General features: G+C 43.3%; 2 protein-coding genes, 1 long non-coding RNA gene and 1 other non-coding gene across 6 annotated transcripts in view; 2 read left to right on the top strand and 2 right to left on the bottom strand.

Moving 5' to 3' along the window:
- Positions 1–33,743: 33,743 nt before the first annotated feature.
- LOC119801550 lies at positions 33,744–33,850 on the bottom strand. The gene has a single exon (XR_005283233.1). It is a non-coding gene; the product is annotated as a U6 spliceosomal RNA (small nuclear RNA).
- A 19,855-nt stretch (positions 33,851–53,705) lies between these two features.
- On the bottom strand, positions 53,706–54,577 carry LOC119801001. Its single transcript, XR_005283131.1, has 2 exons — positions 54,418–54,577; positions 53,706–54,016 (listed from the first exon to the last, which is right to left on the bottom strand). It is a non-coding gene; the product is annotated as an uncharacterized LOC119801001 (long non-coding RNA).
- Positions 54,319–131,976, top strand: Sgms2 (sphingomyelin synthase 2). 3 transcript variants are annotated; one of them, XM_038311415.1, is made up of 6 exons: positions 54,319–54,545; positions 109,339–110,025; positions 115,130–115,247; positions 120,488–120,641; positions 126,068–126,234; positions 127,594–131,976. In XM_038311415.1, exons 2-6 carry the CDS (start codon positions 109,571–109,573, stop codon positions 127,795–127,797), a joined length of 1,098 nt encoding a protein of 365 aa, XP_038167343.1. In that variant the 5' UTR covers positions 54,319–54,545; positions 109,339–109,570; the 3' UTR covers positions 127,798–131,976. The 3 variants fall into 3 exon arrangements, with proteins under 3 accessions (XP_038167343.1, XP_038167341.1, XP_038167344.1); XM_038311413.1 differs by lacking the exon at positions 54,319–54,545 and adding an exon at positions 54,708–54,884; XM_038311416.1 differs by lacking the exon at positions 54,319–54,545 and adding an exon at positions 56,449–56,493.
- A 10,119-nt stretch (positions 131,977–142,095) lies between these two features.
- LOC119801007 (cytochrome P450 2U1) overlaps positions 142,096–143,013 on the top strand; it is a 13,171-nt gene continuing 12,253 nt past the window's right edge. Inside the window, exon 1 of the mRNA XM_038311423.2 lies at positions 142,096–142,582. Within this exon, the coding sequence (XP_038167351.1) occupies positions 142,135–142,582 (448 nt within the window). The 5' untranslated portion in view covers positions 142,096–142,134. The remainder of the gene's footprint in view (positions 142,583–143,013) is intronic.

Here is a 143,013-nt window from a genome sequence, read left to right as displayed (position 1 = left end):
GACAGAAGGATTTCCCATACCAGGAAGGGAGAAAGAGCAGAGAAGAAATGGAGGAAGAAAAAAGAGGAGAGAGGAGCAGAAGGGAGGGGAGGGGAGGGGAGGGGAGGAGAGGGGAGAAAATTGTGATAAGAAGATAAAAGAGGAAAATGGAAGAGAAAAGAAAAGAAATTATTGATCTCTGGTTCTGACTTCAAATTTTAGTAAAGAGTCTAATTCACGTTTTGAAGTAATCACTTTAGATTACAGAATTTTTACAAATAATTCCAAAGTTGGACACTAGATGGCATTGTCTGTAAACTCTTTGCTGGGACTTGGTGTCTGAGAATGGCAAAAGTTTACTCTGTTTAGGTTTCCTATGGGGATGGGTTGTTTGCTTTGTTTTAGTTCTAGTGGGATGTAAAAATGTATGATTTTTTTAGGCTGTTCATATTTTTATGTTGTTTTAAAAAATCAAATCGTTTTAGAGAAAAGATTTTTTTTTTCTCTGTGTGTAGCACAAGCTAATCTGAAGCTCACTGTGTAACCCAGGTCATCCTTGAACTCACAACAATCATCCTACTTCAGACTTTTTAAGGGCAAGCGTTACAAGTGTAAGCAACCAAACCTAGAAGACAATCGAATGTATTTTTATTATTCTCAAAACGAACCCTATGGCATTTCATTCTTCAAAGTAAATTCTTTTTATATCTTGTATGATCATTACTTTTCATATTTAAATATTTTTTCACTTCTTAAAAATAAACTTAATTCATCACACTTCAAGTAGATTTGTTTTTTTAAAATAGCTAAGTTTTGTTATTTAAAATCACAGGGGTGCAAAAGTGAAAATGATATATATGATAGAAAGACATGCCTTCCTTATTTAATATATTTATATGAGTTTGGACACAGAGACTAGCAAATAAAATGGAATACTTCTTTGAAGCATAATTATTTTAAGTACATACAACTTTGATTCCGACCATCCAGATGCTGAGGCAGGAGGACACCAGAGCAAGGCCAGCCTGAACTAGATAGTGAGACACTATATTAACAAAGTAATAAAGTCACTGTTCTATGAGTCTTCTATTTTTCTTGGTAAATTAAACTGCCAACTGGCATTTAATACATAGTAAACATGTAATCAATTAAGTAAAACATATTTGTAATTGTCAAAGCAATGGGTTTTCAACATGCGAAGGCATTTAGAGTTGTTAGACAAATATGCCAAGCCCAACTCAGAAATAGACCTGAAGACCTTGGCCAGATTTTTTAGCATTTCTGTAATATGTATGGTTCTATAATATCTGAAATCATGTTGTCTTTGTCTGTCTTGTGACGACATAATTGAATACAAAGGAGCTATTTTGGCTTATAGCTTTGAAGGTCCAAGGTGCAGTAGCTTTTCATGAGGAGGACGTCGTGGCTTATAGCAACACATGCTGGATGGGGGCACCTAAAGACAATGAGAACAGGAGAAGGGCAAGGAGAAAGCAGAGGCTTCAAGCTTGCTGTTTATAGGCGTTAATTCTCAAAGTGTAAGCCAGTCCTGAGAACTCCATACTTAGAGATGAGCTTGAGTCTCTTACAAGGCTGGTGTCCTGTCATCAGGTCGCCTCTCACAAAGCTCTACCTCCCAATATTGTTTTGCCACAGCAAGTTTCTAGGGTCCAATCCTGTGTATGAATAGATAGCAGAGCACAGCAGAGGTTCTTCAGGAAAACGAAGTAAAACTAATGCGAGCAAAGGTCTTCAGAATATGCACTGGAGTGACGGCATTTGAGGTATACAAGTTAAAGAAAACCTACTGTTGTGTATTTTTGAAAAGATTGACACCATGTGTTTACACAGTTACTATATGTAACAGTCATATTAGCATTTTGTGAGTGCTACCTCTACAATGCTACCCATCTAACGTTTTCAGTAGAATGAAGGGCCCAGTAATTGTCAGAGGAACCACAGAATTATAAAGATAAGCACATAAATGTCTAACAGAAAAATGATCTGAAAAACAAAGGGCTTTCTAGACGCAAAATTGCTTAATCTGTTTGTTTTGAGACAAGATCTCACTATGTAGCTTTAGCTAAACTGGAGATCACTGTGTAGACCAGGCTAGACTCAAACTCACAGAAATGTACCTGTTCCTGCCTCCCAAGTCACTGTTCATATTTTTTTAATTTTTTAAGCAAGCAAGTTAACGTATTAAAGATATCTATAAATAAATCTGAAAACAATAATTATAAACACAAATGAACTAATGAACTAAGTTCATTAGTTAAGTGCTCAATTATCTAACAATATCCTGCTAAATCTAAATAAATATTGTATATCAGTGAAAATATATTCTTAATAGATTCTAATTAAAAGAAATCTTGATATATATCAATATTAAAATAATTGTTATGGCCCTAAACAAAAACAGACTTTCCCAAAACCTTATTAAGGGAATCTGACTTCATTGAGAAGCTTTATAAATTTAGCATGGTGGTGCAAGTCCATAACCCAGTCCTTAGGAGTGGAGGCAGGAAGACCACAAGTTCAGGGTCATCCTCAGCTACACAGAGAGTTTAAAGCCAACCAGGAATACGTGCGCTTCCAATTCAAACAAAAAAAAAAAATGAAAGCAGAAATGGAGTTACAATGGTTTTAATCTTGTATCCATCTGATGAAAGTGTCCAAAACTGTAAAGCCATTGGCTGATAGAGTTTCAGGAGAAATTGGCAAATATACCATATAAACAGAATTTTCAGTATCTGTTCTTACTTCTTTCATTATCTGAATGTCTCCCTGCTAGGAATCGTTAATAGTAGTAGTATAACTGTGGATTAAATGATAAAAATCCTCAATATTTTGAAGCTTAGATTAAAATGAAGAGAAAGGGAGGGAGGGAGGAAGAAAGAGAGAGACAGAGACAGACAGACAGAGAGAGAGAGAGAGAGAGAGAGAGAGAGAGAGAGAGAGAGAGAGAGAGAGAGAGAGAGAGAGAAAGTAAAGCCTTGCTAAATACACCCAGGATGTCATGAACTCTGACACAGAGAAGATGTTTACCTCCTGTCTCCCACAAACCCCGATACCTGGACCCAATTTTTCCAAACAGGGACAACAAAACTTACGCATCCAAGGAATCCCCAAATATCATTGACGCTTCCCTGAAATCCATTTAGAGAGGAGCCACCACCAGATGGCGCCAAGCCAGACTTAGGACCACGAAGTCTTCGGATAGCGGGGGGTGGAAAAAGTAGTATCAAGATATCAGACTTTTAAAGACAAGAAAAAGAAGACCAAAGACAAATGTTGAGAAAGGAAAGGGACTTCTTTGTTGTTTTAGGAGACAGGTTCTCTCTGTTTAGACCAGTCCTGACTCTGCCTCCCAAATGCTGAGAGTAAAGGCATGTGACACCATGCCCTGCAAAGATGTTATTATTTTATAGGGAGATAATAGCTTCTATAAATATCCTAACACATGTGGGACATGGCGGTGTGTAGGCAGACGTGGTTATAGATAAAGAACTTAGAGTCCTACTTCTACCAGCAGGCAATAGGAAGTGGTCCGAACTGTTCATAGTTTGAGCATAGGAGACCTCAAAGCCCTTCCCAACAATGACACAGTTCCTCCAAGGCCACATTCATTTCAATAAGACCACACCTCCTCATAGTGACACTCCCTTCGAGATTATGGGGGCCAATTACTTTCAAACTACCATAGTATCCCACACCTAATCTCAGCACTTGGGAAGCTGAAGCAAGAGGTTTGCCAACAAGGGCTATATAATCAGACCCTGTCTCCAAAAATAAAAAAAAAAATAAAGTGGGAGAGACTTGACCAATCAACATCAAAACTAATGGTTAATCTAATAATAAGTAAGATAAGGTTCTTGAGCAGGAAAAAAAAATAACAGCAAAACAGGAAAGATACCAGAAAGCTCAAAAAGCATTTGAGATGACAGGACTATTAAGGCCAGCAGGGAGGAAAAAGACACATTGAGATTGTAATAGATGGGTTTCTGATTTATAAAGAATCATACTGAATTGGAAAAAGAGATATTCCTCTTGCTTAGAGGGAAAGATAGAACGTCACCATTTGGCAACCTTCATAAAAAATAATGGATTGGGACAAAATTGCCAAGTGATGCTTAAAGCTATTGAGTTGAAATTTGGTGAAGAACAGGATAGTCCTACAGTCTCTAGAGATCTCTTCATAGCTTATTACAGAAAAGGGAACAGCACCATGAGAGACCTGGAAAACAACCATATAAGCAAAGCTGACATCACTCAAGATGGAGGAAATTGACGCTTCACGATTCCTGGAATGTTGCTCTCAAAAGAACACAAACGCCTGTTAGATAGTGTTCTTGCTAAGTAGGAGTCATCTAAATAGGATGGAGGAGATAACGATCATGTGAAGAAGAACTATATTGAGAGACATTTCACAAAACAGTTCACAAAGACTGTTAAAAATATCAAGAATTGTGGCAGGAGCCTAAGAAAGTATTCCAGATCAAAGGAAACAAAAGGGACCTGACAACTAAATGTGATGCCTGAGCCTAGACTGGACTCTGCCCTAGGCTAGGGTAGTGTAAGCCCCCGTCTCTGGCCTCCATCTTTGGAGGCTCCGTCCCTGTGCCCGCCAAGTCTTGACCCCTCCCCAGAAGAGGGACAAGACGAGCCCTCAGTCTATTTAAACTGCTTCCCTGGAAAGTTTCCTCGTGGTGGTCTCTTTTCCTTCCTCCCTGGTGGTCACATTAGCGGCCTCCCGGTTCCCACACGAGAGTGCAGGAATCCCATTAAACCTGGGTATTTTTTAATTTGGCTTCTTGTGATTTGGCTTGACTGGGATTTTTGCGTGGGCAGAGAGCTCGCGTTAGGAAAAATTCCTAACAGGTGGGGCTGTGAAAGGGTGGAATGGGAGGATTATAAATGACATTTTATTGGGACAACCAATACATTTTAAAATTGGTCGTTGACGGATCTCTGTGAGTTCGAGGCCAACCTGGTCTACAAGAGCTAGTTTCAGGATATGCTCCAAAGCCACAGAGAAACCCTGTCTCGAAAAAAACAAAAAACAAAACAAATAAAATTGGTCATTGATTAGACAGATATAATAATATACTACATAATAATATAGTAAGATATATTAGTATTACCTTTTCTGACTTTGATAATTAAATATCTTTACTCTTAGAAAATATAGCTTAAGGGCTGGGCAGTGGTGACACATGCTTTTAATCCCAACACTGGGGAAGCAGAGACATGTGGATCTCTCTGAGTTCTAGGCCAACCTGGTCTACAGAGTGAGTTCCAGGAAAGGTTCCGAAGCTACAGAGAAACCCTGTGTTGAAAAACAAAAACAAACAAATAAACAAACAAAAAAGCTTAGGGATTTGAAGCAAAATTATATCATAACTCAAATGATTCAGAAATAACAACATACATAAAGGAGAGAATAAGATTTTGATGTGGCAAAATAATAACTGAACTATAAGTATACTTCAAATACTTTGTAATGTAATTTAAACTTTTATAATGCCTTAAATTATTTTGAAAATAAGTGCTAAAAATAGGAAGGAAATACATGAGAGAAAAACAAAAATAGTAACCTCTTGATTGCATAATTTTCTCCATAGTTTGCCTCTTATTCATATGCCAAAAGCCTAAATGAATTGAAAAACTTCAACCAATGGCAAGATGGCAGGAAAAGAAGGAAAAACTCATATAGATGTACCAGTAGAAACCCCTATTTCCTGAGGTAGTGGAATTACGTACATACGTATTTGTGTATACGTGGAATGCTGTTTCTTATAAGAGAAAGATACTTGGCATAGTGGGTGTGAGTCTGTATCTCAGAAGCTATGTGCCCCTGAGGCATCTGGCCTTGAATATGTTTATCTCTCTTTACTCGAGGTTCTTCAGCTGGAAAATGGAGAATAAAATGGTTCACTGTGTCGTTTTGTTGGTACATGCTTGGCAACAAGAGCTCATTAAACGGTGGTTGTTATTGCTATATTTCCTCCAGCCGGCAGTTTTCCAAAGAAGACATAATAACCTCCTCCTACTCACCATAGACAAAGCAGGACAGACCAAAGAAAAGACTGTGTTCACGTGCTACTTGAACTATGGTGTTGATTACAGTGACTTAAAGGAACACGAATGACTCAACGGCAGTCAGTTACACTGTAGAAGAGTCCCATGCGTGAACATGACTCACAGAACACTCTGAGGAAATGAGGTGGCTATGTTAGGAAAGAGTCCCCAGCCACATGGATGACTCATGACCGTGCCTGCCACAATCACTGAAGAGGCCAGAGGGCAACTCTCAGGCACTGCCCTCCTGGAGACTTCTACCCCATCAATTGTTTACCTTCTACACAACCCTGGGAAGAAGAAGGACCTTGGGATCCTTGAGAAAGTTCCAGAGCATGCTTCAGGAGTCCTGTGAGCAGCTGCCCTCCCTCCACAGGAGAGCATTAACAGGCCTGACCTCTTGATGGTCTTCTGGATCATTACTGCTCTAATTCAAGATGGCAACACTTACAGCCAGCCCCAGTGAAAACAGCTATGCTGTCCAGCCACAAAGATAGGGCTTGCTGAAAGTGATAAGGGTTTGGAGTAATTCTAAGACTCTTTAGTAGGGAAGATATCTAGAAATAAAGATTAATGTAATGTTTGAAATCATCGGATAGTTATAGCACCAAGAAGCTCTATGTAACATTTCCCAACTCACTCCATAGACTGGAAGGAGGAGACTTGGAGAAAAAAAATAGACATTTCTATGGAAAGGTCCAGAGGAATATCCCAGGGTATTGCATCATCAAGGAGGTGAGCTTTCTTCATAAACATTTTGGGAATGAGACAGTTCTGAGGAGAAGTAGAAGGCATACAATGGCATGCAGTTGTTTGTTGGTTGGTTGGTTGGTTGGTTAGGTGAATTTTTTTTAACTCTTTGGGGATCCACCACCCAAATAAATACACTGAGACTTATTCTTACTTATGAATACCTGGCCTTAGCTTGGCTTATTCCTAGCTTACTTTTCTAACTTAAATTATCCCATTTCTCTTTAACGATGTTTTGCCTCTGGGCTTTTTATTTTTCTTTGTTCTATATATCTTTCTTTCCTTCTTACTCCATGGATGGTTGTGTGACTAGCCCCTGGCTTCCTCCTCTCCTTCTCCTTTCTCCTTTTCTTGTTCCTCCCTCTTCTCTAGACTTCTCCTCCTATTTATTTTCTCTGCATGCCAACCCCTCATCTCCTTTCTCCTGCTCATCTATTGGCTGTTTGGCTCTTTATTAGACCAATCAGGCGTTTCAGACAGGCAAAGTAACACAGCTTCACAGAGTTAAACAAATGCAACATAAAAGAATGCAACACATCTTTGCATAATAAACTCTTAATAGTGGTTATCCTTAGGAAATAGTGTGGTTAGGCAGGGAGATAAATTCTTTTTTTTTTTTTTTACTTTCTCTGTTTCATAGTTGTGACTGGTCACAACTATATTGCTATTGTTAATTTTTAACAGGAAAAGTATAAGTTGTAGAAGTAAAACTCTTTAGGGAATTGTTGAGCCTCTCCAACGATAGCCATGCTAGCAGCTCTAGATCATCAGGAGTCTCAGCAATGTTTAGTCAAAAGTGAGATCCCAGTCTCCTGACATCCCTATATCCAAGGACTCTGGGGTGTTTGGGTTGGAAGCATCACCCTAACCCCTGGGGCACCAATGGAGTGCCAGTGGAGGAGAAAGGTCCATCTCAAGCCCCCTCCCCCTGAGAGTTGCCTTGGTCTGGACTCCACCTCTGGAAAAACCCGACAAGCGATGACCCCTCCCCAGGGAGGGTCAGGACCACTCCCACAGGCTATTTAGGCTTCCTCCGAGAAAAAGGAACATGTGGTTTCTGGGTTTTGTGTGAGCTCCTCTCTTTTTCATATCCTCGCATGCTCTGGGCCACCCAGGAATGCTGTATTTATTAAATGTGGGCATCTTTTATTTTGGTCTAATTTAGTCTGAATTATTTATGTGGGTTGAGAGGCTCATCTTAAGATTATTCATAACAAGTAGCTTAGCTAGTAGCCCCTCTTAAGGAAAAACGGAGTGCAGTGTTCTCTGAGGTTGAATACATTCTGGAGTCAGTGTGTTTCTTAGGCGAATAGGAGCTCTGTGTTGTCACGGTCTGGCAGTGCTCCATGTAAGTGGGAGTGAAAAGAGCAATCAAAACTTTTCCAGCTTTTCCCTTCTCAGATCCTAAAGGACTTTACAGATAAGCAGAAGTTTCTAAGAATGTCCTCTCAAGTTCAGATTCTGTGGGGTTTTTTATCTGTTACTTTATAGAAATTAAAACACAAACAAAAACACAATCAAAGTCCTAACTGAATTTTTTATTGCAACTTTTAGAAAAGTATAAAATAAAGTGGAAGTGTTATGCTCAGATTATGAAGTCCCCTCAAAACTAGTAGACCAAGTCCTGTGTGTAAAAGCAAAGAGCCTTTTTTTCTTATACAAACTTGCAAACTCAGACACTCCATGTGTCCAATGTGTTCAAGAGATTAGAGAACCCAGAGCTCGGTTGTTGTTGGATTTTTATAATAGAAAAGGTAAGGGTGAGGGAGTTCTAAAGTTCAGGACCCCTGACTGACTGACTTTTGTCTAGGGGTGTCCTGGTGAAAAGCAATGGGTGTGTGCTGGCAGGTGATCCTATCTACAATGGTTGAACATTAGGAATTTCCTTTGGATGGTCTGTTCCTGGGTGGTGCCAGTTTATGGCTTTTCCTGGAACTGGGTGCTGCCTGCAATAGCAGCTGTTTGGCCTGGGCCCTATGTATGCCCAGGCTGCCCTGGGTCCCATATTCTCCCCTTTTCACAAGTACAGATGGCAGGACCAATCATGGGTCCTGTGTGCAGGCCAAAATTTGCAGGCCCATTTCCACATTGTCTGAAGGTCAGAGAGTTTGGAGACTAACAGGCTTAATTGCATCTTCTAACCTCAGGAGGTGGTAGCCTGGCTCTTTTGAAGTTAAGATAGCTTGGTGCCATCCTGATGGGTGGTCAGGATACACTGGTGTGCTTCTGTTCCTTTCTTTTGTAACTGTGAGGTCATCTAGGGAAGGGTAGTCTTCTGCATACTTGACTTAGAGCATCTCCCTACCTAGACAACAAAATGCTAAGAATTTGTTGTCTCAGAGTTGACTGTGTGAGTTACCCTTTGTATCATGTTGATAAAGTCTTTTGTTACCTTCCCTCCTGTTTAAGTTGGGTATAAAGGCTGTGGAAAAATAAACATGGGCAAATTTCAGGATTTCAGTCATCCCTGGAATACCCTCCCAATACTTTCTATGTTTTCTGTCTTATTTTTAAGGTCTTCATATTCTTTCCTTATATTTCTTCAATTCCCATGCCCCTACCCTGGTAAGAAGTATTTTTGTTGAGGCTAGTCCTCAACAGTCCTGCTTGCCTAGAGACTCAAGGGGGTAGTATTGGGTCCTCAGTGCCATTCGCTTACCAATTTTTTTAAGGGCAGTGACCTTTGCATGTATTTCCATTTTTAAAGCCCTGTAGCTTTGATCTTTGAGTATAGCCAGATTATAATTCTGAATGATTTATATAGAAAAAAATAGTTTTTTTTCTTTTTTTTGGTTTTTCAAAAAATAGTTTTTTAAGGTCATATAATACCTCTTTGGTTCTGCATAAAAAAAGGTCAAGTGTCTTATCTTATTGCAGAGTTACTTTAGTTAATAAATCTATCAATTGCCAATTGGGGACTATTTTCCTGGTGTGTCAATGTGTTCCCCATGCCAGGGAGCTCCCCATTGCCTCAGCATTTTAACCTATTTTGGGCAGGGAACATGGGACATGTTCTGTTCTGTCACCACTTTGAACTGGCATTGGGACATTATCTTCAGGGCCCAAGAAGGCTGAAAGGCTAGCCAAAGGTAAGAAGGGAACTCAGGCAATGGGGCACTCATCTGAAACATCTGGTTCTCAGACTCTGTTGAAGGGACAGGGAGGGTTCATATCAGCTGGAATGGTCCACATCAGCTTTCAGCAAGTCTAGGGCTTGCAGTTATTTGGAGCAGGTTGTAATCAGCAACTGATGCTTAGATGTGTCTGCCAGTCAAGTGGAATCCCGTAGAGATAAGTTTAAACTAGCAACAGAAGTTAAAATTTATTTACTTAAAGGAAAACAATACATTTGAAACTTTTAGACCCATATTGAAATCCATAGCGTAGGGAAAAAAGCAGATAACGGGTATCTGTAAGACAGTAGGAATAGACTCATACCTTTGAGTCCTAGCTAAAATTACAGATTTTGGTTAGAAGCATGTATAATTTTCTACTGTCCAGAGAGTCAGGTATGAATTAGACAGAGATGTCTTTGGCCTGATGAGAAATACCTTAAAGTCTATACCTAGATGACAACCAAAATAAATAACCCAAACAGTAAGTAGTTGTTTTATCAGCATATCAGAACTATTGTAATGGTTTAAGTAAAATGCTGAAAGTCCCTGGGTGGCGGCAGTGGGCAGCGGGCCATGAGACATGCTGCAGGTTCCCGAGTGGTGACAGGCAGTGGGCAGCAGGTCCCAAAACCATGGTGGGCCACGAAGGCAGCCAGTCCCAGGCAGGAAGCCCCCGAGTGACCCCATGGGCCATGAGTGTCAATGGGTCCTAGGCAGGAAGCCATGTGGCAGGTGAGAGACTAAGATGGATAGGCATGCCATACAGAGTGAGGTTTATAATTAATATAGACCTCTGTGTGATTTATTTGGGACTAAATGGCTGTGGGACCTGGTGGGGCAGGAACCTGTCAACAGAATGGCGTGCCAACATGGGGCTGAACAAATCCACGTAAAAGCCTGATAGAGTTGGGACGTTATTCCAGATAGAAAAGAAGAGAGTTAAGCATGGCTTCTTGATAGCAGCATTTTCTCTGGTGAACTCTGCTTGCTAGAGGCAAGCACTCTCATTTAAGAGAGGCTTCCTGACTAAGCTTTAGCTGCAAAACCTTGCAGCTCTTTTAATAGGTCCTGCCACGAAGCACTTAAATGGTGTTGATGAAAAGCTGACTGCATACTTTTTGGTGGTGGCAGGGACCTTGAAACACCATAGAGCTGTGGCGATAAACATGGCCCCAGCCAGTACCTCTACCATGAGGCTAGACTCTCAGGGGGAAAAAAAGCTAATGAATGGACTGGATCCAGCTGTAAAACACTTTAATCCTAGACACATTGCTTAGCAAATTAGAGACTCATATGGTCAGAAAAGGAGAGTTATACAGTAAAGATAGATTTAAAGATGAAAAAAACCTCTAAATGGTTTACTGTCTGTTTAAAAATATATGTAGCCTTTGAAGAAAAAAAAGGATAAAGTCCTTAAAAGAAAAAAGAAGGGGCTGGAGAGATGGCTCAGAGATTAAGAGCATTGCCTGCTCTTCCAAAGGTCCTGAGTTCAATTCCCAGCAACCACATGGTGGCTCACAACCATCTGTAATGAGGTCTGGTGCCCTCTTCTGGCCAGCAGGCATACACACAGACAGAATATTGTATACATAATAAATAAATAAATAAATAAATAAATAAATAAATAAATAAATAGAAAAAAGAAAAACATGAGAGTAGTTGGGTATGGTGGCACATACCATTAATCCCAACACTTGGGAGGCAGAGGCAGGCGAATCTCTGTGAGATCAAGGACAACCTGGTCTATAGAGTAAATTCCAGGACAGCCAAAGATACACAGAAAAACCCTATCTCAAAAAGCCAAAAATTAAAAATAAAAGAAATAGAGGTTAAAGAAAAGCCACATAAAGATGAAAAATACACAGAGAGTCTGGATATTGTATGTTATTGTATTGTCTTTAAATTGATGACTGAGGAAGGAGCAAAAGCTGTTAAAAGACATTTGATTATAAATGCTGCTGGATTAATCCAATATATATATATATATAAATATATACATATATATATATACACTTTGAAAATGCATTGACTTTAAAATTTAAGTCAAAAGATATGTTACTTTGGAGAAGAGGTTTTGCATTTGTTTCCACAGGAAATGAGGGAGTGAATTCATTCTGCATTAAGAAAAATCAGGTTTGACCAAGACAAACCACCTGAGAAATCTCCAATAGGAGGAATGGCTCAGATGTCTGAGTGCTCCATCCAGAACAGTTCAAAGACTGCTGCCTGAGATGATCAAGCTTCACAGGATACTCCAGTCAGGACTTGATCATAATTCTAAATTTTCTTTAAGTCCCCATAAGATTATCAGCAGCCCCAATCAGCAGGAAGTAGCCTGGAAAACTACGCCCACATTTCCAAAAACAATGGATTATGGATGTTTGCCATTGTTTAGAATGTTGGTTCCAAGTTGTCACGGATAATGGTCAGGAGAAAAGCTAAACAAAGGAGACTCAATTCAGAGTTCTTGTTTTTTATAAAAAACGGGGGGAAGCCTGTGGGGCAATGGTCTGTACCGTGTCATTTGTATTTTAAATAAACTCTGATTGGCCAGTAACCAGGCAAGAAGTATAGGCAGGGTGACTAGGCAGGAAGTATAGGCAGGACAACAAGAATTCTGGGAAGAAGAAACAATCAATCTGCAGTCATCACCCAGACAGAGAGGAAGCAAGACACAGAGCAAGCAAGATGTGACTGCCTCACCAAAAAAAAGTACCAAGCCACATGGCTAACAGAGACAAGAATTATGGGCTAATGTAAGTTATGAGTTCATAAGAAGCCTGAGATACAAGGCCAATCAGTTTATATTAATGTAGACCTCTGTGTGATTTATTTGGGACGAAATGGCTGTGGGACCTGGTGGGACAGGAACCTCTGGCAACACTAGGCTACCCCTTACAGCCCCCAAAGGATTGAGACCCAAAGGCTTGGATACTGTTCCAAGCCCTCTGTCAAACTCCTTAGGTCACTGTCTTGTTGTATCACAAGAAATGAACATCTCAGGTTCTGACTAGTATTTGGTGCTATGGCTGTGACCCTAATTTTTAGTTTTTTTTTTTTATTCTAAGTCCAAACATTAACAATATAAAATACTTTATAAGCACAAATGTCCCATAGCCTTATAAATTTAAATATTTTTAAAACTGTTCTTAAAAAAAAATAAAATCTCTTAAATGTCTTCCTTCTGCAATATTAAAAATAAAGTACCTCTTTAGCCCCAGCTTTGTCAGCATGCACTTATCCTGTCTTTTAGATCTCAGCCTGCTCCATTGTATTGTAGTTGGTATACTGGCATCTCTAAAACTGTTAAGGTCCATCCTTGTGGCTGCACATTCTTTGGGATTCTAGTCCTGCCATACATTTGCAAGCCTCAGCTGTTTCCTATGATTCCTTTATGTCTTTATAACCATTATCACCTGGGTGACTCTGAAATTAGCAAAGTTTAGCTGCCAGAGTAAGGTACATTTGAGTATAAAAACACTGAGCTGTAGTTTTAATATTTTAAATCCTATATATTTTTTAAAACCTTGTTTTCAGAATGGGACATGAGTCATTATACAAAAATCTATCCCAATCCAAACTATCTTGGAGATCTGTTCCTGCCTCTTAGTTAGTCCCACTCCATGTGGTCACTTTTAAGCAAGATGGCAGTGAAATAATGTGGCATTCATTTTTTTTAACTCTAGCAAAATGACAATCCAAAATTTAAAGTGGAATTTTGCATAGACTTTTAAGTTATCAATTTTGGTGTTATTAATTAACTTTTTAGCTAGTTTTTAAAATTTTAATAGATTTAACTATATCCAATAAATAAATTTATAAATCTGAAGCTACAGAATGTTCATATAAACCAAGTCTAAATTTTTTTGACTGTTCAGCTTTGTTTTCTTCTTGCTGTCGTTATGTTGGGGGCTCAGACTAACAGAGTGACAGAGGAAACTTTTAAATAAGTATGGGTCTAGCAAAGGAAAAGCCATATCCAACTCTAGAACCAGCTTTTCAAAAAAAAGAGTAGCATAAAACAGTTTTAACATTATCTACATCAAAAAGTCATCTGAATTTCAGCTAACCCAAATCCAGTAACCAGAGCTCAGAGATAAATTCTGAGGTCTTGCCCATAAATGTGACCACAGCAGTGATGGGTGGCAGAGACAGCAAAAATATCCAAACCTCAGCTCCATGCTTGCAATAAAATTTACATAGACAAACTTTTCAACAAAAGAAGCATATTCATTATTTTCAGGTATGAGAAACCATAGCAAACATAGTCCATACCCCCTTCTGGCCTTCTATAACTTTTTATATACCTTTAATCTGTTTTTCCTCTCTTTATTTTTTCAGTCTCCTGCTTTCTCCCTGACTTTCCAGACAACACAAACTCTTACCAAATGTTTGGGTGGAAAGTTCCATCACAAGCCCCCTCTTCTGGAAGTTGTCTCAGTCCAGACTCCACCTCTGAGAAAGGCCACCAAATGGCAGTTACCCCTCCCCCAGAAAGGCTCAAGACCACTCCCAAAAGGGTATTTAAACTGCCCCCCAGAGAACAAACACGTGGTTTTCCAGTGTTCCTTCCCTATCTCCTCTCTCAGGACCTGGAAGGCCACCTAGGAGTGCTGGCACCCATTAAACCTAAGCTTTTTCTAATTTGATTTGATTTGGTCTGATTTGGACTATGGCGGAGAGGTTTTTTGGAATGCAAAAACTTTTCACCAAAGTCTTTCTCGCTTTTCAGACAACATAAAAACTCTTACCAAAGTTGTTCTTGTGGTTTCCCTCAGTAGTTTATAATATATTGTATGGCTACACTATTTTAAACAAGAACACAAACATGCATATACAAGAACAAATTTAACTTTAAATTTACATCACATAAAATCCTGCACCAGAGTGAAACATCTGAGACTAACTAGTTTTTTTCATACCTTAACCAATAATAATTTGTAACCAACCCCTCTAAGTAATGACAGATATTTATAACCCATTGGATCTGAATAACCAAAGTAGCTTTAGTGGAGGGAAATCTGGCTATAGTGTCACAACATGGCCACCGCAGCCTAACACCTATAGCCAGTGACTGTGACTCATTGCCCTTGGCCAGATTCGGCCAGAAGTCGAGGCACACAACCCCCAGGGCAGATCGAGGAAACCCATCCACCAGCATGGGAGAGAGCAGGATGGCACACAGCATAGGGAAAAAAAGAATGTTAACTTTTCCAACCATAGCAATTAACCCCAGATTCTCTGTTCAGTGATTGAAATCTTTGGGGAACATCCGCCCTCTACACCTGTGCCTGGCACCCTTGCTACATTGCCACAAGACTGTATAGCCCATCCATCCATCCATACAAATGTGCTACCCTGCCTCCTGGGGCTAATATGGCAAACCTGCCCGTGTTGCCCCCGTACTACAGGCCAAGGTTGCCTCCTTTCCATGAAATGTTTAAAGTGGGTAGATCCTGTTTGTCTTATCCCTTTTAGGAAAATACACCCCTATGCTTATGGTCCTATCTCTAAAGTCCTGTAAGGGATCCAATATCAAAATCAAAGAAGTCATGCTTGAGTCTGTCTCACGACATTCGTCTCAGAAGTCAGAAAGAGGACGTACAAAAGACAAAAACAAAATGGCTCAAGGAGCAATACAATCCTCCTGGCGCCCAGAGGCAGAATTGAAACTGAGACTCCATGAGTATCCTGCACGTCTACCTACAGAAACCAGAGAGATTCACTCTCATACAAAAGGATCCCGGGACCCAAATTCAAAGGGCCCTGGGGATGTCTCCTCAGGTACCCTGTACCTGTAATCTTTCCACACGTCCACATAGACTATATATAGTCTCTCACAGATTCTGGGCCCACTTACAGAAAAATATCTAAACAAAGAGACATGAAACAAAACTTACAGACAGAAAACTTACCGACTCACTGAAGGCTCTACAGGCTGGTGACCCAGTGGGCTTGGGGGATCATGGACAGTCCCCAAATGTTATGCCCAGATCACAGAGTTCCCCCCTAAAACCCTGTATGTAAAAACAAAGGGCCTTTATTCTTACACAAGTTTGCAAACTCAGACTCTCCGTGTGTCTAACGTATTGGAGTGGTCAGAGAACCCCGGGCTCAGTTAGAGTTGGGTTTTTATAGTAGCAAAGGTAGGGGTGAAGGGTTTCTAAGGTTCAGGACCCCTTATTGGCTGACATTTGTCTAGGGGTGTCATGGTGAAAAGCCATGGGCGTGTGCTGGCAGGTGATTCTATCTACAATGGTTGGAATGCTAGGGTATTTCCTTTGGATCATCTGTTCATGGGTGGGGACAGTTTATGGCTTTTCCTGGGAACTTGGTGCTGCCTTCTATGGCAGCTGTGTGGCCTGGGCCCCATGTGTGGCCAGGCTGCCTTGGGTCCCACAGGAAGCACATAGTAAGATTCCTCAATATTAAACTCTTGATATTGAGAGTTAAATAATAATGCTTCGTTGTAAGGTTAGGTCTCTGAATTCAATGCCCCAGATGCCAGAAGCAGCTCATTATCCCATATGACAACCAAAACAGATCGTCTGACATTGCCTAATGTCCCTTGGAGGACAAAATGTTGGGAGCATATTGTAATGGAGTAATATTCAGCTGCCAAAAATAATGGATTATTTCTATATGCATTTATAAAACAATTTCCAAGATAAAACAATAAATAAACAATGGAAGATACAAAACTGCACGTACATTGTTTTATGCTAATACTGCAATGATTAAAAGCCTGGGCTTTGGAGAAAGGTTGCCTGGAGTAAAATTTTGACTCTTTCAACCCAGTTAGGTGGATTGTTTAGACAGTTACTAGATTCCTTTGTTTTAGAAATCTCCACCACCGTGGAACCATAAAGCATAATAACTTTGCCTACTCCCACAGAAGTTAACACCAAGTTGCTAAAAGAGTAGTAACATATGCTTGATAAATAAGGCATATTTGATAATCAATATTTATAAATGCTTAAGGTCTGCTCAGGTTCATTCACGGTAATATTTGTCTAACCTTGTCCTTGCTCACTTTCAGGCTTTAGCTATTTGGATAAGCTAAGCCGTACAAGAGACTGCAATATTCTATAATGGAATGTTTGGTCCCTTAGACAAAAATCCCCATTCCCACAGGGGCTTGAAGAAAATTTCTGCTGGCTAACAATGGAGACATTCCTATCTCTGGTGAGAGAAACTTGTGGCCCTTCCATTAACACGTGACTGGTTCCTATTTAACTTGTCAAGGTTAATGCTTCCTTATTACTTGGTCATGAGCCGTACGTACCCTAGCTCACGCCCTTTTTTCCCCATTTAGTCCTATGTGTAACTATAGAATATAAAAAGTGTATTCTTTTTTCAATAAACACATGGGCAGTCATCCTGATTCCCACTCAGATTGCATCAGTCTCCTCCTTCCCCAGCCAACTCCAGATGGGACCTGAACCCCCACCCCCCGAAGCACACCTCCAGCACTGCAAGTTACTGGGACCCAGAAAAGAAAACAGTAAAAACCACCTGCGATAGCACAGAGATGACATGATTCATGCAGAAAGCCTAAAAGAGTCATCATACACACCTGGACCTGAGAAAAATTATGACAAGGGTTTAGGATACAAGGTCAATGCATATTAGGCAATCACTTTTAGATACTAGCAATGAATAAGTAAACTTTGACATTTAAAAACCACACTGTCATTTATATTAGTGTAGGACTCAGCCAGGACAGGGCCTCAATAGAGGCCCAAGTCTCAGTAGTTTGCCCTAAAACAGTACCTGGTTCCAAGAAAGACCACAAACTGAGACCGTGCAGGCACCACTAAGGAGCAGACCATCCAAAGAAAATTCCTAATGTTCCCAACATTGTAGATAGGATCACCTGCCAGCACACACCCATTGCTTTTCACCAGGACACCCCTAGACAAATGTCAGCCAATCAGGGGTCCTGAACCTTAGAAATTCCTCGCCCCACCTTTGCTATTATAAAAACCCAACTACAGCTGAGCTCTGGGCTCTCCCATCTCTAATATGTTAGACACAGAGAGAGTTTGCTAACTTGTGTAAGAATAAAGGCTCTTTGCTTTTACACACGGGACTTGGTCTCCTAGTTGGTTTGGGGGGAACTCCGTGATCTAGGCATAACATTAGCACTCCCCAAATGAGATATTTAGGTATACATTTAACAAAATTTATATACTTGTATAATGAGAAAGATGGTATCAAAGAAAAATTATTTGGAGAGGTGTTTTATATGTTTGGATGGAAGTGAGACCCCAGCCTCCTGACACCCTTATATTTAAGGAGCCTGGGATATTTGGTTGGAAGCATCACCCCAGCCCCTGGCATCCATTTCAAGTCCCCTCCCCTGGGAGTTGCCTTGGTCGGAACTCCACCTCCTGGAAAGCCCACCAAACAGTGACCACTCCCACAGGCTATTTAGGCTGCCCACCAGAGAACGAACACGTGGTCTCTGGGTTTCGTGTGGTCTTCCCTTCTCTCTCTTTCCCTTGCCATGCTTTCCTGATACCATCCAGGAATACTGCATTAAACATGGGTATCTCTTATTCGGTCTAATTTGATCTGATTGGAAATATTTGCAGTGGCAGAGTGGCTCATCTTAAGATATATTCCTAACACTATATTCATTAAATTCAGTATTATCCAAGATTTCAGGTTTTCCCAACTTGATCTATAGATTCTGTTTAATTCCAGTCAGAATCCCAGTATGTTATTCTGTGGGTCTGAGGAAACTGGTGGCAAGTTTAAAGACAAAGACAGAAAGCTCAGAATAGTCAACTAACTACTAAGGAACAAAGCCAAGAACCAACACAATGCAAACACAAGATTTATTAGGAGTCACAGTAATAGAAATTTATATATTTCCTAAGAGGTTTCATGAGCCTTGTAAGAAGGTCATCCCTTGGAGCTGGAGTGATAGCTCAGAGCTTAAGAACACTGGCTTCTCTTCCAGAGGTCCTGAGTTCAATTCCCAGCAACCACAAGGTAGCTCACAGCCATCTATAATGAGATCTGATGCCATTTTCTGGTGTTCAGGTATACATAAAGGCAGAACACTGTATACGTAATAAATCTTAAAAAAAAAAAAGAAGGTCATCCCTATGGACCATAATTCTAGAATCCCCTTTCCAAATGGCAATGGGTCACTGCTTATAAACAGGCATTAAGTCACCACAGGAGGGGGCTCTCACAAGATTCCCCCTCTCCCAGGGGGTGATGATTCTCAACCCCTCATCTCTGTTACCACAGTCTTCTGCTGTGGAATAATCCTTTTATACACTGTAAAGATTTGTCACTCAAATTGGTTTAATAAAATACTGATTGGCCAGTACCCAGAAAGAAATATAGGTGGGGCAACCAAACTAAGGATAATGGGAAGGAGAAGGGTGAAGTCAGGAAACACTGGCCAAATATGGAGAGACCAAGATGGGCACGCCATACTGAGAAGAGGTACTGCCACGTGGCAGAGCATAAATAAGAAATATGAGTTAACTTAAAATGTAAGAGCTAGTTATAATAAGCCTGAGCTATTGGTTGAGCATTTATAAGAAATATTAAGCTTCTGTGTGGTAATTTGGGAAGTGGCTGCTGGGTATTTAGGACCAAGTGTCTCCCAGACAGGAAACTTTCGCCAACAGTCTTCAGAGTCCTTTTACCATGGAGGAGAGATGTGTATTCAGGCAGCCTCCTTGATTACTATATAATCAAGGCACTGGCTGCCTCAGTGAGAGGGGCAGCCTGACTTGGAAATTCCAGACAAGCATAGCCCAAGTGTTTTAGATTGACCAGCAACTCCATATCCCTCTACACCTATGGCATTGGGGTCTTCAGACACTAAAGAGGCATTGGTGTATCACTGACCTCTTAGCAGCAGTAAGTGTCTTTTATTAAATCTCATTTTTCTCTTCTATAGTTTGGCATAACAGTAGTCCTGGCTCATAGCTTCAAATAAACAGTAACGTCATAATCATTTTTATTGATGTTATTGCCACACTATGATAACTCTTTGCTTACTTTTCAAATTTACAGCTAAGTCTTCCAAACTCAGAATATCAAGTTGCTGTTATAGGAGAGAGGGCAGATCTCTCTCACTCGTTTTCTCATAGCGAGCACAATACGGGTGCACAAATCAGATGCATTTTTCTCACAGTAGAAGCCATGGCATGGTGCACATAGACACACGCCCACATACAAACATGGAGAGAAACTGAAGTAACCAGCTATATAGTCTGAATCATGGACGCGTGGATAGGGCTTTGCGTATAGATAGTACAGCAGTTCCCAGGCAGGATTCCTTTATCTATCTGAAAAACGGTCACGGGAAATGTGAGTTGTGTAATACTAACCACCTTCTCCTGAGGGAGCCATTCACAAGGACCTAGACACGAAATTTATCTTCACTAGGCACAGATCCTTTGCCAAACCCATTTGAAAGCCGTTCATTTGGAATGGTTTTTTTGATCAATCTAATTTGCAGCCAAGGCCCCTTCCTGTCCTGTAATCAAAATCTAGAGTACAAAGCAAGCAGAACTGGATCTCAGGCATGAAAAGACAGATAGGAAGAAACCCTTGGGAAAACCACCAGTAAGAATACAATCGAAATAAAAATACACCCCAAATTGCATTTAGATAAAAGGCACAGAAAACTATTTTTATCGCCCAAACCAAGCAAGATGTTTAGTCTGTTGCCTTCTCTGCAGTCAGAGAATTTCTTCATTGCACAGGGCGGTTCAGGGGTATGCAGGCTCTGGGACCAGAGTCCCTGCTTTTTAATACCCCTTCCAATCATTTCCAATGCTGCACTCCTGGCCACGTGCTAAAGCGTCTTCAGGCCTTAGTCATGCTTGTAAATGAGAGGATGCAGCAATCCTAGTTGAATGGGATGGTTGTGAATACACATTAGACAATATAGATGACATGTACTCGTGTCTGACACAAAGAATACCTGTGTTTATTATGAGTAGTAGTGATGTACCATAGTCCTTTGTTGTCATTATTGTCTTAAGACAAAGTTTCACTGTGTAGCCCTGGATGGCCTGGAACTTACTGTGTCAACCAGGATGGCCTCAGACTCACAGAGATCAGCCTACCTCTGACCTGGGTGCTGGGATGAGAGGCATGTGTCACCCTTCCCAGACTAATAGTAGTTTTATAGAACAATAATAGTAAAGTAATTAATAGTTATTAGTATTACTGTAATTCATAGTATAATAAAGTAATGATTCTTACCATTATTGTAATTAATACCATAATATAGAGTAATTAAAAGTTCTTAATACTATATTCACACTATTAAACCTCTTCAATTAGTTTTCCAACTTTCCACCTGAGATCTCCAACTTAGGAGATAACATCAGCTCCTAATTATTCATCTATCTACCTTACAACAGGCACTGTTGTGTGTGTGTGTGTGTGTGTGTGTGTGTGTGTTTGTGTGCATGTGCGTGCGTGAATATGTGTGTTTGTGTGTGTGGGTCTATTTCATTTACAAGTGGATACTGGTAATGAATACTAGTGTTTTACTACAAAAGAACAGAAAAAGCCCTTTAATTCTGGGTGCTCTACCCTTGGGTTATAAAAACAAGCTAAAATTATGGAAAATAAAGATTAGAGGACACTGCCTATGGTTGTAAGTACAACTATCCCCTAAACCACTCTCGAAAATAAGACATTTTGAAAACATCACACTGAAAGCTGTGATTTAAACCCCTTAATTTAACTTTGCTTTGCCTTTGAAGGACAAAACCTCCTTGAACTGTAAATAGCTTGACTTTTAACTCGACTCTCTCATTGAGTTTCCCAGGTCCACCAGCCACTGTTAGACAACAGAGAGCTTGGGAAAGAGAGGCCCCTCACTAACCTTGCTCATGTACTCACTAGCCAGATACCATTCTGAGCTAATTGTTGCTCCAGACCAAAGGGCTCCAGGGGAGGCACAAAGGCCAAGCCAGCAAATTGAGGCCCCCTGGTTGTTGTCAGTCTTTCCAGAGTTAAATTCTCCCATGTAGTAAAAGGGGAGGACGCAAGGAAAGAGGAAAGGGCTGTTTTATTTTCCAATCCCTATTCTTGGAGATGTCTTCCTTCAGATCTGTACCGATCCTAAGATATTAGCTGCTGTAGCCACCGCAAATGAGAAAATGTAACCAGGTGAAAGCCAAAATAAATTCCAAAACAGTTTTGCCTGTGTCCGTGGTTCGCAGTGCTGGTTCCTGGGCCGAGTGTCCTGAGACCCTGACTGAAGTGATCTCCATCTGCGTTTATAATCTAGCAAGGTGACTTTAATGTGCAGCCATGGCTGAGGCTCATAAGTCCACTCTCTCTAAATGAAGCCTTGAGAGACTTGAAACCAAAGGACCCAGTTGCTGGAGCGCCAACCAACGTCTGCGTAGGCCCTCGACACGGTTAGGGGCCTGGCTGGGCTCCAGGCACACACAAAAACTTGAAGGCTGAAGACTGCATAGCATACCTGCTTATTCAAATTTCTACAAAAGCAATGCTTTTTAAAGAAAAGTCTCCCCCATTTTGACTAGGCTAGGACTCCATAACAGCAAGTATTTCTGATGAAGCAAATAAACTCATTACAATCACCAAGGTTGATTTGAAAATAAACCAGTACTTGAAAAATAAGGGACTAGGCGTGGTGGTTCATGCCTTTAATTCCATTGCCTGGGAAGCAGAAACAGGTGTGCAACTGGAGGTTTCTCTCCTGCCCATCAGTTCCTGAATAAACACTCTGAGGCTTATATTAATCATAGTTGCTGTTTGGCCAGTGGCACAGGCCTATTACTAACTAGCTTTTACCTTTAAATTAATCCATTCTTATTACTTTATATATTACCACAAGGCTTGTGGCTTGTTACCTTACATCCTGCTTCTCTAGTGGCTGTTGGCATCTCCCTCGACTCTGCCTTCTTTCTCCCTGTATTCAGTTTGGCTTTCCCGCCCAGCTATATTCTGCCCTGCCATAGGCCAAAGTAACTTTATTCAGCAGCCACTAAAAGCAACACATATTTGCAGCATACAGAAGGACGTCCCACGTCACAAGTGAATCTCTGTGAGGAGGGTCAGTCTGCTTCACACAGAAAGTGTGGTGGGTTTGAATGAAAAAGAACCCTGTAGGCTAATGGGGGTGGCACTAGTAGGAGGTGTGGCCTTGTTGGAGGAAGGGTGTCACTAAGGGGTGGGCTTTAAGGTTTCACATGCTCAGCCGAGACCCAGTGTCTCTCTCTCTCTCTCTCTCTCTCTCTCTCTCTCTCTCTCTCTCTCTCTCTCTCTCTTTCTCTTCCTGCTGTCTGCCAATCCAGATGTGAAACTCTCATCTCCTTCTCCTGCTCAGTTTGCCTGAGGGTCTCCATGTTCACACCATGATGATAATTTACTAAACCTCTGGACCTGTCAGCCAGCCCCAGTTATATGTTTTCCTTCTTTCTCAAGCGCTAGGATTATAGGCGTGCACCACCATACTGGTTCTATGGAAAACCTGAGGCCAAACCCAGGGTCCAGCACATCCTAGATAAACACTCTATTAACTGAGCTACATCCACAACCCCATAAGTAGTCTTTCACAAAAAAACCTCCCAGGAACAATGTCTGTCATTTAACTGTGAATATGCTTTCTAAAATCATAAGGAAATAGAAGTCATGAACAGTAAAAAAGCAAAAAAAAAAAAAAAAAAGACAAAAACAGAGACAAACAAATGGACCAGGGCTAGAGCGATGGTTCCGTGGTTGAGAGCACAGCTGCTCAGTTTCCAGCACCCAACAGGGCAGCTCACACCCTGCCTGCACCTCTAGTTCCCTGGGACTCCATGGCCTCTTCTCAGCTCCTAGTGACTGCACCTACAAGAACAGACTCCTACACATGGATACACAATTAAAGGCAGTAGAGCCGAGTAAGGTAGTACACACCTTTAATCCCAGCACTCGGGAGGCAGAATCCTGAGGCTCTCTGTGAGTTACAGGTGGATCTGTCTACACAGTGAGTTTCAGGTCAGCCAGAGCTACATAGTGAGATCTTGGCTCAAACAAACAAACTAAAAAATAAATAAATAAAATCTTTCTCTGAGCCTGACAATTCTATGGAATATACTTAGGCCAGCGCTTTGGTCAGAAGAAAGAGACAGAGAAAGAATGGATAACAGAGGACTTCAGACCACAGGGAGTCACAAAACTGGGACGCTCTCCAGCCTCCTCGGAGGAAAAGTGAGTGTGACCTTTTGCTACTCTGCTATGCACACTTATCTATGAGAGGGAAGACCTCCAAAGTGAAATTCCTTGTAGATGTAAACATCGGAAGAATTCAAGTTGTGCTCCTGATGGCCTGGAGATTCGAACCACAAGAGGGCGCTTTCACAACGCTCAACTTTTCTTGGATTCCATTTGATTATCAAAAGAATTGCGAATAGCAGTAATGAGGCAAGTTTTAATAAAGGATAAAGAATCCTATGTTAGAGTAACATATTAACTACATGCAAATAGGATTTGTTAAGGTTAAAAAGAAAAGTCATGTTAGTCTGGAGGAGCCTGGATCCATTATAAATTTCCAGATCGAGCCGTTTTGACACAGTAGAGGGAAACTTCTTCAGAATCAAATCCGCTATAGCACCAGAAGTTCAGAATTTGGAAATTCAGAAATCCACTGCAGACGCAAATGGTAGATCCTTAACACTGAAGGAAAATTTAAATTCTGCCTGTTCAAACCACTGGACTCTGTAACAGGCCCACTAGGGAGCAAGCATGTATTCACGATGACACACTGTGTTCCAGTCCATGCTACATCCAGGGTTTCCTAATAAAGTCTTAAAAATAAGACTTTGTTTTTATGGTGTGTTACATTTCTTCCTACTGCCTTTGTTTATACTGTGAAAACATGTTCCATTTGTTTGATTAAATAAAATTAACCTGTGGCCAGGAAGCTGCAGTGAACAACCGCTGACAGGAAGCGGTAGTAGGAGCCAGGTATGGCGATTGTTCTTAAGTGGGACCTGAGCATTAGGCCTTGTGGATTTCTCGGGAGATGAAAGCAAGGAGAAAATGTTAGCTACGTGCAACTCAGGCTCTCTGAGTGAGCAGAATCAGCTCAGCCTTTGAATCCTGAGTTCTATAGAGGGGTAGAGATCTAGATAAAGTTTCCCTTAGTGGCTTTGAGAGAGCTGGTGCATGAAGGAACAGAATTCCCGTAGGCGGGGGCCTTTATGGTAGAAGCACTACTGGTTGAAACAGAGCTGCAGTGGCCCAATAGGACAGCAGTTGCTTAAGGGGCAGCCACTGAATTGGGTGAAAAACAGTATTAAATGCTGTGGGAAAATTATTTTAAGGTATATTAATTTTGTTTGTGCTGTGGAACATTTGTTTAACAATGTAAAGATGTGTTGCTTTTGTTTATGCCGTGTTTGTTTAACTCTGTGAAGCTGTGATTCTTTGCCTGTCTAAAACACCTGGAAATCTAACAAAGAGCTGAAGGGCTAATAGCCAGCTGGAGAAAGGATGGGCGGGGCTGGGAGGCAGAGAGGATAAATAGGAGGGGAACTCTGGGAGAAAAAGGAGCAAGAGAACGAGGAGAGGGAGGTGTCAGGGGCCAGCCATTCAGCCAGCCACGGAGTAAGAATGAAAGTAAGATACACAGAAATAAGAAAAGGGAAAAGCCCAGAGGTAAAAAGTAGACAGGATCATTTAAGAAAAACTGGCAAGGAACTAGCTAAGCTGAGGCTGGGCGTTCATAGGTAAGAGTCAGCCTCCACATGTGATTTATTTGGGAGCTGGGTGGCTGCCCCCACACACACCAAGAACAAAAAAGCCAAAAGAGTAAGAGCAAGGAATAATAATGATAATAATAAAATACCAGCAACTTCAAAGTCTCCCAAGGAAGGAATGTCCCATATCCCTGAACAGAAGTTCCAGCAATCATTGCTGAACTGATGATGGCCACTTCCCTTCTGTTTGCAGAAACTCTGCTCTGACCACATCCACCACTGAGCTTGCAAGATTCAATGATTCAGTGCCCTGTGTCATTTTTGTTTGTTTGTTTTTGTTTTTGGGGTTTTTTTGTATGTTTGTTTTTGCAATCCTCCTGCCTTAGCTTCTTGAGTACTGGGATTACAGGTGTGCACCACCTCTTTTTTCTCTTCAATTTGTAATAAATTTTATCACTGTGTGTGAGTGAGTGTGTGTGAGTGTGTGTGTGTGTGTGTGTGTGTGTGTGTGTGTGTTGCGCCTGAGTGCGTGCGCATGCGCAGGTACGGAAGTGCGAGGCTCTGTGGGAGTCGGTTCTCTTCTGCTGCATGGGTTGTGGGAATCAAACTCAGGCCATCAGCCTGGGCAGCGAGCAGCTCCAGAGGCTAAACTGCTTACTTCATGGGCCTGTTTTCTCCTTCAAACGCTCCATTTTTATTTGCCATCACTTGAACTACTTGGAACATTTGACACTAATGACTGCAACGTGTGTTTAACTTGAAGCCTAATTGAATTTCTCCTCCTTAAATGAGATCAGTTAGCCTGTCGGATGCTGTTATGACAAGCTATACTTTTCAGCAGAACACTTGCTAGAGTGTCTTAAACAAATACTTAAGAGCCTGGATCTCGCTGCCAAACACGTAGGCTTCAGACCTTGGCACCGTATGGAGTAGATGAATGACCTTAGCCACACTTTCTCTGTAGCTCAGTTTCTTCATTAAAAGAGAGACAATGATATCCATGTCATAGACTACTATAAATATCAATAAAATATTGGCAAATTCCTTAGAATATTGTAACTGTCAAACAGTAAGTATTAGGTATAAATAACAATAGGAAAAAGAAAACCTGTTCTCCACAGGGCTGTAAGCTCCGTGAAAGCAAGAAGTATTTCCTCTCTGCTTAGGGTCTTATGCTTAGCTTCTCCTGCATCAAGCTGTTTGCTAAGTGAGTGGAAGAATAAATGGAGAAGGGAAGGGGGAATCCAACTGTGTTGGTGGAACACACGCTGTTACTATCTCACAGGCTGGGGAGACAGCTCAGTAGGTAGGAAGTACTGGCTGTGAAAATGAGAGGACCTGAGTTCAAATACCCTGAACTCACATCAAAGCCAGGTGTGGCCACAGGTGTCTGTAACCCTGGCCCAGGGGAAGAGCTGGGAAGACCTAGAGATCCCAGGAGCTTGATGACCAGTTAGACTACTTGATCAGTGAGCTTCAAGTTCAGCAAGAGTCCTGGTTGCAAGAAACTAGCATGGATCCAGGCATGGTGGGGCATTGGCAGGAAGCTGAGGCAGGTAGTTCTCTGAGAGTTCAAGACCAGCCTGGTCCACATAGTGAGTTTCAGGCTGCCAGGGCTATCTCAGAACCCTGTCTGAAAAATAAATAAATGAATGAATGACTGAAGAAAGAGAGAGACAGGGAGGGAGGAGGGAAGGAGGGAGAGAGGGAGGGAGGGAGGGAGGGAGGGAGGGAGGGAGGGAGAGAACTAATCCTCCCACGACTAGTCCATAAATTTCCTGGAATGTCTTCTCCTCTTCTCCTCCAGGTCAGTTCTCCTGGCTTTTCATGTCTCTCGTTATATAAGCTGAGCTATGAGCAATGCTTCGGGCCTTTCGGGACTGGCAACCTGAAAATTGCCTGAATGTTCAGGACAGTTAACCACCAATGCTAAATATTCTTTCCCTGCCCTCAGGGGTGCTCACTCCCTTGGTTTTGGTGCCTCACAAAACCACAGCCCACCTCTGTATATTGAAGCTGAAGACCAGGCCTTTTTGTTAGTGATGTATGGTGACACTTTAACTCTAGAAACTGCTGTTCATAGGTGAATCAAGACACTTGGCAGTCTCCTATTCAAAGTGGTTTTCTGAGTTAAGATCTTATTTGGACCATATCTAAAGGTGTGGTTCCCACTGGGATTGCATATCCATCCACTCAGGAGCAAGTAAGGGTGGATTCTTTTTTTTTTTTTTAACTGGTTTTTAGAACTGGGCCATGGTAGCACACACCTTTAATCCCAGCACATAGAAGGCATATCTCTGTGAGTTCAAGGCTAGCCTGGTCTATAAAGTGAGTTCCAGGACCACCAGAGCTGTTACACAAAGAAATCCTGTCTTAAAAAAAAAACAAACAAACAAAAATAGTTTTTTTGAGACAGGGTTTCCATGTTTAGCTTTTAGCCTGTCCTGGAACTGGCTCTGATGGACTCTTTATGAAGTCAGTTTGCATTTGCAGCTTTGCTCTGGTCTGCATTACAGTTTCTGCATTCTCTCCATCTCTTCAAAGGAGCCCTCACCAGCATTTAGACTTGGCAGGATACTGACAATGCCACATAGTGTTTGCCTAAAAGGGAAGGTTACCGGTGTAGAAAAGGTCACCGCTGCTCTTGAATGGTGGGCAAGATCTTCAGATTCTTTAGGGTCTGAGATAATAGGAGCCTGGAGGAAGGGATGACAACAAACAGGTTTTGTCTAATGATCCTGAGAGCAGCTTCCCCGTGGACCGCTTGTTTACTCACTAGCTTGTGGCTCTGGTGGCAACCAAAATTTGGAAGCAATAACACATCTATGGGTAGCCAAATGAGTCCATCTGCACTTGCTCTTTTTCTTCAGGCAGAATTATTCAAGCTTCTTTGAGGAGATAATTTCTTGATCTTTGAAAAATCAAGAGAATTAAACACAACAGAATCATGGGATGACTAACTAGGTCAAAGGTCAAAAAAAGAGGCTTCAAATAAGATCTCTCTTGTTATGTAAATCACTTGTTTTATATAAAATATAATTAATTTGCATTACATATACATATATGTATTACTTTTGTTTCAAAACAGGGCCTTCTCTAAACCAAAAGTAGTCCTAAATTCCAAAATATGTGTTTAAAGAATGTTTCAGGGTCTCAACAGGTAAGGGTACTTGCCACCAAGCTTAAGGATCTGAGTTCAATTCCCAGATCCTACATGGTTAAAGGAGAGAACTGTGAAGTTACTGTCCTTTATCTCCACACTTGAACACTGGGGCAATCATGCACACACACACACACACTATTTCTCAGCCAATATTTAAGAGTTTTTAGAGTGTTGGGTGTAGCTTGTTGACACGACGCTTATCTAGGATGAACAAGATCCTGGTTCAACGCCCGGCACTACACAATCCAGGTGTGTGGCTTACGTTTATAATCCTAGCGCTGTGGAGGTGGAGCCAGGTAGACCAAGAGTTAAAGGTCATCTTTGACTATATAGCAGGTGTGAAGCCAGCATGGGAGGTCAGCTTTCAGGAGTCATCTCCAGCCTTCTTGAAAATTCCTGGAAGCATGTTAGATTTCATCTTACAACTTACAAACACATGGAAACATCAGTGCATAGGATATACAAATGTGGCTGTCAGCTTCCGGCCACTGTGACAAAAATCAAGGACAGCCAACTTGATTTCTGATTATTGATAAAGGAGCTCACCATGCAACCCTGGCTGGTCTTTAGCTCACAGACCCCTGCATCAGCCTCACACACACTGGGATAACAGGCACGCACTATGGTACTCACCTGAGATAACCAACCTTTAGGGAAAAGGGGATTATCTAGGCTCACAGTGTCAGAAGGTGCAACCCATGGTTGGTGGTCCATGACTTCGGGACCTAGACGTGACATACTGTGGCAGCGGAGGGCATGGAAGAGCAAAGCTGACAACTTCGTGGCAAGAAAGACGGGAAGCAGCGGGGTCCTAATCCCCCTACAAGGGCACCCCCAGGAATAAATGTCTACCTACCAGGCCTTACATCTTAAAGGTCTCACCACCTCTTCATAGGACCAGATTGGCAATTGAATGCTTTTTGTTGTTGATTTATTTTGTTTTTCAAGACAGGGTTTCTCTGTGTAGCCCTGGCAGTCCTGAAACTCACTCTGTAAACCAGGTTGGCCTCGAACTCAGAGATCCTCCTGTTTCTGTCTCCCAAGTGCTGGGATTAAAGGCATGTGCCACATTCACTGGACCAGGAACAAAACTTTTAATACATGGGCCTTTGGAGGAACATTTCTTGTCCAAACTATAACAATTTACAAAGTTAATTTGTAATCATGATCTCATTTCTTCTTGATAGCAAGATCCCAAACTCTCCACTTGCTGAGAAACTAGTTCGCTTACTGCTCTCAGCGTTTACTCATTTTCATTGCTAAGGACTTTACAGCTTATTGGGAGATTGCAAAGACTGTTTAATATGAGAATGTTAATAAGACAGAAAATTCAAAGCATGTTTTCCATCTTGGTAGTATACTAATCTACTTGAGCTGGAACTCCAGACAAACTGCCAAATCGGGAGATCAGAGAGGCCCTCTCCACAGTTTTAATTAAAGCGGTGTTTGTTAGAAGGAAGAGGACCATTTCCCCCTTTATTAGCATACTCCCCAAATATTAATAGACCCAGGAATCAACCCTCTTGGGGCCATTACTTAGGAGATTAAGAGGCTGCTTAAGTGAAACGTTAAGTTTCTTGAAACTAAAGCAACTGAGAGGAAAAAAGTAATTTATGTTGAAACAAAATATGGTAAAAAGCCCTTGGAATCATTTGGATTTTAAATAGTCATCAGAATTGGGCTCACTCTCCTCTGTGCCTTCTTCGCCCTTCCCATGAAAAACTCCCGCTAGCTGTCTGTTTCCAAATGTTGTCAGGTGGAGTTGAAGAGAGTTACCTTTTTACAATGTGTCAGGTCAAATCGCCACGTGTTCCTTAAGTCTGAACTCCATGGAGACGGCATCACGTAGGCTCCAGTCTATTCTTTTGGCATCTCTGACGGAGTTGTAGTGCCTGTCACTACTTGGTGGCAGGGTAGCCTTTGCCTCATGACTTCCTTTTGCAGCTATGGGACAAATCGCTGCTAAGAATGGTCTCCCGGGTAGTCTTGGATGTGGTCACTTTACTAACCTCACCTCTAGGTGGCCCCTGCATCACCTGTGCTCTTCCCACAGCCAACTTCTAACCCGTGATTATCTTCAAGCCAGAGACAGCCCTCAGTGGTCTCCAAGGCCGAGAGCAGGGCTGGGAGCATTCCACAGAATTGTTGTTAGAAATTCTCCCTCTGAGCCAGCTGACTCTTCAGTTCTGGGGCCATTTCTTTTAAGTGTAGTTCCCTTACAATTCCTAAGTGGCTTTGGCCATGCATAATTCATGGCTTCTATTTTTAAAGTGCAACAAGAAATCAATAAGGACATAAACACACCCACTGTTACAAATGTCCTCGAAACAGTTGTCATCCTGGGCCATGCTCCCCTTTTCTCAGAGGTAACCAGAGCAAATGGCACCCTCTTAATGCCAGTTACTTCATGCAGGCTGATCTGCGGTTGAATGAAATATTCAATAGCACTAAGGAAGAACATGTTACTTTGGAACTGTAAGTTAGGATGCGCCGTTTAAGGAAGCATTGGAAGGCAAAAGTGCTGTAGGATAGTTGCAGTTCTGATGTTAAAGATTATCTACTCTATTGGTTATCATGGGTTGTTTTCTAGATAGCAAAATCCTATTGAAATTCCTACCATGCAACCCACAATCTAGCTTTTTTTTTCCATTGCAAAATGTTTGGCCTATAGCTCAGGCTTATTGCTAACTAGCTCCTACAACTTAAATTCACCCATTTCTATTTATCTATTTTTTTTGTCACATGGCTTCGTGGCTTTTCCTGTTCTCTAGCATCTTGTTTCCCCAACCACTGGTTCATCTCTCTCAACTCTGTCCTTATTTCTCTCTATATCTCCATTTGGCTTTTCCACCTAGCTTTATTCTGCCTGGCTATAGGCCAATTTAGCTTTTATTATCAACCAATGAGAGCAACATATATTCACAGCATATGCAAGGATCATGCCACAGCATTTCCCTTTTTTATCTAATCAAAAAGGAAGATTTTAACTTTAGCATAGTAAAATTACATACAACAAAACAGTTATCAAGTAAGAATTACAAAAATCTAATCTATTTGTACTTGACAAAATTGAAGAAAATACTCTATCTTATCTTGGTGAGTCTGAAGTTTTATATCTAATTTATCTTTTATCATAGCTAAGAAGAACTATAACTATAATTATCTAGTCTTCAACTCCATCAAAGACTTGAGAAGGAAAATAACATTACTTGAGTAAGTAGGAAGTACAGACATTAGACTTCCAAAAAGTGTAAGAAATGACAGAATGAGCTGGCTGCCTGGACAATCACCCAAGTTTTCGCTGTAATGTTGAGGCATCTATCTTTGGCCTATGGGCCTAGCACATCTGACAGACTTTTCTCAGAAGTAGGAAATTTTGAATGACTGTCCTACTTTGTCCTGACAAAGCTCAGAAGTTGCTTTTTTATGTCCTAATGGTCCAGTTTGGACAGTAACTGTCAGCAAGCAATGGAAGTTTCTTTACCCACATGGCTAGCTTTTGCCATAAAGAAAATAAACTTCATATGGAGTCTCTTTTATGCCTATTATCTTCTCTGGAGTACATTGGTTCTGCCAGAGGCAGACATGTCTCACTGTCATGAAAAGTCTATGTTATTAAAACATTTTAAATGCCCTATTCTATGGGTTTTTGAAATATTTGAAGAATAACAATCTACCTGAAATATATCTAGAAAACCTATCATGACTAAGAGTTTAACTATTATAGATGCTAACTTTATTTTTGTAATTTTGTTTGTTTGGTTTTTTGTTTTTTGTTTTTTGTTTTTCGAGACAGGGTTTCTCTGTGGCTTTGGAGCCTGTCCTGGAACTAGCTCTTGTAGACCAGGCTGGTCTCGAACTCACAGAGATCCGCCTGCCTCTGCCTCCCTAGTGCTGGGATTAAAGGTGTGTGCCACCACCGCCCGGCTTATTTTTGTAATTTTGTATTTTTAATTATACCTTATTTTTTAATTGAGCTGTTTAAATACAATACCTTAAATAGGAGAAGAAATATACATACAGTATAACAAAATTAGCTTTAAGTTTATATTACTAAATCAAAATCTATACCAATGTAAGATATTATGAAATTAACAGTTGTTTTTTTGGATAAAAGTAGATTCAATAATCTATACTTTTTCCATCATTTCTATATCATATCCCACTTTCTCCTTCTATAAAGAGATTGATTCTGACCAATAACAATTTATAACCAACCCCCTTAAATAGAAACAAATGTAAGCAACATTTTAGGAATTTGGGAGTAGTTTTTAAAACTTCTTCCTGCTGATTGGTGTTCACTGGTCATCTTTGAAGGACCCTGAGAAAATTTAAGATAATACTTAATTCTTGGCTATAGTGATCTGTGAGGCTGGACATCTCAGTCAGCAGCCTAGAAGCTGTTCTGGATGCTGAATCACCTGGGCCATCATTTTTATTGGTATCTGGTCTCCTTGTTCTGATATAAACTTTTAAAGGTAACATACAAACCTGTATTAGTATAAATATAGATTGTGCATTGTATAGAAGTCAGCCAAAGATAATTTTTTTGTTATGCGTTTGAGCAGGTAAAATATACATCATGTGTTTTGTAGTACTTTTAGGTTTATTTTTTATGTTTGTAGCCAGGATTTTTAGGTGGTCTTTCTCAATCATCCCTATTTTTCTTTACCCAGAATGAATCAAAAAATCTCTAATGAGGAAATAAAAGCATAATCTTTCTTCCAAAGTAACATATCTTTTGATTTCCATTTTGAAGTCAAGACATTTTTAAAGTATATAGACTAGTTTTTTTAAGGCAAGCTTTATTTATTAAAATATAAATGGTATATCACTACACATGGTTCTGTACAACAAGGACATCAGAATCTGTGCAAAGTTACATCTTTGTAAAATGTGTGAAAATATTTTTACCAATTATACATCTGACAGATTACTAAGATCTAAAAAAATATGGACTGCTTCACGACTTTGTGTGTCATCCTTGCACAGGGGCCATGCTAATCTTCTCTGTATCGTTCCAATTTTAGTATATGTGCTGCTGATGCGAGCACCACAATCTAGTATTTATTGAAATATTTAACTACATTCCATGGATTTGAGAAGTTTACACTACAGAATGACCATTGCTTTATTAACACATGTCCATGAACATCATTAAGTTATTCAATAAACAGTTGTTAAATCTCTACAGTGTGCTACCCACTGTGCTACATATTAATGATACAATGGCAGAAAATCCTCTGTTCCTGCCTTTAAGGTGTTCTTGATCTACTTCATCATGAGTGACTCCCCACTGAGTGCCTTGCAAACCCTGTGTATCACTGGAAGGTTCCTGAGTGCACCAATAAACAGCCTAATGAGTGAAGTAAGAAACAGAAGCTTATTGAACAAGTATTTGAAGGTCCAGTCAGGTCAGAGGACCCTGGGTCGGAAAGCAAGCAGTAGTCTGTCTGTCTGTCTGCTACTCTCTCTCTCTCTCTCTCTCTCTCTCTCTCTCTCTCTCTCTCTCTCTCTCTCTTCCTCTTTCTCTCTAACAAGGTTTCACTTTGTAGTCCTAGATTACCTGGAACTCACTGTGTAGACCATGCTAGATTCAGACTCACAGAGACTTGCCTGCCTCTGCCTGGGTTAGGTTAAAGGTATGTGCCACCACTACCTTCAGCCCTCTAGCTTTTCTTTCTTTTCTCCTCTTCCTTTTTGTTATTCCAGTTCTTTCTTTCTTTCTTTCTTTCTTTCTTTCTTTCTTTCTTTCTTTCTTTCTTTTCCTTCCTTCCTTCCTTTCTTTCTTTTCCTTCCTTTCTTTCTTTCTTTCTTTCTTTCTTTCTTTCTTTCTTTCTTTCTTTCTTTCTTTCTTTCTGGCAGGGTCTTGCTCCTCAGGCCAGCATCATAGATAAGCACCATCAAACCTGGAGCACAATTATTTTTATCACTCATCTTTGAGTTTAGGAAACCGTACATTCTTAGTTTTTGCCACCCTTCCTACCATTTGGCACCATCCAGTGTCCAGTACTTACCATTTTCCAGTTGACATGTCAACACCCTGCTCTTCCATTTGTCCTATATGGAACACAATATCCAGAGCAGCACAAGGATCAGTGATTTGCTTTAATAAAGAGCTAATTAGATAGGGCTTCTCTTCCCAGCTCCTCTAGCAGGTCACGTGATCAGCTGGCATCAGATTCTAATTTAATACTCTTCTAATATATACTTTTCTTTGGGTTTAGTAGCTCATGACGATGCATCAAGGATCTCAGAAACGGGGCACCGTAGGAACATTATAATACAGCAAAAAGGTCATTCCCTTCTATCTTAGGGTTACTATTGCTCTGATGAAACTTGGGGAGGAAAGCATTTATTTCACTCACAGTTCCATTTAGCAGTTCATCATCAGAGTCAGGGAGGGAAGGACCTCATGCAGGGCTGGAACCTGGAGATAGGGCTGATGCAGAGGCCATGGAGGGATGCTGCTTACTGGCTTGCTGCCCATGGCTTGCCAAGCCTATTTTCTTATAGACCCTAAAACCACCAGCCCAGGGATGGCACCCCCACACACAATGGGCTGGGCCCTCCTCTATCAAACACTAATCAGTAAAATGCCCTACAGTCAGATTCTACGGCAGCTCCTCAGCTTCTCAATCTCCTTTCAGATGACTCTAGTTTGTATCCATTGACATTAAACTAGCCAATGCACCTTCTTTATGTCTCAGTTGGAGGCACCAGAGTGGGATATGGCTCCCCATTAGCAATGACCCAAGGAGTCACAGCAAATCTTGAAGGAGACTTTTAGGAGACTGTTTAGCAGGATCCCTGGAGACACTTGAGTACCTGGCAGGAGACACACTTCCATGTAGAGAAGTTGGGTTTGTCCATGGAAACTATAAAGAAAGTTCCAGTCAATGAAAAAGAACAAGTTCAAGGAACTTGTCACCAAGTCTCATGACCTGAGTTCAATCCTCAGGACACACAAAGTGGGAAGAGTGAACTGACTCCTGAAGGTTGACCTCTGACCTCCACACACATGTGCCCCAACACACACACGCATGCACACACACAGAGAGAAAGAAAGGAAGGAAGAAAGGAAGAAGAAGCAAAGAAAGAGGGAAGAAAAAAAATAAAGAAGGGGGAGAGAAAGAGAATGGGAAGCTGGAGAAATGGCTTGGTGGTTTGGAGTACTTTTTCTCTTACAAAGAACCTAGATTTTATTCCCTACACCCACATGGTGGCTCATAACTATCTGTAACTCCAGTTCCAGAAGATCTGCAGCTCCCCTTTGAACTCTGCAAGCACCAGATACAAACATGGTAAACATATATACATGCAGGTAAAATATTCATACATATAAAATAAAATAAATAAATCTTTTTAAAAAATAATTTAAAAAAAAAGAATGGCCAACAAACTGTCACATCTCTGAATCCAGATGATTGGCCAGGTATTTTTGTTTCAGTGTTTGAGGCAATCATGGTGCATAATTTTCCAGACTTATTTGATTATATCAGGAAAGTTATGACTTGACCTTTTGGTCATCTACTTACCTAAAAACTCACCCACAAAGTCATGGGCAGAAAACTAAGCAATAAAGGTGTCTGTGAACCAGCTCATGTCCTGGAAGGGTTCGTCATCCAGGACAACAGGATATGTGATAGAAGCTAGAGATTCCAAAGGCACTAAGTGTGAGGCAGGGGGAGGACTTAGCCAACCTGTTGTCAAGATAAAGAGGGAAAGACGATTCCCCCATCATCCCTCATGGAGCTCTGTGGTTGCCAGTGTGGAAACTGAGGACACAAAAGAAATTATTCTTGTCATGCCCATCAAAAACAGAGCCAAGAGGTCACAGGGGAAAATATTCCCGGGTCACAAATGATTGTTCCAGGAACTACTAGAGCCTCTTTATCTTCAAGACCATATTTTTCTCAGTGAACCGCCAACTGTGGCCTTAAACTTTACACAGTCCTTGCTGCGTTCCCGAATCAGAGTTTGCCAGATCCCTGAGACAACTTGCATGAGTTTCTCTGTCCTAGTAAAGCCTCCACTTGACTTTCGTTCTCCGGGCCTCTGTATGTATGTCCCACGTTGCATTCTCAGTTTTTCTTTCCCAAATAAAAGTTCCTTTACTGGAAGTTCTTCTCTGTACTCGCATTTGAGAAATACATACTCTAGAGATAGATTCTCCTGCCCATAGCCCTCACCAATCAAGGTCATGTATATGTTCAACCATGGTTAGCATTTCTCCATACATGAAGGGGTCGGACTTGCTCAGTCAGACAATGTTTCTTTCCTTCCTTCCTTCCTTCCTTCCTTCCTTCCTTCCTTCCTTCCTTCCTTTCATTTTAAGATTTATTTATTTTTATTTTAGGCGTGTAGGTGTTTTACCTGAATGGTCTGAGCAACACGTGCACTCCTGGCATCTATGGAAGCCAGAAGAGGGCATTGGATTTCCTCACTGGAGTTATAGATGGTTATGAGTCATCATACGTGTGCTAGGTATTGAACCTGGATCCTCTGCAAGAGCAAACAGTGCTCTTAGCTGCTGTTTGAGTGTGTGTGTGTGTGTGTGTGTGTGTATGTGTGTGTGTGTGTTATGTGTGAGTAATTACACATGTGGAAACCAGAAGACAACCTCGGGTGTCATCCTCAGGGATTTCATCCCCTTTCTTTGAGACTGGGTCTCTCACTGGTCAAGAACTCACCAAATAGGCTAGGATGGCTTTTCAGCAAGCCCCAAGGATCTGCCTGTCTCTGCCTCCCCAGCTCTGGGAATACAAGTATGTGTGTTGCTGTGCCCCCCTTTTCACAATAGTTCTGGGGATCTGAACTCGGGTCCCCATGCTTGCATGATAAGCACCTTACCAACTGAGCCATCTCTCCAGCCTCTTCCACTGCTGTTTAAAAGTATCTTTGTTTCATGTACCTCTCCATTTTTTCAATATTAGATATTCACTCCTTTCTCCTAAATCTTAATTGAAAATCTAAGTACATGTTGTTGTTAAATACACACACACACACACACACATACACACACACACACACACACACACACACATATATATATATATTTCAAACAGCTATTTATAAGACCAGTGAGAACATTGGCAACAACAAAGTTCAGGCCTGAAAGGACCAACTCCCAAGGGGATGGCCAATTTGAGGTGGCCCCATGTGCACCGAGGAGCACTCTAGTTTCTGGCGTCTAGGTAACCGGGTTTATCAGTGCACACAGGTACACATCTGGGCCCAGGAGAGACAGAACACTCCAGCAGACCATTTTAAAGCAGGACCTTGAGCAGCCCCAAAGAGATAATTGGCCCCACAGCCACCACTGGATGCTGTTTTGGGGAATGGACAGCCTATTTCTAACTCCTCATCTTCAAGAGGGAGGTAGGGGCAATCTCTAAATTCCAACGCATGGAGAAAAGGAAGAGCTAGAAACAACCTGGACGCTACTGGCTTCTGTGTCTTCTCTCCAACAAAGTCAAAAGGATGGCCTGCCTGGAGATGAGGGGAAGAAGAATAGCACTTGTCTTTACCTCTTTGCTCTTAATTTTAGAGGGTGCATTGCCAGGATGTTATGAGTTGAACTATGTTCTCCCAAAAGCAATGCTATCTTGAAGTCCTAACCCCCAACGTCTTGGAATGGAATGGCATTCCGAATGACATTAGGAAATAGTGTGATATAGTTTAAAGGGGTTGATATGATTCCAAATACTGTATGACTGATGTCCTTACAAAATAAAGAGATTTGGACCCAGGGACAGACATGAATGGAGGCCAGGCAATGTGCAGAGGCACCACGGTAGAAGCAACAATTAGTGCCATGCTACCACAAGCCAAAGGCTATCTGGGGCTACCAGAAGCAAGGCTGGAAGAGCCAGGGGAGAACCAGCCCCCAGGAGGCTTCAGAGGGGCACCGGCCTGCAGCAGCTTCCCTTCCAGCTTCCATCTAGCACCTAGAAGCATGAGACCACAAATTGCTGTTACACTAAGCCCTAGCAAGCTAACTCACAAGATAAACGGCGTTTCTGCTCTATCCCACCTTCCCCTGCAAAGAAACGCTACCAGTGAGATGGCCTAGCAGGTGAGAACACTCGCTGAACAGGACTCAGGCTGAGTCCTGTCCCTGGAACCCACAGTGGGGAAAAAAGAAGGGAGTCTGGAAAGCTGACTCTGAGGTCCACAAGAGTGCGTGCGTGCGTGCGTGCGTGCGTGCGTGCGTGCGTGTGTGTGTGTGTGTGTATGTGTGTGTACATGTAATCTGGTCAGAATACTGAGCTTCCCCACCCCACCCCACCCCTTTTTTTTCATTTTGCTTTTGCTTTGTCTTTTCAGATGGGGTCTGATGTAGCTCAGGCCTTGAACTCCCCATGTATTCAAGGCTTGTCTTGATCTCTCTGCCACCCTCTCCCACATGTTGGCCCACAACTCCCAGCCCATCTGTGTTACTTTCCAGGCAGGGCTCTGTATATCCATGCCTGTGGTTCACCTTCTCTCTACTGTATTGTAGACTCCATTTATCCTCTTGTAATTTCCTCTGACACAGGGCAGCAGCCGTAGGCACTCCGGGCTCAGTCCCCTGGATCTCTGGGTCTGAATACTGATTACTTCTCGGAAATGATCAATTTTTAACCAGGTCTTGCTCCAGGGCTTCCATGATGCCTCCAGATACGCCGTGTGACCATCGATGCTCAACAGATTAACAAGACTGCAGTGTTCCTTCTAGAAGGTTAATGTTTCCCTTGCTGGCGAAAGTACAACCACTTCTCCATAAATCACAAGTCACAAACTCCTTCCCCCCCAGATCACATGACCTCTCGCTACCTTAAAACAATCTATCAGAAACACTGGTGCTGGGAAGGGGGAGGGGAGACACTCCCTCGTTCCTGGGAGCCCTACAAGCTCTACCTAATTCAAGGCCAGAGTTTTACAGCGTGGCACGGCATACCTCTTCCGGAGGCTGTGGGATATGGAAAGTTAAATGAATAATAAACATAGTCTTTACTCATATAAAGAGTCAATGGCGCAGCCATTCTCCTCAACTGTTTTCCTCTTGGAACATTATAAGATGGGCGGGGGCGGGGGCGGGGGCGGGGGGCGGGGCAGTTTTGTCGTTCATTTTTTTCTTTTTCCTTAGAAGTCCTAGGTAAGTAGTCTCAAGCAAAAAAAAAGTTTACAAATAAGAGAGCTTAGCCCTTCGCTTTACTAACCATTGCTTTCTTCATTCTCAGTATTCAGTGCTCTGACCCCATAGTCTCTTTGAACAAGCAGGAAAATGAACACACTGGTTTTCCATCAGAATTAATTGTTGTTGTGTATTGGGTGAGTTTTGTTTCTTTAAGATGGGGTCTCACGAGGTTGTCTACCTTGAACTCACGATCCTCCTGCCTCATCCTGCCCAGGAGCTGGGAGCACAGGTGTGGTCCACAGCACCCGACAGCAGTGTTTCTTTGCCCAGGGAAGAATGTTCCATCTGTAGCCGTGAGCAAGTCCGACCCCAGACAACTCCAACAGTCCACTCCTCCGAACTGTAGCCTCAAACCTTTAACCGCCATACCGCAGCTAGTTCCTTGCATCCCTTGACCATGGCTGGATCCAACCTTACAACCCCTGTGTTCACTCTAAACTAATGATCTTTTAAATCTCCCCCCAATTACCATGGCCCAAACTCACACTTCATAAGTATGAACTGCAATTTTTTTCTAGCTTCAGGGCTTCTGTGGAGCAGCCTGAATTCCATTCCCTCAGTAACTAAAGTTACTGCATTTCTGTTTTATCCAGACATTGCGTTGGACCTCTTGGTCTCTCCCCTGGCTGGAGAGCTTCTGAATAAACACTGTGTTAGGGGCCCACAGTGAGTCTAACTTGATCAGTGCGGGATGAAGTTTAGACAGTGGGATCTAAAGCTCTGTGGGAATCTAATGCACAGGCAAGTCACCATTTCCTCCGGTATGAGAAAGCCAGCCATGGAGATACATGTTCTAATTAATTCAAATTCACTGTGAGCCAGGGCCATACAGTCTCTCTCTCTCTCTCTCTCTCTCTCTCTCTCTCTCTCTCTCTCTCTCTCTCTCTCTCTCTCTCTCTCTCTCCCCTCCCTCTCCCTCTCCCTCTCCCTCTCCTTCTCCCTCCCCCGTCTCACATCTCCCTCCCCCCCCTCTCTCTCTCTCACACACACACACTACAGCTCCACTTTCAGGTTGACCTTCAGCATTGGCAAAGTTTTATCTCCCATCAGCTTCTGTCCTCCCTTGGACAGTAGATATTCAAATCTTTCTCTCAGACCCTTAACCAGATCCTGCCTCATTTTTCCAAGCAGATAATCCAGCCTCCACTTACTCATCAAAGCAAACAGCAGGTATGAGCATGGAGCCCCTCCGTGCTCTTCCCTTCCACTTCATAACCACGTGCCATTTCTCGCCGTTCTGCCTCTCATTTCACTCTCTCCCTTTTCCATCTTCTACACACGCTTCAGAACCTGCCTCTGGAATCTGCTCACAAGCAGTCTGTCCTCCATCCCTTACCTGGTGGTGTCTCCCGAAAGATTTTTCTACAGTTACAACCAGCACCCCTCTTTTTCTATGTGGCCTTCTATAGCTGCGATTAGATGTCCATACCCATTGTCTTAAAGCAATACTCCCCAACTTTCCGGCACTGTGGCACCCACAGTAGAGAGTGTTCCTCTTATTTAGCATCCTGAGACTGTGCAAAAGCTCATCCTAGCACCTTCTGCCATATCAGGAGCGGAGGCTTAGCTTTAACTACCTTAATACTCCAGATGGGAAAGTTTGCACTGAACTGTTTTGGCAAGGGAAACCAGTGGCCTCGGTGACAAGTGGGGACATCTTCTCCACTGTCTGTTTCTGCTTTTTAACAGAGTTAACGAGCATGAAGAATCCTTAGTTGAAAATGTCCAGACTTTGGTTCAGATCATTCGGAACCGGAGGCCAGGATATAGGTAAGAGCAGGCTACTTTGTGTTTTGCTATCTTCTTAATTAAACTCTAGTTGTTCAGGAGAACTCTACTGTCAAAGGTAATGCCTGGGAATCTACAGTCAGATTATATTACCAGAGAAGGTAACCACTGTGAACAAAGGGGCCAAGAGCTCTAACTGGTTAAGCACCCGGTGAATGGTGATATCCAAACATTAATCTTCAGAGAGTCATGCACTGTAGATTATGCCTGGAATCCTGACATTCAGAAGGTAGAGGCAGGAGAACCAGAATGTAAGGTCATCCTCAACAACAGAGTGAATTTAAGGCTAGCTTGGGCTAAATGAGGCTTTTGAAAATTTATTACATTCCTAGAATAAGTCATAAATTAATTCTAAGTAGGTAGAATAGCTCATGGACACAGATAGTTATCTGGATTCTGGGTGTTTTGGGGGAGGGGCCTGCTGAGGAGTTCATGTATCACAAATTTTATGTTGATCTGGGCTCTGTGTGTGCATGTCTGTCTGTCTGTCTATCTACCTGCCTGCCTGTTGTGTGCTTATGTATGTTGGGAGTCAAACTTGGAATTGAGTTGGTAAAGCCTGCATAGCCACATCTTACTTTGACAATGATGTTTTGTTTCCTCCCTAGCTGGTACTTACTAAAAAGAAAATATTTAGACAGAAAGCCATTTTCTCACCAATATAAGAGAGGATAAATATTAACAACGTGGCCTCAGCTGTGTGTTTACAGAGTCTAGCAGTTGGCGTGGTGAGAGACAGACTGACTGAGGCACACCCTAAGGTCATGGTCTCCTCTATTTGCCCCTGGTCCCTATTTTGGTGTTGGAGATGCCAGAGTGGCTGCTTTAGCAAGGCACACATTGCTCTACTGCAGATCCCAGAAAGCTACAAGCTCCAGAGATGATTGGCTATTTAATTGACACCTGTCCCTCCAGATTCATTTTCTTAGCCCAGGTCCCTAGGCGGGACACAGCCTTTAGCAGCACCATCCCCTGAATGTCCTCGTCTTTAGGCCCTTAGAGGAGGACAAATGGGAGGGCAGGAGCAGTGAGGGGTTTGGGGTGCTTCAGTCCTTGCTTCTGCTGTAAGTCTGTATGACTACACTCCTCCACATAAGACAACCTAGCTCTCCTGATCCCATAGTTCTGACCTCCCTATCTCTGGAATATCCCCTCACTCCCTTTCAAGTTTAGAGGTGGGAATGACTTCCCAGCATCTTCTGGGATGCCATTTTTAAACATTTCTTGATGTATCTCTATTCTGGTCTTTTTGAAGAAATGTACAGAGTATCTGCATTAAACTCATTTTGGTTAAACTCTTTGAGTATGAATCTTTCTCCTGCCATGCTCCTTACTATGTGAGTATACTTATTTCAGTAATCCTAAACAACACTGTTACCCTAGGATTTTCCCACTCTTTCCTGTTTATATGGTTACCTTAAACTAATTACCATGGAGGAGAGGCAGTGGAAAGGGCCTGTTAGGATTACCAAAGAAGTTAAAACCAGTTCCAGGCAGATTGGTACATTGCCCATAGCTTGGGTAGGGGTGGGGTGGAAAGAACAAAACTTTGAAAACAAATTCATTAAGATATGATCACATTATGATAATTGAAATTCTTATGTGTTTATCTTATCTTTTTTAGTTGTATGGAAATCCTGAATACAAGAGTATGTTTTAGCCCTTTCTCTCCCTTTTAAAACTTACCATATGGTGATAACTTGCTACATGCATATAGGATGGATGTTTTCAAAAGTGGGGTGAAAGTCTAGATATTGCAATGTAGATATGAATAGGCTATTACTAAAGACACTTAAATATAAAGTATGAAAATAAAATTATTTCTTTCCTCTGAGTTCAATTAAAAGAAAAGTAAATATATCAAAGCCAGACAAAGGAATATAACTATATAACTAACACTAAAAAAAGGACAAGATTAATTGTCCCAAAGAACCAATGAAAGAGGCTGGGGAAATAGCTAGGTGGGTAAAGAACTTGCAATGTGAACTTGAAGAACTGAGTTTGAGGACTCCAGAGTCCACATAAGGTAAGCATTTGTGCATCTTTGATCCCAGTGCTTCTGTGGAGAGATGGGAGGTAGAAACGGAAGAATCCTTGGAACCCTACGTTCCATTCCTCCTGATGTACAGCATACAGTGGGAAGCCTGGGAGACAGCAAAGATAGATACTCAGTGCTGTCTTCTGACCTCTACATTCATGCCACAACACACATGAACATGTATCCACACACATGAATGTACACTACACTATAGTACATATACATGGCAAGCACATATAACATACATGAATGTATATCATGTATACATCATATATATAATTTATACATGAATATATCATACACATATATCATATACATGTAATTTATACAGGAATGTATCATACATGTATACATCATATGCATACACTTTATGCACACACACATCAGATGCATGTATCACACACATGCAATTTAAAAAAAACAAGGAAAATGGGATGAGGGTGGGAGAAAATGAAGAATATCATCTGGGATTGTGTAGTGGGTGGTGTACTTTTTTTTCTTCTACTTTTTACTTTTTAACTCTTTGTGGAGGACTGCCACCCAGCTTCCAAATAATCACTTGGAGACTTATTATTTCTTATGAATGCCCAGCTTTAGCTTGGCTTATTTCTAGCCAGCTTTTCTTAAATTATCCTGTCTACCTTTTGATTCTGAGATGTCACCTTTTTCTACTTCTGTATATCTTTTCTTTCCTTCTTATTCTGTGGTTGGCTGCATGACTGGATGTCTGACCCCCGGCATCCTCCTCTCCTCTTTTTCTCCTTCTATTTATTCACTCTGCCTGGCAGCCTTGCCTATCTCTTCTCCTGCCTCGCTATTGGCCACTCTGCTCTTTCTTAGACCAATCAGGCCTTTTAGGCAGGCAAAGCAACACTGCTTCACAGAGTTAAACAAATGCAACATAAAGGAATGTAACACATTTTTGCATCATGAAACTAATATTCCACAGCATAAAAGAATTGTAACACAGTTTTAACTAATAGTCTACAACAGGGTGGAGCACAGTATTGAGAAATTAAATTGAAAACATTGAATTTTAAGAGCATAAAAGAAAAGTTTTTAAAAAGAACGATAGACAATGACCTTCTTCTGAATCTATAAGCACTTGACACTAAATACCCGATGCAGACAAGGGAGCCACAAAAGCTTCATTCAAGATAGCATGTAGAGACATGATGAATGAGTTAATGGCCCATGAAAGGCTCTGGATTCTTTTCAGCAACACCATTAGTATAAATGCGAGGTGTTGTTCCATGCTGAATTTATAGATCATATTTGTGATATATACTGTAATGGCCACTGTTGGAAGTGAAAGACTAAGAACGTTGAAGAGGCTGCAGAGAAGTCACAGATCTAATCTGTTATTACTCACCCTTTATCAACTTTTTAATCCATGACCATATTTCACTGCAGTACTAGGAAGTTGTAAAGAAAATTAATGGAAGATTTATTACATGCTTGTGGCCATTGGCTGGACACTTTCTTATAGGAAGCACAGCCTGTGTAATTATTACCACCCCTTCATTACAGAACAAGCATGGAGGCACAAGCCAACTTGGTACATTTCTTGTTATGCATTTCCACTTCAGTTACCAGCTGAAAACTTGGGTCTGCCTAAGTTAGCATCTTCCAGTAATGCTACCTGTCTTTATACATTTTTTTTTAAAAGCCTGATTTAATCTGCATCTCCAGACCATTTAGGAAAGGTGAGTGGACAGAAGATGAAATATGATCATAGTTACTTAATAAACTGTATGGAGAAGGGTGTGTGTGGGACGGGGATTTCTAGTTGAAACAAAGCCAAGGAATCAACTAGAGACCAGCTCTGAAACAAAGAGGAGAATCCTGGCAGGCTGTACTCGCGAGTCCTACAGGGATTTGCTTTCCTGGTGCATAAAGGCTGACTTTAGTTTATAGCTGGAGACTCCACTATGCAGGGTGACTGGCCTTCTAGAAACAGATTTACAACTAGTAACAGAGTCCTCTCAGAAACATGAGCTGCAAGGGATTGCCCAGTCGGTAAAACGCTTGCCTTGCAAGCATTGTAGATGCTTGAGCATGATTCCCAGAATCCGTATCTGCAAATCCAGGCATGGTGATGGACACCTGTAACCCCAGGACTGGGGAAGAGGACACAGGAGGATTGCCCCTGGGCTCACTGGTCACCTAGTCTACCATTTTGTATCAGGCCAAGGAGACACCCTACCTCCAAAGAGGGACACAACACTTTCCTGAGGGTGACAGCTGGAGTTGCTTGCTTGCCTCCTACAAATGTGTACCATACACACATGCACGAGCACGCTAATACCTTGAAAAAGAATTCTCTCAAAAACCAGAAAATAATTATTGACCCTGGTTAGAGACTTATCTTCCTCTAGCCTAGAGTTTATACCAGTGTCAAACAGAGAAAACAGTCAACAGTGGGGTGATGGAATAACTGTCAATCTGTAGGAGAGAATTGGAAAGTCCCTTTCAAAAAGGCATGGACCCTGGCGGAAATCCTGGCTAATGTTTATTTAGCATGGTATAACTTGCCACAGTGGCATAGTCAAAAAGGTAGAGGATCATTAGGCTAAAACTCTCCGGAGTCACCTTAATGTGAGCGTCATCTAGGGCACTTCTCTGGAACAGCGCTTGGACACTCTCCTCTGCAGGCTCATTAAGTTGCGCACAGATGGACGTCGTGATAAGTCGGATGGAAGCAGCAAGTTCAGACAATGCTGTTCCAGATTCACCTTCCTGGGAACCGTGTCATTGTCAACATAAGGCCTCCTTTGCTCCTGCTGAACGGAAGGAGGCATGTTCCTTCCCGCCACCCTGCAGCAGGCCCGAAAATGGATCTGCCATGAGCCATAGGGACCCCACACTCTCCCTCTGTAGTGGAAGTGAGGCCATCAAGAAAGAGCGAAGCAACCTGTTAGCCAATCACAGAGCCCTCATCTCCTCCTCAATCAGTAGGTTTCAATCAGTCAAGAGTCTCCTGAGTAAGGCGACTTGTACCACCCTCTCCCCTAACTACTCCCGTTTTCTCCTCATCTATGTGTGATCTCAGTGGACCCCAAACTTCCCCTACTGATGAATAGGGAGTGGAGCCCCACCTTCTGCTTTGCTGGAATCAATCATGCTCTCTTTCTTCTCCCAAAAGTGACTCCTGATGATCCCCACGGCATTTGTCCTTCGTCCCCAAGCATATCAAAGTACTAAAGGTTAGTGACCCTTGGATCCCGAGAAAAGAAAGAATGACAAACGGATTAGTCATAGTGGTTTGGCCTCTGAAGGAAACAACAAATATAAAACAAGACCATTTGTACTGGTGACATGATCCTCCTTGAGACAGCGCTCCTCAACTTACATGAAATCTGTCTCCCCTTGAGTCCCATAGGACTCCCACCTGTTGGAACGGGAGTTGGTTTCAGGCTGCTGGTTCTGGAGAAGTTAGGAAGAACTTCTCCAAGTCCCTCTCCAGTGCCACTGCCCTAGTCTGGGCTACTGTTGCTGTTATGAAACACAGGACCAAAAGCACATTGGGGAAGAAAGGGTTTATTTGGCTTAGACGTCCACATTGCGGTCTATCCCTGAAGGAAGTCAGGACAGGAACTCAAGCAGGGCTGGAATCAGGAAATGGGAGTCAATGCAGAAGCCATGGAGGGCTGCTGCTTACTGACTTGCTCAACATAGCTTCCTCAGCCTGGTTTCGTGGAGAACCCAAGAACACCAGCCCAGGTATGGGACCACCCACAATGGGCTGGGCCCTCCTCATCAATTACTAATAAAATGCCCCACAACCAGATCTTATGGAGGCATTTTCTCAATCGAGTTTCCCTCATTTCAGATGACTCTAGCTTGTGTCAGAGTGACATAAAACTAGCCAGCACACCCACTCACACATTGCTCCTACATTTATTTCTGTGCTCTTATAATTGATTTCCCCTGGCCATCCACTGCCCCATCCATTGCTCCCTAACCCCTCTGATGTATTCCCCAAGATCCTATCTCATGATCATGAGCTTTTCTATGTCCTTATACCCTTGATCTTATTTATATACCTTTGATCTTATTTATATACCCTTGATTTTATTTATATACCTTGATCCAGATGAAGTCCTCTCTCCTTTACGTTGCTTCCCTTAGAATATTTTATCATGTCAACAGGAAAAGCAACCAGGATGAGGGTGTTCGGGTGAAATGCCACAGGTGGAGTGTTTTCATCAACTAAAATTATTTTCAAACATTGGGTGCTAGACATCTTAGATTGAAGGTCAACTCTGATTTCTCTTGAGGCTTCTCTCCTGCACCGGTGAGTGTTCCTCTTAGGGCTTCATCAGCTGTGGTCTCTCCTCCATGTGTACCCATCTCTGTTAGCACTGTAGGCTCCCCTTCCCTCCGCCTCTAAGGATACTATCAGATACAGTTAGGTCCTTCTAACAGCCTCCTTGGCATTGAATCTCCTGTTGACAGTCATTACCTTCATATACACACAGGACCCTACCTTCAAGGTCCTGCTTACTTTTTGACTTTGCAGTAGCTCATAATCAATCTGCATAACCTAGAAAACATACTTCTTCGATTTGGATCATTTTCTGAGCCAGCAATATGTAACATGATCCTTGTTTCTGAAATCAGGCAGCAACAGCCCATCACAGCTCCCAGACAGCCGTGAGACTCTAGTGGCCACCAACCAACATTACACAGGCTACTACGCCGTGTCAGCTTTAGTAGGCAAGCGTTTTACATGCTTCCATTTTCAGACTATGATGGGTTATCAGAGAAGGCCACACTGAGCCGAGGAACAGCTGTACGGTCACATTCTGGTGTACGGGAACAAGGGCTTCAATATCCGAATTGGGGGAATCACGACTCAGTCCATAACAGTGACTGAAGCAAACACACTGAAATCTGGATTCAGTGTGGAGACCCGCTGTAGACCGATCAATAAGGAGAGCCAATGCGTTACTAATATAAATTTATACATGGGGGCTGATGGAAAATGAGGAGTGACTGCTGATGAGTGCGGGTGTTTGGAGAAGACGAAAATGTTCTGAATTTGATGGAATGGGGCTGGGGGTGTAGCTGAGTCGGGAGAGCGCTTGCCTGACACTCACAAGGCCTTGGGAAATCCAAAGGTCCCCAGTGTTGCATAAACTGGGTGATTGATCTTGTACCCTCCTGTAATCCCAGCAGGTGGAGACTGGAGGATTAGGAGTTCAAGGTCATTTTTGCTACATAACAAATTCAAGGGTAGTGTGGGGGGCTCCTTGAGACCCTTTCTCAAAATCAAAAACAAGACCAGAGAAAGGTGGGATGCTGAAGGGAAGGAATGAGAAAGGGAGGTAAGGGGAGAGACAGTGGGGCAACCACCAGCAGCTGGGATCAATGGCGACACGGAAGGGTGGAGCTGGGAAACGTGGGCATTGTGTTTGCCTTCATGTGGCCATCGTGGCCCAGCGAAGACTTCTGTGTCGCCAAACCTGAGGATCGTCTTTGTCTGTCACTCCTCATTTTCTTTGTTCTCTCAGGAGCCTCCTCCTCCTCAGGAGGGCTTTTCCAGGGTTACCTGACAAACCTCTGGCTTTCATCTCTCTGTGGATCTGTATTTCAGCCTCATCTGCCATGGTCCCCTCTTACCTCACTAATAACATCTGGTTTCCTTTGGACCTCCTCTCACTCTGGACTCTTTCCCACCTATGCTATCCCCCCGCCCCTCCCTCACCCTCCCTCCTCCCTGGGACGTTCATTGTTATCATTTGCTGACTATTGTTAAATGCATATCCCCACATCATGCTTCTCTTCTGAGTCCCAGACAAGTATCAATCAACTTCTCACGTGACATCTCTGTTCACACATTTCATACTTCAAACACACCATCTCCCCCACAACCTGCTGCCACTTCAGCATCCCCTGCCTTGCTGCATCCTCTCAGTACCCAGACAGAAGGAGCAGCCCCGCCGGCCCCCACCTCTATGGTTGATTGATTAGCAGTTTCTGTCCATTTCCTTTCAAAGCCACTTGTTGTCGTCACTGCTCTGTCGATCAGACACTGCCATGTCAATCAGACGCCACCATCTTGTACCTGGGCGGTTGTAAAGCTGCACCCACTCTCACTCTGCCCTCGGCACCCTCTCCAGCCGGGAAGTGCCATGGGTGACAGTGCCAACGAAAGGTGGTGCACAGCCTTTCTGTTCCTTTCCTGAATACCCCAAACCCCTTTCTTCACTACGCTACCATCTTACTCACAGTGTAACAGGTCCTGACTATGAAGACCATCCAAAGGCTGTTTTAATAAGTAAAAGAATGCAAAAACAATTGCCCTAATTGTTCTCAAATTAAGAACTAAACTACTTGAGGAAGAGGCAGACGAATCTTTGTCAGTTCGAGGCCAGCCTGGTCTATGGAGTGCATTCCAGGACAGGTTCCAAAAGCTACAGAGAAACCCTGTCTCAAAACAAAACAAAACAAACAAACAAACAAACAAAAAAAAACCAGACATACAAAAGCAGGGCAGTGGTGACGCACGCCTTTAATCCCAGCACTTGAGAGGCAGAGGCAGGTGGATCTCTGTGAGTTCGAGACCAGCCTGGTCTATAAGAGCTAGTTCCAGGGACAGGCACCAAAGCTACAGAGAAAACTTGTCTCAAAAAAAAAACAAAACCAAAACAACAACAAAAAAACCACAAACAAACAAAAAAAGAACTAAACTATTAGGTTTAGAGAGACTCAACAACACCAGGCAATGAAAGCACACACATTTTCACACACCAAAGAGCTGCTAACATGAACCCAAGGACAAGATGTATGATACACAGACCACATTCCGAAAAGGAGATGTAGACGGCCACCTTCGCTTCGTTTTCAGTTTGCTCTGTAGTGTGGCATTCTGATTCTTTCTTTTTGGCTCACCAATCAGCTGACTCTATTGACAAGATACGGGTTGCTTACGTGTTGTAGAAAGCACACAAGACAACATACATGAAAGGTTCTTCTCTCCATCACCTACCCTCTCCTCCCTTAGCCCCCACCCAAATACTCATTATCAACTTAGCCAAAACAGGGCTCAGAGACATCTGATCTTTTCAGTAACTTAACCCCCTTTAATTTTCAAATCACATTTATTTAGAGAGAGAGAGAGAGAGAGAGAGAGAGAGAGAGAGAGAGAGAGATGCCACAAGGCACACGTGGAGTTTAGAGGACAACTTTCTCTTTCCACTGTGTGAATCCCAGAGATTGACCTCAGTTATCAGGCAGGGCAGCACAAACCTTTATTTACAAAACTATTTCACTAGCCTTTAGGGTTTTTTCGTTCTGTTCTGCTTGTTTGTTTTAATTCTAGCCTGCTTTCTAAAGTGGTTTCACTGTCTCCCTCCTCCAAACATTGTATAAAGTAGAACCATATTATTCTTTTTCTCCCAGTGGTTCTGTGATATTCCATTGCACAGAATTTTCTTCTCATTTGTTCCTGTTTGTGCATTCCTTTATTCCCTTAATAATTACAGTCCATGCAGAATACATGACTTGAGGGAAGTTACAAAAGACACTTCCATAAACATCCTCATAGAATTAAAAAAGAAAAAGAAAAAAAAAAGAAAGAAACACTTTTCCTATTGCTTCGACATTCTTAGAAAGGACATAGGGTGATCCTTAGATAAACAACCAAGTAGAAACTCAATAAAATTTACTGATCAAACACCAGACTTTAGATATGTTGAAAGCAGAAGATAAAATAAAAGGTAAGTACTATAGATGTATTTTTTTCCCTGCCTTAATCAGTTTGCTTTATCAAACCAAAGGAATGTTTGTAAAAGCTGATTTACAGTGTGCCCCGGCTTAGAAAAGCAACTGGTAGGAACCATTGACCTACAAGCTGTCTTCCGCTCCCCTCCAACCTTCTGAAACAGGGTCTCTCTGGGTAGTCCAGGCTGATTGATCTCTGGATATTCTTACGTAATCCTACCCAGGGCTCAGATTACAGGTATGTACCACCACACACAGCCCTACCTAACCCTACCTTACCTTTCTCTCAGGGGCACTGATTTCCTCTTTCCTCCCAGGGATCCAGCTCACAAATCTGGTAACCACTGTATGACTGAGTTTGATTTCCAGCTCTTTCTCTGCTTCAGAAAGGTCATCAATATCATTTACTCTTAAAGATTGATTTATCTTTATTTTTATTTGAATGGGTGTTTTGGCTGTTGCCTACGGAGGCCAGAAAAAGGCATCAGATCCCCTGGTAATGGAGTTACAGGGATAGAACTGGGTCTTTTGTGAAAGCAGCCAGTGCTCTTAACCTCTGAGTCATCTCTCCAGTCCAAACAAGCAACATTTTTAAAAAACGATAAACCATGGACTTAGTTAACTTCATGCATTGCAAGAAAAGGTAAATTTAAAGAAAGACAAAGAAATCACCTCTTTCTGTACAAAGTTACTGTCAAAACAGGCATTAAGATAAATAATTTGCTTTTTTAAAAATTGTATTTATTTGTATGTGTATGAGTGTTCGCCCTCAGGTATATCTGTGCATCATTAGTGTGCAGGGCCTACAGAAGCCAGAAGAGGGCATTAGAAACCCTTAGACTGCAGTTACAGATGGTTGTGAGCTGCCATATGGGTACTGGGAATTGAACCCCTCCCCTTCTCTGTAAGAGCAGCCAGTACTCTTAACCACTGAGCTATCTTGCCCAGTCCCAAAATTTTCTTTAAAAAAAGAAGTCAATGACTATTACAGAGAAACTACACAAAGTTCATTCATAAATACATTCTTACTCATTTGCTTTTGTGTTTAAAGCTTTTAGAGTCAGGGTCCCACGTAGCCCAGGTTGGTCAGAAGTCCCTTTATATAGAGGAGGGCAGGCCTGAAGTCATGATCCTGATTCTGCCTCCAAAGAGCTAGGAATGCCTGGCAGTGGTGACACAGGCTTTTAATCCCAGCACTTGGGAGGCAGAGCAGGTGGAGCTCTGTGAGATCAAGGCCAGACTGGTCTATGGAGTGAGTGCCAGGACAGGCTCCAAAGCCACACAGAGAAACCCTGTCTCACAAAAACAAACAGAGAGCTAGGCTTATGGGAGCGTCTCACCACACCCAGTTTTATTTTTTTAAGTGGCCTGGTGGGACAGCCAGCTGAAGCAAAATAGGGCCACATGTCCCAAGCTGCCCATTAAACAGCCTTCTGCACACAACCTGTGCCTTCGTATCCGGCAACTGTGCACACAGGACTTTAGGGCTTCCAAAACCCTGCCCATGTACATAGTTCAAAAACCCTATAATGTCATTTTTCTGAGTTCTGTAGAAATTTTTACTTATCCCCATCTCCTTAATGTACAGACATTTGAATCATCAAGTAGGAGCGCAGGGCAGGGGTCGCCCAAATTCACCTACATAGACTCTTGACCCTCTGTGTCACCCATGTCCCAGACACTAAGCCTCTGCATTACATCTGTGGCTGTTGAGAAAAAAAAAATTGTTGGTTCAAATTTCCATTTACTCGGACAGCATGCTAGCAAACCAATCCATTTCTATTGCCTTCTGGGCAAAACGCCTGGGCTTTGTAAATGTAAAATGAACTCCTACTGAAAAGGAAAAATAAACCTAAGGAAAAGAAGTTTCATTGCTGATGCCCTTTTCTGGATTCCTACCTTTCTGGAGTCTAAAAACAAGGACATTCCCCACCACAATGGTATCTAGCCTGTGGTTAATCGCAGGGGCATTTCATTTAACCTTCTGTATCGTGACATCATCTTAGACCAGCCAGCTTGGGACCTCCCTCACGTGTTCAATTCTGCTACCATTAAACACCAAACATGCTTATCCTTATTTTTGTTAATTATACGTTCATTCCCATAGGACAGTCTGTGCAGTCCTACACGTATGCAACAAAACCAGAAGGGAAGTAGAGACTGTCATAAAAAATCATTTATGTCAGTTAAATTTATTAAAGGTTCCGCAGTTGCCTCGATTCCTCGTTAGACGACCATGGTTGGTTGACTTGGAGAACTATCACCAGGTGTGGAAACTGCAACCCCAAGGAAATGCCAAGCTTTGGCCATATTTTTAGACAGACGATCCTTCCTACAACCTACTGCTGAGGTCATCAGAGAAACCACACATGGTCACTTGTGCCCCCAAGGCCACAGAAACGCACAAGTCCATTTACGTAGAAAGTCACTCTTCCAGTGGTCATTCTGATTCCGGTTTCTCATCCTTGCCCAAACGCAATTCACCTAACGGGCAAATGACAATTAGCATCATTAACCTCATTAGGAGCAAGCACCCTTCCAGCTCACCTAGAGGTGTCACTAGGCGCGGTGACTAACCCCGTCAAGCGGTCTTATGATGTTTGGAAACCCACCCCCTTGACCTAGGCGGGGCACCACCCCTTGAGTCAGCGCGGGTGTCCCCGGCCCGCACACGTCGCAATCGGGAAGCAGTTTCCGAAACCCGAGGAGGTGCGGAGGTGGCTTATCCCTTCTCGGGCCCCACCCCTGAAAGTTACTGGGAGCGGCACCCAGAGAACTTTCCCAGATTGATCCCCGCCCGCGTTCAGGGAGGTCTGCCGGGCTCTGCGCTCAACCTGCGGCTGGGAGCCACCTCGCGCTGCTGCCAAGCCCCTCCTTCGCTGCACCTTCTAGGGCCGCAGAGGGGAGGGTCGGCTGTGACCGCCTTCTGAAGAAGTCGCACCGGTTTTTCGAGCTCGGCTGGACGCCGGGAAGAGACACGGCCGCGGGAGTCCGCGGGAGCCTCGGGCCCGGGGTGAGTCACGGCTGGGAGCAGGAGAGGGCAGGCGAGAGTGCGAGAATGAATGATGTCAGGAGCGCGCAGGGCGCGGGCTGGAGAGGGAGGGAGGGCGGGCCCGCGGTAAACAGAGCTGCGCGCTGCCCAGGGCTCCGCCGGTCGGAGACCCCGCCCTCGGCGCCGCTGGAGTCGCCCGGAGCCCGGTTCGCTGCAACGCAGGGACTGCGGCCTGGGGCGGAGCGACTTCCTTGGCGGGCGAGACCCGCACAAAGTTTGCAGCTTTCGTGCCCGGTCCCCCGGGTCCTCGGCGCCCAGAGAGTGCCCCCCCGGCGTGCGAGCACCGGCTGCGTGCGAGCGGTGAGCGCCGGGCCGGGAGGAGGATGGGCTGCGGGCTGCGCGTCCTGCGGAGCGCGCGGGGGACGTGGCTCCAGCGGGGACGTGGCTCTGACCGCCACCGCCTCCCCCAGGCCGCCCCGCCCCGGGCATCCTTCCTCAGTTTTCGTCTGCTGGGGGTCAGCTGGTGGTTGTCTCTCCTCCCAGTCAGCTGCTCATTCATTTGTAACCCCTTTTCGGGCACTTGGTGGTGGCATTGAAATGGCACAGCTTAAACCGTAGATTGTGCAGCGCCACTCAGGGCGTCAGGGTTGAAGTTCGGGTGGAGAAGGAGAGACTGTCACTTGCTGAAGATCTGTGCACAAGAGCAGCCCTGGGCTGCCCAAGGGGACCTCCCTGTCTTTGGCGTTCAGACCCGCGCCCCTTAAGGAAGGAAGACAGGGTTTGTCAGCACAGAGAGATGAGAGTGGACCGTACCCTGTCACAGTTTGTGGGTCCTGTGATAGTTCCATCTCAAAAGCAAATACTTCAAATGTTATTTCCTGTAATCTTTTATTAATTCGCCGTCCCTCTGTTTTCAAGACCTGCTTTTTCTATTCTAAGGCGACCTTAAAATAATTTTGACATGTGTTTGAACTTTTGGAGAGGTTCATCTCTTTTTGTCCGTGGGTTCGTGTGGACTTTAACAGTTCCGTTCTTTCATTTTACTCCTAGCGTCATCTACTAACCCTGAACCCTTGGTTTACATTTAACATCCGGAACCCGTAAAATGAGATTAGGACTACTTCAAACAGTGTTGAGTATTAAATACGGGATTAATGCGGTTAGTAACTGAGGATGGAGGCACGAAGGTCTGATCATAAACGCCTTCTCCAAAGCAGTTACTCCACTAAACTGTAACTGTTGATCTGTAAGTAATCGCAAGTTCCAGTAGGCTGAGGTAAATGCCAGGTTCCCTCTGTCGAACCTGTCTGGCCCAGGTTAGCACGTGAATGGCGGGTCTACTCCCTTAGAGTGGGAAGGGAGGTTTTTAAAGGAAGTCAAATGTTTCAGGGTGGATACCTAAGAAGGTTTTGTCCCCTCCCTCTGTTGTGAGAACTAATAAGTGTTTAAGAGATGTCAAAGCCAGCCCAGAAAGACAGAGAATGAGACGCCTGGACTTTGTAGGAAGAAGGTATCTATAGAGCGCTCTCTAGCATTTCTTTCTTTCTTTCTTTCTTAAGAAGCAAGCAAAATTCGACTTGTTTGTTTTGTTTATAGCCCGTTTCATTGGTCCACTTATGGTCTTATTTCATGCTGCTCTCCTAGCTGAAGAGGTTTTTGTTTTGGGGATTTTTTGAAAAAAAAAAAACCTTTATTTTTATTTTATTTGCATTGATATTTTGCCTGCATGTATAAGGATGCCAGATGCCCTGGAGCTGGAGTTACAGCTTTTCTTGTGGGTGCTGGGAATTGAACTCGGGTCCTATGGAAAAGCAGTCAGTGCTCTTAACAGTTGAGTCTGAGCTGTCTCTCCAGCCCCTTGGTTTTTTTTTTTTTTAAAGAAGTTAATCTTTAATTTGATGTTGTTAGTTTCATTTTAAAATCGAGCTGGTTGACCTATGAACCTGCCAAGAAACTCGGGAACACACCCGTAAGTAGTCTGTTTCATCCTGTTCTGAGTTTCTTTTTCCTGGAGCTTGGTAAAAGCCCTAGGAGGTATTTGGAAAAATCTGAAGCATTTGCTCTGACCTCTTACAACGCTGGGGTGTGGGGAGGGGGCCGTGGCCATGGAGGGGCTGGGTGCAGAGGAGTCTAGGTGACTGGCAGGCCCAGTGAGTTACGCTCTCAGGTGTTGCGGGACTTTAAACAAAATATACAGAGGTTATCTTACATTTGTTAAAAGAGACAGTGAAATACAGATTGTGACTTTTTTCTTTAAAGTGATACTTCCAGGTGATATTTTGAGGGAAAAGGTGGGGAGGGAAGGAGAGAGAGAGAGAGAGAGAGAGAGAGAGAGAGAGAGAGAGAGAGAGAGAGAGAGAGAGACTGTCTGACCTTGAGCTTGAGATCCTCCTGCCTCAGTCTCCGTAGTGCTGGGATTTCAGGTATGCACTACCATGCCTTCCTCCGTCTTCTGGTAGAAGCAAATCCTGAACTACTAGTATCAGGTCGTCATCCAACTCATATTTATTAAGTCATTCGACTTCAATGCGAAACAGTTATTAAGCACCTATTCTATACTAGCACTGGTCTATACATAACAACGCTGAGATAATGAAGATTCTGGTACTGCTCTTGTGACTTACAGTCCAGTCGACAAAACCCAAGCGCTATGGGGTTGAAAAGCAGGAGCGCTGGGAGCTGGGAGAAAACAAGAAATGACTGAACAGTGCTGGGCTGCCTTCCTAGTGGCCGTCTGATGGCTCTTGAGTTGGGCTCCTTTATTCTTGGGTGACCGAGCACAATGCAGATAGCTTGCTTTACCTATTAAAGTGATATTGACAAATTAACGTAAATAATGTCGAACAGACCCACTGAAAGGAAATATGAAGGGTAAGTTAGCTCAACCAAGATTGATTTCCTCTTGGCAAAGCCTTAAGATAGAGCGTTAAAAGGGTTACCATGTGTGTTGCTATCCCCACGTCCTGCTTTCCCTTATACTAGGATTAATGTTAAGAAGTAGTTAGAAAAATGGGCAGAATAGACCTATCACCTTAAACCTCACTTAGCATTCTACCTTCCTGTTTGTGCACTCAAGTGCTGTGTGGGTTGGGATGACTATGGAAGGATGCTAGTGGTACCTAGAACTACTCCCCACCACAGCCTTGGGAGTGGCACTCTTGTGTGTCTGGGGGTCTTGCTTGCGTACCACATGCAGTGCCCGTGGAGGCCAGAAGAGGAAGATGGGTCCTCTAGAACTCAGTGGCAGAAAGTTGTGAGCCTTCATGTCGCTGCTGGGAAGCAAACCTGGGTTGTTGGGAAGAGCAGCCAGTGCTGTTAACTTCTGAGCCATCTCTCCAGCCCCAAGGTAGACACTCTTTAACTTTTTATCGGGGAGAAAGGGATATATAGAGTTAATTAACTTCCAAAAGTTGCCCAACTGGAAAGCTGTTCTCTACAAACCTGGGCTTGATTTTTATGTAGTCTAACTCCCCCCCCCTCCCAAACTCAATAATAAGCTACTCTTATGTCACTAAGAGATTCTCATATAACACATATCAGTTTTAGTTTTCTGAACTGATTCCATATTGAACCAAAACCAAGTTTATTTCCAATTTTCAGTGTTTCTAAAGATTTCCTTTATTTTTATTTTTTATTATGTGTATGCATGTGGGTCTGTAAGGGAGTGTGTGCACCTGAGTGCTGGCACCCTCAGAGGCCAAAGGCCTCAAATCCCCCAGAAGCTAGAGTTAAAGATGCTTGTGACCCCCCCCAGTGTGGGGGCTAGCAATCACACCTGGATCCTGCGTCTCCCCACTCTTCACTGCTGAGCCCACGTTTTCACTTTTTTTTTAATATTAGCAGCTTTGAATTAAATAGCAATATAGAATGATTATATTTCAGTCACCACTTTGCTTTTTTTAAAAGTAAAATCTATTTAATTTAGCTGTTTTCTTGAAAGGCCATTTTTCAGTATTAGAAAAAATGTTCTGTTTGTTTATTTTTGAATCTTTACTGAAGAGATCAAACCCAGGGCCATGCAGCATGCCCAGCCCGTGCTTTCACCAGGGTCACAATCTCTAGGGCCTCTCCTTTCTTTGAAATCTCACTCACTTGTTCCTTAAAGCTTTGGGCTTGAGGATCAAGCTTGGTGGAGCTGCCCAGCGGGAACTGGTTCTTTACTCTGGGGATTATCTGATGAAAAGAGAACATTCCAGCTTTCTTAAAGGACTGTTTATGTTTTTATTATTAGTCATGAAGCTAACCTTATTTTTTGAGAAAATACAGCAGAGAAGAACCGGGTTAATTTTGCCAGGCAGCTCTGAAAAAGAAATTTTATTTCTACAGTTACATCATCAGCACCAGTGAGATAACATTAAATATTTTCAGATATTATGTTTATATTATTATATTTAGTATATTAACTTTAGGATAAGTTGCATCAATTATTTATTTATTTATTTATTTGAGATAAATAAATAAAACTACATAGTGTCTCACTATGTAGTTCTGGCTGTTCTAGAGCTCACTATGTAGATCAGGCGGCCCTTGAACTCAGAGATCCACCTGCCTCTGCTTCTTGAGTACTGGGATTAAATAGGTCACTTTTTCAAATTTTTTGTGCATCACCCGTATGAAATTGTCAGGTTGATTTAATGAAAATGCAAGCATTGCCCATTGTTTTCACTGCGAGTAGAGTACATGTCTTTGTATAAAGAGTCTCAGGTTTTACAAGTATGTCAAGCCTTCTTTGTTACTGTGTCAAGTTTTCAATGTTGCCTTCTCTTTTCATTTCTATTTCCAGTTAATATAAACTTTATGTTAGCCAGTTGTGGTGGCAGACACCCTTAATACCAGCTGTGAGTTCAAGGCCAGACCTGCCTTCATAGCAAGTTCCAGATTAACTATGGCTACATAGTAAAGCCCCGTCTCAAAAAAAAAAATTAATTGATTAGTTGATTTATCTGTATGGTTTTGCAAAGCATATTAAGATGTAAGGAGTGTGGGATTCAGCATCTTTTAGATACCCGACTCAGTTCAGTTGAGTAAATGCTTTGGACTGTGGCTTATGAGTCAAAGGAAGCTTTAAAGGGACAATAGCTAGGATTAAAGTGTAAATGGGATACTGAATGTGGGGGTTCCCCTTTGCCCAACCTTTATACCATTTGCTTATAACAACTTGAAATGTTGCCATATAATTTGTTTATGTTGTATTTAAATTGATTTCACATAAATGCGTTAGAGCCTGTCCTGGAACTCACTCTCTAGACCAGGTTGGCCTCGAACTCACAGAGATCCATCTGTCTCCCCCTGAGTGCTGTGATTAAAGGATTGTGCCACCACCCCCCGGTGATGTCACATAATTTTTTAAGATAAAACTTTCTGCACATTCTTATGTTTAAAGACTTATTTTTATTTTTTTTACCTGTGTGTACATAGGCAGTTGTGGGTCACCCATTATGGGTGCTGGGAATTGAACTCAGCTCCTGGAAGAGAAACAAGTACTCTTAACCACTCAGCCATGTCTTGAATCCCATCTTTGTACACATTCTTTGTTTTATTGTATTTTATTTGTTTGTTTCTTTATTATGTTTTGAGACAGGGTTTCTCTATATAGTGTTTTTTTTTTTTTTATTTTAGATTTTTGAGACTGGATTTCTCTGTAGCTTTGGAGCCTGTCCTTGTAGACCAGGTTGGCCTTGAACTCACAGAGATCCCCTACGCCTCTGCCTCTGCCTCCCGAGAGCTGGGATTAAAGATGTGCACCACCACTGCCTTTTCTGTGTAGTGTTGTCTGTCCTGGAACTCACTCTGTAAAACAGACTTGCCTAAGACTCAGAGATTCTCCTGCCTTTAGGATTAAAGGCATGTGTCTCCCTCAACTGGGAGGCACAATTCTACAATAAGCAGAATTTTAAAAATTCTTAAGAAAGCTTTTCTGTCCACCGGAGGGAGAAATAGCCTTGAGGTGGGAAACAGAATGAGAGGTGGTATTTATTGTCCTAAAGGCATCCTTCCTTAGGGTAGTGCTTCGTGCCCCAGGCCTATTGGAATCACCTCTTCCTCTTGGGTTCTGTATTCTTCCTTGACCCTCTGGGCTGTGGTATAGCAGAGGGCAGATGGATCACATCTCTGCTGCATCGACCACAGAGAAGCATGCTGGGGAGCCACCTGTCGCCAGGTGTGCCTTCATGACACCTTGACATCGTAAAGGCATTAGTAGATGCGAGAACTGTGTTAGTTGTTAGTCTGATCTAACGCTGAAGGAAGACGTGAGAGGATGAGCTTCACTGAGGGCTGTGGAAGGGAGTGGAAGGGAGAAAAAGTGGTCTTAAGTCATAGATCATGAACCGGCTGTTCCACAGCAGCCAGTCCCCAAAAAGAAGTGGGGCCCTTCCAAGAAGGTACACATTAGTTAAATGGGGGGAAAATCTTTCGAAGAAAATCCTTGAAAAAGAGAGAGGACAAAGTATTGTGTTGGTTCTAAGCCCTGCCATCCAGAAGACAGAGATGCTGGGGTAAAACAGAGAGAAGGATAAATAATTGTAGACACTAAAACACTAGCGTGATCCCCTGAAGTGCTGCTGTCATCTTCAGATAATCCTGCAAAGTAGAGATTACTGTCTCCTCTCTGGAAGTGGAGGAGCTGGGCAGTTTAGCAAGACTCAGGAACGCATAGCTGCAGAGACAGTAGAGAATGGAAGAAGCAGGGCTTCCACCCCGCACGGGCTTCCAGGGCCCCTCCCAGCGCCGTCATCTCTTCAGCAGCTTCAGAGATGTGTGGCCGGGGCCATATACTGACATAGGACTGTTATCTATAACCTCCTCGGATGGTTCTCTTCTCTCTGTGCCTAAGGCCGGGAAGTTGTGCCCAAAGTGCCATGCTGGTTGACATGAGTGTGTTTCTGTGTAATACTGCTTGCTACTGGGTAACTTTAAAGAACCCCCTCCACTTCCCGGCTGTAAAATGGGAATAAAACAGTATTTATGTCAGAAGGTGATTGTGTGAATTATGTGACGCAATGTGAAGAAACCATGTGAAGAATGTGTGCTTGCTAGTTTTTTTTTTTTTAACTTAGAAGCTACATTTCTAATTTAAACAGAGGTTTCTATCCTACTGCCTCAAAAATTGACTCTCTCATTTCTTCTGTGATACAGCTTGTCTGAGTTGGTGGGGTATGACTCCGTCTCCTATTATCCCATTCCCTTTGGTGTTAAAGGGCAGTGAATGGCGGGTGGTTCACCTCCGTGGAATGGAAGTGCTTCTGTGGGTGCTGGGCCAGCTCTTGAAGAGCAGGCACAATATGCTTGCCCTCCCCTGCGGGTATGCAGATGTGGGGAGGGAGACTCTATCACAGCTGGTGCTGCCCTCTCAGAGCATAGCCTTGCGGGAAGTACTGTACCATTGGCACCACTGTCCCTGAAACTACAAGGCCATTAAGAATCACAAACCCTACTGTCCTCGCCGATGCTGTGCGTCTTTCTGGAGGAGGCCTGAGACAGCTGTTCAGCGCGGCCACCACTGTCTTCTGTTAGTTGCATTTGCTCAGCAGGTTCTTTAACTGCCCCTGCTCTAGAAAGCTTAATTGCAATCCAGGGTGTTGTTCTGGTTAAATTAGTGTGTGGGCCGCCTCTGGGAAAATGCCACATAATATGTTTACATATATGTAAAATACATGCCCTAAGGTACTTTAGTTAAGGCTGAGAGCGTGGGACAGATTGGTCAGTTATAAAGCAATAATCAGGAACATTAAAATTTAACAAAAATGCATAGTTCTTGCTTGGTCCCAGGGTTTGTTCTCAGTCCTTAGAACTGTCATTCATTGACTCCTAAAATAAGGCACTATGATTATCTTCAGTTTATTTTTTTCATCTACCAGTGAGCTACCTCCAACCCTTGAAGATCCTTCTGATTTGAGAAACAGAGATATTTTCCGATGTTCCGTTAGCATGCCTCAGAATGAACTTCTCTTTTTCTTCGGTGATTCTGAGGTGAGCTCAGCATCAACACATGCCAGTCAAGGCCTTCTTCCACTGAGCAGCCTCCATAGCTCCAGAATTAGGTTTCCAAGGTAGCCATCAGACTATGGAGCCTAACCACTGGTCAGATATAGACTCTCACTATCGTGTGCCCCGCCCCCCCCCCCCATGTTCTTGGACATGGAATTAATTGAAAGAAAAAATCAGACCTGTCTAAACATGCTTTGTCTCTGCTCCTTACAGTCTAGCCTATAAACAGTCAGGGCTAGAATATGCATTTGGAAAACTTGAACATTTAATTTCCAGTGTGGTATCGCCAAAGGTTTGGTTGACCCTCTTGAGTCCAGGAAGAATGAAGTCATTCTCCCATTCCCATCAGCACGGAAGCTGAGCCAAAAGGCCAGTCTTTGGCTCTCTATTTGACAAGATTTTATTGGTTTAATTTTTTTTCATTAATGTCTATGTGTGTTTTCCCTGCCTAAGTGTCTGTGTATCATGAGGATGCAGTGCCCACAGAGGCCAGAAGAGAATGTTGGATTTCCTGGGACTGCAATTACAGATGGTTGTGAGCTGCCATGTGGCTGCTGGTAATTGTACCTGGGTACTCTGGAGGAGTAGCCAGTGCTCTCAACCACTGAGTCATCTTTCCAGCCCCGATTTTATTGGTTTTAATTTTAGACTTTCTAGTAATTGATAAGAACTATTTAACTATTTTAACTTACGGAGGACAGTAGCTTATGTACCGGAGCTTTCATTGACTCTTCTTTTTAAAGAAATCTTTGTTTACAGTGTGTGTCTGTGGCCCGGGAATATGTGCGTATGTATGGAGCTCAGAGAACAAGGTTGTGGAGTCAGTTCTTGTCTTTCACCTTTGTGTGGGTTCCAGAAATCAAACTCGGTCACCATGGCTGAGCTGTCCTGAGTCATCCTCGGTCATCTAGGTACACAGTTTTATCGCAGGAGCCTTGTAGGTTACCAGGAGAAGCAGATTAGAGCAAGACAGTTGGCATCATTAGAGCAATTCCTGTGGCCACAGTTTGGCCTTAAAAGTGGAATGAGGCCAGGAGTCAAGAACATGCATAGCCTCTAGACGTTTTGATCAACAAAGAAATGGATTTCCTATCCCACCCATGCCTCCGGGAGGCAAATAGCCCAGCTTACACCTTGGCTGTAGCTCAGTGAGAAATCTCATCTCCAGAATGCCTAGGAAAGAAATGTATGTTTTAAGCCATTAAATGCATCGTAACTTGTGTGGGCAGCAATGGGACCCTACTGCAGAGCTACACCAAAAGACTGCTTCTTTTTTTTTTTTCCTGTTAAGATTTATTTGTTTTATTTGATGTGTGTCTGTGTTTGGTTTGCATGTATGTCTGCACCGTGTGTGTGTGTGTGTGTGTGTGTGTGTGTGTGTGTGAGAAGAGGGCATCAGGATCCCTGGAGCTGATGTTATAGATGGGTGTGGGATGCATATGGGTGCCGGGAACTGAGCACAGGTTCTCAATAAGAACCAGAAGTTCTTAACTGCTGAGCCATCTCTCCAGCGACCAGGCTGCTATTTGACTCCTCATTCAGCCTCTAGAAGGAGCCAGGGCAGTTTACCTGGAAGTGGTAAGATCAGGATGTAAGAGGTGGCACAGCAGAGCATGTGTGTGTGTGTGTGTGTGTGTGTGTGTGTGTGAGAGAGAGAGAGAGAGAGAGAGAGAGAGAGAGAGAGAGAAAGAGAGAGAGAGGGTGGGGGTAACTAAGGTCTCAGCCGCTGCTCTCACTTGGTTCTCAGGAGAAATTGCCTTGGATCTCATACATACTTGGAGTTTCGTGAATAATATAGTCTTCCTCAGTTCCTTCTAAAGTTGATGCTCTATACAGCATCTTTTGAGTACCTGGTATATGCTCGATGTCCCCCCCCACACACACACACACACATGCTAGGCAAGTGCTCTCTACCACTGAGCTGAATCCCTAGCCTTTTTTAATTCTTTAAACTGTTACTTGGTGGCTCAGGCTGGTGTCAAACTCAAGACTGTCACGTCTCAGTGCTGGAATAGCAGATGTGCCCATCGTGGCCATTTTCCTCCATTCCAGAATGCAGCAGGGAACACGAGTTAAGATTTCTCCTCAAATGCAGAGTCTGCGAGTGTTGAGAAGCCAGGTTCTCAGAGGGACTGACAGGGTGATAAGCAAGCGATGCTGATAAGAATATCCACTTAGGTTTGGGCGGGCAACAGGATGACTGGGTTTGTCAGAAGAGGTCGGGCTTTCAAGGCACAGCAGAGGGTACCATGTATACCAGCCTGTGGAACAGGGCAGGAGATGCAAGGGATAGGAGACCAGCTATCGCAGGGAGGAGCGGTAGTGACACGGTGGGGTGGGGGGAGGCAGCTGGGTGACTAGCAGAGCCTCCTGCTGAACAGGCCTAAGAAGTAAGAAGATGATGATTCCAAATGCCACAAGAAGGCAACACGAAGTACTTAAGGGAGCGGGAATGACCGACTTGTATTTGTGGCATAGCCCGATAGCTACTGGCAGAGAGCGGTAAGAACTCCATTCTGAAGCCTCGGGAGCATTCTATGGGAAAGTGATGTGGAGTGGAGTAGAGGATGGTGCTGGAGATGGAAAATGGCAGCAGGTGAGCTGTGGATGCGTAGGTGGGGCATGTAAACGCGATCTAGTCGGAGATCTCTCTGTGGGCAGGAGCGGTGTAATGGCTGACTTTACTCTTTGGTAATTAGGTAGTTTTAGTTGACCCTTAGTGGAGATTGATTTCAGCTGTGCCTGAGACCTAACTTTTAGGACCCAGGTTCGGGCCAGAATTGTCAACACTGAGCGGCCGTGAAGGCCGTCAGAATCACGTGGGGGAGATTTTGTAAACAGGGAACTCCTGACGCATAGCCAAGTGAGTAGGTCAAGGTGGACGGCAGATGGAGTTACCAGCAAGGCAAGGGGCAGGCTGGGAGCGCCGCGTTGCAGGTGCAGCTGACTGTTGGAGAGAGAGTGGGGTAATCAGCTGTGTTGTAAGTCATAGCTGTTGAGTAAGGTGAGAACACAGCCACCACTGGGTTTAGCAATGCATGTGGTGGGTAGTGGTGAGGTAGAGCGGTTTTTTTTTTTTTTTTGAGGAAGGATTTAGAACGCAAAAGCATCCATTTCCAGTACATGCAGTGAGTGAAGTTATCCCTCAAGTCATTCTACACAATTCCTTTATTTATCTGGTATTTTCATCAGAGTCTTGCTACATAGCCCAGGCTGGCCTCTACCTCCAAAGGGCTGAGGTTGCATATGTGAGCCACCATAACCAGAATTATCTTTGTTTGCCTTTTTGAAACGGGGCCATCTGTAGCTCAGGCTAGCTTTGAACTCTTTTTTTAAAAAATTTATTTATTTATTATGTATACAATATTCTGTCTGTGTGTATGCCTACAGGCCAGAAGAGGGCACCAGACCCCATTACAGATGGTTGTGAGCCACCATGTGGTTGCTGGGAATTGAACTCAGGACCTTTGGAAGACGAGGCAATGCTCTTGACCACTGAGCCATCTCTCCAGCCCAGCTTTGAACTCTTGATTCTCCTGTCTCTCCTTCCTGAATGCTGGGATTATAAACCCTCACCACTATGTACGACTAGCCTCACCTTTTCTGAGATGTTTGTGTGACCCAATATACTCTTAAGTGTCTTGAGTCGGAGAAGGCCTGTGGTTCACAGACCACAGCATGCCACAAGCTTCTTTTTGGAAAGGCTCCCGCTTTTATTTTCTCTTTTGGGTGTTACCTTTCTCACCACTGATGTGGTGCTTTTGTGTTTTGTTTGTTTGTTTTTCCTTCCAGCCCAATCACCTTGTTTTTCTCTTCATTATCCTCCTGTTGCAGCGCCCCAGTTATACTAGTTGCCATGGAAACAGTAAATGTACTCTAAGTGGATGGATATTCCTTTAGGAAGAGGGATGGGGTGGGGGTGAAGCTTGTTTTTCTGCAAATGTTTCCTAGTAACAGAAATAATTAGCTTTACTACAGACTGTGATATAGGAACAACTGTGTGAAATTTACTTACTTTGTTTTATATAAAAGATTGGTTTTTGTTGTTGTCTTCTTTTTCAAGATAGGATTTCTCTGTGGCCTTAGCTGTCCTGGAACTCATTATGTAGACCAGGCTGGTCTCAAACTCATAGAGTTCTGTCTCCTTTTGCCTCCGGAGTGCTGAGATTAAAGGCATGTGCCACCATGCCAGACTTGAATTTTATATTTCAAATGATACACTTGAGATGACTCAAAAAAAAAAAACCTTGTGCTCACTCTGGGGCATGTACTCCCTCACCCCATCTCAATTTGCATGATTTAATTTTTATTAAAACCCGTTCTTAGTAAACTCTAATTTTCTCCATAAAAGAAAGGCCCTCTGGAACCTGCATTCCCCGAACTGTTCCTTGAGAAAGGTCTGAGGGGTGAGTGCATACTCCGGGGTGACTGAGTAGCTGTGTTAGCATCCTGAGACTCGCTTAATCATTTCAGTGTGAAGTTTTTATTTTTTTTTTTTTTTAAAAATGGCCTTTAAAAGTCACTTGTCCTCAAAAAATTTAATTTTAGAGAAAGTGTTCATAAAGAGAACCTAGCCCGACCCTTTTAATATATCCAGGCTTTAAGACATAGAGCCGTGGGTGTGCCTGCCCCATTCCTGTAAGCTCCTTCGTGCCCACCGTTTCTCCACACTGGCTTTGGAAGCAGAAGTGGAAAGAAGTGTGGTGTCAGCGGTGAGTTGCCATAGACACTTGTCAACAAGAGCTGTTAGCCCAGGCTGTCATAGCAACGTGAGATTGGAGGTGGAGTCCTGAGGCCAGTCCTTGGGTCAGCCTCTGTCTCAGAAGGCTCCATGGTCTCCTGCCCTGTGGGCTGGGGTTGGCGAGTAAATACACCGTGCAGCGCATGCTGCTTTCTGAAGGGCCTTCAGGGTAGCCAGCCTGTGTAATTGGTTGTTGTGAATGTGGTGCCTAGAAGCCACAAGGAAGATCTCTCGAGATGAATTGTTTGTATTTGAAATTATAGTGTAGGGCTTGCATGGAATTTTGAAAACTGCTGAGAAATAACTTTGGGTATGTGGTTGTTATTTCTGTAGATGTGTTTCTGTCTGACAGTCAAGTACAAGGCACGCGGACTGTTTAAAAGAAATATAGATTATCAATTTTTGTTTTTATTTTATTGTTTTTCAAGACAGGGTTTATTTGTGCATCAGTCCTGACTGTCCTGGAACGAACTTTGTAGACCAGGCTAGCCTTGAACTCAGATCTTTTTGGAACTCATTGGAAGATCAGGATGGCCTCGAACTCAAAAGATCCACCTGGCTCTGCCTCCTGAGTGCTAGGATTAAAGGCATGCACCACCACTGCCGGGCTAGACTGTCAGTTTTTAAGAAGTGATTAAAATACCTGAGTGTTTTATCATTGTAGGGATGAGGACATGCAACCAACGTGGTCATGCATGAAGAAGTGCTTTCAGTAGACAACAAGAAGACCCTAAGAGAGACATACATGGATCTAATCTACAGTTGATTAGGGAAGAAGAAAAAGACAAGATCTCCTGAGTAAATTGGGAGCGTGGGGACCTTGGCAGAAGGTAGAAGGGGAGGGTAGAGAAGGGAGGGAAGTGAAGAAAAATGTAGAGCTCAATAAAAACATTTTTTTTAAAAAAAGTGCTTTCAAAATGCCAGTGCCTGCTCTGAGCAAGACTGAAAGAAGCATAATAATAATAATAATAATAATAATAATTAATAATAAAATAATAATAATGCAGTCTGTCATTTAAAATAGCGCATGTTTAAATGTGGTCTAGCTGTCCCAGATGCAGCTTAAATGCTCATACTTATATTGGCTGCTGATTTGTGTAGCCATGGGTCTGGTTTGGTTACCTGAGTTGTTAAGGTCAGAGCTTAAGCTCTTGGACCCTGACTTACTGGGCCCTGCCACTCATCCCCCCCCCCCCCCAGCATGCCGGTTAGACAGACGAGTAATAGTCAAGGGCAGAGGGAGGTGCGTTCTGCGTTCCGGCCTTGGGGAGAAGACCAAATTAAGAGAGCCAGTGGATACCCCACCTCCCCCAAACTCCTTGCCGTGGGTCTCGATGAGGCTTAGATTGAAACAGAAGACAAGGGGCGCATGTAAGGACGCAGTCCGGCTGCCATCCCGCCCTTGTCACCCTTGTCCCAGGGTCAGTGTCCCTATCACCCCCCCCCCCACCCCCCCCACCCCCCACCCCCCGTCAGAACTGTCTTATCTCTTTGCAGAGGCGGGTTCCTGCTCTAGCTGGCACCAACCTTCAGGTTTTTCTTTCTCTCAGCATGAGATTCCCGAGGAAATTCCAGTTTCTCAGAAACCATTGTTTCCACGGTCCGAAGCCAATGGGAGGGGCACAGTGTCTGTTGAAGGTCCCTACTCCTGCCAGGATCATTGCCATCTGCTTTCTTTCTTTTTCTTTTGTTAAAATATTTGTTTATTATGCACACAATATTCTGTCTGTGTGTATGCCTGAAGGCCAGAAGAGGGCACCAGACCTCATTGCAGAGGGTTGTGAGCCACCATGTGGTTGCTGGGAATTGAACTCAGGACCTTTGGAAGAGCAGGCAATGCTCTTAACCGCTGAGCCATCTCTCCAGCCCCTGCCATCTGCTTTCTGATGAAGGCCGGTCTCTGTAAGGATTAACATAAGGTCGGCCCGCCTGGTGCAAGTACCTTTACCCACGGAGCCATATCACCAGCCTTACAAGAATGTTCGTGTTAGAGGCTGGGGAATCTAGTCCAGCAACAGAGCGCTTGCCTCCCGTGCCTGCCCTGGGGTCAATGCCTGGTATCCTATACACAAACACATCCCCCCGCCCCCCACACACACACCCACGCCACCAGATTTCAAAAACTAAAATAAGCAAACAGGAACAATGTTCTTTCCAGATAGCCTAAGGAGCTTGCTGTTTTGGAAGCAAAGGAGTCTTCTGAGGGTTGGTTTCATTCAGTTACCCTTACCTGTTCATTGCTAAGCCCCACCCCCACCCCCACTGCCACCCCTCACCCCGTACACTTACACTGTTTACTGATTGGAGCCAGGAGGACGAAGACAGACAGGTCCTGTCACTGGGAGCCGAACCATCCCCTGCATAAGGTGTATGTTGAATATGAAAACCTGTAGGAGGCAGCATTGATGATGCAGACCAAAGTTGTAAAGTCACAAGATGTAGCTCAAGTCACAAGATGTAGCTCTGCCTTGACCACAGCTGGGATTTTATTAAGGTCGGGCTGTGCTTAGAACGTGTGTTTAGAAGCCTTGAGTGCTTTGGATTGTAGGGGAAGTTGCATCTGGGAATGTTTGAATAAACTGATATTGTTTTTCAAGGATGTAACTGGGGATTGTTTTCCTTAATATTAGAGTATTGCTTTTCAGCTTAACTCAGTATTTAAAATGTTTTGGTTTTGTAAAAAAAAAAAAAAAAAAAAAAAAAAAAGTCCATAAGTATTGCTGAGTTATGGTCAATTATTAAACACAGTATTGTTTTTCTCTAGTTGCTGCTGAGACAGACTACTAATTTAAGGAGAGAGGAAGGGAAGATTTGTTTTACTTTAGGCTTATGGTTTTGGTGGTAGGTAGCTACAGTCAGGAGGCAGCTAGAGCAGAACTCTAATGCCAAGGAGGTCTGTTGGTTTGTCCAACGTGACAAGTGAAATTACCTGGCGCGGGTGAGGAGGAAACACACACAAAAAAAAAACGCAACAAACCTGCCTAGGAGTTTATTGGTGAGGTGGATATGCAGAGAGTGGGCTTGAACATGGCGTCCTGCTTTTAAGGGCTGCCTAGTACATTCGCATGGGGGATGGTGTGGTTACGTTGTACGCAGATGACTGGAGCTCAGGCATGCGCACAAGGGCTCACACAGTTGCCTCAGACGTAGGTGACGCAACCTTGTTGCACGTGGGTCAGGCAGGGTCCCTTAAGATCCCCTGGGGCCATTCGGCACTTCTGCCTGAGGGCTTATCTGCACGCACGGCCCTAGAACCCGGGAAGTGTCAGCCATGCTGCGTGGCTGAATCATTACAAGTGTATTTACCTTTGTCAGAATTTGCCCAAAATGTCACCTAATGAGGATATACGGTTTTGTATTTTCGGCATCAATGTGTGAGAGAGCCAGGAGCTTCTCATCCTCTGCAGACTTTGATGATGTTGGTTTTAGACTTTAGTTGGTGACTCTAACAGTGTTTCTTTGTTTTAAATGGTAGCCCCCAATGACATACAGCATCGGAGATCGTTGACACTGGTGTGTGCTATCCGTGTGTGTTCTCTGATGAAGTATCTGTCCCATTGTTGTTTGGGGCTTGGTTTTGGTTCTTTAGACATAGTCTTGCTCCATAGCCCAGGCTGAGCTCAAACTTGCAGGCGCCCTTGTCTTTCAGCCTCCTGCAGGCTGAGATAACAGTTTTGCACCTCCTTCAGATCTTCTGTGCTTTTTAACTGGGCTCTTTATTTTCTTATGTTGCAATAAGTCTCTGAGTATTGATATTTTTTAAATTATATTTATTTATGTTACTTTATATGTGACTGTTGTGTGCATATGTTCCATGCATGTGCTTGGCGCCAGTCGAGGTCAGAAGGCAGCATTGGATCCCCCAAAACTAGAGTTACCGATGATTGTAAACCACCATGTGGATGCTAGGAATTGAATCTGTATAACTCTGCACTAGCAACAAGTGCCCTTAACCATGGAGCAGTCTTTCCGGCATCTCTATTGGGGGTTTAAGTCCTCTGCTAGTTATGTATTTTGAAAGGAAAAAGAGTTCCCCTAGTTTGTGAATTGTCCTAATCCTCTTAACTGTCTTTTGGCAGGCAGAAGTTAATTAAATCCAGCTTACCCACTATTTTCTTTGTTTATGTTTTTGATGTTGTGTCTAAAATCTAAAATGTATCCTATTGCCTAATACATAGTCATAAGAATTCTCGTGTTCTCGTCTATGTCAGCACCTACATGCTTTTGCAACGTGGTGGTGCCCGGTTGCTGAAGCAGTATGTTGGAGGCTCTGCAGTTTGAAATTTCTACTGTCCCAACCATTGTAGATAGGTTTACCTGACAGCACACACTCATCGCTTTTCACCTGGACACCCATAGACAAATGTCAGCCAATCAGGGATCCTGAACCTTAGAAATTACTCGCCCCTGCCCCTACCTTTGCTATTATAAAAGCCCAACCCCAACTGAGCTGAGGGCTCTCCCATCACTCCAATATGTTGGAGAATAAAGGCTCTTTGCTTTTGCATATAGAACTTGGTCTCCTAGATGGTTTATTTTTGGGGGGGGGGGCTCCATTATCTGGGTATAACACTCATACCATCTCCCATATGAAACCCCTTTGTTCCTACCTCATCTCTCACCCTACTATTAGAAGGTGACTCATCCACTAGTCTGTTCCTACACATCACCAAGTGTGATGACAAAGACTGGGAGGCCAGAGGCAGAGCATTTGCCTGTGTGAGCCTCTCCCTTAGGTCCTTAGCACCTCAGAAAGGCAGGTGGGGAGGGAGTGTATGAATGGATAGTCTACCCTTGCTGGAAAGATGGCAAGGCACATGCACACATTTCTTTGCTCATTTGGAGCTGTGATCGTTTACTGTCTGCCAGCTTCAAGCACAGATGAATAAGGATCCTCTTTACTTTGTCCCACGATAAGTGTTAGACACGTTAGAGAGGGAAGATGAAGCCTCAGGGCATTTCCCATGTGCAACATCTCATACCTGTCCTAACGTAGTCTTCACTGTCAGGTAAAGATTGTTGGAAAATGATATTCTTGGCGTCACACAGAGAAACACCCAGACAAAGCAAAAGTAATGCAGCAAGGCAGCTTCGTTTGGTAAAAAAGGATACACCGCAGCCCCGTTTGGGTTAGCAAGCACATGGGAGTTGTGGGGAGGGTAATTACGTCACTTAATTTTCATCCTAATGTAGGTGGTGACTATGTCTCATCTGGCTAATTCATAATCTATGCAAAGGAAATGAAGGAAACAGGGGAGGGCTGGGCTGCTCCGGCTCATCAAGTTCCTGGGAATGTCACACAGGGCCTTTATGCAAATGAAAGTTTAACCAGGTGGAGGCTGGTGTTAAAGATTTTATACACACAACACACACACACACACACACACACACACACGCGCGGTGGGCAAGATTTATGGACTATCGATCTTTGGTACACTAGCCACATTTGGTTAACTGTTTTTTATAAGATAGTATCCAAGATGACTAACGTCTGCTCACTGATCATGACTGGCAGGAATGAAGTCAAGAGACCATGTGTCTCAAACTGACTATCAGACCACTGAAACAGTGGACCCAAAGAAATGGGATGTCCCCCTGGAATCTCGGTTTTGGGAGAAGGAAAAGGCCCAGGCAGTCGGGGAGTTTTATCTCCTGGAAAGAGATGCCACCCAGCTCTGGCAACTTGTCATAGCATATTCTAGAACAAGACTGCGGTTCAAACAACGAGAGGTCACAGGGAGCACACCTTGACTGAGATGGTGTAGTCTTGATTATCCTGAGCCTCAATTCAGGAGCCTAAAGACAAATTTGGGGAGTTCCCTGGTTCTATTTGTCCCTTTTCCAATGTGGCCTTCTAGAAGAAGTCTCTTTTTTCTGCTTTCTACTATTTTTAGATGATTTTTAAAAACTAACCTATTATGTGTGTGCACGTGTGCGCCCTCATGAGTTTCTGTGCACCCTGTGCATGCAGGCTCCCACAGAGGATGGTGCAGATCTCCTGGTCCTGGCGATGCAGGCAGTTGTGAGCTGCCTGACGTAGATGCTGGGAACAGAGCAGGAAGCTTAACAACTGGACCACCCCTCCAGCCCCTCTCTGCTTTCCGATTTTAATTTAACTCTTTTAATTTGCTTACTGAGAAGATTACCAGTTGACACCCGCAGTTCAAGTGCAGACTCAACGCTCCCTCCTATCGTTGGCCCTTCTCACACCTAAGGGATAGTGACTGGCTGTGTATGAATGGCGTGGGAGCTCCAGGCAAAGCGTGTGTCTGACTTGTGACATTTTTGTGTCAGCCCAGTTGTGTCCAGCCACCACTGTGACAGCCCGTGGGAGCTTGTGGGGTTCCTCAGCCCCACCAGCAGGTCCCCGTTCACATCCTGCTGAGCCTACGCACCCCAAGTGTTCCTAGCACGGGGCTTCCAAGTGCACTGTGCTCTCTTCCTTTTTATCTTACTCAAGATTTGCTTACAAAACCCTCCGCTACTCTTAACTCACTTCTGTTTTTCTTCTTCTTCCCTTTTTTCCCAGTTATTCCTGATATTTGAATTCTTTTTTCCCTTTTTTTAAATTGATTTTTTTATTAAGCTCTACATTTTTCTCTGTTCCCCTCTCTGCTTCTCCCCTACCCCCTTCAACCCTCCCCCAAGGACCCCATGCTCCCAATTTACTCGTAGTTCTATGTGGACAGAAAATAACTCTGAGGTCCCCAGAGCTCAATTTCTTAACTTGCATCTTGTTCTCTCTCAAAAAAACATCCTTTCTGCAGAACTTAGTATGTGGGAGAGTTTTCCATGTGAAACAAGTTTAGATAAATCAGCCATGATGCAGTTTGTTCTGGGATTCCTTTGGAGGAATGTTGGAGCCTCGCAGGGCATAGATGTCTGAGACAGATGTTGCTGAAGCCACGTTAACTCTGTCATTTATGAGACAGGCTACAAGAACAAAAACCAAGCCAAAACAGTGTCTCCAAAAGGAGCAAACTGCTGAAGGCCAGAGCAAGAAACATCTCAGAAACCTCACCAGGACAAACAACGGACCAGGGCTGGGACTGACGAGGGTGTGGGTAGCTACAGGAAATGGATTGCTAACCACGTCACTATAGCAGATACGGTTGGCTGGGGAACGGGTTGAGTTCATATCAGTCTTGAGGGACTGAATTCAGTCAAGAACCAGTTTAACAGAAGTTGGTTTGGCAAAGGAGTGGTTAAGTTAGTCTAAGCAGAGCCCTCCAAAGAGAGATTGCCATGGATGTCCCAAGATGGACAGCAACCCAGTGGGTTCTTCATTAGGATTTTAAAGTTTCTGACTATGTATGAGGTGAGCGTTAGAGCATCCAGGCTCTTTAGGCCCTAAGCACACAAGCTACTGGGAAGCCCTCAAAACTCTACTGTCAGGGATCAAGGCAACTTGAGTTATAGCCACAGCCACAGGTTAGTCTTGTCAGCTCAGCTCTCACACCCAGCTGCTAGCCCTTTTGTTTCCTTCTTCTGGGTACCCATCCTCCCTGTTTTAACGTTTGTTTTTACTGTAATTTAATGACCAGCAAGAGAGACCTCCATAATAGATGGGTATCCAGCGTCCTCGTTCTTGGTGAGTCCAGTGTTAACCCTGCTGAGATACTTAGCAGCCGTTCATCCACTTATTAACCTACTGAAGTACATATACTACAGGATCCCGTGATTTTAGATTCCACATTCACTGGCTGCACTCCCCACCCCTTGCCAAAGGTCTCTTCTACCTAAGACCTTCACATAACTCTGCCCATAGGCTAAATATGTTTCTTCATATTGAGTAATTCTTTCTTGATTGATTTTTATACTGAGCTTCATTTTTCTTTTCTGTTTTGATTTTAAAGGGCAGGATTATGTAACCCAGGCTGGCTTTGGGTTTACTATGTAGTAGAGGTTGACCTTTAACCTTGAACTCCTGGTCCTTCTGCCTTTACCTTCCAGCTGCTAGGATTACAGGCATGTGCTACTGTGCCCAGTTTCACTTCTATTTTCAAAGATAGGATTTATTTTTATTTAAGTAAGAGTAGTAATTGTAGTAAATATGTGAATTGTACTTTCAGTCTATCAATTATGTAATTAAGTTATATTTAAGCAGAGGTGTGGACCACCTTGCTACTTGGTGTTGTGACCACAAGAGGCATCTTGCTTAAAAGCAAACTTTTAATAAACCATGGCTGAGTAATTTTATTTCTTCATCAACACCCATCCCCTAATATGTAATGAGTACAAGGAAAAATGAGGCTTACTGTTTCTGTCCTCAGTTTATGATGATAATTGAGAAGACTTATTATCATAAACTTCTTTTTATAGAGACGCTATGGTAGCTGATATTGGAAATCTGTCTCAGAAATGTTTGGCCCATCTTTCTTTCTTATTCTTTTTCTTCCTTTTCTTCAGACGTGTTGAGTCTCTTTCTTAATTATACTAGCAGCCTTTAAGAAAATTTGATTCCTAAATAAGAGGAAAGTTTAAATAATTTATAAACCTGTTTTCTTTGTTGCCATCTTTATATTTACATATGAAACTTAAAAAAAAACACAGGATAGAGGGTTGGAGAGATGACTCAGTGGTTAAAGAACACTTGTTGCTCTTACAGATTCCGTTTCCGGCATCCCCATCGTGGCTTCTAACTATCCATTTCATCATAACCCCAGTGCCAGGGAATCTGGAATCTTCTGATCACCACGGGCACAGGCATGTGTGGTGCATATACATATGTGTAGGCGAAACACTCAAAGTCATAAGATAAAAATAGCGAAATCTAAAACAAGAAAAGCAGCAGGGTAAGGAAACCCCTACCGTTGTTTTGTAGCCATGAACAGACCATGAACCTCTTACACCTTGCAATGATACATGGTGAAGGAGTATTTAATTATTCCATTGTATTTATTATGGCTTAAGCAGTTTCTTAACTGTTACAGACTGAGGATTTTAGAGTTTCATTGTTACTAACAATGTCCTGATTAATACGTTCAGGTAAATTTTGTTCATGTTTGTAAAATCAAAGGCGTATTTTATTTTACAGCTTAATAGCAGTTTGATAATTTTGGTTGTTTTTTTAAGGCTAGTTAGTAAATGAAAAGATAGTAGTTTTCAAAATTTGAATTTCTTTGTTTACTAGTCAGGTTAAATACTCTTTCAGTTCCGGCGTTGAAACATGAAGGTTTTTTTTTTTTCCTTTTTTTAAAAATGAAGATTCACAGGCATTTGCTAAAATTAAAAAGTAGTTTAATTTTCACTGTTATAGTATGGTGCATTTTTATGGCTTCTATTTTTCCCTCTATTTTAGAAGTTTGGATGTAACACCCATGAGATTACTTTGTGTCATGGAGGGGAAAGCCAGACTGAGCCAGGGAAGACGCACCCACTGTGGAATGCAGGGGTTGTAAGGCACAAGCTCATAATCACCCCTTCTCTCTGGGCTTTAAAAATGAAAAGATGAGTGGCCTCCTGTTCCCAGGATGGTCCAGACACAGTCCATATTGGGCACAGGGAAGTACAGGGTGGCCTTTCAGATATTTTAAATTTCAGAGTCTATAATTAGAAAACACTCTGTATTTTTTATACAGTTTTACCCTAATCACACCCATCCTTATTAGTGGCTCATCTCTTCTCCTTTCTCCTCTTTTCTTTTTCTTATTTTTTCTTTTTAAAAAAAGAGAAGGAAAAACAATTAAGGTCTCACTCTGGAGTCCTGGCTGCAGTTCACTGTGTAGACCAGGCTGGCCTTGAACTCAGATCTGGTGCTGGGATTAAAGGTGTGCACCACCATGCCCAGCTCTGCCCCTCTTGGTATACATCTGTAGGCACATCCTACACTCTGCCTCTGAGGGTTTTCAGTGTCACACTTGTGTGCCACACTTCTAAAATGCTGTCGTCTCTCCCTTTCCATTACCTCAGGGACTTCTGATCATTTTTTGCAAGACATTGACACTTTGTTTATAAAAACAGGGCTCCCTTGGTGGCCAACTCCAGATAGGGGTGCCCTTGCCTTAGTGCTGGGGTACAAGCATATACCACCAAGCCCACTTTAAACATGTGATTCTTAGCATGAGTTAGTGAAGAAATATTGGCATATAACCATCAACTCTGCCAGGCCAGTTAAAAGCCTAACAGTGCCTCTTCCCTCCTGGTGCTTACAGCCTCACAGAGAGGAAATAAATAAATCTTATCTTATCTACCAATTGGCCAAATAATTGCTCTTAGAGAACTACATTACTAGAATTGCATTCCTAGAATTTCTTCTACATTGACAGAGAAGAAAATGCAGAGTAAGGTAGAACAAGTGTAAGGGGTCCCAGAAGGCCTCTTTAAGGAAGTAAAGTTTGTCCAGGGATGTGCAGGATTGATGCCATTCCCACGGCAGAATGCTGCACATTGTCCCTGTGAACTGCAAGTAGAATATTCTATGTCTGCTTTCTATAGCAATATACCACGTGGACCAGAATGAAACTGAGCTGCGGTAGTCCACTTATATATATACACCCTGGGCAATGTTTACCATTGGCATCATTTCAAAATAACTAGGAGGGGGTTGGGATGTTTGTGAAAGCACACACACACACAGACAGGGACACAGAGAGAGGGAGGGTGTGTGTGTGTGTGTGTGTGTGTGTGTGAGAGAGAGAGAGGGGGGGGAGGGAGGGAGAGGGAGAGACAGAGACAGACAGAGAGTGGGAGGGAGGGAGAGAGAGAGAGAGAGAGAGAGAGAGAGAGAGAGAGAGAGAGAGAGAGAGAGAGAGAGGTTAGCCTGATTTGATCATTGCACACTGTCCACATGTATTGAAAATTTGAAATTCCACAGTGTATTAAAAAAGTATGTTCAGTCTTTATGTTGTAGTTAAGTGGAGAGATTAACAGCATTTTACCTTAAGAAAAAAGTCTTAAATAGTCTCTAGAACTTAGCCACATTAAACGGGAAAGGTTGACAAACTGGGATGGGATTTCCTCCCAACTTTATGAAATAGTCACGGGTTTTTCACACATCACAGTGTCTATACAGTTCAAGGCTGTCTGAGGGAAGGCATTACTTTTCTTAGTTAGGGTTTCTATTGCTGGAAGAATCTGTTTTAGTTTACAACTCTCTGGTCACACTCCATTGCTGAGGGAAGTCAGGGCAGGAACCTGGAGGTGGAAGCTGATGCAGAGGCTGAGGAGGGGTGCTGCATACTGGCTTCCCATGACTTCCCCAGCCTGCTTTCCTATAGAACCCAGGGCCACCACCCTAGAGGTGGTACTGCCCACATCAGCCATCACTTTTAAAACATGAACTACGGGCTTGCCCACAGGCCAGTTATACCAAAATGACTCTAGCATGTGCCAAGTTGATGTAAACACTATTCAGTACAGACCCCTCTTTAAAAGCTGAGACTTTTTTCTCTAACGATAATAGAAATTTACAGAAAACTCACCTGCCATCTGATACATACATACATACATACATCTATAGTAATGTATGTTTTAACTACAAGAGCTTAGAACCTGAGTGACCATATCAAGACGGAATACACTTCTGAGTTGTTTGATCCCAAGATGCTTCTCTTCCAGAGGGCGACTCTCAGATCTATTAGATCTGGGTACAGAGTGCTCTTCTGCCTGGAGGCACAGAGTGTTTCCCCATGGCTGTTTTTCAGGCATCTCCCCTTCTTAGAGGATATGTCTTTCTTTCCCGCCCCGCCTCCTCCTGCTCTGACTATGCAGGACCATGGCTGTAGGGATGGAGGAGAGGGTGGGCAAGGATCTCTGTGTAGCACTGACTGTGACTTCCTCTTGGCTTCTCACTCATCATAATGAAACCTCTAATGATGTCTTAACAATGGTGACCTGGGCCTTCACCGTTGCTCAGGCCTCTTGTGTTGAGATCTGCAGGACTGTGTTAAACCTCTGAAGTGTGAGGAGACCTTCACACACCTCAACCTGAGCCCAAGTTGTAGTCATTTTGTAAGACCTTAGGTATAGCCTGCCTTGATACTGATTCTATTCATTTAGCAAGTCCATATGCTCAATGCTATTCCCTTAATATGAAGTGCTCCCATTAAACCAATTCTTTTAAGGACCTTGTCAAGTTTGTATGCTTACTGCCTCAATCCATGGAGGAGGAGGCTAAAGGCCCATGGCATTAGGTTTGCATTTCATGCCCAGTTCTCCCTTGGCTGCCTTTGTGAGCAAGAGCCCCTGTTCTGTGTTCGAACAACTACATTCCCTACTTGGTAACAGTTCTTTACTGGTCTGAGTTCTAGAACTTACCTGTGAACTTGTCCATGGCCCATCATCTTCCAAAGAAAAGTCTCCAAATTCTGTGGCATTCTGTCTTTTCTCAATGTAACGGAGTACATTGGGATGGGTACATGATTTTGGCGTGGCTACCCACGCCCAGTTTGACAGAAAGTGTCGCGCTTAGCTGTGTTGCTGAACAGAACTTGATAACAATCAGTTGAACAAGCTGATGATATTAACTAATAGAAAATACTGTATTGTACACGCTTTTAATTATGGGCCAACTTGTTTGTCCACAGCACAAGAGCAATCGCTTGATTTTGTTTGACCTCTTTGCTGTCTAAGGAATTCAGCCAACTCTATCCACGCCCTAGAATTGCAACTGTGAAGGACCTCTGAAGTGTTCAACATGCAGACCCGAGTTCTTAGAAAGATCAGTGTGGACTTGGGAGTCAGGAAGCCCCAGTGTAACTGAGTTGATGTCCTGGTGTCATCGTGGTGATGGCCTGCTGTGGCTGCGCCAAGGGCCTGGTGTAGGTATACAGGTACCTGGACTCTGTAAACTCTTCACCCTCAAGTGAATCTGGACTCCTCAGTACAGCTAACACCCTAACTTCTTTGTGTTACTACTCCAAGGGAGCACTCAGTTGTCTGCCCCAGCTGATCCTTAGGAACAGCTCGTGGCTAAGACCCTTGAAGCTCAACTCCCTACCTGGACTCTTTGAAATTAGGGTTAATTTTATTCTTGAAACTTAAATTCAGTACAGAGATCTTTCTGTTTGCTGTCTGGTCCTTTGGGCACAGACAGGGTTTCTCTGTGTAGCCCTTCTGTCCTGAAAAACTGTGTAGGTTTTATTATTTTATTATTTTATTTTTTATTAAAAATTTCCACCTCTGCCTCTCCTCCCATTTCCCTCCCCCTCCCCCCCCCACTCTCCCTCTCCTCTCTCTCCAGTCCAAAGAGCAGTCAGGGTTCCCTGCCCTGTGGGAAGTCCAAGGTCTTCCCCCCTCCATCCAGGTCTAGGAAGGTGAGCATCCAAACAGACTAGGCTCCCACAAAGCCAGTTTTTATTGCTACAAATATGTAGTATTGACCTTGTGGGAATTCAGCCCTCATTGGGCCATGTAATCCAAGCATAATACTGTTTTCTTGGAGATGGAGAGATGTCGCAGTGGTTAAGAATACTCGCTGGAGCTGGGCTATGGGCTATGGTTGCACAAGCCTTTAGTCCCAGCACTTAGGAGGCAGAGGCAGGTGGATCTCTGTGAGTTTAAGGCCAGCCTGGCCTACAAGAGCTAATTTCAGGATCTGCTCCAAAGCTAGAGAAACCTTGTCTTGAAAAACAAAACAAACAAACAACAAAAAAAAACACTCACTGGCTGCTCTCTCAGAGATCCTGGGTTCGATTCCCAGCATCCACCTGGTGGCTCACAGCCTTCTGAAACTCTAGTTCCAGAGGATCTGATGTCCTCCTCTGACTTCCACAGTCACTGTGTGTACACAAAGCATAGACATACATGCAGGCAAAACACTCCCACATTAAAAATAAATAAATTAGCAACAAAAAAAATCATTAAAGTGTTTTTTCCCTCATCAGTTAAGGTTCATTGCCCTACACAGCATTCTGTAGGCTTGTTTGTCTTCTGTAAAATGCAGACTAATTCTTGGAATATTGCTAGGGTTAGAATGCCTATATGGGCTGAGATTAGGAATGTATTTCTCAATACCAGACAGTGGTGCTGCCTCCCCGCCTGTATGGTAGCGTCTGTCCCATGGAAGTCAGGTGAAGAAAATAACTGAATTATTCTATAGATACTTACTGAATGTTGTCTGTTTGCCAGACGCTCTTTTCGGTGTTTGGGATAAGCAGTGAACCAAACAGGAAGCTCCCGTGTTGCCACCATCCCTAGCTGGGAGCAGGGAGGCACAGAGAATTGGTTTTTGCCTCAGGTATCCTGGGGAAAATCCCTTCAATATGGCAGATAAACCGGGTGGAGAGGGAAGGGATCAGCGTCTGCTTTGAAAAATAACCCACCCCTGTGGTCCAGATGCTGCAGATTTCAGAAGTTCATGAAAACAACAGAGAAAAAAACAGGGCTTATCAATACAAGTTGAGCTGAAAGCTCACTTTTCAATTATACTATTTCCATTCCTCAACCTCTTGTCAGGATCAAAACATCCTTTTTTAGAATGCCTAAACAAGCAAATGAATTTATGCTTCATCATGTAAAAAGTGTGCAGTAGAGGAAGCCATGCTGTAACTTTCTCCTAACTGTATGTGGAGCGAGTTTGACAAATGAATCCTGACGGCACCTGCTAACCGCAGCCACAGAACCATCCTTGGGGCAGATGTACAAGTTCGCCTGCCCACCTTTGGCTGGTGTATTAGTTCCTTTTCTCTTGCTGTGACTGAACACCAGATGAATCGGGTTTGGTTCCCAGCACCTGCATGGTAGCTCACAACCGTCCGTAACTACAGTGCCCATCCAGCATCTTCTTCTGGCCTCCACAGACACTTCATGCACCGGTGCGCAGACATAGATACATAAACAAAAAACAAAGGTTAAGAACAACAACAAAATACCAACTTTTTAAAGTTTCATTTTATTTACTTAGGCTGAGGATTGAACGAGCATCAGGCCCCACATGTGCTAAACATTACCACTAAGCTGCATCCATAACCCCCAAATTTTTTTTATCATGTCTCAGCGTTTTGGCTAAGATCAAACGAAGAGTTTATGTTTTCTGTAGTCAAGAGCAATGGTTTCGAATGCTCGGCTTTCATTAGTATGGTTTTTGCAGATTATTGGCAACTTTTCTTGTTGCTGAGAGCAAATGCAAGATAAGAAGCTCATTAAAAAGAGTTTATTTTAGTTTGAGGAGAGATAGCCCAGGGAAGATGCAGGCCCTGGAGGTGACTGGTCATGTTGTGTCTGCAGTCAGAAGGGAGAGGGAGGGAGGAAAGAAGGGGGAAGCGAGGAGGAGAGAGAGAACTAGTGATGGCCCAGCTGACTTTCTCATTATTCAGTCTGGGGACCCCAGTTCATATGGTGGGGTCCTCAGTTCTGGAAATACTGTCACAGACACACCCAGAATCTTGTTTCCAAGGTGATTCAAAACGCAGTCCGCTTGACAACGGAGAGTAACCGTACCGGCTGACATCAGATAGTACGCGGCTGTTGCTTCTTCTAGGGGTGATAAGGAACACTGAGTGACATTGTGACAGCCATCATTCTTAGTGCTTCCCATGTGTTACCTCCTAGTTTTCATGCTAACCTTATTGAGTAGCTACTAGCTACTCTACTATTGGTTCCACTTCAGAGTTAGAGGGTTATGTCACTTTCCCCAAAATTAAGTGATTTGCTAGAATATGACAGGATAGAATTTGATAAGTCTTTCTTATTTACCCACTAAACTATTAGGCAGCAGGTTTTTTTTTTTTTTTTTTTTTTTTTGGTTTTTTGAGACAGGGTTTCTCTGTGGCTTTTTAAAGCCTGTCCTGGAACTAGCTCTTGTAGACCAGGCTGGTCTCAAACTCACAGAGATCCGCCTGCCTCTGCCTCCCGAGTGCTGGGATTAAAGGCGTGCGCCACCACCGCCCGGCGGCAGCAGGTTTTTCTAAGCCACACACATGGTAACATCTCCCTGGTACCTCAGGAACCTGGGTAAACATAAACACACATAACCATAGACATTCATTCTTTAGTATAGCAGTGGTATAATTCCTTGCTGCTGAGTGCCCAGAATCATATTTGGAAGTTTTGAAAAATTTTAAAAAATGGAGAACACCACCCCCAGGTCCTTTATTTCTGAGGCAAAGCCAAAATATGTTAGCGTGGCCTTGCTGAGTTTCTGAGGATCCAGACTTACTCTTTCCAGCCAAGTTCACTTGCCTACTGCTTGTAAACATAATAATGGTCCCTTCTGCACATACCATCCCTTCTGGCTCAGATGAGTCCACTCTTAGCTAACTGGCTTCCTCTTCATCCTTCAGATCTGAGTTGAGAAAGCCTTTCTTCCCAGAAGACTTCTGAACTTTCCAGACAAGTTGTGTCCTTGGCTTTGTGTTGCTATAACCCTGAACTTTTGATTACTCAACCATATATCTCCCTGTGTAATAGGGAATTATTTAGTTTCTCAACTATTCTGTAGACTCTCTGAAACAGGGAACTAAGACTGGCTTGTTCACCTGGCCATAACTGGCAGATGCCTAAATGAAGGTTAAATACCTTTTCAAAATATGAGCTAGTCAGGGGTCATTTAATTCTCAAGGTACACACACCAGACACTGCTTACTGTCCTAGACAGCACACTGTGTACAAGTGATGATCAGGGATCCTTAGTCAATCAGAGGAGTGAAATTCTTTTAGAGTTTTTATGGAACAGGTACCAACACATTCATGAGTTTAAATTCTTAGGTGCCAGCAGGCAGACTTGTTTCTCAAGGTCCAGACAATCTGAAGACCTGAGCTTTCAATAATGCGTGAGCCTAAACCTTACATGGTTAAGCACTTTAAAACGTTTGTGAAGTAATTCACACCCTTTAGATCTTGCCAGTAATTATAAACACAGCCAGTTTTGGTCATGGCAATACCTTTTTCTTAAATATTTTATGAATTTTTCTTTTAAATACGTCTTTGGAAAGAACACTGTTTTTGGAGATGATAAAGATTTCCCATGATGATTGAGATGGTCAGACCTAAACACATAATGCATGCAAACAATGCTAAACAAATTTAGCAGTCAGTATTTACATGGCACGGGAGGTGTTGGGGGGAATTTATGTGATTGATATTTTAAAATTAAAAATAAATTAAGAAAAATTGAAAAGTAAGTCTATACTTGCCTAGCTGTCAAAAATAGAGTAAATTCATATTACCCTTAGAGTGTGTTTTACTGCCTATGGTATGAAGCACACTGAAAATGCAGTATCAGGTGGTAAGAAGAAGAAAAACTTCTAAAGTTGCCTTTTTACCCTTCAATCTAAAAATGTTAAATGAGTTTAGAATATAGGGCTTTCCCAAAAAGATTAAGCCTACACTTTACTTTGTTGTATTTATAGTAGGTATGTTCACTGAAATGTAAAAACACCCAGAATACTCAAAAAGGAAAATTAAAAATAGAAGGGGGAAAAAACCATCCATGTATCTGATACCTATATTTTTAGCACCTCCCCCCCAAATTTTGTTGTTGTTTATCGAGACCTGGCTGTAACAGTCCTGGCTGTCCTGCAGCTCACTCTGTAGACCAGGCTGGCCTTAAACTCACAGAGATCTGCCTTCCTCTGCCTCCCGAGTGCTGGGATTATTAAAGACATGCGTCCACACCACACGGCTAAAACAAAATAAAACAAACAATTAGCACTCATTTCCTTTGAATATTTAATATAGAAATAACCGGGAAAATAAGGAATCCAAAAAAGAAAAAAGAACAAAATAGTGACAGAATGGATGTGATCATATCTCATGGTGTTTATGTATGAAATTCTCAATTAAAAAAAAAGGAAGAAAGAAAATTACAGAAAAAGGCTAATATGTTGGAGACTTATACTAGGAGTCTAGGCTTCTAGCTCAGAGTGTTTGGGGGATGGGAGAACGGAAGATTCATCCCAGGACTTTGGGTGCTGGGCAACTCTGCTGTGTCCCCAGCTAACATCCTGTTGGTTTGGATTCTTAGCTTCTGTAGGAACCCAAGTACATACACCATCCTGAATTTGAAGATAAATTAGTAAAATGGCGCTAGCCAGCTGTGTCATCTCAATGGTATTTGAGGGTGAATTCTTTCAATTCTGAAACTGATTATTTTGCAAGCCACAATTCTTGATATAAGAAAAAAAAAGTGAAATAGTTTTCTGGTCTGGAATATATTCTACCAAATGAGTCAATCTTCTTACAAACAAACAAACAGAAACGCTTGTTGATTATGAGGTCAGAGTCCCTGACTCAGTGCTGTTAGGGAGTGTGTTACATGTACTGAGTTCCTAAGAGGGAAACTCACTAGTAAGGGATGACGAATAAGTAACTTCCTGACTCTTAGAATTCCATTGTCCTTGGATGAGCAAGAGTTCTGTAATGACCTTCCAATCTTGCCTTTCCTTCAGCCACAAAGGAATGGGTGTGTTGTCTAGATGCCGTGTACCTCTGAATTCTCTTGACCTAAAAGGACTGGCTGTAGAAACCTCCACTACCAGCAAGGAGAAAGGGAGAAAAAAAAATGTCAGGATTAAGCATTAAACCAACAGCGAGTGTGCAGCTGGGAGAAGGTCACCTCGAGTAAATAATCAGCCCACATTCAACTGTACCTGGACTGAGCTGCTTTTCCATTGCCAAACACAGACCAGTAACTAGGCAACCGTGACTCGCACACTCTGAACACTTCACGGCAATGAAATGGCTAACCCCCACGTTTCCAGGAAATGCCCTCTTCAGTTGCTGGGGACCCGGGTGAACACTCACGCTGCACTCAGGTGACCCTTAGCTTGTTGATGGTCAGTGTTTGAGAGATGTCACCGTAGGACAAACACAGATGTGCCTGAGAAGGAAGGGTTAAGGTGGGGAAAGTTGCGTGGTGAGCCGGTCTTTCCACGGAGTGACTCATGGGCAACGAAATCCTTTGCCTTTAGGGAGGGAAAATGGCACATTCCTAATTACTAACACAGCCTAGGATCCCAGCAAGTCACACCACAGCTTAGTGGCTGAGAGAGGTTCTAGATCCAGATTGCCTGTCATTCTGCGGGATTTCTGAGTTTGGCTTGTGGTTCCTCAGAGGTGGACAGTGACGGTTCCTCCCGCATGAAATGGCTGTGCATATTGAGGTCACTAGGTAGGAAGAAGTAGGACCATCAAGCAGTGCTTCTTCTCTGTGCTCTGCAGAAGGGGCCGCTGACCCCCAAGGAGGCCCCACTGAATTAAGAAGAAAGGCAAGGAGAGAAGACACGGATAAATGGGAGTGTTCTCAACATGTTAAAAAATATGTTGAGGTTTTGAGGACTCTGATTACAGAAATTGTAACTATACACGTCAGGAAACTATCTAAGGGTCTAATTCCATACTTTGGAGATGGGATGATGAAAAGGCCCATTAGCTTCGCACCATGAGAATGTGTTTGTGACTCCTAAGATTGCCCTAGCACACCGAAGGAAGAAATCGTTTATACATTATGCCCCATCACGCTCTTTTTTTGGAAGGATTTATGATGAAAACTGTAAGGACACAAAGTAGCCGCAGGAAGTCACGGGAAATTCTGGGAGCTTCTATCTGACAGATATGCAAATAAGCACACGTGCGACTGGCCCAAGGTACTTAAGGGTTTTGGCAAAATGCAGCAGCCACTGGAGGTCCAGAATGGAGGTGCTTGGCTAGAGGCCAAGCGATGTCACATTGTGACGAGACCTGGACTCTCTCAGCTTGGAATGGGTGGAAGAGAGAGCCCTGAGTAAGTAGTGAAGTGGGCCATTTTGTGGGCCTGTGGGCAGGTCTGTAGGATCATGGAGAAGGTGTGGAAGCCCGGTGGCAGCACCACCTCACCTGATCTCTTTAGAGGTCTGTCTGACTTCTTGAATTTCTCTTTTAGAGGGAGGTCAGTTGTTAGGGAATCCTGTGGGGTCAATGTGACTCACCTTGGGTCAGGAGGTCAGCTGGACCAGAATGTGTTCTGTGTCTGTGAACCTGTGGGAGCTGTGACATTTAAAAGCAGAATGAGGAAGGGTAGGTGGTACTTCCTTCCCACTGAACTTGCTGCCTGGTTCTGTCAGGTCTGGGTGGGGCTGATAAGCAGGTAAAATTGTTTTACGGAAGTTGTAGAACCCAAAGTCCATCAGGGAACTGGCTTTCGGAACTGCCCCCAAGCCAGTCTTTATTAAATTAACCGGAAACCTTGTTCAACTGTATGCCATAAGCCACCTTTGTGGGGTGACTTCTACTGGGCTCCTAGCCACGGTGGGTTTACATGTTCTGGGGTAGGAGCAGGAGGATTAGAACTGTTAGGCAAAAGGAACACAGATAAAGGAGAAATAAGAGACGGAAACATAGGATAATATCGGGAGGGACTTCTAGTGAATACTGACAGTAGCCTGCATTTAATTTCCATTTGCTTAAATACCCTGACCCTGATAGGTAGGAGTAAGATAAACTACATTCACGTGATACAAGGAATGAACAGACCAGTTGAAGGACTAGGGACTGCATTCTTACTGAAACATTCTGTTGCCAGAACAAGACAAGTGAAGCTCACATTCTAGACCCAAAGATTCTAAAGGCAAACCACTCCCTTCGTGGATCCTTAGACTTTTGTTGAGGTAGCAACAGATCTGTCTTAATACCTGAAATACCAGGTTTGGATATTAGCCACACCTGTTGACAATAACCTTGAGTGAGTAGAACTCTCTGACCTGTTATTTGAACTGTTGACAATAACCTCGAAGGAACAGAGAAGTTCCAACTCTCTGACCTTTAGTCAAGATAGAATGGACCCATACCTGTGGCCCGGTCAACTGTATGACGCAGAAGCACATTCCTTTTTGTTCAGTTAATTATGAAGGCTTTTTTCTTTCTGTTTTGTTTTGAGACAGGGTCTCATCTAGCCTAGGCTGGCCTTGAACTCCTCACCTTCCTGTCTCCCTTCCCAAGTGCTAGAATTAGAGGCTGATGATTGAAAAGACAAGCCAGAGTCAGACAAATACCACACATTTTCTCTCACATGGATTCTAGGTTTTATATACATGGATACATAGATGGATGTTATTTTGCTGATAAAGACATCTTTATATTGTGCTGCATATATATATGTGTGCTTATGTATATAATATATGTAATATTTGTGCATATAATATGCTACACATATTTTTATTAACTACAGTATGTGATTCAGGTACATGTGTGGTGTGTGTGTGTGTGTGTGCGCGCACGCATGCATGAATGCTATATCTAGGTTAAAACTGGAGTGGTATGCCATCCATAGGGAAAAAAGTCAAATACAGGATGGAAAATTATATTCTCGTTTGATAAAGAATCTACCCCTAAGCAGTAATGCTAGTGGATGGACCTTGTAAATCAAGGGTTGCAGGGCAGCATCTGGGATTTATTTGAGTAGTGTATCACATGCCTACTGTGCACAGGCCGTGGGTTTGCTCCCCAGCTGTGGAAGATTACTTGAAATATTTCATTTTTCAACTTTAAATACTTGGTGTTACATTTTCTACATTTCTGTGCTACATGTGTGGTGGTCAGAAAACACGTAGCAGGAGGCCACTCTCTATGTGTCTTCAGGACCAAGTGCAGGTTACTGAGCCCAGCAGCCAATGCCTCCACCTGCTGTGTCATCTTGCTTGCCTTGTTTCTAAGTACTTTAAAGCTTATTTTCCTTTGATGTGTATGCGTGTCTTGTCTGCATGTGTGCGTGTGTTCTCAGTGTGGTGTGTAGGCGCCGGGAGCTGAACACGGGTCCTATGCTCTAAACCTCTGAGCTATTTCTCTAACCTCAATTTTAAAGTACTCTGGAAAATGCTTTTTGACTATCAACTGTGTTAGATGTATTTATGCTAACTAGCATTATTTACTAGGACTGGATCTGTAGCCATCACTAAGCTGCTGTGTAGGCGCCGGGAGCTGAACACGGGTCCTATGCTCTAAACCTCTGAGCTATTTCTCTAACCTCAATTTTAAAGTACTCTAGGAAAATGCTTTTTGACTATCAACTGTGTTAGATGTATTTATGCTAACTAGCATTATTTACTAGGACTGGATCTGTAGCCATCTGATGCTCACTGGGCAGCACAATACCTACCCTTTGCTCCTTTGGGGCTGGCCTCTGAGCTCACCCATTACCTCTGCATTGTTGGACTTGCTTATCAACCATGGCTTGTTTTAGAAAGTTTCAGCTTTAGCTTCCACTTAAAATAATTTTCTTTAGTATTAATGATCAACTTTTTGCTCCGATGAGGCTGAATCAAGAAGTCTTTATTAAAACCCTACTTAAGTAGAGGTGTGGGGGCGAGAGCATGCTCTAGGAGGCAGAGGGATGGTCGAGACCAGCCTGGGCAAGACCTGTTTCACAAAGCAGCCACAATTATTAAAAAAAACACCTTATTTAATCAGATTCATCCCCCATGTGATAGGATGTTCCACATCACGTCTCCCACAATGCTTCCCCTACCCCTTTCCAGCTCTATTCTATTGCTGCCTAGGTAGTAATAAGTGGAACTCAGTGGGTGATTTTTTTCATGATTTATTTCCCTATTCCTGTGACTTATTCTATCTGATGACCTGAAGAATACAGAAAGAAGGCAAATCATGTTTTAAATTTATAGGAATTTATCATTTAATATCATCCTTTCTTTAGGGTAGGGCCGAAGAAACTCAAGAGCTGGGGGGATTGTTTGTTCTTTCAAAGTGCAAAGTCTGGGCTGGAAACCAGATACAGGATTCTACTGTGCTACCCTAAAAGAGGCCTGTTTTCTTTACTCCTGAGTGTCGTAAGGGGATAGAGTACTGGGTGAACTTTTGTCTATATATGCTGATGGCAAGCTAAATAATTCCACCATTAAAAAACTCTTTGGGGGCTATCAGTATCTCCTGTCACACTGAGAGCCTATCTGGAGCACTATGGTTAGCTTGCTCTATTGCCCTATCCTGCTTCTTTTTTCTCCTTGAGAAATGAGTTTCATCACCATCTGTAGCTGTCTTTGCTGTGAGCATTACCATTTTCTTTTCAAGTGGAATTGTATATATTTGCTAATCTACAAACCTGACCTGGAGTCCAGGAAAACTGTCAAGTAAAGAGGCTGTCCTAAATGAGAAAACTGCTAAATGACCTAGCCTGGCTTGGTCATGGTTGCCCACTGTCAACTGAGATCAGGATGCTGGTGTGTAATGTCTGACGAGATTTCAGATGCCTCCCCCAAAACAGAAATGACAGACTTCCCTACCAGTTGTTGCAGGATGGAAGCTGAAGGCTTGCATGGAAAGTGAGCCCGCTTGTTAGACATGCCACCCAGGTGATACTAAAAAAAGTTATCTTAGGCAAACCACAAGTAACAAGTTCAAGGCCAGGGCTATCCGAGCCTCTGTCTCATGTGCATTTGAGCACACACACTGAAAGGACCTCAAAGTCAGCCCAAGATACCCCAAGACCAAGTTCCCAAGACAAAGGAGATTTTTTTTGCCCCAGAAGGACAGAGGGCAGAGATAAGGGACAGACAGGAGATGGAGAAGCGGAAAGGAAGGAATGAGGGAGGGAGGGAGGGAGGGGAAGGGATATTTGCCCTGAAGGGGCAAAGAACTGTCTCTGGATAGGAAGGAGGCAGATGTGGTCAATAGGGAAATGGTGGTTTATAAAGGAAGAGGGGAATCCCATGTTAGGATATGGTGTTTAATTTTTATTGGGCATGGTAATTAGGGTAGTCAAAGGGGGACTTCTGATTGATGGGCTTCAATACTTTGATAGCTGGACCATAGTAGTCAACCTTAGGGAAAGTGGTCTACTAAGGGACTAGATCCTGGTGGCCAGCTTTAGGGATGTAATCTAACAGTTTAGTGTGGTAGAGGAGACGGGGAGGGGCAAGGTCTGCCCGAGCCTTTTTGCCATGCTCGAGTTGGCTAGAACCACTCACACACATTCCAGCCTACTTTTGTTAAACTACAGTCATTTAAGCAAGGTGCAGTGACGTATGTCTGTAGTTTCAACTACTTGAAACTAGTAGGTAGGAGGATTGCTAGAGGCCAGGAATGTGAGCTTGTCTTGGCAACATAGTGAGATTTCCTAATTAAAAAAAAAAAAAAAAGATTTGGTAGAGAGACTAGAACATATTATTAATAAATTTCAGGAGCTAGAGAGATGCCTAGAGAGTGGGTTAGAACACCTGCTGTGCAGCCCTAAAGACCTGAGCACAGATGGCACCAGATGCCAGGTCTTGGCTTGTGCACAGCTCTCACCCCAGCATTGGAAGGAAGCAGAGATGAGGTGTGCTGGGGCGTGCCTAGCAGAAACATGTGAGTCCCAGGCTTGGGAGAGACCCTGCCTCCAAGAAATAAGACAGAATAAGACAGCTTCTATTAATCTACACATAGGTATATGCACGCACACACACACACACACACACACACACACACTCACAAAGAGAGAGGGGGGGAGGGAGAGAGAGAGAGCCTCTGCGCTTAAAAATCTGTTACTTAAAAAAAGTTTAGACAAAGTAATGAATTCCAGTTGGTTTTGCACGATCACAATGGTGATAAAATCATTAATGTACACGTAGTATTTGTAAACAAAAGCTTTCTTAAAAATAAAATTTTTAAAAGCCAAAAACTGGTTTTACATCCTAAATTAGACTTGTTAACATAGGGAATTCTTTTGACTTCTGCCTCCTTATCAATGCCTGCAATTGTTGTTGTAAATAGGGAGTCTTCAGAGTGCTCAACCAACATTTCCTCCAAACCTCACAGTTAGTCTTCAAATACAGGTTCAGACTGTGAGTCAGGGAGAGATCTTCAGAGAGTCTGTGGGTGGCTACCACCTCCTGAAAGCAAAAGTAGCCTTGAGTTCAGGTTTTTTTGTTTGTTTTTGCTGTGTGTGTGTGTGTGTGTGTGTGTTCAAGGTGAAGCCTCTTTTGGATCAACGTGTAGCTGTTTTCCACATCATTTATTTATTTATTTAGGATATTTTATGAATTACCTGCATTGAGAATGGCACATACGGAACAAATGAATTTGTGTTTAGATTTGGGTCTTATCTTCAGGATACCCTTTGTATGTATGAATGTGTTCCAAAAATTTCAAAAGAACAGTAGAAATTTGAAATACTTCTGGCCATTGTCTAAGCATTTCAGATAAGGTGTACTTCACCGCGTTGACAGATAATCTCTGAATCTTCCTTCCACCTGTAGGACAACTGGGGTTTTGTTTGTTTGGCGTGGTAATTTTGAGACAGGGCTTCCTGTGTATGTAACCTGGGGTTAGCCTCAAACTCAGCATCTTCCTACCTCATCCTCCTGATCTGGGATTCTACATCTGCTCCATCATGTCCTGCTGGGCCATTTCTAACACAACTGTGTAACAATAATGCGTACACATCTGAGCCAGAAGTCAAGCTAAAGAATGGTAACCACACCACGCCCAATGGGAGGGTCAGTATCGAGGAAAGCTGTAACCAGCGATTTCAAGCGGGGACACTAAGGAGAGGTGGATTGAAGCCTCGCCAAGCTACTTGTTCTGTGCTTCGGGGTCTCAGAACATTCCCTATGGGGTGTCATGGAGGTGTTTCTTGGAGGTTGTTGTGGCCTCTATCTGCCGAGACCTGAGGCAGGTAGGGCAGTGTGTAAGGGAGAAAGCCTGGTAAGAGGGGACTGTTCTAGTGAAGTGAACAGAAAAACGTAGGAAATTTAGGGAAAAGGAAAAAGTTAAATCTTAAAATCAAAGACTGGAAAGGAAGGTAGAGGTCAGATCATGAAGAGCCTTGTGCACAATTCTAGGAAATGCTGGAAGTTCAGGAAAAAAAAAGACCATTATCCTCCCAAGAAGCAGGCTTGAGGAAAACGATGACCTGCCTGAGGTTATTATTAAGGACGTGATGTCCACTCTGGTGAGATTAGCATAAATAAAAGCTTCCAGCTGGCTTAAGAGATTGCTTTAAAAGAAACTAATAGAGTTCACAATATTATGCTGTGTTTCGTTTATGTTTACATTTTCTTCTTTTTCCCGTAGTCAAAATAAGCAGTGAACTTTTGGGCCAAAGGAAGCCGTCAGAGGGATTTAAAGAGGGCAGGAAACCAGGAGATGGGCTGGGAGCTCTGAAGCAAACCACCTTAGATGTCATGATGGCTGCTGGCGGAGCTTGAGTTTCTACTTGATCGAGGGCATCTGTGCCTTCTGTCTCCATGAACTGCTCCCTGCTGTCTGCCCCGCTATCAATACTTTCACTCCTCAAAGAACCAGTGGTGCCCGGTGCTCAATGACCATAGCAGCTTGTTTTCCAGTCCCTTCAGTAGATGCTGTCTTTGCACTTTCTCTGGCCCTCTGGAAGCAGGAACTCCTTCTAAACCGAATTCAGCTTGAGAGAGAAGCAGCACCTGGATAGTGGGGAGGATTCAAAGTGAGCCTTGGTGATCAAGAGAGGGCTATGAAGCTGAGGCAGTAGCCTCAACTTTATTTACTCTGAGTAGTTAGGTAGATGGTAAAATTTACTGTGGGAATAAAATAAGGAGGAAGATACATTCCTAGTGGGCGGAAATGGCAGTGTCGTTTGGGGCAGGAGTTGTAAGCCATTTGCCTTTTCCATCCTCTGCGCTCTGAGCTCTTGGGTGGACATCACATTTCTCAGCCCTCTACGCATGATGTCAAGATGCTTTTTAGCCATGTTATGCATGTGTGAACCGGCTATATGCCAACAGCTGTCCGTGTCTGGTGCTCAGTGCTCACTACATACAGGTTGAGCTGCTTTTGTTAGTTTAGGTAGTGATATAAAACATGCTGTATGTTTTTTCAGTGCAAAAAGATTCAGAAGTAAGTGTTTCATATTGTGTTGCTAAGATACCCTGAAATATGCATATACACAATGTGAATGTCCTCCTTTTGGGGCATAAGCTTGGGCAATAGGCTTCCAGTATCCTATAGGCTCTTGTTACAAATGTTAAACATTTCGTGTGTTTTAAGAGATGTTTTCAGAACAAATGCATAAAAACCAAAAACCTCATTTTTCTGGGCTCTTAGTTCATCAGGAGGAATGAGGCAGAGTTTCACTGAGACATCTTCAAGTGGTTATTTATACTCAAGTACTTTTATTTAGGTAACATCGTCAATGAAAATTAGATTTCATGGAAATAAGATTGGATATGAAATTGCATCTTTTAGCTTCCTGATGTTAATTGAGCACTGACTTTATATTGTCTCTTGGCCCCCTCTAAGCTCTATGTCCACGTGGGAGATGCTGCTTTAGCCATATACAAATGACAGGGAAGTGCTAGCTTTGGTTTAGCTGTTGGCTCCATCACACTGGGTTCTGCCCAGTTCTCTCCTGTCTGGCTGGTACATCCTGACTTGGAATCAGCACTTTTTCCAGATTTTCTCAAGCAGCATTGGAATTGTAGACTTTCTTCTAATGTTACATTCTAAATGTGTTTTTGGTTCCCATTGAAACTATGAGAAGACATAAGGTAAATAAATGAAGATTCTGTCAGATGATCCCATACAGGCAACAGCAGCAACTGTACATGACTCAGAATACATTTCAATATAACAGGCTCACAAATGAAAAATCCGTATTATATATAATATGTGTAGATTTGAATTTTGTATGTTTTGATCATATTCATGTTTCTTCCTCCAACTCTTCTCCGATCCACCCTCCCTTCCATTCCCTCTCGACTTTGTGTACTTTCCCCTGTGTCCAGACCAGTTTGTGCTGCCCTTGGATGTGTGCCTTTTACTAGAGTGTGCTCAGCATCTCAGGCCTGACGCTTGAGAAAACTAGCCTTTCCTCTCCTAGCAGCTAAGACTTGCCAGTAGCTCCTAGGCTAGGGGTAGAATTCTCCTTTCCATGCTGGGATTTGGTGTGGCTTGGGCTTGCACTGGTGTGTGTATGCTGTCACAACTGCTGCTCGTGCCTGTGTGCAGCTGCCCAGCTGTGTCCAGAGGCACACTTTCCCTGTAGTCCCCCGTCACCTCTGGCTCTCATACACTCTTTATGCCTGCCCCCCTTCATAGTGATCCCTGAGCCTTGCGAGGAAGGGATGCAAAAAAATGAAAATAATTTTTAAAGGTAGACTGTACAAAACTGTTGGAACAAAAACATCCCATACTTCTGTCACTTGGGCAACTATTCTTTTTTATCTTTTCAATATTTTATATATTTACTTTTATTAACATCTATTAATTGTATAAAATAATGGATTCCATTGTGATTCACTCATGTATAGAATATATTTGATTATCTTCTACCTCCTGTAATCATATCCTCTCTCCTTCCCATGCACAGTTCCTCCTCTCTCTGTCTCCAAGCCTTCCTTCTACATATATTATCTCTTCTGTTTTCTTCAACTATTGCTGTTGAGCAACTATTCTTAAACTTTTAGAAATTTTACCTTTTCTGTCCATTGTTACACATTTAAGCTGTACAAAAGAGAGTACCTTTTAAAAGCAGACACGTAGTAATTCTGCCGTTGCTGTAGACAGCAGAAATTTCTTGAATGTAAGAGTTAATTAGTTAATTAATTAGTTAATGCAGCAAATTAGAAAACATGATCTAGAAATAAAATACTACTCGTAAACGTATAAAGGTGGGTGACCAAGTACTGTTAATTTTTTTAATATATCTTGACATTTTTGTGTATATGCAATGTAGATTCTTTACTGAAATTTCCCCAGTATTAGCATCTTAGACAAGTTCTTATGAGCTCTCAGGAAATACTTTTGTCCTGAGATGTCCCATTTTAAAGCAAACTGTATCTCATGGCTGCTTCGCTCTCCAGCTGTAAACGCAAGTTCCTTTGCGTGTCTCACTGAATTTCTCTTGTGATATTTGTTTCTGTAATCTGCTCCAAGAGAAATTCTCAGCAGCAGAGTTGCTGTTTTTGGAGATACAGTCATTTTCAGTATTCATAAGATGAACAGAAAGAGGTCCTTTTAAAGGAGCTGGGGCACTTTCTGTTGCTACCAGTAATTCACTTTTCCTGTCGTGTCCTTTCGGTGATGGTTGCTTGGTTGAGTTAACTAGCTGGTTGATTAGTAGGTTCACTAGTTAGCTGGTTGGTTGGTTGGTTAGTTAGTTAACTCACTGGTTAGCTGACTGGTTGATTGGTTCTTTGATTGGCTGGTTGGTTGAATGGGTGGATGGGTGGGTGAGTGATTGGTTTTGGGACATGGTCTCCCTGTGTGGCTGGCCACGAATTCTCTGTATTCTTCCCTCTGCATCAAGAATCCCAGTATTAAAGGCACAAACCACCATGCCTGGCTCAAGGTGGCTTTTATGGTCCTTCTGAACTATAGTTTAATTGTGCTGATGCATGGCTATCACCTTTCCTCCTATCTCCTCCTGGCTCTCTCAACGGCAGTTGGGGGTGGACTTCTAAGGTCAAATCCCCCAGAGGACAATGAAAAGCCACCTTAATAGGCAAAGATAAGTGGGGGGAAAGCCCCCAAGTGAAAACCTCTATCAAACAAATGTTTACAGTTGTATTCTACATGCTACTTATAAAGAGCGTCTGTGTTTATGTCTAATGTTTATTTACATATAACAGTATTCGTGCTCATTAAAGCACCTACCATTTCCCACGTACATCTGTGGTTCTGTTTTCCTTTGCTACAGCAGAAAGACCTCTGTTCAGATAGTCGTTAGACTGTCTGTTGCTGCGATAGTCTCTAAACTTTCTGCTTCATGTGGCTATTTGACCTCATCTCCCCACAATCCCTAGTAGGACTTGATTTCCCATTCACCTTCCTTAGCAGCCTAAGCTGTAAGGTGGATGCAGTAGCCCTGTTTTGCTTTGGGTCCCTTGGAGCTGTTTGATCACAGTTCCAGGGCTTGTCTACACTTAGCTTCCTTTGCAGAATCGTTTGTTCCTGTTCTGTTCTCACGTTTCCTTCATAAACTCATTTCCTTTTTTTGTCTAATTATTCCATAAAGGGACCTTGGGTATATTAGAACTGAAAGTCTTATGTTGTGAATTTTCTAAAAATAAAAATACTAAATAAGAGCCTGTCCTAGGTTTTGCAAAGGGAAATCAGTAATTGGCCTTGAATTACCTCAATGTCAACAGTGTGCAGATATACCCTCCAGTACAGTTGTTATATCACAGTAACACTGTGATGGCGCATGCAAGCTCTGCACGGGGACATGTAGTAGTGGAAACCTTTGAGAGCCACACAGTTGTTCACAGATTGAAGTGACGTTCTTGACTGAACTCCTGTCCCTGCTTTGAGAGAATTCAGAAGAGGCATTGGATTTCTTGGAACTGAGTTAAGAGGGTTGTGAGTTGCCAACTAAGTGCTCTTAACTGCTGAGCTGTCTCTCCTGCACCTAAAGGCTGGGTTCCAGTGAACTTCATCTTCCCTAAGGCAGGTATGTCTATTGGCAGTGATTCAGAATACTTTAATTAACCACCAATGTCTCCTAAAACAAAATTTAAATTCTTGAGTTTTCTTTTCTTCATTTAGCAAAGAAAAATCAGTAAAAGAATGTCTTATTTGTACATTCCAAATAACAATGCAACTATACATATTCATTAAAACTGTTTAAGTAGCATTCTGTTAGACTTGAAATTTAATCCCTTAACTAAAATTAATCTTTAATGTTCTTTTCTTTTCTCGTCCTTTTTATGTGTCATTCCTTTAGTGGAATGTTGAATTAGTTTGGGAGACCTGGGACCCAAATTTGGGAAACACAGATAATCAATTATTTTTAAGTTACTCAAAGAAACTAGTGTCTAAAATGTAGATTGGAAACATTGGTCAAGTTAGCATTTCTGAGAGATAACTATTCATTGCAATGGGATAGTTGACATTTAGGAAGAACTAGGACTTAGAGAAACTGGTACTTCCTAGAACCCAGAACATTGCAAAGCCAGAGCATGCCTAAATAGCTGTGCAAATGTATCTTTAGGTAACCCATAGTCCTGCATCTTCTAGAGGACATTGAAACCAGCATCGACTGTATGAGTGGTCTACATTTGTTACTATTTCATTTGTGGAAGACTTTTTTTTAGTTGACATAATCAAATGAGAAATGAAGATATTCCAGCCTTCCTGAGTCTTTCACGGTCTCTTTTGTTTTTGAATTATTCTTTCCCTTATGAACATCTTATTATGTGACTTTTCCTGGGGAAACATAAGCACTTTAGGTAAATTTTATGACCTCTTCTTGCAGAGTATTAAATATTAAAACCAAAAGGAATCAATTTCTAGGTATCTAAATTCTGCTGTATAAGAACTGAGATTATATAAGCAGATAAGTATGTTTGTTTTTCAACTAGGCTGTTAGAACTAACCTTTCTGGCACAACCCCATCCACACTAAACAAGTGGTGAATACTGTGTTTGACCATTGACTATGAAGTGAGAAATGTCAGTTAAATTGGATGAATCTATCGAACAAATATCTGCACCGTATAGTATTTTATATATTGACAAAATTATAATTTAGATTACTGGAACGCCACAGCAATCTCATGTATAACTATAATTCATATCATTGAAAATACAAACATCTTTTTATTATATAAATTGCTTCCTTGGGCTAAAGTGGAAAAGTACTTTAGTATAAAGACACACTTTCAACCCAGTTTATCCCTTGCATCCATGGCTGTGTGTGTTCTTTTGTTGCTGTAGAGACAGGGAAGGTAGACAGTCGGGAAATAGGTAGTTCTTCATACTACCACTAAACACATCTTGATGTTGGATGAAAGTACCATCTGTAGTCCTCCATCTCACCCTCCAAAAATTCTACTGATGTGGGATAATGAGAAAAGTATTTGAGCTAAACAAAAACTAGGATTTCCAACAATTTGGGAAACATAAGCCAGAATTTCCCACCATTTGGGAAAAGTTTTAAGAGCCTTTAAGAGCATCTGATTTAAACTGAATGAAAGCTTAAAGGAGTATTTGGACTATTCCTTAGTCTTGGAGCAAATTTTATAGTCACTTATACCTTCAGGGTCTGGGTAACTCTGTTAGTCTGCTTGTCTATTGGTTCTACCAACCTACCCATCACTCACTCGTTCACCCATCCAATCTCCCCGTCACTCACTTGTTTACCTACCCAATCTCCCCATCCACCCAGCACCCACTCCTTTATTCACCTTACTGAATGCTCCCTGCTGTACCAGGGTTTGTTACATTGTCTTTCTGTGTCTTCCCTTCCCATCAAGATTTTCCTTCTGGGATTGGAGAGCTTGGTTCTCAGCTCACAACCTCTTGTATGTAACTCCAGTTCCAGGCTATCTGGACACACACACACACTTTGTTTTCCCATCGCTTAGCGGCTGCACCTAATCTACTGATATTTTAACTACCGTCTTTGACCACATGGCCTTACAATCTGCCCAAAGCTAAGGCCACAGAATGATGGGATTTCTGGTCCTGCAGGTACTGGCTCTGCTGCTGCCACCAAATGTATTTTTTAATTAAGGTTCTATCATTCTATTTACCAATAAAGACTCAGGAGTCAGACATTGGGATGAAAATCTACTAAGTCAGAGAGACCGAGAAGCAACCTGCTGACTTTTCTTTGTGGCTGGAGACCCAGCAAGAGAGCATCTCTCCATCCTTTCCAAGCCAAAAACAAAAAACAAACAAACAAAAAAACGGTGAAACTCCAAGTCCCTCTCTACTACCTTGTGTCTCTCTGTCCATCTTCCTGGAACCTCTGTACTCTGTATGGCTAATTTCTGTCAACTAGTTGCTGCCTCCACCCCCTGGTCCAAAGTTGATTTTTTTTAACACAGTGAAATCAAATATCCCACAACAACAGAGAGAGAGAGAGAGAGAGAGAGAGAGAGAGAGAGAGAGAGAGAGAGAGAGAGAGAGATTCTTCTCCTGCTACAGTGGCACCCACACAGTTCCAAGTACAGTTAGTTCTCTTTACAAACACAGTGAAACCAGAAACCAGAGCCAGTAGACAAAATTCTCCAGCCATTAGTAACAATACATAGCCAGAAAATCGTCTAGAAAAATACGTCAAACTTTAATATCCTCTGGAATGCTCTGCAGTGAGATCTCAATGAAGTGACTTCACAGCAGCAGAGACAGTTGCCTCTGGCAGCACCCTGCACCCTTGTCTCCCCCACTGCACCCTGGACTGTAGGTGATCCCTTCCTATAAAGTATTCCTCACACTATAATTTATTGTTTTCAACTTTGCAGAGCAAACATTTGCTCTGCGTAAGTACTCATTTCAGCCACTCAAGTGACCGGTTGCCAGTGAGAGCAGCCTTTCCTTGTCTCTAATCCTATTCATGGTGCTTTGGGGTGTGCCTCGGTGGTGGAGGGCTCTGCTAGCCCGGCGTCAGTCTCCATTACTGCAAGATTGTTAGAAAACCTCAGTTACACAGAGTGCCTTTTAATCAGTTCCATGGGGAAGCTCCTCTTTCCCAAGTCACTTTATATTGCTTAGCTACACTTTGTGGGATGAGGGAACGTAGACTGTATAATTTTAGTTAAAATGTTTATCACTAGGTTGTTTAGTTAAAAAGTTTATCATTTGTTAGTTTAGTTAAATGGTTTATCATTGGCTAGTTTAGTTAAAAGGTTTATCATTGGCTAGTTTAGTTAAAAGGTTTTTCATTGGCTTATTTAGTTAAAACATTTATCATTGGCTAGTTTAGTTAAAAGGTTTATCATTGGCTAGTTTTTTTCTTTGGTTTGTGAAAAACAGAAATGCATGACAGGTCTGAATCACTGCTAACAAAATGCCCTGCTGTGCGGTCTAGCACTGTAAAGTGATACGCCAGCCTAGAAGGCAGAGTGTGGAATAGTCCTCAGTTGCCTAGTTATTTGCAAAAAGGTTAGTCCTGTAGACTAGATCATTTTTTAACAGGTGAGTTGTGTTATGACTCAATACCATAAAACTCATTTAAGTCTAAGTTAAATGATTTTTAGAAAATTAATAAATTATGCAAGCATCATCAGTATTTAATTTTAGAACATGTCAACTGCCCAGAGAGAAACTTCAGCCTCCTTGCAGCCTTTCTTCAGGCCTCTTGTGGTCCCAGATAAACCGATTCTTTTCTGACCCTACTGAATACCTTTCTCTTTCTCTCATACAACTGAATCCAGAACTGAAATAGCCCATTCACCTTAAGATATATGTAACAGAAAGTAAAAATTTTAATCTCTGCCAAGAATTCTAACTCAAGTTAATATAGACAGATAAAATTGATTGAAATTGGGTTTTCAGTTTTTTTTTATATTTAAAAAATTGCACATCACCAACATACTTTATGAACCTACTTCCCTAACTGAAATTCTATTCTATTGAAAAGACGTGGGACCTTATTACTGTTCAAAATTTATGATCCAAGCTGGAAGTGGTAGTGCAAGCCTATAATTACAGCATCCAGGAGTCTAAGCCAAGAAGACCACTACTCCAAGGCCAGCTTGGACTACATATGGAGTTCCAGGCTAGTGTGGGAAATATGGGGAGACTGTATTTCAAAACACACACACACACACACACACACACACACACACAAAGACAATATTAGATCTGGCAGGGATATTCACCAGGTTATTTTTGTTGGCAAAGCTTATTGATGGTTTTCAATAAGCAATTGGTTGGTCATCTTTAGAATTTTCCAGATTTTGTTGATAAAAATAACAAAACAAACTTTTATTTTGAGATAATGTCTCAGACGTCCCAGACTGCCTTTGAACTTGCTACTTAGGGGGTGACCTTGAACTCCCAATTTTCCTGTCTCCACCTCCCAAATGCTGGGTCACTAAACCCAGACTATGAAGTGCTGGGAATCCAACCCATGTCATCTTGCATGCAAGGCAAGCACCCTAGTAACTGAGTCTCTCTCTCTCTCACACACACACAACACAATCTTAACAACCCAAAACTTTGTGGTTGCTTCTGAGGTGGAATACGTCTCTCCCAAAGCACCCTTGTGTCTGTGAGCACATTGTTTTATTTGAGGAGGGAAGAGTTTCACAAGGTTAAGATGTCCTGATTGGCAGGCGATCTTCTGCTCAGCTGGATCCTGTTGCTATAGAGTAATAGACCAGTGGTGTGAATTTAACATGATGACATATTAGTGACACTAATTAATTTGATGAATATAGATGACAGCAGGTTGTCAGCCAGCTCCTTTTGCTCTGCCAAGATGAGGGACAACTTATATACTAAAATTTACCTACTTAGGTGTATTGTATATGTGAATGCATGTGTGTGTGTATGTGCATGCGTGTGAGTTTTGTTTGCTTTGTTTTGTTTTTATGATGCTGAAGTTGACCCCCAGGGCAAGAGTTCTGCTTCTAACCCTCAATTCCACCAGCCCTCTAAATGTGTATTGCTATTTAGATGTGTAATGGTCTGTCCTATTCTCTTTAAGAGGCAAACCACACCCACACCCTCCTCTGTCCCCTGAGGCAAGCTGATCTTCAGCTTTTAGCCTGAGTCCTGACCCCCCTCTGCCCCTGTCCTTTTCCCCCTTCTTTCCCTTCCCTTCCATAACCCACTAAATAAATATCCAACTTTACTCTGCATGGTGTGCCTATTTGTCTTGGTCTCTTATCCACCATGGGGCTTCCTGCCTAGAACCCAGCTGCCTTCCTGGCCTGCTGTGGTCTTAGGATCTGCTGCATGGCACTCAGAGACCTGCGGCATGGTCTCATGGCCCGCTGCCCACTGCTGCCCCCCGGGGACCTGCAGCATTTTACTTAAACCATTACAAGAGGACTTCCCTATGTGTTTATATCTCCTTCTATAAACAAAATAAAACTGATCATTTTTCTCTTGATCTTTGCACTGACTGACTGTTTACATTAAAATGTATCAGTAGCACGTCATTTAAGAAGTGAAACCTCTTGAGGTCAGAGTTCTGATTTAAAAGTAAGATTTACTATTTCCTATCTGACCTTGGGCAACTTGTTTTGCCTTGCTGTTTCTTTTCTGACCTTGCCTTGAGTGACTAACTAGCTTTGTCTTTTTTTTTTCTTCTTTTAAATTGGGCTGACAATATTTTCTAGGGTTGTTATGAGTGATTGACTCAGGCACTAACCAGACACGCAAGTGACATTTACTGTGGACCGTTGAATTTTGTTACTCTTTTAGTCTGCTTGCCTTTTCAATGGCTTTATGGTGACTGCTGGGTTTTCAGGTTTGACAAAGCTTTGGAGTTGGTTAGCAAGCTCATCAGGTATTTGTTTCAGTTCACTAACAGTCTGTCTTAAGACCTAATGTTGAGCTGCAGCTTTTCCCGCATCTTACAGCTCAGTGTACACGTCTCCAACATTTATAATTCCAATCTGGACCAGTAAGGTAATATTTGCTCTGACTGGGGTTTAGCTTTTATCTTGAATAGATTAAATTCTTCTAAACATTAAAACTCACACATAAACTCAGGTGAGTTCTTTTTATTATTATTATATGTCTATATTTAATTGATTTTTATTGAACTCTACATTTTTCTCTGCTCTTCTCCCTGCTTCTCCACTTCCCTTCAACCCTCTCCCAAGGTCCCCAAAGTCCCCATGCTCCCAATTTACTCAGGAGATCTTGTCTTTTTCTACTTCCCGAGTTCTTTTCTTTTTACACAGTATTTACACACTTATATCTTATCATGGTGAAGGAGTCAAGCACAGAGCAGGGCAGACTTAGAGGCCTAATAAAGTCTTTCTGAGCCTTGGACTTTATGCCCTGCCTCTGAATGTCTTTATCTAGCTTCCCATCAGCCCTGCAGAGGGAGATTCTTGGGAGTGAGTGGCCTTTCAGACTCCTTCCTTAGCTTGAAACTGTGATCTGGATCCCAGGACCCCTTTCCTATTTTATTATCTGTAACCTCTACTAGGCATTGTTGACGCTCTACTGCCCGTCCAGGTCGAATTCCCCTTAGCCATATACTGTATCATTTTAGTAGTTATGTATGTCTTTTGTATCCTTAATAAAGGATATTAAGCACGTTTGATATCCTTTATCCTGAGTGCCTGGAGTGGGGAAGGTTTCTGATGAAGGGGTAAAGGGTAGAGAGAGAGAGATGGTTCAGCCCAGAAGAATGCTTGCTGCCCTTGGGGACAACTGACAACTGAGCCACTCACAACTGTTTATAAGTCCAGCTGCAGGGGCTCTACTGCCCTCTTCTGGCCTCTACAGGCATCTACATACTTGTGGCATGCACATTAATCAAAACAAATCAAAAAAATGTTTTGGATTTGGGAATTTTTTTATTTTGGAATATTAGTATATACATGATGATGTTTCTCAGAGATAGAATCCCAGTCTAACTCAAAATTTATTTAACATACACACACACACACACAAAACTGGGGATAATTTTATACAGTATTTTAATAATTTTATACATGAACCATGAGTTATGAAATCATGTGGTTTTAGATTTTTCAGCATTTCAGAGTTTTTCAGATTGCTAACAGGCAGCCCATTCATACCACCCCAGAATACTTCTTAACAGTGAGAGATTCACAAGCTTTTGAATTAGGCCCTATGTTGGATATTGAGTGTTTTACAAATTTTTCTTCCAATGAGCATTGAAAACATGCTTAAATAGTTTGTGTGCTTCTTATTTCACTGGGAGGGGGGGTGCACCCAAAAAAATTAGGGATGGGGTCAAAGTGCCATCATAGCAGCACCATTGTGTGGTGTCATGGCACAGGTCTGGTGCCACTCCCATTTTAGATTCCTGTTTTAGAGCTCTTGTCAAATTACAGGAGAAATCCTGCCGGGATTGTTAGAATTCGATGACAAATTATATATGAATATAATAGTGTATAGCATATCATCTCAATAGTGTATTGTCTGTGGATATGATAGTGTAATAGTGTATTGTCTCAATAGCGTATCGTCTGTGACTATGATAGTGTGATAGCATATTGTCTCAATAGTGTATCATCTCTCCCTTCTTCTTACGAGGGTGGTGTCTCTTTGTGTTTTGTTTTCTCACCATCAGTATTGTTGTTTTCCTTCACAAAAATTACAAATATTTTCTTGTAATTAATTACAAGGATTTGAGGACAGTTTTGTCCTTTGATATGGGGAGTCTATCAATCCAATAGCTTGTGGTCAGGTATTCAGCATATTTATGTTAGGTTTTTCAAAGCTGATTATCTTACAGGTTCTGTCATAAAGATGCATGGGTGTTTAACCTGTATAATCCAATAGTATGCGCATGAGAAAACTGGTTTCTTGTGTACGTGTTTTATGCTTTTCATTAATTACCTGGCTGTTCACTTGTCCTGGTGTGCTGACTGGTGTTATGTCAGCTTGACCCAAACTAGAGTCATCTGAAAGAAGAAAACCTCAATCGAGAAAATGACTCCATAAAATCAGATTGTAAGCAGGCCTATAGGATGTTTTTTTAAATTAGTGACTGATAGGGAGGGCCCAGCTCATGGTGGGCAGTGCCATCGCTGGACTGGTGGTCCTGGGTTCTATAAGAAAGCAGGCTGGGCAAGCCATGGGGAACAAGCCAGAAAGCAGCACTCCTCCATGACCCTTGCATCAGCGCCTGCCTCCAGATTCCTGCCCTGTTTTGAGTTCCTGTCCTGACTTCCTTCAGCGATGTACAGTGCTATGGGAGTGTGGGTCAAAGAAACCATTTTCTCCCCAGCTTGCTCTTCGGTCAGTGTTTCCTCACAGCAACAGAGACCCTGGCTAGGACAGTTGATTTACTGAGCAGACAGCTGGCCAGTAGTGAAGATGACAGACATAAAATGCAGAAACATGATCTCCTGTCATTCAGCAAAGGAGTCTCAACTCAAGAGGGCAAGGGGAAGCGCGAGTGGGAATGCTTCACACAAGACATCAGCTCGCATAATACACAACTAAACGTGATGTTGACACCGGCAGAGCCTAGCAATGCTATTCCCATTCCTGTCCTGGATACTTTCATCTGCAGAATAGAAACTGAATCTTATCAAATGCCGCTTTTACTTCTCTCAAGATAATTACCTAAAAAAAAAAAAGTTGATGTATTTGTTTGTGTGTAGATGTGAGGAAATATGTGTCTGTATGTACACCATATGTGTGCAGCTGTCCGCGGAGGCCTGGCAAGGGTGTAACTCTCCTGGAACTGGAGTTACAGGGGTTTTGAGTCACCCAGTATGATAGGTACTGGGAAACAAACCCAGGTCCTCTGCAAGAGCAGGCGATGCTCCTAACTGCAGAGGCATCTCTCCAGCGTGCTAATCACTTCTTAAAAATGTGCTTCTTTAGATTTTAGTATAATCAATTTCTAATTATAAACAGTACTTCAATTTCTGTAGTATGTCCCACTTTGTGGTTATAAAATGAAAAGGGTCATACTGATGCACCAAAACCAAATCTCAGCATATTGCATTTGCTCTCACAAGACAGGTGGGTTTGTAAATATTTTGAATTGTCTCTGTGTTATCTAGATTGACTCATGGTACTTGGCGAGTTTGGTGCTGGTTTGTGCTCTGGTGTGGAAACCCAAACAGGTTGACTAGTGGAATTGTCACCCAAAGAAGTAGCTTTGGTCATTTTCTCAGGCCGTGAGAGGAAGGGATAATATGGCATGGCCATCATCGTCACAACATTGAGTCTGGTGACACAGATGAAGGTGTCATTCAACCATAATGAAATCCCTAGGAAAATATCTATTCTTCTGCTAATGACAGTCAGTGGGTACTGTGCTCACTCAGTGGCTCCGCCAGTTCCTCCTAAGGGCTCACGCTCGGCATGATCATTATCTCAGTGAGGTTCATAGTGGTCCCCTGAGGTAGGTGCTGGAGTTCTTCCTCTTGGGGGAAAAGAGCGACTGGATTTTCCTCTCCGCATTCTATGTTCTAGAACTAGATGACGACCTTACAAAGGCCACCTGTATGTCCACTGATGAAGCTTCCTGTAGGCATGACCACCAGGCGAGGAGCACATGTGGAATATGTTAGTTAGCTAGGCTGGAGTGGGTAGACACCAGCCCTCGCTGCTTGAGGGTGTCTTCCTCGGAAGAAGGTGTCCATGGTGGAGAGAAGTTACTGTTGGCGTCGTCTTGCCAGGGCTCCTCTTTGTGACACTCATTCTTCCCGTGGCGTCTCCTAAGGCACTGCAGAGAACACTGGTCAGGCTGGAGGAACCCTGGCTTTCCCACCTTCTCTAGTGCCTCGGTAGCTGGGAGATTTTTCAAAGGGGCAAGAGGAAAGTGAGCCGTTGGGAGTGGCCCCTCGTGGCTGCTCACCCTCCGCTGATCCTATTTTTCTACCAGATCAATTTCCCTGCTGGTTTTTCTTTCTCAAGGGTGGGCTCTGTCTGCAGGTGGATGCCTCTTGCCAGAGGAGAGGGTTATGTAACGCATAAATCTATTTTTTTTTAATCTGGTGGCCAACTCTTCTCAGTCTTTCTTTCACAATATGAATCTTTCCTTGTCTCCCAGAGCCGTGTGGTGGCTCTAGCTCTTCGACTAGCTGCTCTTGGCTGAGTTCATGTGTGAGCGCACATGCATACACACAGGCCAAAGGTCAACATCGGGTGTCTTCCTTAGACAGTCTGCACCTTCTTTTCTGAGCCAGGGCTGTCAGTCTGCATCCTACTAATTCGGCTACACTGCCTGGCCAGCGAGCCCAAGGGATTCACTTGTCTGCAGCTGCCGTGCCCACTACCACATGCGCACTGGAGCTGCTGGCGTGTTCCACCTTGCCTGGTGGTTTTAAGTGGGTGCTGGGGATCCAAACTCAGGTCCTTCTGCTTGTGCAGCAGGCATTTTATGTGCTGAAGCATCTCCCTAGTCCCTGTGTTCTTAAGACAACAACAACCAAAAGAAACAAGCCAACCAGCCTTTAATCTGCCCCTGCGTTCCTCAGTGTTGAGATAGGAAGTATACAATAAACTCCTGTAGTTGATCTGTTTGCCACCGTAGTGTCAAGGAAATACCTGGAGGTCTTAACTGAGCCACTTAAACTTTCCTCTTTTTTTACATCCGTTTAAAGGGTTTAGCTGTCACTACATTGAATTTAACCATATTTACCCTGCAAAGGAGGCCTTTAAGACTGGAAGAAGTATGCTAAAGTTGTGCAGTGTACTCAGGGTGGAGACTAATTACAAGGTTGCAGAACTCTTCAGGTGGCTGGGCTGGTGGCCCGACTGAACTGCTGCTTTCCTAAATTGGGAACAGCTGGGCCACAGTGCGAGCTAGTATAAGAGTCACCGACTTTGCTCAGTGTGGTAAGAAGTCTCTGCTCCTCGCTGGAGCCTGGGGCGCTTCAGCTGGAGGTGCCTTTCCTCAGCCACAGAAAGGTAAGTGCCTCAAGTGGCCCTCTGAATGCCAGATGCTGCCGCTTGGGAGAAACTGGTGGTTGTGTCGAGGAGTTATCAGTTTCCTGTGGCAGTTTTAGGAAGTTCCCCTGTGGCTGCTCCTCTACCCCTCTCCCAGATGAGACCCAGCGAAGGCTTTGTAACTTCGTTAGTTTGAAGGTTGTGGACTTTGCTTGTGGTGTGTGTGTGTCTCTAGATACTAAAGGGGAAAACTGAGGCTGTCATTTAAAATAGGTTGAATGTGTTGCTTTGCAGTTCATGAAAGCAGTCACCAAAGGGATTGTAGGTTTTTAAATAGGGAAGTTAGAAACTGGGCTGTTCTGGAAAATGAGGGTGACAACCATCCAGCAGTTCAGCAGAACTTCCAAACCCTTTGAAATTTTTATTGTGTAGTTTTGAGGCAGGGTTTCTTTCACACTTAACTAACCTGGAACTGACTATGTCACCCAGGGTGACTTCAAAGTCACCGTAGTCCTCCTGCTTCAACCTCTTAAATGGTGTCATTAGAAGTGTGAGCCACCATGCCCCACTGTTGGATCCCTTTTCTTAGAAAAGATCCACCATCTAATCTTTGCAGATCAGGAAGGAGTGGAGTGGTCTCCAGGCAGGTTCTAGTGTATTATGACTTCGTGGTTAGCAACTTGTGAAGTGTTTGAAATGTTAGGTCCTGGCTTTATCAGAAGAAATGAACAGGAAATTGATTGTTAAGATATGCTGACATCAGCTCATGGACAAGAGTCCCAAGCTTGGGCACTGTACAATCCAGCACTGTATAAATAAATCCAGTCTCAGGGGCCCTGATTTTGTTCTGAGGATGTCTTTGTAGAGCAGGCGCTTTGGTATTAAGTTGCCTTACTTCTGAGAATGTTTGCATCTCAAATGGTTGGGAATTAGACAAGCCATTGCTGACCTCGTTTTCTTTTGTTCTTAGGAGGGACGACATCATCTTCGGTGGGAAAGAGAGTTGGCTTCCTTGTGTACCAGCAGATTGTTGTATGGGAGGAACTAAGAACCAGAAAGCCACCGTCTCCATTTTGTACCAGCACACACAGTCCCTTCTGAGAGTCCATGTTGATCTTGGAAGTGGAAGGATTTAAAAGAGTTACGTTTCCACAGAGAACAAGAACCTTACCATCTCCTGTAGCTCTGAAGGCTGGCATACGATGGATATCATAGAGACAGCAAAACATGAAGGTCATTTGGAAAACCAAACCAGTAACTCTCCCGACACTTACACAAGTCCTGCTGAAGCTGTAGAAGAAGAAAACAAAAATGGCAATGGGAAACCCAAGAGCTTGTCCAACGGGCTACGAAAGGGCGCCAAAAAGTACCCGGACTACATCCAGATTTCTATGCCCACTGACTCCAGGAACAAGTTTCCCCTGGAGTGGTGGAAAACGGGCATTGCCTTTGTGTATGCTCTCTTCAACCTTGTCCTGACGACTGTCATGATCACAGTCGTGCACGAGAGGGTCCCTCCCAAGGAGCTCAGCCCTCCACTCCCAGACAAGTTTTTTGATTATGTCGACCGGGTCAAATGGGCATTTTCTGTATCAGAAATAAATGGGATTGTATTAGTTGGGTTATGGATCACCCAGTGGCTCTTTCTGAGATACAAGTAAGTATTGACTAATAACGTATTTGGGTTTGGGTTGAGTTTGCTTTGTAAAGAGATGATGTGTCATTGATATTATCTTTCTCAGATTCTTCTAATGCATTTGGTTTTACCTAGGCATTTGAGGAAAGAAATTGGAGGTAGGCATCATTGAATAAATTCAGCCGCTCTTCCATAAGTGTTCATTGAGTGGCCACGTGTGAAAGCAGGAAGCTACAGTAGTCTTGTGTGTGGAGAGTGACTCAGTTTACCAATTTACAGTACAGTGCCTTGTTTCCAGTGGAATGGTGCCATACTCCTACCCTAAATCAAGATGCTTGGACATGCCTTTGATCCCAGCACTTGGGAGGCAAAGGCAGAAGGGTAGCTATGAGTTTGAGGTCAACCTGGTCTACATAGAGAGGTCAGGACAGCCAGGACTACAAAGGAAGAAGATGGTAGGAAAGGACTAGCGTGTTTTCAGGCTCTCTGCAGGTGCAGTAGGAAGTGGGCCAGGATACTAATTTATTATGGGATGATTGGTCCGCCATCAACAGTTTGCTTTGAGTTTCTATCTATTCAAAGGTTCTTAAGCTTTCTTTCCTTTCTTGTCCTTTTCCTGCCAGGCACAAAGTAACCAGTGTTTGTTTGAGAAACTGAATTTGGAACTGGGTTTCGGTGGTTAGGGTTTTAGATCTCTAAAGTAAACTTGTCTCCCCTGCCTTCCTCTTGGCACTGAAAATGAGAACACGGCTCAATAGTTCAGCCCCTGCCTTCCTCCCTCATCTCAGAACTGTACCAGCTGGGGAGTAGTAAGCCATCATCTTGATGATATGTTACAAAACTGGACACAGCTCTGACATGGCTATTTCCGTTTCTCTGTGTGAATTCTGATGTCTGGTCCACAAAATTAGAGGCCACTCAATTCCCTGTCCTCTCATTTGTCTTTGGGTGTTTGCTTTCTATTGGATTCCAGGAATTAAGTCCCTAAAATACAAGTTTGAGTAAAATACCCACAATTTAGGGCTTTTTAACAAAAAGTGAGGCACGGGAACTCCCACAACACAGCTTCAAAATTCAGAGTCAAGTAAGAGTTCAGTGTTAGTGCCACAAGGTGGCTTTTAGGAGAGAGTCAGGGGGCTGTGTCGGCGCACACCTTTAATCCCAGCACTTGGAAGGCAGAGGCAGGGGGATCTCTGTGAGTTCGAGGCCAGCCTGGTCTATAAGAGTGAGTTCTAGGACAGGCTCCAAAGCTACAGCAAAACCCTGTCTCGAAAAACCAAAAAAAAAAAAAAAAATCCCAAACCTCCAAACAGATAAAAAAAATCTCCATTTAGAAGAGAGAATAAAGTTGATGGTTGCTTTGTATTTAGAAGAATTGAGCCTGCTTTCCCAAATGCAACCCTGCAGTTTTCAAAACCTGCATGGCAAACTGAAGCCATCCATGCATAAAGTTTCTTTATTATAACTCTCAAAATATTTCATCAGTATATTTAGTTAAAAGAGCGATCAATTGCTTTTTACTTAGTGGAAGTGAATTGCCGCTGCACATGTCAGTTATGGCTTTTTTATGCTAAAAGCAAGGCTGTATTTATTGACCGATAGTTTTCTTTTTAGTGCCTGGACGCGACACTAAACATAGTTGGGCTTGCATAGGCTATGGATGGTCACGTTCTCCTTCAGTTTGGGTATAAGGCTCTTCCTATTCACATCTGGGTGAAGAGCTATTTAGTCTAGGATGTAGCGGGATTCTGCCTCCAGGGTAGCCTTCGTCTTGGTTTAGGTGAGATCTAGCTGTTACAACTGTCTTCCTGTTGCTGTCTCAGAGTCCACCGTGTCAAGACGCATGGTATTGGCGGGGGGTGTAGCTTACTACATCCCTGGGCTCACATGCACGAAGCCCTGGGTTACATCCCCAGGCCACAGAGGAAAGCATAAAAAAGGAGCAAAGGAAAAGCTATGCCTTATCCTGCTCTGATCATTACACACTGATACTGAAATTTCACACTGTCTGCTATGAAACATGTTCAATTGCTACATGCTAATTGAAATGAAGATATCTATTAAAAAACACTTAGGATCACGCACCTAGGCCATGTACTTTATACCTACCGCTAAGATCACAAACAGCACTAATCTGCCGTTTCAGTTTTGAAGTATATTTGGCTTGGATTTTGGTAACTGGTAGAATTGTCATAACCTTCTTCTTAAAGCCCTAGCTGAGTAAGAAATCCTGCCAATCCCAGCCTCTCTCAATATGTCTACCATGGAGACACCTCTCATGTCTCTGTTTCTTTCAAAAGCTCTGAGGGGAGACACACCGTGAACAGTTATTTTTTTCTAAGGAAGACTGAGGAGTGAGTGTTTCACCTAAGTTAATCTTCTGTTCTGGGCACAGAATGCTGGAATGAATCTAATTGACTCCTAATAATATTTCCTTATTTCTTGTTGTTGTCTAATAGCATGAAGCACAGTTCAGAGCAGCGCTCCTATGGGGCCTGGGCTTGAATTCACAGAGTGAATTGCTTTCACTTAACCAAGGAAAAACAGCCAGCACTGTTGACTGTCTGTTCCTTTTCAGTACTAAGACAACAAAGCTAGGTTACCAAGTACACAGTAAGTCAGCCCTTCCAGCTAGCTACCCTGGGCCTGCTTCTTTCATCTCCCCTCACCTGAAACCCAGGAATGTTCTTGAAATAGCTGTCAGTGGCAAACAACCAAAATAGATATTTATGCTTTTTTTTTCTTTTAAATTAGAAATCCCAGCAGTTACCTGAATTTGACCTTGGTCCATGTGAGAACCAGTGTCTTGGACAAAACTTAAAATACTCCTCATCTCTGAGGGTGCCAGTTCTTCTAAGAGTCTTTTGGGCAGTGGTGGTTTGGAAAGTTTGAGAGCTGGGAGGGTGAGAAGCCCAGCGGAGTGAATACATGGTATGTTCTAAAGAAGTTAAAGCCCACAGCTGTAGGTGGGTGACACATCCCCACTCATTCCCATCCATGTTCAGAGCCAGCGCTTGCAGACATAACAGAAAAGAGGCTCTGGAACTGAGACCCAAAGACCTTTAGACCCATGCTACCCCCATACAGTCATGCCATTGGCAAAGCCCTGGTTGCTGAGCTCAGTCAGCTTCTAGAACACGCTTAGGCTGAAGATTGCGAAGAGCCCAGAGCCACAATCAAGACACCATCTTCCTTAAAGCTGCACAGGGAAAAGAATTTTTGCCCTTTATTTCTTGACCAATCTCTTTTTCTTTTTGTTTTAATTTTATTAAATTTTGTTTTAATTTTCGGGAAAGAGACTGGCCTTAAATTCATTATGTAGCTAGTGTTGACCTTAAAGTTATTGATTCTGCTGCTGCTGTCTCCCAAATGCAAGGTATTGGTTTATGTAGTAGCAGAAATCAAACCAAGGACTTCTTGTATGCAGCAAGTAGTCTAACACTTGAGCCACACCCCTAGACCTTTTCATTTTTTTAACTGGTACATTTCATTTTGTAATGAAAGCTTACAAAATTGGATTCCATAATGAGGTATTATGTATAAATTCATATGTGTGTACTAGGTGACGTTCAAGTTAAGCATGCCTCTCTTTAAGCACTTCTTTTAAAAACATTTTTAAATTTGTTTTATTTTATGTATATGGGTGTTTTGCATGCATGTGTTCTATGTGCCATGCGCAAGCCTGGGGCCCACGAAGGCCATCGGATTCTCTGGAACAGGAATTACAGATGGTTGTGAGCTGCCATGTAGGTGCTGGGAATCAAACCTGTGTTCCGGGTGAGAACAGCCAGTACCCTTAGCTGCTGAGCCCTCTCTCCAGCCTACTTATCCTTCCTTTATGGCAAAATACCTCATCTTTCCAACTTATTTTTGAAACGCAGAGTACATGGTTAACAGTAGTCATCTTGCTGTATGGAAAATCTCAGCACATCCTGTTCCTAACTGTAACTTAGTACACATTGATCAGCCTTCCCATATAACCCCTCCTAAACATACAGTCACCCCCATCGCTGGTAAACTCTAGTCTGTGCTCAACTTCTCTAAACAATATTTTTTTAAGTTGGCAAAGGGGTGAAATTATTCTGCGCTCATTTTTCTATGCCTGGCTTGCTAAGTATGATGATCTCTAGTTCCATCCAGGTTGTCACAAATGACAGGACTGGACTCGGCTTTCATGTCTGAATAGTACGGTATTGTACATACGCATGACCACACCTTTATCTGTTCATCAGCTGGTAGGCACTTCTAGGCGGTTTCTATTTTGTGGTTGTCATAAATAATGCTTTAATAATGCTCCAATAAATGATAGTGCAGCCTTGTACAGAGAAAGGCAAACAATTCTAACCCTTGTACTCCTTTTTATTTTCTTTTGCCATTTAAAAATCAATCGTGAATAAGATAATAGCGAATCCATCCAGTAGTTACTTTGGACGCGGTCAAAATATAGTTCTCTGAAAACGTTTGCAGTCAGAGAAAGCAACTCAGGCCTAAACCGTCACACTATCTCTGGATGGTCCCAATTAAAATCTTGCTTACATAACTAGGGTTTAATGAGTTGTCACAGTTCCCTGTGTATCCAATTATGCAATGTCACCTGATCCATTAGATTATTCCTCTATGGCCACCGCTCACTTACACCTCCGATGTGTTCTCTAGAGGGTTTCGTTAATCGGTGAGTTGACTGAAAACAGAGAGGCTGATTGAATTCCCTGGCAAAGGAAGACACTTTTTGGGAGCTGAGACTATATAGACTCTTTGCACTCTTAAATTTACTCGGTCCCCCCATTCTTCATCCTTTCAGGCCCCGGATCACTTAGCTATACTTCAGTGTATGAATATTTCTTTATGGAGATGTGATCAGTCCCACTATGGACTATGGGATTTCTCACAGGCCTTAAAATTCTGTGAAGCTGAAATTTATTTGTTAATTCCATTGTTTCTATTATTTTTAGTCAATTAAACATTGATTTACATTGCATTAGAAATACAGGGAGCCAGGCTTGGTAGCTTGCACCTGTAATTCTGCCACTCGGGATCATGAATTTGAGGCAAGACTTGGGTGTATAGTGTGGTCCAGACAGACAACTGGTAAACCTGTTTCTCCCCATCCCTGTGTTCCCTTTAGGTCTATAGTGGGGCGCAGATTCTTCTTTATCATCGGAACGTTATACCTATATCGCTGCATAACTATGTACGTCACTACATTACCTGTGCCAGGAATGCACTTCCAGTGTGCTCCAAAGGTAAGTCTCCGGGTCCCACAGAGATGACTCAATAGAGCAATCCCAAAGCCTCACTCCTTCACACATGCCTCCGTACACTTCCATAGGTGTTAGCTGCAATCTAGCATAGTCTCTACTTTGCTCTAGATTGGGGGAAACGTTCATTAAGAACTTTGCATTTCCACATATAAAGAAAATTGGTTTTCTGCTAACTAAAAATCCACCAGTGTTTGCCTCTTTGGGTTTCCTCACTTTCTTATTCTGTATGGAATGGTACTTATGGTCCCAGGCATTGTAATGACCAAAGTGCAGGCCCTTCCCTCTAGCGTCTCTTAATAAGTAATCAATACCTTCTTAATGTATCACGTGATGCTTAGTCAGGTGATTGTCACGTGAGAACAGCAGGAACTTTTCTACAGAAGGGTCAAGAAAAGATGTTAAAAAAAACTTGGCAGGAAACAAGGGAGAGAACTAACCACCTGGGCTGGTTGAGAGCTACAGGCCTGGAGAACAGTGTATCTGCATTGGGTTCAAGGAACAGCCGGCAGTGTGTGTGTTTGGGGGGGGGGAGGGGCAGCAGGGCGGGCCACAGGCTGCAAAGGTTCTCACTGCTCTTGTGAGCCTTGGTGGTCATGATCACGGAACTGATGCCATTTCATCCAGGACACATCTCGCCAGTAAGACCGACAGAACATACTGGCGTGGATAGGGTTTGAGAGAGAAAAGCCAAGAGCCCCTCCAGATGATTAGCCATTGGGAAGACAGAGTAGGCTGTGCTGTCGCTGAAGTGATCTGAAGGGAAGTTACAGTTTCCTCACATGGCATCCGGGCCCAGGAGGGCCAGTCTTCATCGTAGACCCCTGTGCACCCTAGTTTATGAAATAGAAACTTACCGATCATGTGCTTTCTGGCTGAGGGGAAGAGGTCTGACATCGGACTTCACTGAACACTAAGCAGATGTCAGGAGGGAAGGAGGACAGAGCTGTTCTGGAAGAGCCGGAGAGCCGGCCATCTCCCTTACCAAATATAGGTGTGGTTTGGAGAGGCAGTCATTTCCTAAAGCCATCAAAGCAAAACGTGTCTGTAATTAAAACAGTGTGCACACTGAATTTAAACATTGACTGGCTTTGACTGAAACTAATTTCAGACATGAGAGTTTAGAAACATAATGAGCCTGCCTGGGACTTCACTGCCAGACAGTATTACAGTGTGCTCCCTGGTGAGGTGGCCACTGCCGAGGGGCAAACCCTTCCTAGGAATGGATGAGGTCAGCCGGGAAGGGTCAATGATGGGAGAAAGACAGACTAAAGGTTACCCCTTTATGGAAGAACTTCAGTTTCCCAAAGCCACCCCGCTAAAGAGGCTGTGGAAGAACCAAGCTGCAGCCCTGCCTGTTGGAGGTTCCCTGGCTAATCTCCTACCACATTCAGTGAGCAGGCTCTCCTCCTCAGAAGCAGACTGTAGTTGCCTGCCCCTCGGTTCGGTAAACAGACACATGCTTTTCCCTGTCTGGCTGGAGGAGATGTAGTGATAGAGGGCAGGGATCAAAGTTGCTTTCTAAATTTGGCCCAAGTGCTGCTTCCAAGCTTTCAATGCTTGTGGCCACAAGGCTCTTCAATATCTACCTGTTTCCTGTGTTGGCAAGGCTAGTGAGTGTCCTTCAGAGGGAGCAATGACAGATGTGCACATGCCAAAACCTCTCTCTGAGAGGGCATCCCTGTCTGGAACCAACAGCTCACACAACTTATCACTCAGAGTTCTCACAGTGGCATCCCAGGCACCTGCAGTTTGGCCATCAGCTTCAGCCTCATCTCTCCTATAGCACAGCCTTTCTGTCTCCACTTCTGAATGGTTCCCTGAGCCCTGAGAGGAGGGAGAAGATGGCGGTATCTACTTATGGCTGAGTGCTCTCAGATCTCTCACTCTGCAGTGTCTGGCTGTGGGTCACAGGGCTTTTCTTCCTGGGAGGGACAGTCATGAAGGTCGGGTTTCTTGTTTGTCAGCAGTCACCGTGGACTGCTGTGACCTTCTTTCTTTCTCTGGGAAGTAGTATATGGGAGTCACAGTTGGGGGAATCCTTAAGAATGCTGGGGTTCCTTTGTGTTTGAGTGTTTTGATTGATGCTTCTTTCTTAGGTTTCTGTGGCTTCAGCTTTTGATCTGGTAGCGCACTGCATGGACTGATGTCTGAAAACAAAGAAATGAGTAGAAACGAGTGTTGGTGTGTGGTGGGAGGGCCTCGGGGAACTGAGCTAGGTCTAGAGGAAGCCATCAAGATTGTCCAATCCTCGGACTTCACGGTCATCCTTCCCTTGCTCAGGCTTGCCCTGCTCACTTCCCTTCCTTTCTTCTTGTGAAGTTCTGTTGAGCATTTTTAAAACGTAATCCTCCATCTCAAGATTACCAGCGATCGGGTTTAAGGGTTAAGAAGTTAACAGAGCGGACCAGTGAGCTGGCTTAGCTGGTAAAGAAAGGCATTTGCTGCCAAGCCCAGTGAACTGAATTTGAATCCCCAGGACCCACGTGGTAAAAGGAGAGGACCAACTCCCATGGATTGTCCTCCAAACTCCACGTGCCTGCTGTGGTGTGTGCACATGCACACATCTCTGCCCCACCCCCAAATAAATGTACAAGGAAAGCAAGAGACGCCTTTCCTCTGTACAATAACAGTATCCAACCAAAGGCCAGTAGAAACCTCTTACAGTGTCTCTCTTTTCTGCAGGAGGCACATCCTAAGATGCCCAGATAGTACCGAATACTATTTATACAGTTTCCCCATATATATATACATACATAAATACATGTATGTTTAAATTTATTAACTAGGCACAGTAAAATATTTAAAATAAATAATGTTAAAATGGGAGAAATGCTAATGCATAGTCAAAAACGTTAGTTGAAACTTAAAAACTATTTTTTTGGGGGGGAGAGGAGCTTTCCACTTAATATTTCCAGGCTGTGGCTGACTGTGAGATGTCTGAAAGCAAACTGTAGGTAGGTAGGGACTATTAGATACCGGCACTGCTGGACAGAAGAGAGGGCAGATGTGCGGTCCAGGAATTCCTTTGTTTACACCCCAGGGCCTCTGGCCCCAAGTAAAGAGAGGCTAACGACTCTAAATGCTCCTGCCTTCAGAACATTAGAGTTTCAACAGGTGAGTGGAGGAGCAATGAGGGCAATAGGTTCTTCCGGTCTGGGGATGCAGCGCTTGGGCGTCCGTTCTATTTGATCTCATTGTGGTAGTGTTTTTGTATCTCTTGACGGGGAAAGAATGATGTTGCTGACAGCTCCCATGGCTGTATTGTAGCTTCCACGTCAGGGAAGCTGCTTTAGCGGGTATATTTCATTTGCCTGCCTTTAGGGTCGGTCCTGACGTCAGTCACGTGACCTGTCAGCAGGTTTCTTGCTTTCCTCAAGCGCATGCGCTCCTGTCCTTCCCACAATCCTTTGGGCCTTTAAGAAGGCGAGTGTGAGCCTGTGACAAAGCAACTGTTCACCTTGTGAGCCAGGAAGAAGAGAAGATGGGGAAAGAAAGGGGTGGGCCCCACACTCCTGTGAGGTTCACTGCAGATAGGCAAAGATCTCCCAGAAAGTCCAGTAGCTTAACATGTTCCTCCTCCCTCCCTCTTAGTCCCCACACCCCGAACCAATCTGGCCTCCAACTCAGAAATCCGCCTGCATCTGCCTCCAGGAATATGAATACTGGGATCAGGAGCAAGTGCCAGCCTGCCCGGCGGGTGATAGCTGGCTCCCGATAGCACCACCCTGCTACCCTGGAACCAACCCTTAAACACGGAAAAGGAGACTCTTGGCCAGATCTTAGTAAGGACTGTCAGCTGCTGGGACCTCATTTTGGTTCTGCCATCTGGGCAGGCTTGAAGCGAACTTTAAGGCACCATGTCTCAGAAGCCTCAGCGCCTCCCGACCCTAATTCTGCTCTGAGTCATTTCTGTGTAGCGGTTTATTACGAGTTGAGCAGCTGTGTCTGTCTCCCTCTTTACGGGGGATTTCTTAGTAACCAGGTGGCTCTCTGCAGTAGTACTGTGCTTTAAACTGGGGCATTTTCTGGTCCCCTAGAGGGAGATCTCTTAGGCAAAGATTCCGGATTTGGTTCCTTATTGTGCTGGGCGGGGCTGTGTTCTACCTGCTTTGAGGCTCTTCCCATCCGTCTGGACACGCCCTCCTTCACAATCATGTGCCCACCTGGGCAAGACCCGACAGCGTTTGCTCCGCCCGCCAGCCTATCTGCTGGTACGGCTGGACTGCCGCGCTCTGGGGACCAGCATTGCAGAGGCAGAAGCACTGAGTACAAACAAGGCAGGCATGACACCAACCTGTCCCCCAAGATCCCAAATGTCTACTCAGCACCAGTCCTGTGTTTCCCCTTCTTGTAGACTGTCACTCGCTCTCTTCCAAAGTGCCATTCTTGGATAGCCAACACTGACTTTCACTGTGTTAGGCTTCCCTGCGATTGCCCTCCCAGGTGCCCAGGAGGTCTCTTCTAAGTTTCTTGCCTCATATTATGACTTTTTCTTGTCATAATATATATACATATATATATATACATATATATGTATATATATTAATAGGATATACATTTTTTAAACTACTGCCAGACATTCCTGTCCTACCAGTCATTGTTTCCTATGACATCACTGTGGTTTAGAGAAACTCCCGTACCCTTGACCCCAGTGTAGAACTAGATTCCTTGTGATTGACTTTCCTGGTCTAAGGTTTGAAAGCTTGCTGCTACAGTCCCTAATGTCATTTCCAAACCTTACATAATGGGATGAGTTTCCTGTAACCGTGTTTCTGGCATATACCAGTGAGGTTGTACGTACACTTGATGCCGCCGACTTAACACGGTACCGACAGATGCAGCGTATAGCTTAGTTGGATGGTAATGACCCCAGAGCCTCACTTTCTCCTGCCAAAAGGAAACAAAGTCGCTCCGATCTGCTTTTTAGCACATAGTGGTGAAGTCATTGGTTATTAATATTTTTAAAAGCTTTGCCCAAGGACACCACAACACTAAAACGTATTATTAGTAACACACTGAATAATTTAAGACAATTCAATAAGCCCTCCCAACATATGAGGAGAACCTAGTGTGAGGTGGTTCCTCTTGGAATATTTTTGACTTTTTATGCTAGAAGGAAAAACTTCGAAAGATGTTAAAAATCACAGCCTGATTACTTTTCTAACAAGCATGATCTCGAGCATCTTGTAAATAAATGTTCCTCGGTGTTTTCTTTCCCTCAGCTCAACGGAGACTCCCAGGCAAAAATACAGCGGATTCTCCGGTTGATTTCTGGCGGTGGGTTGTCCATAACGGGATCACACATCCTGTGTGGAGACTTCCTCTTCAGCGGTCATACAGTTGTGCTGACACTTACTTACTTGTTCATCAAAGAATGTAAGTCATAGTTCCTCCCTCACCGAACTGAAGGCTGGCGGGCGCAGGGCCCTGACGCGGATGCTGGTGGGCGGGGCCCCAGGGCCCTGACGCAGATGGGATCCCTTCTGTGGGGAGGACAGTTGGAAGAGAGACAGCTGTAAATACTCTGTGCACATATGCAGTTTATCCTTCCGCCTGGTCATTTGTGAACTGAAGCCTGAAGGGTAAAGCCCTGGCTCTGGTTTCTTTTAGCATCTACTGTGCTTCCAAATATCCCCCTTCTTCCTTAGTGCTCCCCAAGGCAGGAAGTTCTTAATATCGAGACTAAGAACAGGTCGAGCCTGGTGGTGCACCTCTTCAATCCCAGGATCTGGGAGGCAGAGGCAGGTGGATTTTTATGAGCTCGAGGCCAGCCTGGACTACAGAGTGAGTTCTAGGCTAGCCAGAGCTCTAAAGTGAGACTTTGTCTCAAAACTTTTTCTCAGAAAGGGAGTTGGAACGAAAAATAAATGAAAGGATAAATGTGTTGAGAAAAGACCTGTGCATTCTGAAGACAAAGCCAATGACTTTTGACTTACTTGCTGACACTTTGGTTCTGTGATACCCAGTAACTCATGTGTATTTCCTCGGTTTTATCCACGTCCTTGTCCTGTTCTATTCCAATGTCTCCATCCATCATTTCCCAGCTGCCTTCTCTGCAGTACTTAGGGTATTTTGTGGAGCATCTCGTCCTTAAGAAAGTCACAGGCAAGAAATTGACATCTTTTTCCATATCAATACACCAAGTTCCCATTGTCTAAAGCCCTTATAGTTTGTAGTAGTTTGTTATAGTGTTTTTAGTTGTTTACTTTTTCAACTTGATTGGTTGGTGTATATTTCCTTACTTGAAATGCTATACAGTACAAGCTGGCCTGGAACTCACAGCCCTCCTGAGTCCTAAGTACTTTCCAATCCAGTGGCCCTTCTTTGATTTTTTTTTTTTTTTTTTTTTGAGACAGGGTTTCTCTGTGTAGCTTTGGAGTCTGTCCTGGAACTTGCTCTGTAGACCAGGTTGGCCTTGAACTCACAGGGATCCACCTGCTTCTGTCTTCCTCGTGCTGGGATTAAAGGTGTGCATGACCACTGTCCATCCTTTCCAGCGGCTCTTACTGATGAGATAGTGCCTTTTTCACTGAAGGGCTGTAACTGCTTCTCGCTGCCTAGGAGGTCCCCTTGGTGTTGCCTTCTGAGTGTTGCCCATTCCTTCCATCCTTTTGAATGGCAATATTTCTTTCTCCATGTTTAAATCAGTGTTGTGTGTTCCAAAATGCCCATTGCCCCGTGTTTCCAGAAGCTTCTCTCACTTCTCTTTGCTTGGCATGGACAAAAGAGCTTTGGGAAATGTCTTAGCTACTTTTCTGTTGCCATAGGGAGACACCCTGTCCTAAGTCATTTTTAAAAGAAAGGGTTTAATTTGGGACTTGTTTACAGTTTCAGAGAGTGGGGAGAATTCACGAGCATCATGGTTGGGAGCATGGCAACAGGCAGGCCTGGCACTGGAGCAGCAGCTGAGAGCTTACATGTTGAGACAACAACCATGAAGCACGGGGGGGGGTGGAGGGGGAGCGTGCACGGGGCAGGAGGGGGAGCGTGCACTCTAAGTAGAAATAGTATGGGCTTTTGAAAACGCAGAGCCTACCCCCAGTAACACACCTCCTCCCACAAGGCCACAACCCCTAATCCTTCCCAAGCAGCCCCATCAACTTTGGATCAAGCATCCGAACACATGAGCCTGTGAGGGCCGTTTTGATTCAGGTTATCACAGGAACAGACCTGTATCCAGCGGGCTTCCCATCTCTTTCTTTCCTCTCCTTTTGGCCCTCCATTACTCCAAACAGGTTGAGCCACATGTGGGGGTCTTATCGCCTTTGCATTAAAAGCCCAGGGGTTTCTGCTCCTCTCCCTTATGTCCATGCATACTGCGTGTTGCGTCCTTCATCTGTCCACAGACCCCAGGGAATTCTCATTAAATGGAATTGCCCCATTCCTAATACATAATTAATGGTATGGCAGTGTGTTCTTTATGGTTCTAGTTCTGACTTTTGCTCGAGAAAGTTCGAGAAAGTTCCATCGGGGGGGGGGGTCCATCCATCATTTTCTAGTCCAGAGGAACACGCTCCAATCTGTGGATCTTGGGACGCTTACAGAAGATGGGCGGGCAGGCGTTGCCTGTCACAATAAAGACACTCTATGTTGAAAAACAAAACAGTGAAAAGAAAACGTACTTGGAATTTAGTATCAATTCATTCAATATCTAAAGAGCAAGTGATGTGACTCCTAGCTCACAGATAATTGTTCTGTGCCCAGCAGTCATCTGAGCACTGACACCACCTAACTCTCTGGTCTTTGCTGCCCCTCCGGGAGGTCCTATTTTCCCTCTGCTTTTCTCTGCTTGCATGTACAGGAAGTGACCTAGCTATCATATACAGCTCCAGTATTTGAGGATTGGGTGTTCAAACTCAATCTGACTCCGGAGATGGCAGTTTTAATTTCTTGGTTCTGTTTAGAAATTTTAGAGATGTTTAAGCTGGGGTGATGGCTCCGGCAGTAAATTATTTGCTGTTGCAAAGCATGGGGAGCTGAGGTTGAATCTCTGACGCTGCTGCTAAAAGCTGGATGTAGCAACACATGCCTGTAATCCCAGCACTGGGAATGTAGAGACAGTGTCCAATGGTGGAGGGGGGAAAGGAGGGGTTCTGGGGCTCTCTGGCAGCTAGTCTTGCTGGAGCTGTGAGCTTCAGCAAGAGATCCTTTCTCAAGTTCAAATAAGACAAAGAGCAACTTAGGAAGACACTTGGCATTGGCCCCTCCAGTCAGTCTATACACACACACACACACACACACACACACACACACACACATGAACATGTACACACATACACGAGCATATACACACATGCAGCACACACACAAACTAGGAAGAAACAAAGAAAGTCAGTTCAAGTTGTCTGATCTCGTAAGATTGTCTAAGAATAGTCTACGTACTGATAGATGACAGGGCATAGCTTTCTCTCTTCTTTCTTTTCAGAGCAAGTAGAAATGCAAGGTGTGATTAATTCTATATACGATATATAGAGGCATATTTCCCCATGGCAGGATTTTTTAAGTTATATACATTTACATATGGCATGGGAAGAATTATATTTTTTCAACAACTTTTCATATAAAATAAAATATTAAATCTGTCCTACCTAATGTACATTTTTCTGCATCGCTGGCCCTCTGTGGACACAGGACATTCTGTGTTTGCCACCTGTAGTCACCATCAGAGTCCTTCGTGTCTTGTTTCCCTGAGTGAACAGTGTCAGTGGTTTGGAAAGTGGGCTTCTAGAAGATGTACTGTCTATATGTGATTACTCTCCTGCCTTTTGAGCATCCTGGGTTCTTTCCTTGCTAGCACTCTTGTTGAGAGTGGATTGAAACTCAGTTGGGAGAGCATACGGGAGTGGGACCATTCCGTTGGTTAACACGAAAGGGTTTAATTGCATCAATGTGCTCGCTGGAGTTTAAAACCTGCGCCTGCAGAAGACAGCGTGGCTGTTAATGCTAGATGTCTGGCCTCACCATCAATGGGTTTTCTTAGTGCCTGCTACCTCTGCTGGAGACCCCACATAGACAGTGAAGTCTGTCTGTTGTCAGCTCTTCACTAGGTGTCATCCCTGTGGCTAGAAGGAGTAAACAAACAGGATTCTCAGTTGCCATTTTGATCTCAAAATAGCTTCTGCTAGCCGGGTCTGTGTATGGACTACAGAGCACTACAGAGGCTGATGCAGGAGAGTTGTTGGTTTAAGGCTAGCCTGGGTTACATAGTGAGACACTTTCTTACAGCAATAGATAGCAGCAAAAAAATCATCATGGTGGGGGGGGAGAGAAAGGAGGGGGTTGTGATCTCAGTGTGATAGCATCATAGGAAATGCATTTTCCTAGAACACACAGAGTTTCTCAGAATTCCTAAAGATCCTACTTTCAATGCCACCGGTAATGAAATGGTCATTCCAGCCACATCATTGCTCCTTGTCCGTTTCAGCTTCTGGTGGCTAATGATACATAGTAGTTCTAATGATACATAGTAGTTCTAACGGGCCCAAACATTTTGAGCTGTTATTAAGTCCCCGACGACCTTTGCACAGAAAAGTAGGTCAGATATGAAACTTCAGGAGGGCTGGGGAGGGGCAGTAGAACTGGAGAACGCATTGAATAAGACCTTCAGCGTTGTCAGGGTTGCCTCAGTTTTAGGGTTCTGATGCAACAGTCACAGAACCCCCCCTGGGGGGGGGGCTCTGCTGGCATTTAAATTCTAGGGTTCGGTGAGCTATCTTGGAGAATGTAGCAGGAGGATGAAGTAATTAAGTAATGAGGAAGAAGCTGAAATGAAAGAATCAAATATAGGGCTATATTTCCACTTGGGATCCACAGACCAAGAATCACTTTGTGTATGAACAATAACCGATAACCATTTCAGCCATTGAAATGAATGAAGCTGAAGCTTTGGGGACTGAACTTTCTTTGCTCTTCAACCGTTCCTTTACAATTGAGCCTGTGTGTTGCTATGAACATAAACAAAGTTTAATATGAAATTGATTTCACTCTACTAGGTCATTAAACTTTTATTGTGAGCCAGTAAAGCTTTAAATAGACAGAAAAGGAAGGGGACCAGATGGCCAGATAATACAAACAGACGGGTTCAGCCATGTCTCTCAGGAACACTTACGTGAGAAGGACTTGGGGTTGTGACCGTGTTAACCGGATAAGCGCCACGGTTCTCTCCCAGCTGGCCAGTGGCACGAACTTCACAGTAACTTCAGCAGGAGGCTAAATGTCGGTGCATGGAGGGGCAAGAAGCCAGAGCTTTCCCCAAGAGGCGAGCTGCACCATTGCCAGTAGCAATGGTGGTATAAAATTGCTGAGGATCAAATCTTGCTTGCCACAGTGACGTTCCCCACCACAGAGGCACACCTGAAGAAATAAAAGTCAACTTAAGATCTCTCATTTGGCCCTCCTTGTTTTCATAGGCCTTTTCTTTAGGCCCTTACTAGTTCTCTTGCCAGTGTAGTCATGAATGTGTGCCAGGAAGAGCCAGCTCTAGCCAATCTAAGTAACAGTTCTGTTCTCTTCCTTATTTAATAGTGTTCTGAAGGTGGGCACAGCCTGGAATATCTCTTAGTGCCCACCAGCCTCCTAAGAATGGCTGCCATGTATGCTAATGTGATTTCCCCTGCCCTTGCTCTACCTGGGCAAACTGAAGCCATTCATTGCCATAGCAGTCTTGGTTGTCCTGCTCAAGGTTATAGGAACAATATCAAGATGTGACTTGGTAGGAGGACATTTCCTCAGCATGCCTAAGTCCCTGGGTTCCATGCCCAGCCGGCCAGTCCATGAGTCCATCTCTTTTTCCCTCTGTCCAGACTCTCCTAGGCACTTCTGGTGGTATCATCTGGTCTGCTGGCTGCTGAGCGCTGCCGGCATCATCTGCATCCTCGTGGCGCACGAACACTACACCGTCGACGTGATCATTGCTTACTACATCACAACACGGCTGTTTTGGTGGTACCACTCCATGGCCAACGAAAAGGTGAGAGCCGTGAAGAGCCTTGGGTGAGCAAGGCCCGTGATGTGCAGGGGACCGGCTTCCATAGACGGGGGAGGGGAGAGTGGGTAGATAGCTTCCTGGAGAAGACTGTTGTTGCTACCTAGCTCTATGGTTTGGTCAGATCAGCTAAACTTCCTGCCACTGCTGCTTATTTTTAAAAGTGACAGCAAAAAAAAAAAAAAAAAAAAAAAAAAAAAAAAACCACTTCACAAATATACATGCTGTCTGAGGGTTAAGAACACTGTAAAATTATGGACAACTTATTTTCCCAACTCAGCTGATTTATACTGGAATTGGAGGAAATTGGAGGACTGTACACTAACTGAAAACCTAGGAACCTTCTCTGTAGAGCTTATGACACAGCTTGGTGAGAGATTGTAGCCTGCCTTGTTGAGTATATTTCGGGGTGATCAGCACCTCTATCTCCCCTTCTTCCTGTTCCAGGATGACCCCCATTCTTCTCCCATTCATTCTTCTAGTGCTTGCTTAAATGTCCCCCTCTTACCTCCATTCTGGGAAGCTTCCTGTTTCTCTTGTTCTCTCCCTGTGGGTCCAAGGTTGCCTCATCTCTATCACCACCCGCCCCAGCTCCCACCAGGCGTTCTAGCCTTGGTAATGCTCTTGCTGTAATATGGTCGGTCTGTATACCATGAATCTACCTTGGAATAGATTGCCCCATGGTAGTGGTGGTGGTGGTTGTGGTGGTGGTGGTGGTGATGCTGTGCTGTGTGTGTATGGTGTGCTGTGGAGTACTGTGTGTGTGTGTGTGTGTGTGTGTGTGTGTGTGTGTAAAACCTACAAGCAATTAACTTGTCATTACTGAAAGGTCTACTCAGAGCTCTTGGTGTCCACAAATCATTGCCTTCTATGGATCCCTTTATTTGGCTTTGCTGCTCAGTCACTAACTCGATAGTCCTCTGCTTTCATCTGCTTTCTCACACAGTGATCTAGATGCTTCCAGACACCTACACCAAACTCCCCATCTTTCTTCATGATGATGTTCAGCCTTCCAAGTTCTCCTTTCACTCCCCCTTGGCCCTTCTATCTGACCACAACCTATCCTAAAAAAGCTTCTCTTGAATGCCCTTCACACCTATTCCTGAGCCTTCTTAGAGAACTGCAGGCAGAGGTCTCATGACCCACAAAGGGTAGGACAGGGAGACCAAGGTCAAAGGAGAGCTGGGGAAAAGGCAGGACAGCAGGTACTGCCATGGGATGTCACTGCTGTTCACCTGCTAAGATACGACAAAAATAAGGAAATAAATAAAATGCCATTTCATTGAGAAGTCTAGACTGCAAGTCATAAACAATTCCTCATTTTATTTTTCCCACCCTTCACAGAACTTGAAGGTCTCTTCCCAGACAAATTTCTTGTCTCGGGCTTGGTGGTTCCCCATCTTCTATTTTTTTGAGAAAAACGTCCAAGGCTCGATTCCTTGCTGCTTCTCCTGGCCACTGTCCTGGCCCCCTGGCTGCTTCAAGTCATCATGCAAAAAGTATTCACGGGTCCAGAAGATCGGGGAGGATAACGAGAAGTCTACGTGAGCTGCCACCCTGGCAGCAGCTTTTCCACCAAAACAGTCCGTGCTGTAACCAAAGGCGCAGCTTCATATTTATTTTCAGAGAACTGACTGGTAAATGGAGTGGACCAAATTTTGTGCAAAAGATTGGAGCAACGAATGAAGTATTACCTTTTGGCTTTTTTTTAAAAAAAAAAAAATTCATCCCAAGAAACATATATTTTCCTGCTGCTCTTCACTCATGGGTGACAAAGCCTCCAAACTGGGATCCTAAAGAGGTGGCATTAACCCGCTGTGCCTCTCATTCTTTCTCCACTTCCACATTCTTTCCAGATTGTTTTTTTCCCTTCAAGGTCAGAAGAGTTTGCTAATATTGTGAAATAAAGTGTCTGGATATACACAGGCACTGTGTGAATGCAGGCAATGAGGGGAGGAGCAGGTTTCCACCAAGCAGCTCACTGAGGGCAAGCCACAGTGGGTCAAGGTGGGTCAAGGTCGAGTGCACTTGTTTCTGCCCAGTCATGGGAAGGTTAGGGTGCCATCTGGGGTTCGCTTTGTTGCCCCCCCATGTGCTATATATGACTTTTCCTCTTTTTTTTTAACCTCTACCTGATAATTGTATTTTTAAAGAAGGGGTGTTCCAAGGAAATGAGAGTGACCCACCCATGGATGTTTCCTGTGTGTGGATTTCTGACTTTCAAGTCTCGGTGACAGGTCTACAGGAAGCATGGAGCTCTTCCTGCTATACACATTCAAGGCAGCCTGCCTGGAGCCCAGGACTGTTAACCTGCACCAGCATGGGCTGCAAACGCACATGTGAAGTGATGCTCACACTAACTGGGGAACACACTCGTGCTCCCCTTCTAGTGTGGGCCTTGCTGTGATGTGTTTCTAATGGGAACCTAGAGAAATGTTCATGCACACACACCCCCAAAACAGTAGCCTCTCTGTTAGCATTGCGCTTTCTGGGTCATGCAGGATGGATTCCAAAGGTTTAGTGGTTCCTTGCCTTTTAGGCAGGAACTCTACTCCCTAAGTGCTCCTACGGGCATACACCACCACCGAGCAAGTTGGCTTTCACCCTGTGAGCGTGCCACATGGTGCTGCACTTAAACATGCCGTTGGCATCCACACTTTAGAAAACTACATCTGCATAGGAACAGAGAGCCAAGCATGGGGCGCACGCCTTTAGTCCCAGCACTCGGAAGACAGGGGCAGGCGGATCTCTGTGAGTTCAAGTCCAGCTTGATCTAAAAAGCAAGTTCCAGGACAGCCAGGGAGACCCAGAGAAACCCTGTCTTGAGAAAGCCCCACCACCACCACCATAAAAAAAAAGAAAAAAGGGGGGGAAAGGAGCAGGGACAACTGTGTTGGATATGAACTGCTTTTTCAAAATCTGGTTGACTTAAGAATATCTGATTTAATGTGTTACTCAGTGCTAGTACATCTTTGTATGATCCTTTCCTTAATTTCTTAACTACTGGAAGATTAGTTTGTAAACCTTCTTGTTAAGGTTAGAAACATTCTCTGGTTACATAGTTGTCAGGATGGGAGCAGAGGGGGTCAAGCCGAGCAGGGTGGAAGGAGGGGTTGCGTTGATGAAATGGAATAGAGAACATCCTCAGGTCAATCCTTGGAAGCCGGTCGGCCTTGATTATTCAAAGTTAAACTTTAAATTGCTTGGCACAAAAGCACAATACAGATCTGTTCAGAAGGGCCATTGTCCTCTGGTGCTAATTTCTGTGTGTGTCCAGAGTGTCTCTTTTTCTGTGATAGGGTAGGTAAAGGGAAGGGCGCTGAATTCAAAGGCGAGAGAGGAAGGTTCTCAGTCCGCTGTCTTCACCAGAGTGCGAACTCTAAACACCTTCGGCAGAGTTGGGGATGCAGAGGTTTTGTATTTTTATGGAATAAGCCAATAGTAAATACATACCTGGTTTCCCTTGTGTTAGACACAATTCTATACAGTTCTCATATGTTCATTTCCTCAACTCTGATCTTGGGTTAGAACAAAGTGTTCTGCTCAGAAACATGAATTTAACTTCTGTGTCTTATTACAAGAGAAGCACTCAGCGCTGCAGCCCCGGTTTCGGTCTGTGAGGCTTTCATTGAAACCAAACACCTGAGAACCTTATCCAGCTGTGGCTAGGATTTCCCCAGGATTCTTCAGTTAAGGAAATGCTTAAGCATTATTACACTGCATGTTGATTGTTGGGAACAGAAAACCTTGCATTCCGGTCACGTCATCCAGGGTGTCAAAAAACAATACTATCACTTTCCAAAGGACTCTGAAAATACCCGTGAGTCTCGTGTGGACACTGCTGTTCCCAAGTTCTCTGTGTGTTTGCTGTGGCTCTCTAGTCGATGCTGGTGCGGAAGCATGTGTCTTGAAAATAAGAGAGGGAGATGTCCACGTTTCAAGATGCAAAAGATGACCAAACTCATTTCAGTGTAGGAAAGCAAATTGGAGACTTGACTCAACATGCCATTTGGGATATAAAATATAGACAATTATGATGTTGCCTTTGAAACAGTGATTTTATTTTTGAGATGCTCTCATCTCACCGTGTAGCCCAGATTAATTTACAATTTTCAATCCTCCTGCCTCAGCCTCCAGACTGCTGGGATTGCAAGTGTGTGCTCCCACACCTACCCAACCAAAGCAGTAAATGATTCCAACACCTTTTCTTTGCCAATAAAGATGCAGGTCTTACCCATTACCTATGTTTTCGTGAGCCCGTGCTTCTGGCTTTCCTGTAATGTAGCACTTCTGGAAAATGCCTATAATATAAAAAATATGCTACATGTTTTCTTCTGAAGCGTCCCGGTGGAAATGGAGTTCTTTCAAACTTGGGTTGTTGAGCTAGATCCACTAGATCCAAAACAAGGAAGCCTCCTTCCCCATTCCTTCTGAGCTAACTGTGACTGTCGTTGATTTACCCGAGTCTCAGGAAGCAGGTTTTACTGAGGGCAGAAGGTTGGCTGAGAGTCAACTCTTGGAATCTCTGGGCAGGTTTGTAGCCGTGGATTTTTGGCTGTGCTAGCAGTGCCTCCTTGTGGCAATGTGTCATGTCTGGAATGCAAATGCTACTTTAAAAATAGATTTTCAAGGTTTCTCCAAAATCTGTTTTATGGCTTTTTGTTGTTGATGTTGTTGCTCAAAATTTTTTTTGCCAAAAAAAATCTGAAATTCTCATGGGGAAAGAAGGTATTTTAAAAACATTCTAAATCCTTCCCAAAGGGAAAGTGCTCAGAATCTGATCAAAGAAAATTTGCGGGTCATTTTTACCTCTTCTATCACAATCATTATTAACATCTAGTCCATAACTACCAGACTTTGTTTACTTCTGAACCCAGAGTCAACTGTCTTTTTCCTTCATTTCATTTTTAATTTAAAGTTTGTATCTTGCTCCATAAATATTTTAAACTTTTTGTTATTGTTTTGGTTTTGTACTATAGAACTGATTGAAAATTTAAGCTGGTCTTAACACACTCACTCCTTTAGTGTAAGGAAGCGTGAGATGGAATCTTCTAGTAAATGAGTTTACATGTATTAATCAATATAAGTTATATGCATTGCATTGGAACCTTTTCTATGTGTATGTGTAAAGATTTCTGGTGTTATTGTTTTTAATGCCATTGTGTTGCAATAATTTAGCCCCTTTGACTGATTTGACAAAATGCATTTTATGAAGAAGTGCTCTTGACTTCGCTATCCCTATACTGAAAATCATGTCAGAGGTACCCAAAGATAAGTTTTTATACAGACAGACGCCTCATAAGCGCTGGTTTCTTACTTGTTAATATCACTGTACTGTGTTTCTAGTGAATCATGAATGACAAGGGTGGGTCACTGTAGAATTACTTTAAATTATCCTTTAAAAGAAAGAGGAGAAGCTATAAGCTAATCTAGTTGCCAAGTTGGAATTCGTTGTTTAATTTACCTCCTATGCAATGATTAATGCTGCAGAATGTGTGGTTAATAAGTTACATTGTATCCAGACAGGAAATACCTTTGCAAGGTTTGAGCAGCAGCCAGTTGCATTCTTTTGGAAACTTACTATACTGTTTCAATGTGTTAAGTGCCTTGTTGTAAAGTAAAATTTTAAGTCTAGAATTCATTATTTTCCTGACCTATATTTTTCATTATGATTATCTACTGTGTGCTGTTGTAATCATTTTATTAAATGCTTACATTTTAATCAAATATGAACTTCAGTCTCTTCTATCTACTACTGTCATCTACATTTTCAAAAATTACTATTGTGTGAGCATGTGTGTGTGTGTGTGTGTGTGTGAGAGAGAGAGAGAGAGAGAGAGAGAGAGAGAGAGAGAGAGAGAGAGAGAGAGAGTGGGGGGAGTGTGTGGAGGTCAGAGGACAACTCTGGGGAGTCAGTTCTGTCCTTCTGTCTGGGATTAAACCCAAGTCACCAGGCTTGCACAACAAGACCTCTACCCACTAAGCTGTCTCACACTGTTGGAATCAGTGATTTATCACACGGGGCTGAAGTTCAAGTTTTGTTTTCCTTGTTGGTTTATTTTAAGAGAAATCTTTCAGTTTGGAAATATACTTTCTATCCTTGTCAAAACATTCTGGGAGGGATGTGGGAATATGACTTCAGTTTCTATTTCTGTTTTAAGTGCCTGTGGGACGTGAAAACTAATGTTTGTTTGTGCTCAGGAGAGAGGATGTGTGGACTTGGTTTCTGACTTACAGATGCCTAAAGCTGTATTTGCCTAATAAATCCCGGTGATATCAGAAGCCTCTTGGAATACATAACAGCATTCCTTTCCATTCAGAAGATTCCTTCTTCAATGTTTAGAGTATGTATTAAAAGTACAAAAGGCTGTTTTCTTCAAACACTATTTTTGAAATGAGGAGTTACTTGAACTGTTACAAACTAAAGTTTATTATTTTTCTTACCCATAGATTTAAAAAAAAATTAAAACTTTTTGTAGATGGTCCTGCCCAATCCTGCAGCTGTTCAGTTCCAAAGAAACACAGAGGCTTATATTATAAACTGTCTGGCCAGTTAGCTCAAGCTTATTACTAACTAGCTCTTATACTTTAAATTAACCCATAATTCTCGTCTACCCATAATTTTTATCTATGTTTAGTCATATGGCTTGCTACCTTTTCTCAGTGAGGCATTCTCATCTTTCTCCCTGTGCTTCTGACTGGTGACTGTGTCTCTGCCTTGCCCTTTCCGAGAATTCCTGTAGTAAGATTGCCCTGCCTATACTTCCTACCTGGCTACTGGCCAATCAGCATTTTATTAAACTAATACGAGTGACAGGTCTTTACAGTGTGCAAAAGCATTATCCCACAGCAGTGCATTGGTGTTTTGCCTGCATGTATGTGTAAGGATGTCAGATCCCCTGGAACTGGAATTTACAAACAGTTGTGAACTACCATGTGAGTGCTGGGAATTGAACCCAGGTCCTCTGGAAGAATAGTCAGTGCTGTTAACCACTGAGCCATCTCCTACGCATAGACTTAAGGTTAAAAAAAATAGAACATTCATAATTGAAAAAAAAATCAGTCATATACTCCAAGATTCACAGCAACAAACTCACTAGTCCCCAAAGACAAGGAGGGTCCTTTCTGTCCCCCAGTTCTGATAGAAATGCCACAGCAGGGGCCCAGGGAAATGACCTTAACTGGACTGCCTAGCCATTTCCAAGGCAGGTTTCAGACAGGTATTTTTGGAGTCCCTGATGCAGATGAAAGCAAAGTTAGTAAAAGCAGGCCAATGGGATGAGGTGGAGCTAGGTAAAACAATTCGGCTCAGAGATGGAGCTGTTGGGTGTAATGCAGGTTTTCTCCCTTGGCTGCTGCAAGTGGTAGGGCAAAGGTCCACAGAGGTGTCGTGCCACATCTGCCAGGATGGCTGGGAAGCTCAGTGGTCACCATCCTGTCTGGAACACTGGCAACGATGCTGTGCTTATCCAGAACGTGTGGTACAAGAAGATGATGCGAATTTTTGCCCACTGGACTGGGTGAAACAGGCGCTCCCATTAACAGGCTGATTATTGGTTCTTTTGTTTTCTTTGTAGGATGCTCCTGGTGGGCTTTCTGTGGGAGCATTGAGGTTTCCCCAGTGCTTTCAGAAGTGCTGGTGGAAGTGGGCGGTTCTAGACCCACAGTTCTCTTGCTAGGCTGCCTCCTCTCTGGTGGAAGTGGGCGGTTCTAGACCCACAGTTCTCTTGCTAGGCTGCCTCTCGGATGGAAGTGGGCGATTCTAGACCCACAGTTCTCTTGTTAAGCTGCCTCCTCTCTGATGGAAGTGGGTGGTTCTAGACCCATAGTTCTCTTATTAAGCTGCCTCCTCTCTGATGGAAGTGGGCGGTTCTAGACCCACAGTTCTCTTGCTAAGCTGCCTCCTCTAAGGCACCAAAAGGCAGTTCACATGTCAGAACTGTGGGCAAGGCTCCTGCGCAGTAACACCAACTTAAAACAAATATGAGAGTGGTCGAAGAAAAATTGGTTGTCATCCATGCTTGGCGAGTGACTTGTATTTCAGCTACTGACTTTAGAGTCAGGGTGTAGTGTTGTGCCTAGTAGTCCTGGCATCAGAATTACACAGCAACCCAGAGTGAAGCATAAAATTTGCATTACTGCCTAAGACGAACAATGGATTACATACCACTCTATATACCTATAAAATGAACATTTAATTCAAATGCAGCATGTAATAAGGCACAGCATTTTATATACAGTCTTTAATCTACATTCTTTAGGTTCCCCAAAACACTGCTGTAAGAAAGTCAAGAATGAGGAAGTTTCATGAGATGAGGAGGTCCTTAAATGGTGCAGAGAGACCTGGAGTTTTGTTGTCACTGACTGAGCTTTGCTACCTTCCTGTTACAATTCCAAGACCATAATCAGAGATGGTTTATTAAAGTCACATCTGGCTACATTTCAAAAAGAGAAACTTGGCTCCTTGTGCAAAATGGCCTGAAACTGAAGAGAACTTTCACACGTGTCTCACCCTAGCCCTGTTGCGTCTCGCGGTGGAAGAATGGCCATTTTATCCTGCTCTCTAGTACTCGAAGCTGTCTGATGTCACACGAGAAGCTGAGTTACTGTTTATCACTACTAATCAGTGAGTTGGCCTGAAAGACCTGTTTATGTATATTGACACAAACACGGGAGACTTCAACCATTCTCCTGCTGTCTTGAGGTTGAACTGTATCAAAGATAGTGAGCCGGAAGGCAGAGATAGGTGTCAAAGGTCGTAAGATCACAACAGCTTTTCTGAGTGAGGTCATGAGAAGCCTGCTGCTAGAGCGGCATAGAACACAACTGTCCTGGCTATGGCCTTGTTCGATGTAATATGCTTGCCAATGTGCGTAAGATCCTTGGTTCCATCCCCTGCACTTCACCTTAAAACTGCATAAATTGAAAAAGATAAATGTAGGAACCTACTTAACCAATGGATAAAGACGAAGTCGCTGGGGAAAACTGAATGTCTTTAGACAGATGTCAATGAAAACCTATAGAAGCAACAAAAACAGGTGAGATTTACTTTGGGGGACCAGCAAGATGGCTCAGCAGGTAAAGAGATTGCTACCAAGCCTGAGTTAGAGTACTAGGGCTCATGTGATGTAAAGAGAGACCTGATTCCCAGCTAATATCCTTTGACTTCCACATGTGTGCCACAGCAAGAACTACTTTAAAGATATTTACTTTATCTTTTAGCATAACTAAAGAAAACTATAATTACAACTATTCTTCAACTCCATCAAAGACCTCAGAAAGAAATAATATTATCTAAGTAAACAGGATGTTCATTGTAAGGGTTTGGAATAAGCATAACAGCAAACTCTTTAGCAAAGTCCGTGGGTCATTTTTCCTCAAAGTGGATGATTTGGGCGAGTCCTGGCACTACAGATAATAAAAGATCATCAGGCTATTTAAACAACATCCACTCCCACCGTCTGGATGGAAAACCCATGTAAATCCCTTCCTTTGGACAGTATAGTATGTGAGTTTAATGTTCCTGGTTTCTCTGGTACTATCTCTGAGCAGGTAGACCTCGTGCCCTATGCAACTGTTTCATTCACGTATCAACAAATATACCAGTGTTGCAAATAGAAATGCTTCTAATGGCAATAAACACATGATATAATATATATATAATATAATGAAAACCACCTCCGAGGAGTGAGAATAAAAAGATGAGAAGTATTTCCCACTTTGCAGTGTCCTGTATTTTCAATAAAAACTCTTTTTTAAACCCTTTAAAAGCCCTTTCGATATCCTTAATCCTGACTGACAGTGAGATTCATTCTTGGGCTCAAGGCAAAGGACAGTCACTTGAACCAAGGAAGTAACATGTCTTATTGGAGCAAACACTTCCGTTACATACTTCATTCTTTGGGGTTGATAGTCTGTTGCTCTGATAGGTCAGGTTCAGCACTCAAAGTCCACATGGGAAGGGGCATGCAGAGCTGGAGGAATCCCGGAGTGTCCGTGTTCAACTCGCTCATGTTATCCAGTGAACAGCACTCAGTCAGGTTTGGGCTGAGGGTTGTATTTTCCATGTAATAGGAAGGAAGAAGGGTGTAAGGAGACTACAGGGATTTCAACAATAAAAACCAAACACCATGAATCAGTCACAAGAAAGCTGGCTAACTAAGAGTATTTCTTAAGGGAATTATACCTTCTAATCACCTTATTTTCTACCTTCTTTACTCACACACTAAGCCACTGATCAGTGTTGTTTCTATAATAATGCATCATGTACCATGATCTGTGCACTTTTTTCTCAGTGAGTACATCTTAGACATTAAGGCCTCTTCTTACTCCCTCACCATGCCTTTGTTACAGACACCAGTTTCTATTTATTTATTTTACTTTATGAAGATATACAATTTTCCTCTAGTGAAATGCTCCTGTTCACATTTAGTAAAATACATATACAAAGTAACCAACCTGCCTGTCAAGGTCCAGAACATCCCTGATAGCTCCAGAATGAAGTTCTTCCTTTCCTGCCTTTCTATTGCTCATTTTGTTCCTGATAACCTGGGTTAGTTCTGCCAGTCCTGGAAGGTCACAGACATGAAAGTATAAGTATATAATATACCTTTGTTTTTCCTGGTTTTTCGAGACAGGGTTTCACTGTGTTATGTAGCCCTGGCTGTCCTAGATCTCAGTCTGTAGACCAGGCTTTCTCTGAACTCACAGAGATCCGCTTGCCATTGCCTCCCCATCGATGGGGTTAAAGGCGTGGACCACCACCGACTGGCACAATATACCATTTTTGATTGGACTTCTTCACTCAGCATGGCACTTTTGTTAAAATTTATCCCTTGTGTGGGGAACACCATGATTTCTTTCTTTTTACTGCATAGTGGGAACATGGTCTGTCCTCTCCCTGCTACCCTGATTGTAAGACACCTGACCTGTTTTGGTTTTGGAATCAAACAAGATATTTGTTCCAATCCTGTCACAACTCTGTCCAAGTAAAACGGGACTCTGTAGCTTTTAAAATTCTAAGATTTAGGTCTTTCAAGGGGGTGCCTCTATCATGCCAAGATCCATCATAGTATGTACGTGCAACCAAGGGGTGTGGGATGGATAAAAGTGGTACCCAGTAGAGATGGGCAGGTCTATTTAGCCATTGAACAGAGCAGTAAAGGCTACATGCAGCAAACAGTACCTTCGCTAGGTTTAGCATCCAGCCTTGGGAAGTGTGGGCAGAGTTGCCGATGTCAATAACAGGCAACACATTGAGTTCAAGGTATTACAAGGACAGCAACATCTTGTCGATTGTTTTATTTAATCCTTATGTCTGATGTAGGTACATTATAATCTCATCTTCAGAGTACAGCCTATGGTGGCATGGGATGTTTGGCATCTAAAGAAGTATGCAGCTGGTCATGGTGGGGCACACTGTTAGTTTCCAACTCTTGGGAAACAGAGGCAGATGGATATCTCTGAGTACAAGGCCAGTCTGATTTGCACACCTCTTTCCAGGCCAGCCAGAGCTACACAGGAAGACCCTGACTCTAAAGAAGTATGTAATTCACACATAGCCAGTATTCTAAGGAGTGCAGTCAGAGCAAACAGTAAGAATGTGAACTAGAGCTGCTGTTAAGTCCAGGGGCATTGTACAACTCAATAGTATTAATAGTGTTGCTACTTTCTCTTCCCATTGGTATTTTATAAAGCCTTCTTAATCCCTGAATCTCCTCTGTTTGTGCTCACTGACACAGAAAGAATGTGATGTGTGGTGTATACCTCTCTGAGGCCTTACAAACCAGCTGCACAACTGTGGGTTTACAAGTTGAGTAATTTAACACTGATCTTGATAACAAGCTTACTTAGATATTTTATATATACAGTTACCAACAGCTTCCACTGAAACCCATGTAAAACCAGAAGGATTTCAGAAAGCAAGGGACTGCTTTAAAATTCTATTTGGCACCCCAATAAAAACAATCATTTTCCTGAACGTTGTCACTATCTTTCTTGCTTTCCTACCCAAAAGACCCTTCTGTGTTCTCTTCCTATGCTGCTCCTGGTTGTAACTTGATTGATTTGTTTAGAGCAGAAGATGTAGCAGTGTTGTGTAACAGTTTCCTCTGAGATTAAAACATCCTATCCAGTAGGAAGCTCCTTAAACAGGAAGGTAAACAAGTCAAAAACAAACAAACAAACAAACAAAACTCCAGGAAGCCCCTGAAACTGACCAGATTCACTAGAGTGAGCAATAAAAGCTCAGAGTCCCCCTAAGAGCCTGCAGAGTCAAGCTGCAAAGACCCCTAGAGCAGACCAGGTGCCTGGAAGAAGTAGAAACCAGAGGCGCTGCTTGAAAGTGATTTAGACCAAATGAGACACGTGCAAAGGGCACTCTTCAGCCAGCTGAGCTGTCTCCAAGCTGTGCAGCGTGCTCCAGGTTCCCAGCTTTTGTGAGCTGTCACCCATGCTGGGGTGGGCTTGGTGATATAGTGATCTTTCAGTCATTTCAGCTCCTATAAGTATCCCCTCACTCATATTGCTCAGTAACCCCAAAAAACTTATTCATTGACCAACTTGGACTTTGGCATTATCTGTACTTTGGTCTGTGGTGGGTTTCCTATCTAGAGTGAGAAGATATATGTGTTTCATCTTCCCAGGGAAAAATTTGTCCCACAACAAGCAGAAAGTGTCCCTTTACTTGGAAAGAATACCTTGCATTTAATTGGGAAAGAAATCCATTCATATGAAGCTGGATTCAAGTATAATGGATACAATATACTTGAGGTTTTAAATGGTACCCAGTATTAGGAAAAACAATATGGCTTTTTATATGAGTTTATGTTGAAGGAACAGCGGGCTATGTCCCGCCACCCGGCTAGCTTTACCCAAAATAATTACACGGAAACTGTATTCATTTAAATAATGCTTGGCCCCTGGCCCGTTATCTGTAGCTTCTTATTGGTTGATTCTCATATCTTGCTTTAACCCATATTTAGTAATTTATATAGCACCACGAGGGGTGGCTTACCAGGAGATATCTTAACCTGCGTCCATCTCAGAGAGAAGCATGGCGACTGCCTGAAGCGTCTGCCCAACTAAGCGTCTCCCCAACTCTGCTTCCTTTCTCCCACAATTCTGTTCTGTCTACTCTGCCTATCTAATTTTCTGTCTCTTAAAGGGCCAAGGCAGTTTCTTTATTAATAATGAAAGTAACACATAGACACTCCTCCATCAAGTTTATAAGATTGCCACCCAAGGGCTATAGATAGGGTAGCTCAACAGCATGAATTTACTTCCCATGGTTCTAGAGGTCAGAAGTCAATGTCAAAGTATTTCCAGGACTGGCTTCTGTAGTAATACTTTGTTTTTTAACAAATAAAGCTTGTTTAAAGATCAGAGTGCAGAGCTAAGCCACTAGAGGCCAGGCAATAGTGGCGTACACCTTTAGTTCCAGGATTCAGGGGACAGATGGATCCCTGTTAGTTCAAGACCACCTCCAAGATACACAAAATTGATCCAGTCTATAAGAAAAATAGAGTTCACACAAAGGTGATCCCAGCACTTGGGATCCCATGCCTTTAATCTCAGCACTAGGAAGGTGGAGACAGGAGTAATATGGTTGGTAAGGTGAGAGGAGACAGGACTCAGTGCAGTCTGAGGAGCAGTGAAGTCTGAAGACAGGATCGCCCCTTTGGTCTGAGCATTGGTAGAGGTAAGAACTCTAATGGCTGACCACTCTGCTCCTTTGAACCTTCAGCTTTCATCCCCTGATTAGCTGACTCTTGAGTTTTTATTATGAAGACCAATTAGAATTTGCACTACAGGCTTCCGAGGTTGATGCTGCCTTCTGGCCAGGCCCTCACATGGACTGTACCCTACTCCCTTCATGGTCTCCAGTTGTACTGGATTAGGGCACATCCACTTGACTTTAGGTTCATTCACATAACCTCATTTTAACTTAATTACTTCTGATACAACCCCTTCTAGACATGAGGGGCACATTCTGAGGAATCGGGGACTGGTTCTTTAGTAGATGAATTGGGGCACACAGTTATAGCTGGGCACATAACACTTTCTCTCTGCCATACACAACTATTAATGAAAATAGATTATTCAAGAAATGTCATGAGTGGAGTTATATCTTACACAAGAGGGAGGCTGCTGGTTGTTCAATTGGGTCAAGTTTCTATACCCCTCCAGAATGAGGTGCCTGTACGTACTGTGATGGTTCTAGGGGGAATGAAGGGAGGAACCCCCTTGAAAGACCTAGATCCCTGTGGAAGGCAGAACTTCTACAGCAACAGAGCCCAGTTTTATTTTTTACAAAGTTGTGCAAGGATTGGAACGAGTATCTTCATTCCAAAATCGAAGCAGTCCAGTAGATTCCTCTGCCAAAAAAAAAAAAATAAAATAAAAGACTAAATGGTTTGAAACAATTTGTGAACTGAACTTCCTGTAAAGAAAGATAGTAGTGGGTGTGTTTCAAGAGAAAGGCATCAAGAGAAGGAAATGACATATTGAAGACAAAATCCACCAACAAGCAGTTGAAAAGTTCAACTGCCCTCTGGGTATAGGGCTGCCCTCCTGTAAGTCCAGTGTTTGCGAGGACAAAAAAAAAAAAAAAAATAGACTGCCAAATCCGAGGCTAGGTTGTGAGTGACAAGCCGATTGCATAGTGAGACCCAGTCACAAGAAAATAATTATTAAGATTTTAGTGTCTCTAACTTAAGTAAGAAATCTTGTTTTTAAAAGTCACCAAAAATAAAAAATAAAAAAGGAATCTGATAACGATTAAATACAGGAAATGCGAGGTGGACTTAGTTTGGGGAGGGGAGAAGGAAGAAATTATATACTTTACAAATTGTGTCAAAAATACTAGGAAAACAGTAAGCTTGAACTTTAGCTTACCCCACTTGTCGGTAGAAAAAAGAAAAAAAAACTGAAGTCGCCACCCTTTGATCATTTTATAAAGCACTGTGGTGTTCAGGTTGTGTGTGTGTGTGTGTGTGTGTGTGTGTGTGTGTGAAGAGAGATCAGGTTGTGTGTGTGTGTGTGTGTGTGTGTGTGTGTGTGTGAAGAGAGATCAAACTTGAATTGATCTTACACAGGATCCAGAGATGTGGATCAAAGATGGAGCACTTCCCTAGAAAAAGCAAAACCCAGGATTTAATCCCGAGCATCACAAAACAAAGACCTTGACAACTGGCTCCACCTGAGCCAGGCACGGTAGCACATTAGCACATGCCTTTAATGCCCGAATTCTGGAGGCAGAGACAGGTGGCTCTCTGAATTCCTGGCCAACTGGTCTACACAGCGAGTTCTAGGTCATCAACATAGAAACAAAAACTGATTCATCCTTGAGTTCTAGGGCTAACCTACCCAAGAGAAACCACAGCAATCGGGCCTGTAAATAACAGGAAGGTAAAGCACTCAGGGTCATCACCAGAGCAGACTTAAGGACCGTGGTGTTGGAATATCTGTAAATCACATTTTTTATTATGAACTCAGCGTCTCAGGTCTGGTCTAATGCCAAGGATAAAGCTTTCCAACCTGTAAATGTTTTGATAAAATCAAGTCACACGCAGAAATCCACAGAAAGCTCTCACTCTCCGGAGGATCCCGCTTCTGCTAGCGCGCGACGCAGACGTGACAAACAAACAAAACAAAAACAAACAACACACATTAAGGACAGCTAAGCAAGTTACCCCGGCCTCCACCCACCGCCCTCTACCAGCTGTCCGAGGGCGGCCCCGCCCTTACTCAACGTTGGAGAAGATGATTGGACGAAGCGGAGAGGGGCACGCGTCTTAGCCAATCCGAAGAGATCGACTTGCCCTACCCCGCCCCTGACCTTCCAGCCACGCTGCCAGTCGCGTCTGCTCCACCCGCACTTAGAGCATGTCCTCGCCCGCGGATCCGCATCCCGCGGCTGGGGAGCAGCCGGGAGCTGGGCTGCACTTTCGGGCGGCGGGAGGCGCACTGCTGCTTTGCGGGCTGGCACTGCTGCTGGGCTGGGTCTGGCTGCTGCGGCAGCGCGCATGCGGCATCCCTCCCGGGCCCGCACCCCGGCCACTCGTGGGTAACTTCGGGCACTTGCTGGTGCCCCGCTTCCTGCGGCTGCAGTTCTGGCTGGGCCAGGGAGGCCAGACCGACACCGTGGGCTCGCACGTGCGCCTGGCCAAGCTGGCGGGCGTCTACGGCAACGTCTTCAGCTTGTTCATCGGTCACCGTCTGGTGGTGGTCCTCAGCGACTTCCAAAGCGTGCGCGAGGCACTAGTGCAGCAGGCTGAAGTGTTCAGTGACCGCCCGCGGATGCCGCTCATCTCCATCATGACCAAAGAGAAGGGTGAGCATGCCGCGGGCTGCGGACCTGGGGCAGCAGGTGACCACCTGCTTCCTGCCCTAAGTGTGTGTGTGTGTGTGTGTGTGTGTGTGTGTGTGTGTGTGTGTGTGCTGGAGACGTGGTTTCTAGTGCGAGGTAAAAGTGGGAGACCCACGGTAAAGTTAGGAATGGGGGCGGGGAGGGGAATACAAAAGTATGGAATTAGAGGCCTCCTCACTCATAGGTCTGTGACCCCAACATTCCTAAACTTTGGCCCTGTTAGAAAAGGGAAAAGAAAATTCTTTTCACCCAGTGAAGGGACTCAAGTTAGCCCGATCATGGCAAATATGGCTCTGGCAAGCCTTGCGTTCTCCCCCATTCTTTCGGCCGTCCTAAAAACTGTTAGATTATATTCCTAAAGCTAGCTACCCAGGGCCAATTTTTAATTTGGCCCC

Source organism: Arvicola amphibius, chromosome 14 (genome assembly GCF_903992535.2).
Source record: "Arvicola amphibius chromosome 14, mArvAmp1.2, whole genome shotgun sequence".
Lineage (NCBI taxonomy): Eukaryota > Metazoa > Chordata > Mammalia > Rodentia > Cricetidae > Arvicola > Arvicola amphibius.
Note: the sequence above shows the minus strand (reverse complement) of the source record. Positions and strands in the feature narration are given on the sequence as shown.

Excerpts from the sequence above, each read along its gene's own strand:
- Sgms2 (XM_038311415.1), top strand. The coding sequence starts at position 109,571 with ATGGATATCATAGAGACAGCAAAACATGAAGGTCATTTGGAAAACCAA. Across the intron at positions 110,026-115,129 it reads TGGCTCTTTCTGAGATACAA|GTCTATAGTGGGGCGCAGAT; the intron begins GTAAGTATTGAC and ends TGTTCCCTTTAG. Across the intron at positions 120,642-126,067 it reads TTACTTGTTCATCAAAGAAT|ACTCTCCTAGGCACTTCTGG; the intron begins GTAAGTCATAGT and ends CCCTCTGTCCAG.